General features: G+C 38.9%; 3 protein-coding genes across 16 annotated transcripts; 2 read left to right on the top strand and 1 right to left on the bottom strand.

The window, feature by feature from the left end:
- The first annotated feature begins 65,549 nt into the window (after positions 1–65,549).
- Positions 65,550–95,526, top strand: SUPT20H (SPT20 homolog, SAGA complex component). Of its 12 annotated transcripts, none has more exons than XM_050980529.1 (24): positions 65,550–65,661; positions 66,362–66,459; positions 68,403–68,435; positions 69,518–69,576; positions 69,660–69,726; positions 71,058–71,187; positions 71,780–71,883; positions 72,419–72,535; positions 72,655–72,708; positions 72,913–73,052; positions 74,319–74,475; positions 74,557–74,613; positions 76,216–76,287; positions 77,278–77,435; positions 79,643–79,675; positions 81,591–81,702; positions 83,845–83,953; positions 84,194–84,352; positions 86,082–86,394; positions 87,418–87,572; positions 89,847–89,902; positions 91,187–91,300; positions 93,391–93,496; positions 94,996–95,526. In XM_050980529.1, exons 2-24 carry the CDS (start codon positions 66,442–66,444, stop codon positions 95,091–95,093), a joined length of 2,421 nt encoding a protein of 806 aa, XP_050836486.1. In that variant the 5' UTR covers positions 65,550–65,661; positions 66,362–66,441; the 3' UTR covers positions 95,094–95,526. The 12 variants fall into 12 exon arrangements, with proteins under 12 accessions (XP_050836486.1, XP_050836506.1, XP_050836492.1 ...); XM_050980549.1 differs by having other exon boundaries at positions 68,400–68,435; positions 71,061–71,187; positions 83,848–83,953; positions 94,999–95,526; XM_050980535.1 differs by having other exon boundaries at positions 68,400–68,435; positions 71,061–71,187; positions 83,848–83,953.
- EXOSC8 (exosome component 8) lies at positions 95,453–104,943 on the bottom strand. The gene is made up of 11 exons (XM_050980596.1): positions 104,861–104,943; positions 103,214–103,250; positions 102,106–102,169; positions 101,451–101,524; positions 100,839–100,884; positions 99,746–99,851; positions 99,617–99,662; positions 99,255–99,351; positions 98,144–98,264; positions 96,075–96,181; positions 95,453–95,667 (listed from the first exon to the last, which is right to left on the bottom strand). Exons 1-11 carry the CDS (start codon positions 104,875–104,877, stop codon positions 95,552–95,554), a joined length of 831 nt encoding a protein of 276 aa, XP_050836553.1. The 5' UTR covers positions 104,878–104,943; the 3' UTR covers positions 95,453–95,551.
- On the top strand, positions 104,436–125,502 carry ALG5 (ALG5 dolichyl-phosphate beta-glucosyltransferase). 3 transcript variants are annotated; one of them, XM_018908559.3, is made up of 10 exons: positions 104,436–104,554; positions 106,229–106,370; positions 107,216–107,262; positions 107,952–108,020; positions 109,233–109,325; positions 110,852–110,965; positions 112,270–112,329; positions 115,074–115,225; positions 122,972–123,057; positions 124,249–125,502. In XM_018908559.3, the coding sequence occupies exons 2-10, from the start codon at positions 106,262–106,264 to the stop codon at positions 124,359–124,361; spliced, it is 843 nt and encodes a 280-aa protein (XP_018764104.1). In that variant the 5' UTR covers positions 104,436–104,554; positions 106,229–106,261; the 3' UTR covers positions 124,362–125,502. The 3 variants fall into 3 exon arrangements, with proteins under 3 accessions (XP_018764104.1, XP_050836526.1, XP_018764105.3); XM_050980569.1 differs by lacking the exon at positions 104,436–104,554 and adding an exon at positions 105,028–105,193; XM_018908560.3 differs by lacking the exon at positions 104,436–104,554 and having other exon boundaries at positions 106,229–106,368.
- The last annotated feature ends 18,677 nt before the right edge of the window (positions 125,503–144,179 follow it).

Genomic DNA, 144,179 nt, shown 5'->3' with positions numbered 1-144,179 from the left:
ATGTATTCACCATGACTTATTAGGAGAATTTTCCCCAATTACATTTAAGGAAAAAATGTTTTGTTCTTCCATGGGTGAGAGCAGTAGAGGAGAGCCAGGGGAAGAATCTGGAGGGCTGAGGACAAAAGTTACAGGCTGAGAGTGCAGCCAAGCTGAGGGGACTGAGGAGCAGGGAAACATCAGGGCAATTCCTGACTGAATCAAGCCAAGAAATAGTGTCATAATGCTCTGAAAGGCTGCACTAGGAACACAGGGAGGGAAGGTGAACCCTGGCAGCAGCTGGGATGCAGGCCTTGCACCACATGCTTTGTGAAGCCCCCAAGATGAAATCTCCTTCATGAGGCAAGGGCACATCTCCAACATGCTGAGTGACATTTTCCTCCAGGCTGCCACTGCTGGTAGCCCTGTGCAGGTGTGCTCTGGGAGACACCCCTCAACTCCCATCCCCACCCCACAGATGCCTGGGCAGGGCTCTCAGCCAGAAGGTGCTCCTGGGCTCCTGGGGAGGAGGTCCAAGCTTGCTGGTGTTGGCAAGCTGCCCCATGCACTGGCAAGAGCTGCTCAGAGCACCTGCAGTGACCTCCATCCCAGATTTCCTTACAAGGCTGGAGGTTCTTCCAGTTAGTGACTGTGAGTAAAACACAAAGAGAAATATCTTAGATTTACAGATAGATTTTTATATTAGAATTTTACTTCCAGCTGTTCATCTCTTGAATAGCAACACAGAAATATCCACTCTATAATTTGCACAAGTCTCATTCCAAAGCTGTGGTGGCACTGACCTGGGCTGAGGTGTGTGGGGTGGGTGAGACACACTCCTACACAGGGCACAACAAGAAGGGAATGCCATGGCTGTCCAACTAAACTCTGTCCTCACCTTCTGTCCTCCATGGCTCATTTTTTGTCTATTTCCCTCTAGACCAATCTTTTCTTATGTCTTCTGCAAAGATTTTGAACTCTTCAGGGAAGTATATCTTCACCCTCTGCTTATTGCTGGCAGGTTTATCCACTGATTTCCTCCAGGGCACTTCTGTCTGCACCAGGACCTACACAAGGCCATTAGTTTCTCCTCAACATTGCTAAATCTATACTAAACCCCAAAATTAGGGATGTGCATTCAAAAGTATAGAGCAGGAGGCCCACAGCACCACAGAGAGACATACAGCAATCTTGCTCTGGTCTTTCCTTCTTTCTCTACAGGGATACAGTGCTCAAGCTGGACCAGGACAGCCTCCCTGAGGATAGCCTCTGTCACAGATGTGACCTTTTTTCTTTTTTTTATTACAGATGACACCTTTATTCCAAGGAACAAAGCCTATGAGTCAGAGAGGATCTGGTAAAGCCATTTTTGTCCTGCGGGCTGCAGCCCAGTGGCTTGGTCAGGCAACTCATCCCAACCAGATTCTTCTGAGAGCAAAGGTGAGTGACCAAACCCAGAGTTTATTTCATGACAGATGAGCATGGGAATGACCGCACTCAGAGCACTCCAGCCTGGCATCACTTCCACAGGGCTGCTCCACCACTGCACCTTGTCCCCTCGGGCTACCTCTCAAACCCACAGATCCAATTACCTAGCAACCAAACTCAGCCTCAAACACTTGTAACACATTCAGGCAGGAACTGCAAAAGGAGGGAGGCTATTGACTTGGGTCCAAATAATTATTTTGCTTTATGAAACTAATATAATCATGATTACTGGGACAATGGAGACTTTTGAGATAGCTATGGATAATTAAAATTAAATTAAAAAAACAAAAATAACTACCATCAATATAGTCACCATAAATCACAACAATGTACTTTGCATATCCTTCTGATTTGGTATTTTGGATATATCAAAAACCAACTGATTTTCTTTGTCATTTCAGGTCCCTAGATTGAGAAATTCTCTTGGAGAGGAAAAAGAAAATGAAAAACCTTGGGTTTGTTTGTTCAAAGTTCCAAGCAATCCAGTTTTTAAGTTCTATGTTCCTATTTCTGTTTGCATATTATTTGGGGGATGAACCTGCAGACATAGAAGGAAAAATAGGGCACAATTAAAAACAGGGGGGTGATGTTCTTTATCGCTTCAGCTTAGAGAAAAACAGTACTTCTTCTACCACTCCAGTCAGGAGATGTTCTTAAGAAAAAAAGGTAAGTTATAAAATTGCTGTAGATGATCAATATCTATAGTGTGCTGAGAAGCAACCAAGTTACTCAGCTTTTTCACGTGTTCTGAAAGTAGACCTACAAAATGTAGAGGAAGAAGTGAGGGAAAAATTCAAGGTTAGATAAATGTTGCTTTTGCTTTTAAGGAAAAATAGTCTTCTGCAATTGTTCGTTTCTTAAAGAGATATTTTAAATTTTCCATGGTTCAAAAAAAAAAATCTGTTACAATTATAGTAATTCCAAAACTGAAGAACCAGTCAGTTCCTTCTTCCATGTCCTTTGGAAGTTCAGCTTTTTAACACAGTAACTTATTTGCCTAAATTGATCAAATCTGTCAGTTTCTGGAATGGCAGAAAACACCTGTATCTACATGAAATCCAGGGCAGGACAAAAAGCTTCTGTTTGACCCAGCATGTCTAGAATGAGTGAAAAGATTCCAGGGCTTAAAAGTGTTGCTACATTGAGACCCTTTGAGCTACCCTCAGCTAAATCATGTTACGCAGAGCATAACACAAATCACACATAACTGAGAATCCTCATTTCTCTTCCATATTTTTGATATTTTTTCACAGTTGTATGCTTTCTACCCATTGCAATCAATTTTTCTACATTTTTTAAATGCTATTGTAAAAAGAAAGTATTATCTTTTTTTTCCCATGTTTACAAAACACCTGACATTTTTCTGGGACACCTCTTCCTGCAAGCTATCTGACTCATCTGATACAGGACCTTGCAAGAAGCTCAGGGAATGTCCCTCTGCTAAGAACACCAGTACAGAGTACAGATGACAATGACTTGCTATAACTTGTTGCGGAATTGCAGCTTGCCTAGGGATCAGGTTGGACTGGGATGTGCTTGCAGGTCTTCTTGAGCTGTCTGCCATTCAGTACTGCCTCATCTGTCAGAGATCACCAGACCCAAAAGCCACCCATCCCCAGTGCAGTGAAAACTCTCCCTAAGGTGGAACTAACATACCAGAGAAGCCTCTTTTGGGTCAGTGTTGTGCTGAGCAGATCAAAGAAGATACAGCTGGGTTAAGTCACTGAATTTATTTTCCCAAGGGACATATTTATATATCTCATATGATGGTACCAACAATTCTTTAGATACATCTGTGCAAACTGGGGGCATTCGCATGGAAGGATGTTTGATTCCCTTTCCTCAGAACTGTGATTTACTCCACACAAAATAAATATCCAGTTGTGCAATATGTGAAGCCAACATAGTGGACTGAATTGATCTGGTGCTCACTAATGCAAACCAGACTCCACAAGCTGATGAACTGCTCCTCACAACTGCTTCTCCTCAGTCCTCTACTATGGAAGTGGCAAATATTTAACTTTAGAGTTTCTTTTTCATTTTGTTTTTCTCCTGGCTCTCAACCATGGCATTCATATTGCTGCTCTTAACATTTGTGAACAACCACTATTTTCATCATCTCTTCTCTCACATTTAATCTATCAAAAAAACCCCACACTTTTAAGTTCACATTTTCCATGTTCTCAGAAATCAGTGCTTTGGATCATAGTAATTCTATACTCATTTTTAAATTATTATTAAGCTAAAGAGAAGAAAGAAGCAAGAGGTATAGGGAGCTATGTGCACCCAAAATCACATTCTCTTGCATATGGAATGGAAACAAGGCCAGACACAGAAGGGCTAGAGAGGTTGCCTAGGATATATGATGTTGCCATTATTGAACATGTCCTGCTTCCATTAAGGTAGCTTCAAAGTTCTAACTCACTGTCATGATTTATCATGGGCTACTATTTCCCTCAAACCAAGGACAAACCAGGCTCTGAGTAAATCAGACATGAAGGCCACATCCTGAGACTTTGAGGCCACAGTTTCAGGATGCAAAAATATTAGGCTAACCAGCAGCTCTACCTTATCATTAATCTCCAAGCTGAACTTTGTGCACTGTGACACCTCAGAGCCTGTGTACTTTTGAACCCTGAGTCCATATTTTCTGTGAGTGAAATCAATGACCACAACAGCTCTCTCCAGTCACCATGAGTGAACAGCAGGACATTGTGTTACCACGTTCCTGGATGTAGTTTCATGTCCTAATGACAGCTTTGCTCTGAAACTGCTTATGCTTTTTAAGAAAAGTTTGAGGGGTTCCAAACGTAGAAGGCACAGAGTGCCAAAAGGCCCCATGCATTTCAGATGGCTTCTACAGAGGCCATTAACTCCAACTTCCTGAACCCTGATGGCCCAGGAAAACACAGTGCATGCCTGGAAGGAACTCAAACAGCTACGTGAACACTAAATGAAATCCAGACAGACAAACTACAGATCCAAGATCTTTCACCCTCAGTCAGCAATGGCAGGCAGAGAAACTCACAGTGTTCAGTGCACAACAGGAGGATAGAGGTGCAATAAAAGAGGGAAACTTGGAGGAATTGATGAAAAACTTTCAGATAATATCTAGACAGTTTACTGTCTTTTTTTAATAGCTACTTGGGACAAAAGTAAAAGAGAAGGGATGAATAAGATAGAAGTTTTTCAGAGGTCTGCATTTGTGAATATGAGATATGAAAAGGCTCTTTAGATGACAGACTGTGTGAATCAACATATACCAGGGCAACCACCAACCCACAGATGAAATGCAGAAAGTAGATTTATTTCATGACCTTGCTAGCAACATGGGGTAGCAGAGACACACAGGGGGACAGGCTCCCTTAGGCTAAGCTCATCCTAACAAAAACGGGGAGCCTGTTGCCTGCCCCAGTATATCAAAAGCCTTTATGCATGCACAGTTTATCACAAGGCTGTGCTTTTATTATCTCTCTCTCCTCCAGCAGAAGGCTCAAGCATGTCTGTGGGAGTGCATTATCTCTGCACAGGTGTATTATTCAAAACAGGCAGAGGATGAACAACATTAAGCATAATAAAAGTTGTTCCAAACTGATATTCTTAGCATTCCCAGCTGAAAAGTCAGTTTGAGTGAAACTATTTACCCCTCACCAAATCTTCTGGTTTTAACCTTCTCCTCCTAACTCAGATTAACTTGGCTTTTAGTAAAATTATCCTTGTATAATTACCAAGAAATGTCGTTCAATACAAAAAAATGGCCAGTTATAAGAACATGCATAGTAGACTCAAAGCCATATGAGTCTGTCTATGTTGTCTTTTTGTTGGTGTTGTGCACATAGTGGCAAATTTTTTCAGACAAAGAAATGTAGTGAGAAAACTGAAAACCCCACATAGCACTGCTGACTTTCTTCACTAGATCATTTAGTGAAGACATTTGTAATACAAAGATGAATGAACATTTGACTAGAAGAAGCAGACCACACAATAAAGGATGTCTGAAAAGATGATATTGTAAGAAAATGACAAGAAATCCCAACTTTAACGAGAAAGAAATAAGGTGCCTTTCATCACTATATGCCAAGAACTAATGGGGAATTGGGTGATTGGCATTGGCCAGTCAGAACTGTCTTGAGTTAAAACTTAGACAGTTGCTTATGCCTGGGGATCCCAGAAGAAAGTGGAATGCTAGGAAGAAACACTGAACACCAGCTCATGACACCTGGAAATTTATCAGGCAGAAGCTGAAAGTGAAGCTGAAAGACACAAGCTGTTTCTGCTCAGTGAGTAAAATCAAACTGGTTTTGAGCAGTAACAATTTTCCAAATGATGTTTCTTCCTATAGACAATTGCTGAAGCAGCAAAGATAGAGGTGAAGACAGAGGCAGACACCAACTGTGTTTGAGCAGCATAAAGTGTTGTTCTGTTGCATTTGAAATAATTTCTCAGTTCAATCTAGTCACGCATCAGTCCTTTCAGAGGCAAAGTCATGCAGCTTTCTCCATGTTTCCAGTGACACACTGGTGTTAAACAAAAACATGTGGAGCAATGCAACTGTGTGCAGGCTATGGCCTCTGAACAGTAAGAAGATCTTGTTACCTTATTTCAGCATATCATTTTATCTTTTCTGGATTCAGACCAGCATTAGCTAACAGCATTGTTTTCCTTCATTTCCTAAGAGCTTTGTAAAAACTGGGCTTGCTGTTCCACTGTCCTAAAGCTGCAGGAGCCCAGCTCTACCACTGCAAGCAGAGACAGAGAATGCACCTCTATCCGACAGAGCATTGTGTGTGTGCATGCATTCAGCACTATTACGCTTTCCTGGTGATGCCAGGACAAGCAATGGGAAAAAGAGGTGGTGGACATAATGGTTGGTTTCTGGTGGGAGCTGAAGGAGAAACAGATGTGGAAAAAGAAGATGGAAAATCCTCAAGACAGCATGGAGGACTGGGATGCACTTACTTATGCTTGGGATGGGGCAGAGATGAACAAGAAAACCAAAGATAATGCAGAGATGCTCACTAAGTGCTAAGGGAGGGAAAAGATTTTTTCATCTCCTACATAATACACAATTAAGAAGAGATATTATGAATCTCTTGCAAGGGAGACACAATGTAGAGCCATCTTCATATCATGTAGGAAGCCAAATGACCTCACATTTAGTGATTTGGCTATGGCTAATATTTTTTTCTTAAAAACATGAAGAAAATGAGCTCTGGCCACTCCCTAAGCAAAAAAAAAAAAAAAAAAAAAATAGGATATCACACAGAAAACTGAAAAACTCTCAGTAATAAATATCACAGTACCCCCATAGTCTTTGCATTATATCTTGTTTGATAGGCCAGTCCTTCACTGGAAAAAACCAGAGCAATAGATGTTTCTTCCCCTATAACAATCACAATAATATGACCATGCAAACTTTAGCCAACTAGGCTCTTTAGAATCTGAATTTTGCATGTGTGATGTTCACCAGGGTGTGATGAAAAGACAAACAAAGCATTTTTCAGGGATAGATCCAGGCACACACTATCAGTGCTTTGGGACATCTTTCAGTCACACCAGGGCTCACCCCAGGCAGGATTAAGGTGGTTCCTGCTCCCTCTGCACCACCTGTACTGCCTGCTCGCGTGCAGAACCGAGTGCTCCTCTCCTTCCCTCCCTCCAGGACCTGCTCACCCACCACAAGCTGGGTCAGCCATGTTTGTACAGCTCCTAGCACGATGACTCATGGCTGTGAGACAGCTCCAAATCCTTCATCACAGACGGATCAGGGCTTGTGCTGGCACCCTCTTATGGCTTAGCTGCCAGCAGTGGTTGTGTTCTCAGATTATGATACTATTGTGATACTGACAGACTTTAACTGTTCACAGCATTATATGTTTCCCCTTTGCTTTGCAAGACTCAGTATAATCTTCTAAAGCTTTCCTTTCCATTTTCAGTAATGACTGTGATCATTAGAACATTCTGCAGTGTACCTGTATACTCTTTATTCTTGCTTTTTCACTGTTGTAGTGGCTATGAGATTTGAGGCCTTTGGACCCATTTACAATTAGGCTTTGATTATGGGAATTTTCTGGCTTTTTTGCAGTTTTACAGATTTCTTCTCTAAGGTGTTTCTTTCAGGTTCTAACTCTCCACAACCCCTGGATTATTCAGAAACGAAGACAGGATGGAGGCTGTTGGAGCTATGTTGTTTAGCTCGTTTAGGTGACTTTAAATATTCAAGTGCAAATGGAGGATAAAAGTTAAGAGTTGATGTTCTCAGGAGAATCCAGAAGAGAAGATTCTGGCAATGTGAAGGGAATAAGGAGCTCATTGAAAGAGCTTTAAAATAGATTTGACAGAACAAAAGGGTGAGACGAGCCTTGCTAGAAATAAGCCTGTGGGCAGCACGCTAATATTTAAGGGATGGTGTGTAGCCGGGTCCTTCAGTCTGTAGAGGTAGGGGATGGAGATCCTTCTGGCAGCAAAAACAAAAGGGCTTTCAATGTGATAGAAAGCACAGAAGCACCTGAGAATGGTCACACAGGAATTTGGGCTTCTCTATCCAAAAATGTGGTAGGGTCAATAACCAAACCAAAGCACATCTGCACCAAGGCATGCAGGATGGGCAACAAAGAGAAGCTGGGAGTGCAGCAGGAAAATTAGGACATAGCTGCCATCATGGGATGACTTGAAAACTGGTGCACTGCAATGGATGGCAATAAACTTTTCAGAAGGAATAGGCAAGGAAGGATGGGTGGTGTGGTAGTCCTGTAGCTTAGGGAATGTCATGATTGTCTGGAGCTTAATGACTGGGACTAAAAGGTGGAATGTTTATGTGTAAGATTCCAGGGAAGGCCAACGAGACAAATATCATGGTGGGTGTTGTTATAGACCCCCCCAAGCAGGATGAAAAGGCAGAAGGAATATTCTGTAAGCAGCTGAGAAAAGTCTCACAATCATTAGCCCTTCTTCTAGGGTGAATTCTGCTCACCAGTCTGCTGGAAATAAAACAGCAGAGAGGAAACAGACCAGGAGGTTCCTGACAGAGTGTTAAGATACCTTCTTGACACAGCTGTCAGTGAGGAACCAGGTGAGGTGCCCCACAGGACACATTTTTAGTGAACAGAGAAGAACTAGTGGGAGATGTGATGTTTAGAGGCTGTCTTAGAATGAGTAATAATTAAATGACAGAATTTTCACTTCTTGGAGAAGTCAGGAGGGAGACTGGCAGAACTGACAACTAGGACTTCCAAAGGTCAGATTTTGGCCTGTTTAGGAGACTGGTTGACAGCATCCTGAAGGGCAAAAATGTCCAGGAAGTCTGGATATTCTTCAAGAAGTAAATCTTACAGATTCAAGAGCAGGTTGAACAGACCTCTCAGGAAGACTACAAAAATTTTGTGATGTTATGCAGGGAGAAAATTAGAAAGGCCAAAGCCCAACCAGAACTTAATCTGGCTACTGCAGTAAAAGACAACAAAAAAAATCTTTCTATAAATACAACAAAAACTGGTAGCAAAAGTAGAACTAAAGTGACAAATGATTATGAAAAGACTGAGGTTATTTGCATGTCTTTAAGAGTAAGACCAGTTGTTCATCAGCCCCCTGAGCTAAAAGACAGGGACATAGAGAAAAGTGAAGTCCCCAGAATCCAAGGGGAAATGGTAGTTGATCTGCAACACCACCTACACATACACAAGTGTATGGTATGGGTGGGATCCACAAAAGAGTACTGAGGGAGCTGATGAAAGGGCTCACAGAGCTGCTTTCAGTTGTTTACCAGCAGTCCTGGCTAAGTGGGCAGGTCCCACCTGACTGGAATTCAGCACATTTCCTCCTCAGCAACTTCACTGAGGATACAAAACTGGGAGGAGTGGCTGTGGGACCATAGAGGACTGTGGCACCTTGAGAGGGATCTTGACAGGTTGGAGAGACAGGCAGAGAGGAACTTCCTGAAAGTCATCAAGGGTAAATGCAGGGTCCTGCATATTCCTGGGGAGGAATAACCTCAAGAACTGGTACAGGCTGGGGGCTGACTTGCGGGAAAGCAGCTCTGTGGAAAAGGACCTGGGGTCTGGAGCACAAGTTCTGTGAGGAATGTCTGAGGGAATTGGGGTTGTTCAGCCCGGGGGAAAGGAGGCTCAGAGGGAAACCTTATCACTCTCTGCAACTGCCTGAAAAGAGGGTGTAGTGAGGTGCATTCAGTCTCTTCTCCCAAGTAACAAGTGATAGAATGAGAGGAAGTATCCTCAAGTTGTGCTGGAGAGGTTTAGATTGGATACAAAGAAGAATTTCCCTACTGAAAGGGTGGTCAGACATTGGACTGGGCTGCCCAGAGAAGTGGTTGAGTTTAAAAAATGTATGGATGAGGTATCTGGGGAAATGGTTTAGTAGTAAGTGTGTAACAGTGTTGGGTTAATGACTGGAACTGATGATGATCTTAGAGATCTTTTCCAACCTAAATGATGCTAAGATTGGAAGATCAATCTGAGATTCCTACACCAACCAATAGATCTCCCTCTTCCATGCACTTCTTTAAGCAGCTTCCAGTCCTAGCTTTTTGATGGTGCCTGTCTTTCATTTCCTTTTGTTTATACATCTGCTTAAACATTAATATATCTATAAATATAGATATATGTATTTTGAATACTTATTCTTTGATATCTGTCACATAAAGCCTCCTCTTTTTTATTAGTAATTTTGCTATACCTGTCACCAGTAGTGCAATGAGAAGTATTTCTCTCACAAAGAAGCACTGGCATTTCCCTAGCTTGTTCAATATCCAAAAGACAGCATAGCATAACTGCACCTTATCAAAGAGATGATCATGACTAATGCTCATGGAATCTTGATCCCACAGCCCGTACCGGTGAGCTCCCACAAAAGCCCTAACTGATTTAATTAGCAGTAAGCAGCTATATTCTTCAGGTGAATGAGAATATATGCATCCAAATACATGCATCCATCGCCATGTTTTGGCAAAAGGAAACATTTTATGAGAACTGGGGCCTTATACAATCACACACTCTTGCTTTGCAAAGCATTTTCCATAGATTGTATCTCATAAATATCCTTTAATAACTTCATGTTCTCTATGCTTCAGCAAACTGAACTTATTGCTGATGACTGAGCGGGGTCTGGGTCGTTTGATGTGGTGTCACAAATGGGCGTTTCCCATTGGGAGGTTTCCAAGACATTTTTTATTGGAGTTTACTTGTTTATCATGATCTGATGGAAACAGTCCCATTTCAGCAAGACCTGTCAGGTATGTCTTGCTTGCTTGTCCCTGGCAGATTGCTGCACTCCTGTACAGGCAGTCCCTTGGCAGGCAGCAACCAGGTGTACCACTGTACATCAATAATTTCCCTGAAGGATTTTGAAAATGGGAAATCCCATTATGGGATTTCTGGAATTCAAGCAAAAAAACATTTGAAAATTTAAAGGTACGCTTCACCTCTGTCTGCTGTACCTTTTCTACATGCCATCTCTGGGAGTTAGAGGCTGCTCAGATGAGGAAGCCAGCAGGAGGCAGAGACATACCTGCCCTGTTAAATGAGAAGAAGCTGGGAAGCCAGCTCAGCCACTCCACTCTGCTGTCATTTTATCTTGCTCCATGGTTCAGTCTTGGTGTGTTCCACCTAGCTGTCTCCCAGACAATGTCCTAGTATGGCTCTGGGGGTGCTTTACTAGAGTGATCCCTCTGAAAGCCAATGTGGACTGCGTTACATCAGATTTTGTACCAGTTTTGTACCTGTCCTTCAATGTTCTCAGATTTTGCATTCTGAAACACTCCACACAATTCCCAGCTCCCCCTCCCCAGAACTTTCAACACACAATCTAATTTTCAGGTTATAAACCCACAATTTTTCAGGCTGCAACACAGCCCCTCTCTGCACTGTTTTAGATGCCATGAATGGAAGCCCAGCACAAGCTTTCTAACTCTTAGGCTCACCAGACAGGGCTTAGGGAAATCCAGGACAAAGCACTACATGTACAGCGTGGCTGTCATGCTGCCACTATCCTTCCAGGAGTTATGGTCATGATGCAGGGAGATCACAGATGTCAGAGACAAATTTCCACCCATATTCTTTTCTAATCTTTACCTGATGTACTTTGATGTTGCTGTCCTCAGAGAAAGGACACTTGTTCACAGCCCATCCTTTTGCTTTGCTTGTGTCTGCATTTACCCTCACTGACGAACCAAGCTATTGAACTGTTACAACTGCAGCTCCAGCAGCCTGGTCACCCCTCCTAACAGTTCATGTGCAAACCTCCTCTCCAGCAGCGTTAGAGTGTGCCAGACATGAGGTGTCTCATTAGTTCTTGTTCCCAGCTTCCAGCAGCAGCTGGCACACCCTGCTGCAGTTTAAGCCTCACATGTCAGATGTCATTGTGCAAAGCTTCCAGACACAGCCCTTTGGTCTCCTCCAGTGCCTCTGCTCCTTGTCAGACCTATACTCCACAATTTCCATTCTTCACTTGGCAAGGACTCTGAGGCACTGATTCCATTTCATTTTCCAGTGAAATCTCAGTTCAGTAATACTTAATTGGCCTGGCTTCTTAAGTAGATATTTCCAAAGTATTTTTAAAAATAAATATTAAAAAAAAACCCCAACCTCTGGCTATCTCTCTGAGATACCTCTTCTAAGCTTGATTGATGGAAAATCAACTTGATTTTCTTCCACTTCACCAATTATTTCAGATTTCTGCTCATTGATACATTCTCTGACTGAACTGTCTGCTTGACATCACTGAATTTTTCCATATGTAGCTAAGTTTCACCTGGGAAATGATTTATGATTCTCTTTCCTTTTTTAGTGAAGATTATAAGCATTCACTGTGATGATGACTATATATTTTACCTTGAGCCGTGGTTCTTTGGCTAACTTTTATCCTTGCAGCAATTGACTCTGAGCCACTTTGTGCCTCAGCTGGTAGATAGGTATCAACACCTACTGTGTTGTTCTTACTCATTAGAGACAGTTTGAAAAAATAACTTTGCATCTGGTGATCCAAAATACTAGGACCCGCTCATGCTTCAAAATTTAAAAAATCAGATTTGTATCTTTATAAGACCTTTGCATCTTTGTAACAGATTTGTATCCTTATATATCTTCAGATATATCTGTATACCTACTTTTTTCAATATCATGAGGAAAAAAAATTAATGTGTGGTATCAGCATGCCTTGCAAGCTTTTAGACCCTAGAATTATTTATTAGTCAATGTACTTCAGTCACAAGCTAACCTAAAGAAATTCCTGTTAAGTGACAACTGTCAGCTTCCCTTATTCCTCATTCATCCTGGGCTGAAGCACAGTAGCAATGCCACCCAAGTTTAGTGCTGCATTTGAAAAAGTTACATTGGCCCTTTAAAGTGCCTAAAAACTCAGTTGTGCCAGGCACAGGAAGTGCTCAAGGCTGGGTTGGATGGAAGTCTGAGCAACCTGATCTAGTTGAAGGTGTCCTCGTTCATTGCAGGGGGGTTACACTAGGTGACTTTCAAAGGTCCCTTCAAACTACTCTGTGATTCTATAACCCAAAAGTAAGGCAAAGTTCCCATTCAGTCATTAAACTTTCAGCATATACAGGATGGACTTTGCATGGAAAGATAAGGAAGAAAATAATTATTCTTCCCTTGTTCTTTGAGATTGAAGCTGGACAGAAATCAGAATAACTTGAAAAAGGGTTAGTAAATCCTTGAGGTCTTTTTGAATGGTCAGTTGAGACTGAGTTGAACCACGATTAATCAATCTAAAGAATTTTTGAATTATTTCTCTGTTCTTAATGTCAGTTTTCCTTTTAATCCACTGATCCTCATTTCTTAACTTGGCTTCTATGCACTGCTACTCACAGTGAAAAAAATTAATGTGGTGATGACGAGATGGAAATATCAGTCCCTGCAACTGAACTCTGCCAATTGAACCCCTGACTTCAGCACAATGTAGCTGCAGAGCAAAATAGTGCTGGACTGCTCAGAAACACTGCTCACTGTTTTTTTTGTTTTTTCCCTTAATTCATGTAGGTCAATTATGAGTAAATTTACTCCAGCCATTATGAGTATGACCCCAGAAAAAATCTTCATGCAGTGTATAAGTGACACAAAAACCAGTCTTTCACATGCAACTTTTAAAAACAAATTGGTGGGTTTGGATGGTGAAAAACAAGTATGTTTTTTATAAAAGCAAAATATTTTGCTCTGCATTAAGCCTCTCCTCCCTTTGCTCCTGAAAAGACCATTTCCCAAAAATTTTTTATTTCTTTCATCAGATTTTTTTCTAACTTAGGTGATTACTAAAATTTTTTCCAAAACAATAGGATTTTAAGAAATAAATCATAAAATCTTGGAAGAAGTCACTGATGTGGTAAAGCAGATGAAAACTCAGTTAGCACATACCTCCCCATGAAGCTGACAAGTTGATACCCACTTCAACAGCAACTGAATATCAAATGTAACGCAAAATTTTCTTTCCTTCCTTGATCTTATCATTATTTCACTTGGGCAGCGAGCAACTGCCTTTCCATTGTTACAAACTTTTCAAATGCTTCACAGAGACCATGAATGCATGACTATAAAATCTACCTTAAAATTGAGACACTGAGTTATGACAAAGGTAAAATACCTCTCCTGGGGGGAAAAAAGAAAATCAATAGTTGATTTCTATCTTCTAAGTCCCATTGAAAAATTACTGAAAAAAAATTGATTTTTACATCAGGGACAACAAGAGTCATCAGTGAAATCAATCATTTCTAGGGTATATGATAAACCACATTGTTTAAAATCTTTCTGTTTGTTACAAGACTTGAGTTGTTGAGAAGAAGGTCACTAAATATCTCAACAACTAGTGAGACCTGGAGTTCTCTTCTTCTGATATCACACACACATGAAAAGAAAAAAAAATTAAGAATTGTAACTATTAATAGGGAGAATATTAATAACAAGGATGCTGGGAGAAAAGTAATGATCAGTGATCACTGAGCTATGCCTCCTTACTGGATTGAATGAGGTGCATGCACAGCAAAGAGCTGGATGAAAGTCTCTTCAGCCAGGGAACAACTGACAGAAGGAGAGGATGCAATCTGAAGCTGTGCCATAGGAAGTTTAGGTTTAGGATGTTAAAAAATTCTTCAAAGAGTGACTGAGCAATGGAATTGCCTGCCCAGGGAGGTGGTAGAGTCACCATGCCTGGACATGTTTAAAACAGGACTGAACGTGGCACTCAGTGCCATGGTTTAGTTGATGAGGAGGTGTTAAGTTAGATCATAGGTTGGACTGGATGATGTTAAAGGTCTTTTCCAACCTTGTTCCTCCTGTGATTCTGTGACTCTGTGACTCTGTGAACACCTTTAATATAACTCTTTGAGCACAACCCATCAGAGAATTCCTCACCCAATAAAGCCATTTTTTCATGTAGTTTTGCCCTATATGAGTGCACTGAACTCCACTAAATTAACCAGATATGATGCTTGATGTGACCAGAGTAGGATGTCATAATGAATGCTGGTGGGTCTACAGTTGCCATAGAATTTCTGTGTGCCTTGGTGGAGTAGTTTTTTTTTTTATATCCTGGAGGATAAAAAAGCCCTGATGTATGGTTTAAATGGTCAATGACTGCACTGCTAATCATTTGAGGATAAAATTTCATGTCCTCATACTTAGGACACCATTTCTCATACTGACATTTGCTTTTCAAATGTACAGTGAAGTCCTTAGTCCAAAGTCAGAGGGAGCATTTATAAAAGTTTTGAAATTATTTGCAATTATGAAAATATCTCAAAAATAGAATAATTTAGTAACCTGCTGCTCCCAGAGCTGGTTCTTCTCTGTTAATCCTATTGCATATCCTTTGGCAGCAGGTGTTAACTGATGCAAATTATTCACTCCTTCATGACCACTGTTAGCCAGGAAAGCTCTCCTTTGACATCAAAATGGTGGAGAATACTTGATGGATAGCAAGGAACTACTACTGAACTACTTGAACCTGTTGATCTTAGTAACCACAAGAACTATAAAGTATCTGTTTGAAAATCAAGCTCTGATTGACTTGCCTAATGTCAGAGACAGGAAAAAAAGCCCTCCCAACACACAGCTCTCTTTCCTTGGGCTAATATGTCATACACGTAGAGCAGGATGTAAAACACATTCCCTTTTGTATGTGGTAAAGATAACAGAAATACCTTCAGCAATGGAAAGTACAGACTGGGATGTTTTTCATGTTATGCAAAAATGTATATGTACACTAGGAAACCACTGCTTGTTCAAAAGAACAGGGGATGCCAGGGGCAAAGAAATAAAATTTCAACAGTCTTTCAGCGCAGTCTGGGACAGCAGCACAAGGCCTGCAGCTCAGGAAGATCTGACATTGCTTGAAGAAATACAGATCTCAGAGCAGGTTCCTTTCCTCTTCTCTCAAGTGGATCTTTCATTCCATCTGGAGCTTTGTGTTTTCTTGGCTACTCAGCCAGCCGTATTACAGACAGTGAATTAAAAGCTGCTCAGTGGCTGTAACTACAATGGAAATCTACTCCACAGCTGTGACTTTCAAATCAAATTACAAAAAACAAACACACCACTTCATGGTTTTAATACATACTAATGTAAAAGCAGCATATTTAGTAAATTCATAACTTCATCTACATGAAGTTCTGTAGCTCCTCATGTCCAAGAAAGGCACACCCATTTGTCTCAGCCAGAAATCCAGCCCAAGAAACTTTCTGTCACTGAAAGTGCAAGTCTGGATCACTAAAATCCAGAGAGTTATTCCAAGTTCACATCAGCAGAACAAAGATCAGAATCTGACCCAAATATTTACTGAATTTTGGAGTCTCTGTGTCTAGCCATCAAGAAATGCCTGCAGGATGCAAACTCTGCAGTCTTCAGGCAGAACACAAGGAGTCCAGTGAGGAAACAGACATGGATGGTATTTTCTAACACAGAACTGTTGAGCAAAGTGTGCCAAGTGTTGTACATGTTAGGCACAGGAAAATGGAACACTGCAAAATTAAATCACTCACTATACCAGATTCTACATCTCAGCACAGGAATGATTTGTAAGAATTAGCTTGCTGTTATACTTTAATCTAGATGTTCCTTTCCCCTTAATGGATCAGCCTGTGGTATTACCCAGGCAGGTAGAGGAGGAAAGTCACCTCTGTTGCCTTGCTGCCCAGCTCCACTAGGCACCCCTGTGGTGTCTGTACTCCCTTTGGAGTGTCTCTTATCTCAGTGTCTTCATACTGCACAAGACAGCATGCTGATGCTGAAACTAGCACTGAAAGAGTAGAAATATCCATGAAACACTACTAGGACATAATGAAGATAATCTCCCAGATCCCAGAGCAGCCCAGCAGCACTGGCACATGAGCTAATGAGGGCTTTCACAAACACTTTTCATCTTAGCTGCAACACTGTGCTGGCCCAGCAGACCTGCCACTGGACAGGGGAAAGCCCCAGCAATGTGAATTTAAGAATCTCTGTGCCTTTCTCTGCTGCATGGTGTAGAGTACCTGAAATATCACAGGGGCTGAGCTCACCATGAGGAATTCTATTACAGATGAATGTTGGCAAGTGAAATACCGTTAGTGAACCCAGGAAAAGCTTTTTCCTATAAGAAGCCAGCAAGGCAATGTAGTCCAACTATTTGGGTTATTTCCTCTGCCACAAAGTGGCTAAGAGCTAAATTTAGTCTAGTTATAGATAACATTTCTCAGTACTCTTAAATAGTTATATTGATTATTTTTATGTACAATTTGGGTAAAAAATACCTGAAATACAATATAAAATTTCTTTCTAAACTCATTTGGACTAACACTGGTAATCTGTAAAATTTTACAAAGAAAATACTTTATTTCTTGTACAGTTATAGAAATAAAAAATGGAGCTATACTTAGTTGTCTGCTACTTCATTGGTCAGATGAAAAAAGAGTCCTGAGCTGTGCTCCCTTCCTCCCTGCCTCTAAAGCGCATTTCACATGAAGCAATTAAAAGATAAAATGTGTAGGCTTAGATGTCCAAAAGTTAACCTCCTTCCTAGTTCAGTTCTCCGACCATGATGCCACAAATCTATGCACTTCTGTTTACCTCTGCTCACCAAGGAGAGCCCAGAGATTTCTGGTTTCAGTACAGCTATGGAAGGTGGAAAACACAGGTTTGAAGGCTGTGAAGATGAGACCAGGTGAGGCTACACTTTGTGAGACACTGATCTGGTGACACTCAAGCACTGGGAAGAGCACAGAGACATGACAAAGTTACATGGCCTTGCCAAGCCATGAGCAGGTCAGACACATCAGGCGATGCCATGAGCACAACGCCTTGCTCAGACCAAGCCATGTCTGATGGGACAGGTTTGTCACTGTGTCTCAGCAGAGAAAGGCCCAAGGCAGGGCTGGGCTTGGATTAGAAGTCAAGCTGAAGTCCATCAGGCACGACACTGATCCCAAAGCCACTAGAACCAGATAAACAGATCTATGATGAACATCAAGTTTACTAGGAAGTTTAAACATTCTCAGTGTTGGCTGGTATTCAGCAGAGGCATAGGACATGCATTTTTTTGTCAAAGCCTTTTGTTAAGCCATTACATGAACCCTGTGGACTGTGAAGGAGACCCTTGAATTTATTCTCTGACAGTATTTAGTCTTAGTACAGTGGAGAGCAAAGGAAGAGTATTGGAGACTTGGGCAATAATCTAAAAACAAATTGATGGTTTCTTTCCTGGTCTTCCCTTTATTCACAGTGACAATTTGCACATCTTCAGCCCAGTTACCTCTGCGTTATCACATCTGCCAGCAAAGCTGGCAACAGTTCCTGCTGGCCACACATACAGCTACGTGAGCTTTTTGACCATGCAGCCTCTTCATAGGTCTCCTCTAGACTTTATTTCCAAGCTGCTCTATCCAATGCCAGTCTATGTATTCAACCAGTAGACTCAGTCAATTTATTTTGGAAAATACCTAATAATCTCAAGAAATTTCAGACTTCCAGAGCCAAAAGATGAATAGCGAAAGAGTTAGTAGAAGATTAAAAAGTGAGCTTGTTTTCTCAAGCAATGAAAATCTAAATTTTTCTAAAGCTGTTGTAAAGAAAAAAAACAAAAAAAATAGTGCCAATAAGGAAGTACAGTAAGATGGTAACATACTAATTTCATCCACCTAGTCATGTGGCTAGTAGTAGTGTTGGACCAGGACCACATGATTTCCCTACAGCATGAAAATGAATGTGACAAGAAAAGTTATGTGCTTCAGCCTTTGGCCCCAGGGTCTAGTAGTTTTTGGAAAAAGCACCATGTAATTTTTTTGATCTCTCTGGAATAGCCATGATCCATCCTCCAGAGATTTGTAAAACAAGGTCATGCTGAGGATATCCCATTCCCTTCTCTATACCTTATAGAATGTGGTTAGAGATGTTTCTTCCAGCACTCATGGATTATCACTTATCCCTCACATTCTCTACTCTAAACTGTACTAGACAGCTTAAAAACATCTGTGTCCAAGTTCCTCCTTGGTCTATACTCCTTCATGATGAAACTATGCCTTCAGCATCACCTCAGTACAGTGAGAAGGACTCAGAGGTGTCAGGGATCCAAACTGAGGAAGGTCAGCAGGTGTGGCAGAAGGAAAGCACTTACACTGGTAAGACACACACCCAACTTCCCCAGTTCCAGCACCAAAAAGAAATTATACATCTGGGGAAAGGAAATCCTCACAGGAATAAGAGTAATCTCACCATCAGAACAAGTAATTCACACTTCTTATCCTTCTTATTGTATGAATGCTATACATCCCAGACTTTAAGATCCCACTCCCACATGAAAAAACTTTTTAAAGAGTTGTATTTGTTGCATACCTGTCATTAGACAGCTACAGTACAGGGCCACACCTGAGGTATCCAAGATCTTTTTTAAATTTAAGGTTTACAGTAATGGGCAGTTTATGTTTTTTTGGGAAGACCTGACCTACTCCATACCAAAACCATGAATCAGCCTTTCTGTGAGCCAAAAGATACTACTTCTGCTTTCTCATGATTTATCACCTTGAACCCCTGTAGCCACAAAACCCTCAGAAAACAACAAAATTAATAGAGTTCAAGCCAACAGGAGAAATAAAACCATGAAAACACCAAGCAAAACACTTGAGATTTTTTCCCATATTTCCTATTTTGTTTCTTGGTGAAGATGTGGGGAATAAATTTACGTTCAACCTCTACAATACAACCATTAGGAAGTAGAAAAAGACTAATCCTTTAAACAAATAGAAATCCTTCCCAAATGAAAAAAATCACTTTACATTGGCCCTGACACCACTTGACAATAGAGAGCTATCAAAACCCACAATAAGAAAGAATCCTTTTAATTCTCAGAAATATCACCAACAAATAATCCCCGTCAAATAATTTCAAATCAACAACTGTCATGAAAAATTGCCTCCCTCATGCACAAAACCTCAGTAAACTTTTGTATGGATTTTTCTGTACCTATGACTCAATAGAACCATACACTGAAGGTGTAGATTCTCACCAGTGCTCCTGAACACTGTTTCACACCGGGACCCAGAAGCCTGCCTTGTCACTGCCATGACCTGGCTGGCAGCTAGTGAGGTCATGGCATCTTATCTTCCCTCCTCATCCCAGAGCAGAATCCAGGAACAGAAAGCATTCTGCTCTGACAGCTCTTTCCTGGCTGACCCCGGGCACTGTGAACCTTCCCTTCAGCATCCTGCGCTTGCACAACTTGACCTTGAAATATCTGCTGGGCTTAGTCAGGAGGATAACCCTGCTCCAAGCACCCTCAGCCTGCTTTCCCACAGCATGCTGAGACATCACTTGCTTTCTACATTTCACAGCTCAAAACAAGAAGGCATAAACACCACTCTCAGAAATCCCTGCTTATAATAGTAGGGATTCACATGCCTCAGGATAAGTAAGAGGTATCTCAAAATTGATCCTCTCCACTATTGCTGACATTCCTAAACACTAAAATACATTCTGTCACAACTGCTGCCTCTACTCATCGTGCCATGGCAAATGCATTCTCTTTACTTGTGGGTTTCTGCACACAACCACTAAGCAAGGAGCAGTAAGCAGATATCTGCTTAGTGCTCTCTGTCATAAAACTTTCTAAGTTAACAGACAAAAAATGCTGTTTCCACAGAACTAATAATAATAGGTCAAAAGAAAACATCCTCTGAGCAACTAAAATTTCTAAGGAAATCTTTCTTAATCCGTGGAAGTGAAGATTACTCATAGCACTGGAAGAACGACCAAAGGTTTCACTCCCACTAGTCATCAATACTTAAAACTGACTTCCAGGTTCCAAAAATATTAATAATTTACCTAATATCTCCCTGGAAGTACTTTTCCAAAAATGAGAAGCTTATTTCCAGCATTTAGGGTATGGTAAATATTAAGAATTCAGCACAATTTTTCATTACTACTCATTTGCCCTAATATAAAAAAAATTGTACTATTGCTACAAGGACCTAATAGAGCACTTACACACACAGACAGCTTTGATGGGAATAGTCATGTGCTTAAGATAAATGTATCCCTAAGTATTATTTGCAGATAAGAGTGCATCTTTTCAGGCCCATTTCCCTAGCTTGTTGAAATACAACCAAACACAGCCATACACAGCAGCAATATACCAGTTGCAGATATTTTAAAACAGAAAAAGCACCCCAGCAATCACATAGGATCAGTTTTATGAAGAAAAGTATCCAGTAGCTGCCCACAGAGGTATAGTCCTGACAAAGAGGAAATATGAGAAATAAAATAAGCAGAGTAAAACTGAGACTTTCAAAAGAGTTATTATATAACTTGTGTAACACAAGATGAAATCTCATACTGTTGGGAAAATTCCCCAAGTGTTTCCCTCCATAGGTGTACAAACGGGAGAGGGACACAGTTGATCTCTGACTAAAAAACCAAAAAAACTAATGAGGTGATAGAAAGCAGACAGGATACGAAAAGAGTGCTGGTCTGCAGCAGCCTCATTCACTGGGTATGAATATCTTTGAGGTTTTGAATCACAGCTGTGGAAACAAGCTGCTGAATTTCCACCCCTAACTCTCCCAGTAATTTTGTTATTTAAGTATAAATGCTCTGGAAGTCAGCATTAACAGCAAACTGCTGAGTGCCCTTTGTGAGCAGAGGATGCCAATGGGAGAGAAGCTGTGACTTATAGCTATGCTTTCATGCAACTAAGGAGGCACAGAAATGAGCCAGGCAAACAGTGCTCAGACTGGGCTTCTTTCTATATCAGGAGCTGATCTGAATTTTATAGCAAAAGTGAGTCTATTGATCAAACATTTTTAACCTTGCTGATTTTAATAGATAAAGACTCTGTGTTGCAGTGCTCTGTCTGAATCAGAATAAAAATGTTTTCTATGAAAGGGAAGACAAAATTTGGATTAATCTTTATTCCTCAGACACATTAAGCACCCATCTTTTTTTGATCCTAAGGAGCACTGTTCTTACACCAGCTGGTCCACTATTATCTTGGTAAGAAAGTCACTCAGGCTCTATAAAGTATGATTTTAAATAGGATTTTTTATTAAAGTTAAGGAAGAAAGGGAGTATACTATAGAGGTTTTCAACATTATCTACTTCTCTACATCAATAAATACAGTGTAAGCACTTATGACTGCTTCGCTATGTGCTAAAATGTGAGCACAAGCTTGTAGCTCAAGTTAGGCAAAATGTATCAATCAATCTTCTCTTACCACCCACAAATTCACATTCTCTTGGATTGCCTCGACTTTTCCCATGACCACATCTTGAAAGACTCTTATCTTTAAAACTTCTGGAAGAAGATTTTTTTCCTAGTGCACTTCTCCTCATCCATGTATGAAAAACTTCCACCTTTCATCATTTCAGCATCACTCCTGGCTCTGTTCATTGTCCTATGGGAGAGGAGGAACAAGGAGAAGTAGGGTGAAGTTCAGATGTAACTACCTCATGAACTATGAATGCAGACAAGAGAGAGAAGCCTAAGGACTCAAGAAGCTCAGCTGAACAGGTTTAGGTTTTGGCAGCTTAAGAAAATGCTGCCTCTTTCTGCCCACCTCAGCATCATGCCAAAAGATTTAGCAGGTGCAGATGGAAATAATCTCTGAATTCTCAGTTTTTCATTCAAAAATCTGAGGTTTAGCTGAAATCATAAAGCTTTATTGGCTTTGACATACTTTCAAATGCTACTGGAGGTTGTACAGAGCACTCCACAACATCAGAAAGTCGTCCTGGGAATAAAATAGGACAATTTAAAAAATATTTTTCACTAATTTATTCCTGGTTTTATATCCCAGCAGATGTTAAATACCTCTAGTTGAAGGGTCAGGAAGATGATTACAAAACCTGAAAGGCTTTCTTTGGAGTCTCTGTCTCCTTCCCCTTTTGATGATGAGCACATGACCCAAAGAAACACTATTTTTTCTCTCTCTGTTTTTGGTAACCCTTTATTTCCATCAGCTGAGGGAAAGCTTTGAGGGTTTTTTAGACCCACTTTGTAGCCAACAAGATATAATCACAATTTTATTTCTGGGTAGAGCTATTTTAGAGCATTAATCTTCTGAACCCTTCTAGAGGTGTGTTACCAACAGTTTACACACATCAGGACACAACAGCACAGGGCAGATCTATTCTAACTTTCTAAGAAAGAGGCTTATTTCTCTATAATTTATCATAATCTCTTGCCTGAACGCTGGCAAGCAACAAGGCAAGCTCTGACATATGGCAGTCTTTTATGTTGTAATATTTGAGCATTATTAAAGAAATTAAAAGGAGGGTAAGAAGGAAACTCCTAAAGGATGGTGTGTTTGTTTCTCCTTTTGAAAACATCCTCTGGCAGCAACACAAGAAAAGGCTGCACCTGGATCACCACCTTCAGACCCTGACTCATTCATCATAACTGAAAAAGTCAAAAGGAGGTCAGGAGGAAGGAAGAATCAAGCTTCATCAGAGTCAGTTCCAGAAAGACTTCATATACCCTATTGCTAGTAAATACTTGAAACAGTCAAAAAAGCCCAAATTGGACTACGGAAAAAATCAGTTTCTGGTCACACAACCAGAAACACGTTGTGTTTGCTGTTTTCCTGGTGTATCTGAGGAAACTGTACCTGTAAGGTTGCCCAGCTAAAGCCAGTTGTCCTGCACTGCTGTGGCACTTGGATGTTGCTGTGTCATGGGGTCAGAGAGACAGTAAGAAGGCAGACCTGACTTTATCCAGCCTCTACCAGGCTCCCTAGGATTTAGAAATGGCCTATGGTTCTAGAGGTAAAACTAAAAAATCAATTTTCTTCCTCAAAATTAATACTGAACATGTCTCACTGCCCAGTCTGGACACTTGCCATCTACAAATAATAACTGGGAAGGGAGAGTCTCTACCTGACAACCTGGCAGCAAATTGGAGATGCTAACCTAAGGAAGACATAGAACCACAGAATCACAGGATCACAGAATGGATCACAGGCTAGAAGACACCACAGTGGGGCATCTGGTCCAATCTCTCTGCTCAAGCAGGGCCATCCTAGAGCACGTCACAGGATTGTGTCCAGACAGTTCTTGAATATCTCCAGTGAGGGAGACTCCACACCCTCTCAGGACAATATGCTCCAGTGCATGGTCACATACAGTGTAGAAGTTCTTCCTCATGTTCAGGTGATACTTCCTGTGAATCAGTTTCTGCCTGTTAGCTCTTGTCCTGTTGCTTGGCACCATCAAGAAGAGCCTGGTTCCACCCTCTTGATATCTTCCCTTCAGATACATGTGGATATTGATGAGGTCCCTTCTCAATCTCCTCCATGGAAGGTGTTTTATGGTGGACTAGTTTATGGGTACCTGACAAAGAAACCCAGCATGCTAAAAGGAAAGAGACTTGAGACAGGAAAATACATGGAGCTCATAATTAGAGTTCAGAGAAAAAACAACAAAGTCAAAAAAAACTCTGCATGCTGTGGCAAATAGCAGAAACCAGACTCTGTGAAAACAGAAGGAATAATAACAACTGGTTAGACTGCTTGCAACAACTTGACAGTGCCATCATATGAGAGTAACACTGAAAAAGATGACAGCAGAAATACAAAGAAAAAAGTGGAAAATTTTTGTTTCTTAGTCTAAAAAAGTCACTGATAGATACATGGATAGATATAGAGAGATATAGGTATAGATATAGATATTGATATAGATAGAAGATATAGATATAGATAGATATAGATACAGAATAGAATAGTACCAGGTAATGACAAGAGGAAAAGCAAGTACTTAAAGAAGAGTTAAGTAAGAAAATTTTTCTAGAAATCGCAGCCAAGCAAATGACACCATAGGGTTTGTATTCACTCATGGTCACTACAGGAAATAAATTCATAAAATCTATCAGATATTATAGCCTATATATATGCATATAAAAACTTTTTTTAAAAGTGTTTTCAACTGAAGCAATAGATGTTTTAATACTTGATTTTTTATTTCTTTATAGGAAATTTTTTCATGCCTAATGAATCAAAGAGGAGATAGGAGATACCCATAAAAATACAGTGACCTCTTGGTGCAGAATACCCTCTAAGGTATACTCTTTCTTTAGAATGTATCTGAGCAGCCAAAAAGTTTCCCTGGAAATATAATCAATATTGCAGAGTAGATAGGAAAGTATATGTAAACTATGAGAGGTATATCAAAGTATGACTAAGAGTGTCTGTGCTTCTTTCAGAGGACACGTGCCACTCTGATCTCACATCATGCTAAAGAAATTAAAATCTATAGGAACAAATGTACCATGAGTAATGTTGGGCTCATTGCCCACATTCTGTGGATTGGAAACCATTGCTTGAGAGCAGCATTGCTCAGATGAGGATCTGAAGTGGTGTGTAAGATATGAGAGTGATGTGACTGCTCTGTGAAATAAATGCCACAAAAGCATACACATTCTCACCATACTAAAGTGGAAACTCATACATCTAATAAATTATCACTAAAAATACATTTTTTTCATCTGATTGTGAATTAAATTATTGTACAAGACACTTGACAAAATTCTTTTAAGAAAGGTTAGGCTACTTCTCATTAGAAAAAATGTCAATTAACACATCTCTATTGTATTTGAATGCAGTGAAGCAGCACAAAATAGGGCAGTGTGAGGAATGCTTAAGATTTAAAATAAAATTTGTGTTGTCTTGAGATTCTTATAAAGAAATAGGAACGGTGTCATTCTGCCTGAGTGCTTGACTGAAAAGAGAACAACTTGAGAGGACCCTGAAACTTGTAAAGCAAACTAATTTGAATAGAAAAGCTGTTGAAAGCTACAATAAGGAGCCAAGACAGGACATGCCCTGTGCCAGAGAGCTGCACACTTAATGATTTAGGAGGGGTTAAAATAGTTCTCCTCAGTGTTCTGTAATTATAAAATTGTTCTAAAATTGGAGACTAAATTAACCACTACACATGGTGGTATTTGCACTTTCCATCTTCCACCTGGATTTCAAGGAAACAGCAAAGACAGAGCTAATACTTCCCTAGGTGAGGAGGCCTATGCTAAGTGGGTCTTGGCTGTGATCAGTAAATTATAGTATAATCAGTAAATGATAGGAAGTAGTAAATTTTCATCTCAAACATTACTAGGGCAATATTAAAGCTGTTAGGCAGGTTAATGACACATTAATTGGGAAAATAAGTTTTCTCAAGGTACTTCTTTCTCCTCCTCCCACTTCCCAGATTATTACAGAGCATTTCAAACCTGTCTTTTTTCCATAAACAGCAAAGGATGGGACATGCATGGGCCATTAGCTATAAGACTTGAAAATTAAACATTTGGAAGTGCTAATAAGCTCTCAAGCTCTCTAGCTGTGCCCCCAACTCTAAAGCCAGTGCTCTAACAGGAAAGAAACAGATGCTTCTCTTCCTGCTCTCCCTCCAGCTCTCCATGTGGTGATAAGAAACTTGGACACATTCCCCCACTGAGAGCTGCAAGGTCATCCAAGAGATGAGTGTGGGTGTGAGCTGTGCTCTGTTCTCCTCTGCTCAGCGTCCAGCAATGACGTGTGCTGTTTGTGCTCTAACTGGAAGCATGCTACAGAGAAGCTGTATCTAGCTCTAGGTCTGATTTCAGCCTGAGGAAGCTGCAGAGAACACACTTTAATTACAGCTCTGACATGGTTCAGTGGACAGCAGGAGTATTCTTTAACATAATGGATGTGAGTATACATGGCAGAGAAAGAAACTAAACCAAAAAACAAAATTAAAAAACAAACAAAAAAAAACCAACTTGAAGTGCAGACTGGATAGACCTTTCACTACCAAATGTTTTATAATCTGTGCATTCATCATGCCTTCATTTAATAAAATCTGCAATGCAAAAAGGAAAAGTCAGCTAAAAGCAAAGTCAAGTCTCCTCAAAAATGACCAAAATTCACCTATGGTTATACCTTCATCCATTTTCACCAAATTTCAGAGCAACTAATGAAAAATGGCTACTCATGATAGAAGGTCTGATCAATGAATATATCTGACAGTCTGGCAGGTCCTCAGCTATCTGAAGACATGATGTACCTAGTTAATGCAATGTACTGTTCATTGGAAACAGTGAACACACTTCAAAAATTGGAACCAGCTCTCATAACCAAGAAGTAAGATAGACCCTGTACTGCTCTGAATGCAAACACCTACGAGACCATATTGTGTACACATCAGAACTTTCAATGACAGCTTCATTTTCAGTATGAATGTCCAAAATGCATCCATAATCATAGACAGAGTCAAAAATGAGAATTATCTTTTAGATAGTCTTCAGTAGAGCATGAAAATAATTTTGATCCCTTCTAAACGACTTTTTTAAAATAGGAGTAAGATTAAATAATAACACCTTCCTTTTTTGCCTTCCTACACTGTAACTCATCCAGAGCGAAGCAGAACTGAACACCAAACCTCAAAGGACATGGAAATTATTTCCTTTAGAATACAATGTATCCCAGAGATAGTTTCAAAACATTGCTCTTTGAACTTTTAAAAAAGTTTTCTTAAGCCAGTTCTTGGAAACTGATAAACCAGAGAACCCCAGAGCCTACATCTGCTGTCTGTACAAATTAGGAATTACTCAATCACTGAAACTGAGATCATCAAAGCAGCAGAGGTGAAAGAGGGCCTGTGTTGTCCATTCTCCCTCTCTTCTACCCCTAAATCAAACCTATATTGAGCACAAGGGCATACATATAAAACCAAACATACTTTTACATAAGGACTCTTCACAGAAAAATTATGAGTTTCCAATGAAATACATTTTTGCTTGTTTCTTTTTTCGCTCTATTTGCATGATTATTTTGCTCATTTTTTGGTATGGCTTACTCATAAGTCTGTATTTGCCTAATAGTATGCAAGTTTGATAAACAGCATGCTAAAATGTAGCCAGATGTTTTCAGAGGCAGCCCATTTTTGAATAATTCCAGGGAATAAAGGTGGCAGAACTGCACTTCTTCCTGTGGTGGGTGAAAAGAGATGGTAGTACTTTTGACAAGAACCAAAATCTAAAAGAGGGAGGGACATTCCAGGACATAGCAGAGAAAGATGATAATTATGAGAGCCCTCTATTATCAATTAATTTTGAAATACCAAAAATAAAAGTGGATCTAGGGAAAATAGAGGATGTCTTTACCTGGAGTTTTCATGGCTGATCAGGTGATCTGTGCCAGGAGGACTCGCACAATCAGTTTCAACTTACCAGCTCTTCCAGGAATCCCTTTGTGTACACACAATCACATGGCACAAATCACAGTTGGGTGTGTGGCCAGACTTAGAGAGCTCCCCTTCCCGCTGTTCGTCAGGCCAATCAACACATTATTTCACATTAGGCTTATCAAGTTATCAGAGTGGCTATTTCAGCTTTTCTCTTCAGCTACTTTCCTTTTCCTCCAAGATTTTCAGTACTTACAATAACTCCTGCATTTCTGTTTTGCTACATTAACTAATGTTCCATGGATTCATGCCATTATCCACTGCCTTCAGCTCTACAGAATTTAGGCAAAGCTGTCCATAGAAGGCAGCCAGAAAAATAAATCATAAACCACATTACATTTCATATAGTGAAGTTAAATTATTTCACTGCTACCAGGAGTATGATTATTATTATTTTTATTTTAAACAAGAAAAGAAGTAAGGATGTACAAGTAAAGCCATTTAGGTTCTCTTCAAATTTTTGATATTTACATAAAGCTAATTATTGGGCAACTTCTTCACACCTTAAATTCAATTGTCCACAAATTCTTTCTGTTTTAAATGCCTTTGGCTGCTGCGTCCTTGAGACCCATTCAAGCCATTTTTATGACTTCTTAGTTTTTATATTGAGCTTGTCATGGCATACTAAAAAAGGGGGGGGGGGGTTGTGATGCATAGAAAGGATGTTCCTTGCTCTGTCTAAACAGACTACTGCAGTCCTATATTGTCGCTTGTAGCACAAACCCACCCCTTTCCTAGCAACACCTTCTTCTACTCACCTGGTATGGCAGCTTGCTGAATAGCTGAGGTGCAGTAGTGGCATTCAGCAGTGAAGAACACACTATTAAGGGAAAGAATTTGGGAGGATAATGTGATGGGAAATAATTTGGGAGGATGTTGTGGTAGGAATCAATGCTCACTGGAAGAGATGAAAATGTACGGAAAGAAAATTGCAGAGTTAGGGCTCCTGAGGCATGGAAAGAGAAGGCTGTTGGAGGATAGAAAAGAAATATCCCACTGCATAGGGATCTGTCTGTATTTTCATAGTATTGGAGCAAGTATTAATACTCCTATATAGCAATACTGAGAGAAGAATAATAGATTATATATTTCATTAAGACAAAATTAAAGTATTAGAGTGATTTGAAATCATGTGGTTTCAATTATGGCTCCATTAGAATTCATAATGGTTTCCATTAGTAATTGGAAAGGAAGGAGGAAATGCACCATATTGCCAATCTGCCCTTCAAACCCTGTCGGCAGAAAACCCACCCAGCCTTTAGCTGAAACTCAGTGAACTAAATTCACACTCATTCAACTGCTACAGAAACCTTCTCAGTTTTGACAGTATTTGTTTTCCCTTTTTCCCCCTAATTTCACAGTGTTCTAGCATAATCGTATCCTTCAGTCAATTGCACTTGTACAGACAGAAAACATGTAAAAATTATTCAAAGGCACTGGAAGTAGAAAAGCCTCTGGTTCGCTTTTAAGTTCAACATAAACCCTTCACATTGTTTTTGGGTTTAAATGTGGTGAAAGTCATGCATTAAATACATAGTTATTAAATACTCATTAAATAAATAAGTGCCATGGATGAAGGAACTTGCTTTCTTTCTTCAGACACAGCCATTTGCTCACACTTGCAACAAGAATAACTTGAAAACTTTTGCCAAACATCCTCAAATGCATTCCTGCTTCTCCCCAGCCACATAGAGTAGACCACATCCCCAGCTGGTCTAAATAAGATGAGTTTCACTGAATTAAATTAATTCTATAATAAATTAATGAGAGAAGTTCAAAATAGCACATAAAATTTTGGAAGCAGTTTCCCAGTTTTCAATAGTATTTAATCTGCTAGGAACTGTATCTGTCAATATAACCCACTACTTCCATCTGTTATGTGAGACTTACAAATCCTTTTGTGACGTTACCTCAGGGACATTTTCACTTTCCAGTACACCCTGCTGCAAACTAAATTAATCTTAATATAATATTTTAACAAACTCTTGAAAAACTTATTAATGGATCTTCTTCCATTCTGAAAAGTCCATCAGACAAGACTAATCATGTTCAGAATCTGCTATTGTAAAGGAAGAAACTTTCTGTTGAGTTCAGGAAACTTCAGTAAGCTCCTTAGTTTGTATCCCCCTCTTTGCCAACCAAAAAAGCTGAAGGTCCTGTGAAGATGACTGCTGCCAGGCAGAGGTAGAGTAATTTGAAGGCATTTCTGAGGAATTTGAAGAATGCAATCTTCCTCAAAGAATGAGAGAAATATTTTGCATGGAAATAAAACAGAGAAAAGCCACTCCTCTGATGAAAAATAGAAATCGCTGTCTTGCTCAACTGTTCTAATGAGTTTTATTGGTAAACACACTCATACACACCACCATGGAGCCCAAAAGGACAGAGGCAAGACCAGTTAACACGGAATACCTGAGAACATGAGCAATGCCCAGTAGTTACTGAAAAGGAGTGTCAGCTTCCCAGCTACTTTCAAAAACTCTGTCTTGTTCAAAGCCTGCTACAGCTTTGTCAACATTTAAAAAAAAAATCTTTCTCTTAGCCTAAAAGCTCAGTGAAAATGAAAAAAAATCAAAGATCTTCCCAAATCAAGAGACCGTGCATTATTTAAAGGGACTGGTTGCAACTCCCTGTATTTTTTTTTCCTTCTTCCTGCAGCTGTAACGGAAATCCATAATGCACGCTTTTGTAGACTTTGTGCCATTTGTCATGTAAGGCTAGTGCTTCTAAACTGCATGGCTGTAGAATGAGAATCTGGACCTTCATGTGAAACTAGTCTCTAGGTTTTGAAAGAAGTCTCATGTAAACAAGTCTTCCATAAACACAAGAAGAAAAGCCACAAGTAGTGAAGCAGAAAAGAAATACGTTTTACAGAGGTGCCTTTTACATGACATATCATTACACCATGTGAGTCATTGCTGTGTGATGCATTCAAGCATTGGCCAGCAATAAAAGTAGAATTAGACATTCATACAGATAATAAGAACATCCAAAGCTCTTTTTGAAAAGGTTAAAGATATATATTATTCTTACCTTAGCTCACAAACTAATGAAACAGCCAGGAGGAGGAAGAACTTTCTGAAAGGCAGGTTAGCTATCTGTCTGACCTTGCATATATCTTTCTCAGATGTTGGCTCTGCTAGGACTGGATTGTGAACTGAATGAGCAACTCTTTCCAGCTCAGAGATAAATACAGAGTTCCTGCTGTTATCTCTGGTGTTCTCAGGTATTTTCCAGAGGCCCCTTGCACATGCATTACATACCGTTACTCATTGCACCACACCCATCCCCGTGGTTCCCGAAGACCTCATGCTTCCAAGGGCTTCTCTTGCTGTCAGGCAACCCTGGAGACTCCAGTGTGGGGTCCACAACACAGAGCTGAACCAGTTGCTATGAGTTCACTCTGCAAGAGCTCAGCCCATTTCTCCTCTAAGATCTCAGGGGAGCACTCAGCAGAGCAGTGTCTGCAGCCCTGCTCAGACAGAACTGAACTGTGCAGCCACCCAGAAGAGCTTCTCAAGATCCGATGGACACCAAAGCACACTGCAGAGCAGCAGTATGCCAGAAACAATCATATGCAAAGGGCCATGTCCATCTTGAGGAAATGGACCCAAACCCAAGCCCATTTGCAAACCATTCGCACAAACGATCCATCCCTTTACCCTAGACTGAACCCAAGACTTAGCTGTAAGCACCTCTAATAGTGGAAAGTGTTCAGATTGGGATCTGAATCAAATATTATGGGCACAATTTATGTTTAATATTTGGTCATGTTTTGCTCACTGTAACACAGTGTGAAGGCCAATGCTACTCTTCTTTCTAATTGCTTGGCGCCACACCGTTGGATGGATGGAAAACAATGTTCCTATATAGTCAAGATGTCTGGTTTCCAAAATATATATTTTCTTTTCTTTCTTAAATATCAGAACAGCTTAGCTATAGGTAAGAGAATGCTTTCATTAAACAAAAAATCAAAATGTCAAATTCTTATATCCTAGTGGAATAAGAGGCTGGAAGCCTGAAAGATGCAGTCACTTGTAACTTAAGCTACTAAGACTCCAGAGAGTACTGTCAGTTTTCCAGCAAGTGAAGCACTAGGCCTCTCTGCACATGAATAGGCTGTATCCTCCAGAGGAGCTCACACTACAAATGCCAGCGTGATTTTCCCAGAAACAAGCTGCGCTTCATAGCAGCATTCATTCCAGACTGCAGGAGGGACAACACCAGAAGGCCAAAGGAAAATCAGCATAAGGACCAAGTGATTTATAGCATTCATCGAAGGCAGTGTTATTACAAAATGAGGAAAATGTCTCCTCTTTCAGCACTTTAATCACTTGGGGCAATGTAGATGCCAAAGGTTCACACCTTTGTATGCAGACCTATAATTACAAGACATAAAGCAGACGAAAGAGACCAATGACTCAGCTGTGCTAAATGAGAACAGTTACAACATCAAGCAAAATCTCTCACTAGTCAGTTTGAAGGACCAGGTTAGGGAACAAAGTAAACTCATTCTCAATTTTTACAGAGCACTCCTGAAGCTCTTCACCCTGCTGTGGCGTTCAGCAACACAAATTTCTCTCTCCCACTGGCACAAACAAGCAGCAGTGCAATACTATTGACAGGAGCAATGAGATCAGTAGAAATCCGTTTGATTTCTACTTTACCAGCTGCTTTTCCTCTGTTGAGCCTCTCCTGATAGTTGGAGAATCATTATCTATAAAGTTGTTAGTTTTCTGGGGTTTGAGTTTCATTTGTCTTTTTTACTTGCTTTCAGTGCCAATTCAGTAACTGCAAAGCTGCCTTATGAAGTAGCTCCTAGAAACATGCCCTCTAACCAAGAAAAAGAGCTGGTTCCTCACATGTTCCCTCTTGCCTTCCTGGATGGAAATGTATATAGTTTCTACACCAAGTTAATTATTTGGTGCTGAATGGACTCAAAGTAGATCTCTTTGCCTACCTGAGACTTAGGTGAACAAGAAAGGAATTTACTGCTAATGGTCAAAATGGGTGAGAAATAAATTGAGGTAGGGGTAGGAGGACAAATAAAAAGTCACCAGTCTAAGATTTGCAAAGCTACAGAATCTACAGACTCACATCTGAAAACTGGACAGATCATAAGAAAAAGGAAGATTATTGGAATATGAATTCATGTTCTTCACAAGAAAAAAAAAACAAAACAACAAAAAACCAAGAAACAACAAAACGAACAAACAAAAAATGCCACCATCACCACTCCCCCAAACTCCACTATATTGTCTAATAGTGTCTGATTTTCAGCCACTCAGACTCCTGGCTGAAACTAAAAACACAGATGAGGAGTATCAGATCTCACCCTAGAAAATGCCACTTTGTGTTTCCAGATCTTTTCTGCACTTGATGCTTAAAACATACAAAGCAGGGATTGCCATATCAGAGCAGACTTCTGATCCATCTATCCAGTAAAAACTTGTGGGATAACCTATCTGAAGAAGGAATGTCTTGCTTACTCCAGACAGTTGCTGAACTATATTCTGAAGTCCAGGTACTTATCCAAAACTAATTCAATGTTCCCACTACATAAACATGTCTAATCTCTCGATGCCTGCCAAATTTTGTTCCAACAGCTCATACCACAATCACCTAAAGAACTTCACCATAAATTTGGATGTTTCAGATCCTGATGAGTTGTCCAGACTCATCTTCTGATGAAATTGCCTACAAATAGTTATAAAACATGATTTAGAATGTTAACACACAACAGCATTTTTAAGCCTGGTAAAGAGTCAATAGATAAAGCATTAATTCTCAATCAAATTAATGTCTCTTAATGAAATGGACTGTCAATGGCATGCAGGAAGAACAAGTCATGATCTGCACTTTGTTTCCAACAGAAAATGTGTTACCACAGTTACAAATGTGTTTTAGAGATCTGGTGCAACTAGTGGAAAATTAGGTTATAAGAACTAGGGAGCTACTCAGTATGGATTTCAACCTCAATTCTGGTAGTATTATTATATTAGTGTATATTAACTAATATAGGTCCATATATGAGAGAATAGAGCCAACCTCCTCTGACTCATTAGTTCAACTCCTGTCCAAACAAATTAAGAGAGAAAGTTAGCTATTCATTATAGGGAATGGAATGGAATGGAATGGAATGGAATGGAATGGAATGGAATGGAATGGAATGGAATGGAATGGAATGGAATGGAATGGAATATTTCAGTTGGGAGGGACCTACAACAATCATCCTCTCAAACTGCCTGATCACAATTCAGAGCATGTTGTTAAGGGCATTCTCCAAACTCCTCTCAAACACTGACAGGCTTGGGGTATTGACCACCTCTCTAGGAAGCCTAACAATTGCTCCCCTAATTCCTTAGGGAGATCTCTCTGACAATGGGATTTAAATGATGGGAAAGAAATAGGACCCCTCTGAAACTTATGTTGTTTTGCAAAAGAAATAATGTTCCAGGCTTTCTTAGAGACCTTACCTACCTATAACACATGTTTTAAAGGGCAAAAGACATGAAAGGAAGTCTCTGAGGTGCAGATACAATGTCAAAGTGCTGCCAAATATCTGTGGAGTCGAGATTCTTTGAGAAACACAGCATCAGCAAATGCATGACTGGCTAATTTACTCCAGCTGATCTGATTTGTGTTTACTTGCAAAAACACAATTTGTTGTTTGGGGTTTTTTAGAGAGGTTTTTTCATTTTGCCTTCCCCTAAAATATAGAGTATTGAAATATGTCCATCCCTTTCAGTTTGCATCTCAGGAGCATTTTCTTTGAAGAGGTGATTTGGTGCCAAGAAAACAAAATACCTAGTTAGTGCTTCTGCTAGCAGACAAAGCAGAAAGATCAACAACCTGTCAAACACTGCATCCCTCCTCTCTTCTGGCAGAGCAGAACAGAGCAGCTCTTGGGTGAAGGGGCACCCATTCTCCCTGAGCTGCCAGTCCTGAATCTGCTCAGGCATTCCAGTTTTCTCCACCCATTTTGTATTTTCAACCTCTCCTTAGCAATTTGTCCAAATGAAATACAGAACTCTGTAACTTAAGCCCACAGCACACGATGTACAGATTTTCTCAGAAACTACTCACAAAACCCAAAGATCTGTGGAACAGAGGTGAAAAATACCACCATCCACTTAAAAATAAGTAGATAATGGCTACACCTTCCTGTAAGGAAAGCTTAAAATGACATTACGTCATTTATCCAAAACTGGGGGCCCACACCTCTTAGAGGTTTTGGCTGTCATTCTTGATAGCCAAAGGGAGCAGGCTTTACTGGGAAAAGTCTCCCAGTCATGACAGACAAGTAAATAAATTAACTAATAAAAAAAGAAAAATCTTTTATCAGGCAGTTAAAAAAAGATCCTTTAACTGCCTTTTCCCAAAGCTCCCTTCAGGGCTGTATATTAGAAAAAGATTAATGGTGTGCTATTTAGCACCACCTTGTGCTGACTTGTTCTTTTCAAAGGAATGCAGTCAAGGGAGAGAAACACATTCAGTCTTGACAACCCAATGCATAAGGGTAAAACACTTGGGTGATTGGGTTGGGTTTGTTAGATTGGGATTTTTTATCACAATAGCAATTTCAGAATGCAAATAGCAAGAGCAAGAATTGCCATAATTTACCATTTAAAAATTAAACCAACAAAACAAAGCCTCCAAACCTGTACAGGCCAGAGAGACTTGATCATAAATAAGAGCAATCTCTTTCAGCTTTTACTTAATTGTTACATATTAACAAAGCAGGCAGATTATTATATTTACTATACTACAACCACTCTTGCAAGCTTGCCTCTAGAATAAATCTTTACAACATGTAATTAGTGAAATTAGATATCATGTAAAAAATGTAAGTTTACTTAAACCAACTACTTTCAGAAAAAATTTGAAAGCAAAAAACCTGATTTTGAAGTCTGTGTGCCACAAATTCAATACATCAGGGCTGATCTCCCTGTGTCCATTGATGGGGTTGTGGAGTTCTGGTCCCTTTACCTCAGTCTTTCAGTGTTGACAGTGATGCTCACAGCCCTGCTCCCAGACAGACCTGTGCATCTTTCATCCTTAGAGCACCTCACTGGGGTAGGAAAGTGCTACTATTGCTACCTGTTGTGCAGGAGGTCCTTTGCTTTATCCCCTGCCCAAAGTTGTGAAGCACAAGATTTTCGGACCCAGACCGGGGGTTAGATTTCATTTCTGTGACCCTTTCTGCATGTGCTGCTAGTACCAAATCCTGTTATTGATGTTGTGTATAGAAACTCCCATCTCAAGGTAAAAGGTCCAGTCAAGAAGCCTGGCAAAACTCTAGTAGCATTTTCCAATTGCTTTTTGTGGTTCCTGGATTAGATACTATGAGAACAGGTGAGGTTCCATAAAGAAAAAAACAACCCTTTCCTCCCTGACAAAACAAACAAACAAACAAAAAAACCCACACAAAAACAAACAAACAAACAAACAAACAAACAAACAAACAAAACACCCAGAAACAAAGTATTTCAGTGATTTCCAAGAATCAATTGATACTTCAGAGCTTGGATTTTCCAATATTTTTAATGTGCAATCTTTCCAAAGTCTGTGAGTAGTCGTGAAACAGCAAAAAAGCAGCCTTTTCCCTCATTTTGCTACAGAAAGTCTGCACGAGGCAAGCCACACCTTTGCAGGGAGCTCCCACCCTGCATCAGCCCTGACACTAAGCTCCCTGCTTCCAGTCCCAGCTGGGAAGGTCAAAGGACTGCTTTCCTGGAGAAGAGTGTGTAAGTAACATGTAGGTTAAACAAATGCTAATTATGGGCCGACAGCTGAGCCCCTTGGCGGCCTCTCTGCTTGCTGTCTGGATGAGGTGGTCAGGGATTTTGCATCACAGTCTGCCTCAGAGGGAAAATTCACTCTTGGAACTGGCAAAGGTTTATGGAAGAAGGGAAAGTGTAATTAAAAATTCCCCTGAGAGGAGCTACAACAGGCCAGGTTGGATGGAGCAGGGACACCTTTCACATGCCAGATTGCTCAAAGCCCCATCCAAGCTGGTTCTGAACTCTTCCAAGGATGGGGCATCCACTACTCCTTTGGGCCATCACTCTCACAGCAGATGACTTCTTTTTAATATCTAATCAAAGCATAGCCTCATTCAGTTTAAAGACATTACCCCTTGTTCTATCTTTACATGTGAAACATACACATATGAAGCTGAAAAAATATTTCAGGATGATTTTTAAATGGAAAAAATGAATACTCAGCTTCATTTTTTTGAACAGTCCACAGTGGATTGGAAGGATGAAGAGGTTCACTGTCAATTCTATCACAAATTGAACTGCAATCACAAGTCACTGATAAAGATAGTACAACAGATCTATCAGTCATTATCACACCTTGGATGTCTTCAGTCAAATAGCTGACATTATCTAGAGGGTTTGAACGTGATAAATTTCAAAGTAGCACTTGCAGTGCTACTGCAAGTGATCTTGCTGACAATAAACCTAATTAACTTTAGATACCACAGCAAAGGAAGCAGTTTTGGGATCAAAAATTATTTAATGAAATATTTCCTTTGGTACCACTACCAACTAAATGCGGTCTTGCAAAATCTACCATGATCTGAAAAGAGCCTATACAAAATGATAGCCAAATAAAATAAAAGGAAACAGAAAAAAAATAGATTAGCCTAATGTTTCTGCACTTGGTATCAAGTTGTAAAATGGATTCAACGTGCCATTGCAAAGAGACAAGTGAAGCTGAAATATAAGGAGTTTTTCAGTTCAAATGAAAGAGGGAAAATTGGGAAAATTTATTCATTCTGGCATGCATGTATCCCATTAAAGACAACTATTTGGAAAGAATTTCTATTAAAAGCCTAATTAATCTTACATGTAATTCACAATGCAATCTTCATTGCCTATCTTGTGCATCCAGCTTTCTTACATTCAGCGGTTGCTTCAGGGATATAAGTTTGACCTCATAAATTAGATCCCAATCATGCTGGAACATCAGGGAAGCAACAGTGTCTGAAAACCTCTGAAGAAAGATCCTTTTTCTTTGTTTTATAGTCAGATAAACTGATGCTTAGATCTATTTTGGATCAGCTACCTCTCTTTCCCCTGAAGGACTAGGGACCACTTGGCCACATCTCCTACCTTCTACAAAGTTGCAAGAGCACCTTCAGTGAAGTGGCTTCCTTCAGTCAGAAGAGGTTCAAATCCACATATTGCACAAGACAGCCCTGGGATTCAGGATAGCAGGTCGCTCAGGAGAGGTGATTTATGTGCTGTGGGATCAGGCATGCAAGAGTCATCATACCAGAAGGAGAATTGTGATTAGAAGCTACCAACAAGGACACTCAGCTGGGACACAGTAAGTATGGAAAACCTTCCTGAAAGTCAGCAACAGAACTCTGGATCAGGTTTCCCCCCTTTTCTTTATCTTTCCAATCACAGGTCTCTCTCTGTAGATTGGTCAATAAATCTCATGGTAACATCGTTTTCTTGGAAGCCATCAACTATCTTGTTGATACAGAGTTATAAAACTCTTCCTATCAACAAGAGATGTTCTGTTTGAATGTTTGATTGAAGATGCATGTACTTTCAGAGAAGAGAATCACAGCAGATTTAACTTAAAGTGGTTTTCCCACAGCATATCCAGACCTATTTACCAATGCTGCTCACTGAAGAGTCACCCAGAATGTCACTGAGTACAACACTTAATGACAAAGATAAGATCTCCAATATTTAAGGACATACATGACAATCTTCCAGTATTCCAGTAAACTCTGGAACTAAACTGGTTTCCTGAAGAATAGTTATGTCTATCAATACATTCTTCTACAGTCCTGTGATTTATATTTGTATAACTGAATGAAGAGCTTGATACTCTGTAGGAGTCCTGGGATCTAAAACAGATTTGTTGAATTGAAAAAAAGTTTTCTCTTTTTCAGCCCAACTTTTGTTCACAAACAGGTTGAATTACATCATCTGAAACTTGAACATAAACCAGAATTGGTGGGTTGGGAAGTATGGGGAGGAATGAGAAGGAATACTTTATTTTTATTTTAAAAAAATGTTTTTCGGAAAAGAAATGTTCCTGTATATGTATGAATATGTTATTTTGCTAAGTGTACAAATAACTTTTTTCCTACAATATTTTTAGAGCTATAGTTTTCTTGCCAAATTCAGCAATTAAATATGACAAATAATAAGAGTTCATTTCATGTCCACAAATCCAGTTCAAAGCTACCTACCTCTAGTAGTGGTAAGACTGCCAGATTACCAGCAGAGCTGTGAAAACTACCATACTTGAGAATTTTCCATTATTAATTTGTCCTGAAGCAGCTGGATGAGGGATTCAGCATCCCTCCTGCTCAACCTGGGAACTTTTCAAGCTCCCCGTAGCCAAAAATCTAGTACTTTTTGTTAGATCATGTCTAGACATAGTCTAGACCATATCCAGTCCCCTCAGATATGTACACATCCCAGTTCTCAGGCCCAGATGTCCATATCCCAGCTTCTCATCCTAGTGTGTGTGTTCTCTGCCTACACACCTCATCCTCCCACATGCCCTGTTTTTTCTTGCAAAGGAAATCCACATGCCTACCCTGGACAGGCTCCATGCAGTCTCCACTAGCTGCTGAAGATGCGGGACTGAGAGGCCAGGACTTTGAGGACAGATGATGTGGCCAGGATCCAGGTTAAAAAATCCCATTTCTGAGATGCAGGGAAAAAGCAAGACAAGCTGATTCAGTAGCCTGGATATTGGTACCTAAAGTCATTTTGCAATTACTTACAGTGTTAAAGACACAGAGCTGGAAGGTGTGACAAGAAGCTGGGGATGACCCATGTGCCTAAAGAAAGGCAGCTGGAGCCCAGGGAGCCTACATTAAGGCCTCCAACACATTTCCAGAAATCCCAACTAAGTCCCTCAGAGTTACATAAATGAAGGAAGTGAAATGCCATCTTTGTTTTTTTTTAAAGGCTAGCTAAAGTATTTGCAAAACAGACAGCAAGTGCAGAAGTAGTTTATTGCCTCTAGCTTGATTTTCTTCCAAAATTTTTTCTTGGTTCCACTAACAGCCATACCTCAAACTCATTAGTAATAATTTTTTCCTGCACTTTACCACAACTAATGTGCATGTAATGTGTAATACACACACTTCTTTTTGCTTTCATTCAGTAAGTCCATAAATACCTATTAATATCTCTGTAAAAAAACAAAGTTAAGGCCCACCAGCTCTTCATTTTCAGCTCCACATGCAGAAAGAGCAAAGTGTCCAGTATGACATTTACTCATGCCCAAAGTGACTGAGCATCATTGACCAGCTTAAACATGGTGAGACATAAATAAAGCACAGCATCTACAATGAGTAAAATTCCAATTTTGCAGCCACAGAGACTTTTCTTTTTTCAGAGTTGCAAACATTGATGGAGCTAACTTCAAAAATCAACCCTGTGGTAATTCTGCTACTCTTCTGACACAAAGAGATCAAAAATTGTCCTAGCTGTAAATTACCTGCACTAGATCACTTCATTCAAATGTTACTAATTAGGCCATTCTGGGATCTGACACAATGTGTGCAGTGAGGTTACAGACAGTTTCTCCTGCCTGATCCAGGCATCTAATCCTCTTTTATATCGTCAGAGCATGAGGTCTTCAGTCAGTCCTTGCTGTTGATTATTTATGCCTTGGGAGTATGTTATGCCTTGGCAAAATATCTGTACATTTTAACCAAAATGTTAAAAGCCTGAACTCTCCACCTCAGGTTACACTGCAGATATTTAGAGCAAGGTATTGTTTATTTTAATTACTGTGTCTCAGATTTTTTCAACATAAAGCAGGATTTCAAAAGCTTATATAACACATCATTTCTTTTTCCTTATTAATGACAATTTTTAATTAGAAGTTCTTTCTACCTGAAATACATACAGAGAAGTAGACAGCAAAATTCCCCAGGTAAAAACAATGTTTCAAAACTGTATGTCATGGACACTCAAACAATAAAAATTTTATTGACTTTTTAAAGATGTGAAAATGAAAGCCAAGGAGTAAACAGTATCAATGAAATTTGATCTAATTATCAATGCAGAGCACAGGGTTAACCCCAAATCCAATACCTCATAGCAAGAATGCTTAGTATTGGACTCAAATCCAAATGGATTCACCAGCATCAGCAGATTCCTAACTAAGCATTTGAGGACCCAAATCCTTACCCTCACTTCATTAACCCACCCAGTGGTGAAGAGATGTGATGTGAATGTGCACATCTCACATCCCCAGATCGGGTCACATATAGGAAATGGGTTCATATTTGCTTCCCCAAACCAAGTCTGACACTATGGCTATGAGCTTAGGTTGAACCTAGAGACAAGTAAACATTTTCCATCTGCTCCTCAGACTTATTCCATCTTTCCAGCCTAGAAGGAGCAGGAGAGACACTATGATGGCCCACAGGTATTAGGAGACTCTGAGTTGCCAACACAGCAATATGAGAGCTAGAGAAAACGCAGACAGGGACAAAAGACATATTACACCCCTGGTGGACTCATATCTAAATTTAGATTCACAAGAATGTGACAAAATACACCATTAAGGATCACAGGACTTAATTTGAAAGATGGCAATGGAGAAAGGGGGGAAACATTGCCACAGTATTCCTCAGCAGGAACTCTTCCCATTACAAACTATCTATGAGGTGGTAAAATAAGCTCCAGCTGGCAATTTACTGTGACTCCTCTGGGATAGTTATTGTAAAATACAATCACATGGCTCATGCATATTGGGCCAAGCACACTGAGTGCACACTGAGTGTATATAAGTTTGGTTTTTTCCCTACCACAAATGCAAACAACTGTGTGTGGCTGCATTAATTCAGGTTCATGTTGCAAGGCTAGAAATTATGAGGGTAGGTAGAATCTGAGAATTCTGCAGCTAAGTCAGGAGTTTCTAAAGGTTCCAGTTCTCCCTCCAAAAGATGTCAGGTGTTTTGTGCTAGAAGGAGTCAAATCTAAGGAAAATTTATCCTTAGAAGAAGAGGAAATTATGTGGTTTGCTGCTTTTCTTTTCATATACCAGCAGCGGACTATTTACTTATATCTTCAGAGTAGGGTCATTTACAAAATATTGAGATCTATACTCATGAAAAACATACTAAGAAGGTAAAGACATCTTAGGAGTTACTATATATAAAAATTAAATGGCATAAGTTAATACCCTATTTGCATTTTCAGTCTACAGTGGACTTCCAAATTTCTCTGCATATTTTTTCATGGAATGAAAGGAAAAGAAGCTATTTGTTTGTTTCACTGATTGAACATGGTGGAATGTGACTAGTTTGGTCATAAACTGGGACATTTGTCCTGTTTTATACTTACTCTCCTCTGTGATTATTACAGTGCAATCTGAGCTACTTTAATTTGGAAAGAAAATGGAACAGAAGACTATGCAATGCTGTGGATTTTCCCCACCAGTTCCACAGGAGCAGGAGAGCAAAAGATACAGAAAAAGGACATCTTTGTTCTGTTGAAGTTCAGGTTTTATTAGATTTGAGGTTTGGGTTTTCTGAAAGAGTTGTTTATTTCCACATTGTATTAAAATACAGACACACATATATTTCTTCTTAGAAAAAAACAGATTGAAAGAAAAAAAATATGCTGACATTTGTAATGATCCTTAGTTCCCCAGTGACTTCTTTCCAAATCCTCCCACATTGCCAGGAAAACTTCATGAATATTGCATTGTGGAGAGATGAAAATCATCAACCAAGAGATTCAGGATGGCTTTTAGATACCCTTGGCCTGATACACTAAATATTTTTATGAGCTCTTGAAACTAACTAAATGTACCATAGGAACCCACACTTTGTTTAAAGGACAAGTCTGATGTTAGCACCTGTGAAACTGAGAGGATATGCAATAGCAAACTGCATTATTTCTAACATCCTGAGAGTTAAAGGAGTCCAGCTAAGTAATACTATCACAGTAAATGCTAATATTATGAAGGCATGATTAACTATCACAGCATAATTACTTTATGTAACAAATATGCCTGATGCAGAGAGATTTTTTTCCCTGGCACATCTTCCAAACTCCTCACAGCCAATGGTTTAGGGTGTCCCTGAACCAAAAGTCACATCCTGAGCATGAAATTTACTTGTCATCTGGGGATCTATACTCCACAAAGAAGATGAAGTATTTTTGCCTAGACTTCTGCTGCCACTTCTAGAAGCCTATAGACTTCTGCTATATTTTTCATGATATAGCAAATCATTATGGAGAAGATACTTCCTTTTGTTTATCTTCAGTTTATCAGCAACTATCTCTTTAAAAGAAAAAAAAGAGCTCATGACTGAAATTAATTGTTCCAAGTTTTTAAGAATCATCTTTTGTTCACCTTCTCTTTAACAGTCTTTTGCAGATTGTTATCAAATTACCCCAATTAGACTTACTTCTCCTCAGCTTCAACCTGCTGAGTGTATCAACAGGTTCTGCAGCCTCTTCCCACTGCCAGCACTTTGGCTTTGGGTGCTCATGACCAATTATGGCACAGTGTGGCTGAACCTTGGGTGAAGCTGCTGGGAAAGAGCTGAGTGAGAAAGACCCAAGAGATGCCTCACTGGGGACCTCTTCCCAGCTTGGGATCTGCTTTTGGCCTGAATCCTGGCCCACAGTCCTTGTCTGAGCAGCACTCAGGGATGCCTGTGCCTGGCCTTGTGCTGTGACCACCTGCTGCCTTGCCTTCCCAGCGTGGCTTCAGCCCAAGTCTGTCATCACAATCTGGTCTAGAAATGAGGGTCCTTTACTGTCCTGATAACCCCCTAGACCTGCTCTGCTCCTCCTGTTTGGGTACCATGGGACAGGGCTCCTGTCCAAGGGTCTCTACAGCCTCTATGCTCCTCGCAGAGCAGCCCAGCATCCACTCCACCCTGACTGGCCTGAAGATGTCACAAGACACTATGCTGGACATCCAAGCCTCTTTCACTGCTCAGAAGATAGACCCCAAGGAATTGTTTCAGTAAGCTGACCTGGATATTACTTCTCCTTAAGGCAAGATATCTCATCATTGTTGAAAGTGTCTAAGAGACCTGACAGATGAGCATGGTTAAGTATACATTGCTCATTGTTAGGAAAATTTATCCTAATTTTAATGACAATAAGACAGAACCAACTCTGGGAGCCAAATGGATGATGGGGTAAAATATAAGCAATTATTACATGGACATGTAAATGGTATGTAGGAAGATCTATAAATCTACAGAAGAACAAAAGATTTTATAAAGGTTGTCTGATGGCTAGAACTTACATAAATTAGATACGTTTCCATAGTGGCTTTAAGACAATTCCCAGTCTTATCACTCTTTAATCTTTCAGTAGGGGAACGTTTCTGATTGAAGAGCTTTTAAAGGAGTTTTTATACAAAGTTAATGGAAAACCACTTGCAAGAGTAGCTAAATCACCATGAATTCAAGAACCTTCCTCCTGATTTAAAACTTTGTCTAACTGAATAGCTTTACAAAAATGTAAAAATCTACTGTATGACCAGGAGAATTGTCTTTCTTATCTAATAACACATCTAAAATCCAAGTGTACTACAGCAGATGCAAAACAAGACCTAAATATTCTAAGCCCTTCAAGGATAAGTCTAGAGGTAAAGAGTGCATCACCTATTCTAGGTAAAGAAGAAATGACCACATTCAAATTGAAACACGTCATTGTAAGGGCCAAAGCTCCATATTCCACATTATGTCATGAAAAGGTAAGGGGGGTATGGGGGAGTGTCTGTCTGTCTGCCTATCTTTTTTGACAGAAAGTTTCCATTATTATTCTTAGGAGCACTGAAGCAGAAAAAGATCACAGCTGTGGGGGGAAAACCACCAGAGGGAAAAAACACATGAAACTATTCCTATTCACATTAGCTTGGATGTCTAGACATAAAATGTGATAAGTTATCAGTAGCACATTAACTTAACATATGGCCTTTAAAGATTCATGTGCAAGCAATGAACTTGTTTTATATTTGTCCCTGGCATAACTCATGATCATTCTAAGCCAAGAGCTGTAGACATGTCAAGTGTGCAAATATCTTTAGCATTTTTATTTGACTTTTATTGCTTGTTTGGTTTTTACCTTGCTTCTCCCTTTACAAATTCTTCATGCTTGTGGAAACTGAAATATTTCTCCATCAATTCTTGCCTTAATTCTGAACCAGGTATAATTTTAGAAACTACAGACTATACTTTTCTGGTTAGACTTAGTGAAGTATGTACAGCTCCTGGATATTTGAAATAAAAGGAAGATTTTCTAAATTTAGGGGTGGAGATTTCTGTTGGAAAACTGGTCATTAACAGAATTTAACTTGTAACTCTCATAAGTCCAGAGTAGATAAACTAGAAGAAAAGTACCCAGAAGGAATTTTGCATGCAAGTGAGAGAGAGTATGCTGAGCTGGAGTGGCTGTCCTAGTGATATAAGGTGAATACATCACATGAACACCCATACACAGAATGCACATAGATATGCAAAAAAAAAAAAAGAAAGGAAGTAAGTTTTTGATAATAAAGCTAAAACTTTACATAGAATTTATAGAAGATAGTAGAGATAAAAGAAACAAATTACTTGCTACAAATTCCCTTAAATTTATATGAAACCATTATTTTCTTCTCTGTTGAGAAAATAAACACAAATCCTTCAAACAGAAGCACATACTGCTAGACTGTCAGAAAAAGCAGATCGTGGTGTATTTACAGCCTTTGCTCACACAATGAAAGCAAACTGGGAAAGGAAGCACATAAATCAAAGTTCATAATGATGCCAATGCCTGAAATGTGGGACAGGACATCAAATCTTCTGCTTCTGACTATCTTTGATCTCAAGACAAGGTATTCAAACCCATTCATTGAGACTCACATACATGCCTTCATTTCCAAGGAAGGTGAAATGTGGCCACCCACTTAAAGACTCACTCAAATTCTAGCACAAAACAGGTTCTAGTTTCCCCTTATTTCATTTGCCCTACACAATAAAATATTGTTTAAAACTTACATAAATAAGTTAATAAAGGATTTTAAAGGAATATGAAATTTTACTATTGCAAATTCTCTCTGGATATTTTCTGAGGCTTTCTAATAGACTATCTTAATGGTATTTTACATGTCTTAAGCAGTGGTAGTCCAGATGCCTTAATAAAAGGTTAACTGCTTTTGGATTCACTGCCATTGTCTGGGTAGGCCCCAAAGATGTTTCTATAATACCAAAGGAGAGAGACAATAACTTCACAATTAGGAATCAAACTTCTTAGTCAGAGCTTCATGTTTTACTGGAAAATGTGGGCCTCTGTTCATAGGAATTGGAATCTGGATGGATTCTGACATCTAACAAACAATGACCAATTCTCATGTAAGTAGTTCACTCCCACCTTCCCCACAGGACCTTCTTTATTGCCTGAATTAGTCATTTAGTCGGACTGATATCTCACCACCACAAATAAGCAGTTTTTTAGCTGTAAAAAAAAAAACAATTGAAATGAGAGGCATTGATTATGTTTCCTCATGCAAGGAAACAAACACATCGTAAGAATGACTCACATTAATTTGTAAATGCCTAGGAAGTCATCAAACCTCACTATAACCACAGATAAATATTTTGTAGCATACTTCACTTGTCTGCAATAATAAAGTCAAAGCATCTCTATGAGCCACAAGCCTTTCTAAGTTACAGCATATTTAACCTGAAAATACTCAGAGACTAATTACTTGCTACAAATGTCTGTTAAATTTATACAAAACTAATATTTTCTTCTCTGCTGAGAAAATAAACACTTCAAACAGAAGCACATACCAGCAGATGTCAGAAAAAAGCAGATCACAGCCATTATAAAGCCTTTGCTCACACAATGAAAGCAAGCTGGAAAAGGAAGTAGGTAAATCAAAGCACCCATTTCTACCGATGCCTACAGCTGGAAAGTAGCTCCCGATGCTCAATACACATATATGCAGCTGTATCCTCTGCCTCTTTGGCACCACTTTTCCAACAAAGGTAGATCAGCACTTCCCAATGGGAACGGCCAAAACCAGGTGACATTGTCTACAACAGGCCATATCCAAAACCACATCCTTCCACCTCATCCACAAGTGGAAGTTGAGCAATTGGAAGACATCCCACCATTGGGTCATAAGCCCAGCTCACATTTTAACAGTGAAAGTACTCAGATATGACTCAGCTTCACAGAGCAGGGACACTCCCAAGCCCTGCACTTCTGCTCCTTCTGAAAATAGGTTAATGAAATCTCTTAAAAAAGCTACCTGGCTACATATTGCCTTTTCATAATCTCTTTCAGATGTTCACTGGTTTGTTATGATTTGTGTTGCCACAGTGACTGGAAGTCTCAGGTGACACTGAGGAACTCTTATGGTAAATGACACACTAAAATGTACTGAGTCAAAGTTCCTCTGAAGAGCTAATTTAGAATTCAAGTGCTCTGATTCCTGAATGGAGACAAAACAAAAGAGGGCTGTTGATGAAACTTCAACCCCAGAAGTCTACCTTGTCTTCAGTGGAAGGAAATAAATGCACTAAACCACTGACAAATCACCCTCCAAACTGCTCCAGTAAAGATTTTGGAATGTAAGGAGATGAAAGCCAGTGACGCTTTAAATCATGACACTGCAATTTGCTACTTCATTAGTTGATTAATAGCAAGTTCAGCTGCCCTCACATGAAAAGGGGAAAGGAGTGGGAAGGCATTAACCTTACTTTCTCCTCTTTTCCACATGAGTTGAGGCTTAAGGAAGAATATGCTGATGAGAATGTGTGGGAAAATGGTTTTCTTGCAGACCTACAATGGTTGGAAGCAATATTCTGAACCCAGATTTTAAGAGCGACATCTCAGGGTTAACCACAAAATACTTTAACGACATTCTTCAACTCAATGTTTTATTGCTTTTTCCTCAAAAAACTGTACAAAAACCCCAGAGACAAACTAAACAAGACCAGTAGGAGAAAACCTGACTGGGTAAAGAAAGCCCTGTACCTCAAGATGGAATGTCCCTGTGGTTACAACATTTTAAGAGATTTTTTTATTTCCAAATCATTTTTGTAATTTCTTTGTTCAACGAGATGAAATGCAAAGTCCTACATGTGGGGATGAACACCATCAGGCAGAGGTAAATGTGAAAAGCACCCACATATACCAAGTGAAAAGCAGCTTGACAGAAAACACTTGGTGAACACCAAGTTGAACACGAGCCAACAGTATGCCCATGTCGCAAAGAAGCCAAGGTTAACCTGCACTGCATTAGGCACAGCATTGCCAGCAGGTCAAAGGGGTGATCCTGCCCCTCTGGCACTGGGGAGGCTGCCCCTGGACAGTGTTCATGTGGGGCTTGTGAATGCAACAAAGACATAGACATACAGTAGAGAGGGCAATAAATGGCCAAAAAGATGACACAGGTACTGGAGCAGCTCTCCTATGAAGAGAGGTTGAGAGAGCTGGGACTATTCAGACTGCAGAAAAGAAGTCTCAGGCAGATTTTATCCACGTCTATAAAGACCTGAAGGGAATGTTTAAAGAGGACAGAGCTGGCCTCTTCAGTGGTGTCCAGTGAAAGGACATCAGAAAACAGGCACAAACTCAAACACAGAGATGTCATCTGAACATCAGGAAACATCTTTTCTTGCTGTGAGGATGACCAAGCATGGGCACACCTGGCCCCAGGAGCTTGTGAAGCCCCCATCCTTGGAAATATTCAAACCCAACTGGCACAATCCTGATCAACTGGCTTTGGGTCACCCTGCTTAGGAAGGGATGTTGGCCCAGACAATTTCCAGATGTCACTTCCAATCAATTATTTTGTGTTTCTGTGACAATAAGCAACTATATCAATATTTACAACTGCATGCTCATCTTTAACTTATTTCATCTTTTCTTTCTTTTCTTATTTCACATTTTTTAAAGGAGCTGTAAAGAATGAAATGCAGAAAAGGCTTATTGCACCACACCCTCACACAGCCTGTCATATAAACACTTCATTTTTCGTTGAATGTAAATGTTTAGTAGACTAAGGCCAGACTTTATCTTCCTTAATTCTGTTTATCTAAGTAACTAAGTAACTTATTTGTCTGGGCTCCTGCTGCAAGCTGTACAGCTCATTACAGGCATTGTTAACTGTGCTAAATGGGCATTTTTATGCAACAGAAACCTGAACTGTCACCAAAAGGGAGGTTTCCACATTCCCCATGCTCCTGCATCCCTCCAGGGAAACAGACAGTACATTGGAACCTGATTCTGCTTATTCCAGCAGCTGCTAAAAGAGACACAGAAGGAGCAATGGCATGAATGGAGCCAGAGGCAGGCTGACTTAGAGTGGGCCTCTGGCCATGACCTCAGTCTACTTTTCTCCACTGGCTTTAAAAAAATAGCTCATACTAGGCTGTGTGCTAGAAAGAAATTAATCTCTTCTGTTGTAATTAAATGCATTTCAGATTAAATCTGATCCGTTCAACTGTGTCTCAGCAAAACCCTACAATCTCCAGTGGTTCAAAATCAAGTCTTGTGTATCTGCATGCAGTTCTCAGTGATGAAAATATATGCAAGAAAAAAAAAGAAAGGTAGAATTTTATTTTTGTTACTTTGATCAGACACCTTTACATCAATTGTTAGAATTTTAAACTTAATGAGAGTATGAATCAATACTGTTACTATCTAGTGCTATGTGATAAAAGGGAGTGTGAACGACAAATAATCAGAAAGCACCTACTGAGAAGTTCCACTTAGGCACAGAAAAACACATTCAAGCATAGCATGATAGTAACAAAGAATGTGCCAGTTACCCAGAATAACACTAAAAGAGAAACATGCTTTCTCTGTGATAATAATGTGATACACAAAACTATCCCAGAAGGAATGAGATCAGACTCCAGTCATTTTTAATACAGTCATTTTTCATCTGTTCATTAACATAATTCATCATTTATATTCAAGATTTGCATATTTAACTCACTGGACATCTGTCTGTTGCTTCCAGTCTAGTTTGTCTGACACAACCCCATAAATGCTCCCATATGTCAATTACTTCATTCTAGTAAACACAGAAAAGGGATGAGGGTGCCAATGAATCTTGCTAAGCTTCTCCTACAACTGAATCACGGTGGCACGAAAAATAAAATACTATAAAAGAAGTACTAGGAAACAATCACAAGAAACAGCTGCCTAGATTCACAGATTGGATTAAAGCAACATAGCTGATGTTGGAACTTCTGGGGCTATGACTCAAAGGAGAAGCAGACTGTGGCTATTCAGGCTACTCCTCAGGCTTTGCCTGAAGTGTTACACAGCAATACCTTGCCATCCTACTGCTCCAAGAAATCACCTACTGACTGCTACATGTCCAGAAGTCCTTGAGGAGTGAAAAAGGCACATGTGCAAATCTGTTACACATACACAGTCTAATCCAGGGGACACAGAAAATTAAGCATCCCCAAGTTTTGAAAACTTTCTATCCAAAATTAATTCTTGTTCAGAGAGTTGGCAAAAAGTGAGCTTAAAACAATCCCACCAGAAATGTTAAGACTCATCTGCCAGAGATATAAATGCATTCATATGAGTGAATAAAGCTGCAGAAGCTATGCAGTGACTTTCTGAATACTGAAATCACCAATTTGTTACAATTTTGTAACAAACCTTTGTAATCAATTATGGAGTTTGGTGTCTCCAGCTTACTTAATGACAAAGCAATCATTGCTACATCACCTCCATGCAGACAGCTTCCCGATCTCTGTATTTTATTCTGCCTCAAAGCCAAAGTAGTAATGATAATTTAAGAGAGACTTGGACAGTTCAGAGCTACCCAGATAATTTGAAGTCATGCATATAGAAAAAGGCTTGCAGGAAGACTGTAGGACAGGATTTTCAGTGACAGGCTACCACATTTTAAGCCACAATTTTTAAATGCTTTACTTAGAATGCAGAACTTTTACATTTGCTAAAACTTTACCTTGAATGAAAAAAAACCCTGAAAAAAAAAATAGAAGAACACAGGTAAAGAACTGGAAAGCCTGGAAGGGACAGGAAGAGAGAATGATGCATTGCTCTGTAAGTCTGTAATATTACACTTGCCACAGGAGACCAAAAGAAAATTAGGCCACAGTTTTAAACCTATTTAATTTTTTTAATTATTAGCCTGTAACTAAAGGTGCAAATATATGCTGTCATCTACATGAACATTAAAATGTTCTTATAAATTTATAACTGTTAAATAAGTTTAAAACTGCTCTTACAGTTTTGCCCGGACTGATTGAATTTCTCCACTTAATGTAGCTGAGTTTTGGCAGCAGATTATTTTAGATGCACAACTGCGAAGAAGGTGGAAATGGAAAACCATCAAGAAAAGCATTTTTTTCTAAGCATAATCCATAGTTTTTATACAAAGTTCTTAATCTCAACTACACCTGCTTCACTCTTCAGGTTTTCAGATTTCTTGAGGTAATCTTGGTGATATGGGAGCAGTAGAATTACAAGTACAGAACAAATAGCTCTGTTTCTTTTCCGTAAATCAGTGTGGCAAGCATGAAGATCCCCTCTGTCCAAATGAAAATCTGATGATTGACTTCCTTAGTTGTTTGCTTCCAGCTGCTACAAAAAGATGTGGCTAGTCAATGGAAGCAAGCCTAGTTTACAGTTTTCGCTTCATTTTTAAATGAATTACCTGTTTCATTCAAAAAATACTTCAATATGTTCACCCCATGGCTGTTTTCCCCAGCTTTTCACATCTAGTTTCTTTGTTGTAAATAACACATAGAAATACAGAAAAGTATGGCCTTCAGCCAAAATAATTTCCCACTCAAAAATGAGAACACTAAAAGTCTGTGAGAAAGTCATACAGTGACTAAGCAGGAAACATGTAGGACATAGACAGAAACTGAGTCAGAGACACAGAGTTTATTGACTGCTGTGCATCTCCCTGGGAGAGAGATGTCAAACAATGGGCTCTGAAACATCTGACTCTCAAAACAGAAATTCTAAAATGAAGAACAACCTTTGTTCATATGGCAATCTGTGTGGATTTGAAGTGTGTTAGCATGTAAAATTCTCAAAAAATAAAGACAATATTAAAACTTAAGAACATAAGAACTGCCTTTCCAGCTACAAAAAGAGGTTCACTAGATTGAGCAGTGCCCTCTAACACTTGATTAAAGGAAAAGAGAAGGAAAATATAAGTATGGAGAGATATTCTTTAATAATATTTTCTTCATTTCCCACAATTTTCAATCCAGAGACCACCATTACTGAGTTATGCAGAACATCTTTCACCCCTTTGACTTACTAGAAATACCCTTTTTTCTCTATTTGTATGAGAGATTGTACAAAGTCGTTCTCTTACTCAACCTCTCAACCAAAATGTATTCAGAAAGTATGAAAAGTAATGTCTGGAAATGCCTTTTCGCCTTTATATCACTAAACACAAATGAGTAAGTAAAGTTCAGAAGCTTCCCCCGTACGTGGACCTATTCTTCTTCCTTTTCTTTTTTGCTGTTTTATCTTCTGTTTTGTTTTTTTTTTAATGAAGAGGCAATAAACTTACGAGAAGAGGGGAAAAAATAAAGAATATAGAACAAAACGTAAATGTTATTCTAATACATTTTAAGAGGAAAAGGAACAAGGAAAGAGGAGTTGTGAAAAAAAAACCCCAAACCATTTGGTCCAACTCTTGTTGGGTTTGCAAGAAGACTCCAGCTGGAAACCCTGGCTAGACTATATTCCAAGCTATGTGGTTTTAACATTTATCTGTCCAAAGAATATCTACAATATCTGCTATGCAAGCCATGTGTTATTTGCACCATGCTGGGGGCATAGGGTGGCTGCAAAAAAGGAAAATCTATCCGTGACAAATCAGAAACATAATGAGGGAATGACATAATCTGTTTTTTAGTGAAAGGCCTTACAACCTTTCATGCAATTTTGAGGTTTCCATTTGAGTGCTTGGGCAACTTTCTCCACGTTTACAGAGGCTGCTCTTTTTCTCAAAGTGGGACTGATTAAAGAGTGGGATTTTTTTCTAAAATCATAACAAGAAATATGAAACAATTATGTCTCAGTGGATATATTTCCAGCTATTTTTCTTTGGATAATTAGAACAACTCTGAAGCAATATAATTAAGAGGTAAAGCTTACTGGTCAATTTAATGATGTATTTTGTGGTTACACAAGAGAAACCTGGTGCCTAAGTGATACTGGCTTGCTGACATCTGGAGAGCAGACTTCTGTCTTCTGTGAGAAATTGTCCCCCCATTGGACTGGGCCACTTTCCACCCAGCTTCATGATGAATGCATCATTGGCCAAAGCTGAGCCCGTCAGACACACAAGTAATTTCTCTGTGATAACATATATTTAAAAGGGTGAAAAATGCTGCACAGCAGCATCTGGGAGAGAGGAGTGAGAAAATACGAGAGAAACAAATCTGCAGACACCAAGGACCCTGAAGAAGCAGAGGGAGGATGCACTCCAAGTACCAGATCAAAGATTCCCCTGCAGCCTGTGATGCAGAGCACAGTAAGCCAGGTTGTTCCTGAAGCCTTGAGGATCACAGTGGATGAGATATCCACCTGGAGCCAGTGGCAGACCCCATGCTGGAGCAGATGGGTGTGTCCCAAACAAAGCTGCAGCCCATGGATATCCCACACAGGTGCAGGCTCCTGGCAGGTGTTGCAGTCTGTGGAGAACTCCGAGACCACACTGACACAAGTTTTCTGGTGGGATTTGGGAGCCCATAAGGGACCCACACTGAAGCAGTTCATTCCTAAGGGACTCTTCTACCCTGTGGAAGGAGGAGCAAGTTTGTGAAGAATTGTAGCCCATGGGAAGGACTCTCAAGGAGAAGGTCATGAAGGACTGCAGCCTATGTTTAAGGATCCCACTGGAAAATGAAAAGAGACCAGGCAATAAGGAGTGGCAGAGACAACATGATGAACTGATTCCCCATTCCCCACCCTCTGTGCTGATGAGGGTAGGAGGAAATGGAGAAGTTGATAGTGAAGCTGAGCCCAGGAAGAAGGGAGGGGTGGGAGAAAGGTATATTAACATTAATTCTTATTTCTCATTATTGTCAAATAGTAAACTAAATTAATTTTGCCAAGTTGAGTCTGTTTTGCCCATGATGGCAATTGAAAAGTGATCCTTCTCTCCTTAGCCCCCCTACAAACTTTTCATTGCATTTTCTTCCCTGGTCCTTTTGCTGGAGAGAGAGTGATAGAGAAGCTTGCTGGGCACCTTATGGCCCAGCAGGACAGGAAAGCACTGGAAGGTGAGGGGTGTGCAGAATGTAAACTCTCACAGCTCGTGAATAAACCTTTACTTCTTGTGACCACTGGAGCAGTGTTTCCTCAGTCTTCCTGCTGTGTCAAGAATCTTCCTAACTACATTTACAACATTATTTGTGGCATTATTTGAGTGTTATCTGAGTCAATCAGTACTGAACAAAATCTTCAGCAAAATGTTAGAAAAAAATCTGAATCTAAAGTTGTCTCTTCTTTACAGAGAAACACAAACATAAGCCACACATACTCTGACCACTCTTTGTAATTCTCTGAAGTTCAGGAAGGCAACACTAATACCTGGAAAAACTCCACTTGAGGCATTAATATATACTCCTTACTATGAATTCTTATTTATTGTCATGAAATGTTATCTACTTTTTGATACATGGTAGGGTAAAGGTGCATTTGAAAGAAGTAGCTGTCTGAAATGATATACAAGGCAGTTACTGTAGAAGGCATTAGTTTCAGACAGAAATAGCAAAAGGCAGTGCCAGAGACTTCTCCAGCTTACAGCTGGATCAACTTCAAAATCTGATTTTTTGTCTCGCCATTCAGAACAGAAGAGTAAGGTTTTTTAATTAAGCCTGTTCATAGCATCTGCAGAACTGGAGAGTTGCTGTCTACATCAGAATAATGCTTGAGCTACTTAAAAGACAAGGTTATGAAGTCAAGAGAAACAACATCCAGTATTTATAATCCACATAGTTAAATTTGTGGTAAAACTCGTAATGAAAGAAAATAACAATTACACCAACTATATTAATTCTGAAGGATCCCAAAATTGCAATTAAGAATTACTTCTCAAATAACTGAAATACAGCAATACTTTAAAAATTACATTATACTGTTCAGAAGGCCTTTCGTAAAGACAACACAGAGCTGTACAATTTTTATTCAAATTTCTAACTAAAAAATATATCAGTATTTTTTTAACTGTCTGAGTAATACTGTGAACTTTAAACAAGGATTGGGTTACTTGTATGATATAAAGTTTATAACATAAAAGCAGAAGCAGTGTCCAACACTTGGCCATGAAACAAAAATCTAAGGTATATTAACAGAGACATGATTAGCAGAACAGTAAACGACAAAGACTTGAATCAGTTTCAGACTTTGAAGATAAAATTTTGATGTCACCAGAGCTAGAGTGGAATTCAGTGACCTTAGAGATTTCCAGCGTCATGGACAACCCAGAACACCTGGACAGAGCTGACAGCTATGTCACAGGACTCATGGGGGAAAATGTGGGGCAACTGAATTCCAGGAATGTACCCCTACCACTAAAAAGGGCATTAAACTCACATGCATAGGAAACAAAATCATCTCCCTACCTACATAATCAACTGATCCAGTTTATCCTAGAAGAGACACTTACAGGTGATCAGCTGAATAATTTTTAAGAGTGTTGAGCTGAATTAATGCAACTGAATCCCACTCTGTTCCCCATCCTGATCTCTTTATTATATTGGCATCTGAGGCACCTCACATGAATGTGGAAACTTCTTTTGGGATGCAGAATCTTAGGTGACTGTAGTCTGGGCATGACTCCCATCTTGAGTTCTTGAAGATACACATACTTGAATGATACATCCATATATATAGATAGATAGATAGATAGATAGATAGATAGATAGATAGATAGATAGATAGATAGATAGATTATATACATATATATATATATATATATATATATATATATCAGAACTTAAACCAGAAATATCATAGCCTGTCTGGAGTTCTTTAGTGATTACAAATGTATAGAAACAAATAGAAACAGATAGGATGCCCTCATGTATCAAGTCCACTATTCCACATCTGTAGAATGACAAGTCCAAAGTAAGACATGTCCTTTCCTTGCCTTCACACACACCAGAAGCTGTGACATACTTCATTTCCCATACCAAATGTGGTATTATTAATACAAAAAAAAGTAGCACCAAAAAATAGCCCTTGACACAGCAAGAGTTTAGACAATAACTAAAAGTACAATTGACTTAAGAATATGCAAACATGTGTGACCTGCAAAGTCAAAAAGTGAGGCAGCAGTTTGTTCTGGGCATAGAATTAACAATTTCAGCAAAACAAAACAAAGACAAAACAAAAAAAGACCTCAGATTGTGGAGGGACCCGTGTTAGTGAAAATTCACTATGCTTCTTTGAAAGCCAAAGGTGTAGGCCTACCTTCCTACACCTTCTTCCAAGACTGAAATGGAATCCACAGACAAAAATTCCTTAAAATCATAAGGAGTAGCTGTTAGTTTTGATAAGACATTTATTTTTAACACATAAACAGAATTTACAAGCCAGCTTTTCAGTGGGACATATGGAATAAATTGGCTGTGCTCATGTAAGAAAAGCCTAAAGACTTTAGATTTCAGCATCAGTTCAAAGTTTTTCATTTATTTGTCATTTACAGCATATGTAAACACATAATAATACATGAAAGAAAGAAAATTAAAAGCCAAAACAAAAAGAAAGCAAATTCTCACAGATTTCTGGATTCTCTAAACAAAAAGGAGATACAGTGATTCTATCTGGAAAGCAACTAAAAGAAAATGGCTTTTAGTTGATGTTCTCTTTAACAGACACTCTTGAAGGTCATAAAGATGAAAAGCAGAGGCTGCCAACAGCTGGAAACAACCATATATTCTCAAACAAAATTATGACCTGATATACAAGACAAAGTTACATCATAAGGGTACTTGGCCTTCTCGTCATGTGACTTTTTCCATGCTCTGCCAGTTGAGCAATATTTAATCTGACTTTTTTTCAGAACTACTTATTCATAAGAAAGACTATTATTTATGATGACTACGAATTGAATGCCATTTTAAATTGACTTAAAACAGAGGCATATTGAAAAATTTTAAATTTTCAGACACACCAAGGTAATTGCAACACAACAACATTCTTTCCAGGCTTGAGGGGAAAAATGAAGGGCCCTGCTGTCAGCCATTGCATTTATCAGTTATTAATTTTACTACAATTAAAACTGGTATTAAATAGCTTAATCCAGACTTCCTTTAAAAGTCTCACCTCAGAAGAGTCCCAGCTGCCATTGCAGGCATTATCTCGAAGTACAGCTCAGCACTATCACCATTTGTTATCTGTTCAATCTGTAGAGAAACTCTGCAGCTGGCTACATTTCTGATACCAGAGCGCACCTGACACCTAGAATGCTGTGCCTGGGATTTGTCAGAAAAAATGTGCTCCTGATAGCTCTGAAAACTCAATTTCTTTTCACCTGTTCCATGCATAATAAAGCAAGTAAAGCACTCCTCCAGGGCCAGGCCTGTCACCTTAAGAGCTCAATTCTTGAGGTATGTTCAGAGTACATGAAGTGTACCAATCTCTCCATAAGGGAGATTGAAGTGTCCCTGTTTCCATCATTGCACAATGATTAGAGTGACTAGCAAAGATTTGTATGATGGCCATGTGAGTCCACTCCTTTCTTGGGGGATTAAAGATACTGTTCCTGCTGTCCCAGGGAATCCCATCCCCACAGCTCTAGGATATTCAGAAAAATGTATGTTTCTAGCATAAGACAGCGTGAGGGAAGAATGGAGAAAATGGGAGTGGTTTTTGTTAGCTCCATTCATATTGGGCCAATTTTCATTGTTAAGAAAAGGTTCTTCAAACTAGATAGGGAGAAAGAACAAGAAAGACAGTGAGGAAAAACCCCAGAGAAAGGACTGATAAATATGAATCTAATCTTTGATCATCTTTTGAGAGCAAGGACTGATGTTGCCTTATTTTGTTACTATGGCTTTACCTTCAAAGGAAAGCTGAGAAATGCTGTGATTAACAACACTGCTGTTTACAACAATTTCAACAGTGCAGTGTATATGATTTCCCAATCAGCATGTTGGCACTCATGAAACATCCATAGGTGCTTAGCTCTGCCTAACATAATTACAATATGTTTCCACTACAAAAATGAGCGTGCCGAAGCACTTACTTGCTCTGCCCCTTCAGCAAGCTGCCATAGCATGGTGTGCATGCAGGCTGGTAAAGTCACCATCTTCCAGAACAGTGATCCTGGGCCAGATGTCAGTTAGATGGCAGAGACTAGTGCGTGGGATCCATCTCCCAGAGCTTTGAAGTGCCCCACACGCCTCTCTGCATGTCCGACAGGACACACGCACTGAATAACTTCAGACCCACAGATGCTCTCACGTGGGCACTTCCTGAACCCTCTGTGTACATGCTGCCTCTGGATGCTCATACTCCCAAAGTTCCAACTGCTTTGATTTTTGTATTACTTTTATCCATTTTATCCACCTTTGCATGCTCTCTCAGGCTTGCCTTCTTGGTTGGAGACAAAATTATTTGTCAGCAAAGGATCCATGACACACATAACCTACGCCTTGTCTTGGCACTCAGCAAAGGAACAAAGAAAAGTGCTATTGAGGCCCACAATTCCTTGCCACGGCCATTTGCAATAAGGAGGGTCCAAGTCTGCTATGCATTTCCTCTTAAGAGAGGAAAGGTCTAAGGCCTCAAAAACCAAAACCCATTGGCAAGACTGCACTATGCAATAAGTGGGAGGACCGACAATGGATGAAGAATTTCCCCATAGAGGGCCACCTTTGGAGGACTCTGTGGAGAATTGGCCCTGGATATCCACCCTGAGACCATCACAAGCCACCAGCCCATCTCAGTGGAGAAAAAGATTGGCATTTGTTACTCTTCACTTCATTATCCCAATTTCTGCCAAATCCTGGGTAAACAAATTAGTTTCAGAAAGCTTCTGACATGCAGGAAGGTGTATGAGATTGCTGAGGTCACCAACTATACATGACTAGTACATAGCAGCAATGTTTGATTATTATTTTTGGCATAAGTAGTAGGACAGAGATGCACTGAACAAGTAACTCTTCTTAAACTGGGTATCCTGAAAGACTGTATCACAGGAAAAGTAAAATGTGAGAGTCAAAAGGCATAAACAACTGAGGCTTCAACACCACAGTTTGTTCATACTGCAAGATGGGGTGGCTCAGCCAGGCCTGGCAAAAAAAACCAAATTAAATTATCCTGGACTGTCAATGTGCTACAGCAAAAGTTCAATAAAGCTTACAGTAATAAATAATCACAACACATATAACCCTTCCTGATGACATAGATAGATAAGTTTGTTCTGCACCATCTTACAATATTGTGAAAAATTTAGAAGAGTCCACATTGGTTCTCCTAATTTTGGTTCACTAAGACAAGTTGAAAACAAATCCCAGCACGCAGCCAAAAGTATTTACTTTGTTAGGGAGCATTAACAAATGTACAAACCCACCACATTGCATTCTCCTGCAAATACTGATATCAGACCTGCTCAGGAACAGTACAACAACTTCCATTGTTCAAATATAATCAAATTCTGTAAGTGTGAGGTCTCAAAAGAACAATTAAGCCAATTATCATGGAAAGAATCTTAGTTATTCTGGATAAAAACACAACTGCATGTGTGAAATTTTAAATTATTGACTTCTTCAAAAATTTAGGGAAGGAGGGAGGTCTCACCCTCTGAAAATGATAAAAATAAACACTATCAGAACTTCCAAACACCTTGCTCTCAGTTTACTCTTCAGTCTTCTGGCTCTCCCACAGTCCCTTCCATCTATGGTTTTACAGCTTCACTACTCCAGAGCCACACATGGCAGATGTCACCTGTCAACCTGATCTGGGATTTGTTGACTGCAGGTCAGGCAACATGGCTACTGGGCTGGCAGAATGCCAGCAAAGCCAGGAGCACAGTGCCACTGTATGTATCTCTAGCACAGCCACAGTCCTTTCCTGCAGCACCCCCAGCACTGGCTTGGAGCACACATTCTCCACAGGCAGGCACACATCCCTCCTGCAATGCCACAGGCACAGCAAGAAGCTGGTGCTGCTCTTCTCACCCCCACTTGCAGGCACACATCCATAGTGCATGAGACATCAAAATGAGAAATGAGTGCTGTGTGTTTAAACACATACTGATCACTTGAAAGAGATGTTTCAGATAGTTTAGATGCTGATCTCATAACAAACAATAGCAAAGAAATGAGCATCACTGCCAGTCTGGAGGAATACTAATTTCTCATCTCTTCAGGCTGCCTGTTCTTGTCACAAGGTAGATCTGGCCTTGTCAGGCATACAGTCAATCCAGGAGAAAAAAGAATGTTTTCTTTCTTACACCAGAAGCACTATGAAGCTCCTCATCTGCTTTCCCTTGGCTTTGTCATACGCTGATGTAGTAAGAGCGTTAAGCCTTTGTATAGGTTTGCCATGAGCCTTGTGGCTCTCCTTGCTTTAGCATGCATGGATTTTATAAAAGGAACACTACAAAAGAGCAGAATAAAGGATGAACAAAGTACTGATCATGTGCTGCATTTTAGTTGCTCATAACAAGATTAAATCAGTTCCTACTACCAGCAAGTAAAGCACAGAAGTCCCAGGACTGTGTGTGAAATGTGATGTTGAAGACCTTGCCCCTGCTTTGGATTACCAACCATTAGTATTGCAACCCCTTCCTTTAAAATGTTGCTGAGAAAGTTACAGGACTTGAATTGACCCTTGTTCCATGGAACTAAGAAAAATTCCTTATACCTGTCTCTGAGCTTCTTTAAGTAGATACTTAGATAACCAGTGCATAAAACGCAATCACAAAGCTGGAACTAAAACTGCAATAGCAATTTAATAGAAATTTAGAGATATAATAATTTAAAAATAGATTAGATATTTTTCTCAGTGCTCTATAATTTTATAATAACTGTGGATCTGCCAAACTAACCTACTTCTGCAGTAGTAAATACCATGGATTATTAAATATTAGCTGCATTATGTAACATATTCTAAATTTCCATAATTTAGAAGTCTTTAACATAACTCTCACTTCTGGCAACCTCTTAAAAGATTTCTCCCTAACTGATTTTTAACCACTTACCTTTGCAGTACAGCCCTGACCTCTAGTGGGTTCAGTGAAACAATATTGCAGGCAGGAAAACATCCTAACTTGGTTTCATAAACAGGATCATTTAAACCTGGAAAATGTAGAAAGCAAAGCCATGCAATCAGCCAAGGAATAGCTGTTTTATTAAACAGATGAAAATTAATTGCAGGCTAGCAGCAGTACTGTGTTTGCCTTATGACAACATCCATCTGATTGATGAGGTGTTTTGATTCTCAGCAGATGACTGCTCATTCCCATTGGGAACTCTGTATTCTGTAACTCTTAGTTATCTGCAAAGTTTGCTTGACTTATCTTTTTTTTTTTTGCCAACTTACCTTCAGACCAAAAGATACCTATGACTGGAGTCAGAAAAACATGTAAGACAGGTTAGGGATAAGTACATTCCTATTTTTCTGTGATCTAAGAATTAGATTAAGACCTGATTGCTGCAAAGGTTTATGAACCTCTATTACATTCAGTAAAAAATTAACACTTGCATGATACACTCCAGATACTCAAAGACTGAGGATCTTAGGTTTCCTGTTATTTTTATCCCATAGTGAAAATTAAATCCAGAGCTCTGACAAGATTACTGAAATGATTTTCCAATTAAGTATGGGAGGCTTCCACATAAAGACTGCAGAAAATATGCAAGAGACATCATTAAATTCAGCTGTCTTCATCTAGAAGGCCAAAGAAAGACACAAAGTAATGGGAATGTTGTCTGCCTCTCTCAAATTTCTAACACAGGATAAATGATGCACGGATAGCCTTAACAGGATAGCCACAGATTCTCTGCCATACTCCTTCCTACATGTCCTACAGTCTCCAGCACAGAAATATCAAGAAAGCACCTGTGAAAGCTGATTCTCTTCTGTCTACATACCTGCATTAATGAATATAATGTTGTTCTGGTTTGCTGTGAACTAAGCAAATGGAAATCAGGTCAAACTAGACTGACAGAACATAACAAGGGTGACACTATTAAAAATAATAACAATAACAATTTTTTTAAATTAACCAAAGATATCTCTTCCAAAGAGTGACAAATGCGCTGTACTTTCACATCATCTGTAAAAGTTAAAAATGCAAATATGCAGATATGTTTTCCAGATTCTGAGTTCTGTAAGAGAAGGCCAACAAATCTGTTACTTATGAAGTCCGGACTACTCAGAGCAGCCCATCCAAAAATTAATTATGTAGAAATAATACATTTCTTTGCTTATTTATTGCAGAAGATGCTCAATAAAAGATGTGGTTTTTATTCTTTTAAGGAGAAGAAAACATCCTATTTCTATCTTTTTTACAGATTTATTAATTCAATATCTACATTAATTTTGTTTGTAATCCAAGCACATCTACTAGTCTTTGCCAAATAAGAATAATTTGACAAAAATTTCTAGGGATCCTGAGGCTGCCCTTAACTTTGCAATTCTTGCACTCAGACATCATTGCCTTAATTAGAGGGCCTAGTTTTATTGTTCCACTATGGTTTGCCATGGCAACCTCACTGTTTAGTTCACTGCTTTAAATGGTCATGTTGGATCAACTGGTACTGGACAAAATTCTCTTCCCAGAAATACTTTAAATATAATGGTTTCATTGTAAGCCTCCCTTTATGTGCTTGCAAGCTAGGTAAGTTTGGCATCATAGACTCAAATTTTTTGGCTGTATCTGTATTGCCCTAAGTTCTCCTTGAAATGCCTTCAGTGCCAAACTCCTCCAACCACAGGTTCCTTGGCTCTTGGAAAGAATATGACACCTACCCCAAATCCAAATACCAGACTGAGCTAGCATCATGAGACATTAATTAATATAAGCATGTTTTGGCCTTGCTTGCCTCCAGACCATCAGGAAGCCAGTCTACTCTGACCACTGTACATGTCCTCAGTTTTTACTTCCTTCTCCCTGCCTTTCTCAAGAAAACAGGAAAAAAAAATGCATCCAAATCATTCCTTGTAACCTCAGCCTCTGGCTTACTCCCTGTGGCTCACAACATTTCAGACTTACCACCTCTATTAAATCTCCTTGCTTTATTTGCTATCCTGAAAAGGATTGTTAGCTCCTGAATGAATTCTCTGATTGCCACATTCCTGGGCACAGAAAGACAAGCAAGCCTTTACCCACTTTATCTCCTACTGAACAGTTTTTACTGTGTCTAATAGGAAATGTCAAGTTCAAACAAGTGGGGAGCAAGAAGGAAAGAATGGAATTAAACATGCCTATGTCACAAAATGTAAGTCAAAAAATTCAGAAAATCAAGGCTGTTTATAAGGTCTCTACCAAGCATCTCAGAACTGAGGTATGAACTTGCAGAAAGGCTCAGTTTGAGATGGAGACAGATAATTCTAGGTGTCTCTATGTGTTACTGCTCCCACAGTCAGAGGAACTCTTCAAGGCAGCCAAGAAGTCCCAAGGGAGTCACTTGGTTGACCAGCAGGAGGCTGACTAAGACAGGGGTAATGTCCCCAGTTGAAAAACACAGATCTCTCAAGTTTTGTGCTACACTTGCCAGACCTCTAAAATTCTATTTAAACAGTCAAGTTAGAAATATCTGCCTGCAAAAGAATGGATGGATATACCTGACAAGGTGTATCTGACTTTAAAAGTAAATGGGGTTTTTTCATGCCTGCAAATCATTTAAGACCTGAATACAGATGTACATAACCAGGGGAGGAAATGTTACCACAGGGATTTATAACTGCCCACACAGAAAGTCAATGACATAACTGATTTAGAATTCAGGAGTTCATGGCTGTTTGCCCTAAGCTTCACCCACATGCCTACAGTCTGTTTCACTTGAATGAAGCACTTTCTACTTACAGCATGCTGTCATTTCTTTTTAATGTTTGTACTCAAATGAGAGGGACCATACTTAAATTACTGTCTCAGCCTTAGCATATAAATCTGACTCAGATTCATAGGCCTGTAATCCATTTAATTTTGAAAGAGCACAGGAAAATGAAAAACAGCTTTGCAATTTTGTGTACTGGCACAGGTCTATCAGTATGGCTACAGAACTCTGGTACTCCCAAGCATACAGCACAGAAATTCAGAAAAATTTAGGTTCAAGGATGGCACAACTGCATCCTCAAAGGAGATTCAAAATTGGATGAAATGCAGCAGCTGAACTGTTGAACCATGCACTTATTTAGTGCCTAGATGAGTCAAGGAAGAACTGCCACCTGTTCCTGCTCCAGGACAGAATTCTGGCCATCTTTTCTCTGGTGATCAGGAACAACATGGGCTCCTACAAAAATCAATAAACTAGCCTTCCTGTTGCTGAAAATAAGTGTCCAACTTATTTATGCCCATGGCTGAAGAACAGTGATCTCATCAGATGTTTTTATTCTATGCACTGAGAACCTCTGAGAGACTCTAAACACAACCAGTAATTGATTCCCAACATTTTTGGCTGTGCACTGAGATACAGAAGAGCTCTTAAGAATCCAGTGCTGAAAGCAAAACAGTGTCAGCACCAAGACAGAGTACCTCGGGAAGTGCTTTAGTCCATCCAGAGCTACCTGGAGCTCCCAGTGTCTCTATTTTCTTGAGCTTTCAAGTCATGCCTTGCTAGGACATGTCAGCACCACAAGGTTAACAAAGGCATTGAAGGGTGGTGTTAGGTGTGGTTTTTCCTATTGGACTGGCTGCTGGATCACAGGGTAGCACGTTCGCTCATTGCTGTGAACAAATAAATTACGGCTCAGCAAGAAGTGCTAGAAAGGTCTGGGTAAAACGTGCTAGAAGTCATAAAAGTGCTGTGCCCAGAGATATAATGTACAATGTGCGGTGTAGATGTGCCTGGCAGAGCTTGAGTATGGATGCTCCATGGGCTCACCAGGGAAGGGATTGAAGCACCAAGCCTGAGAAGTGTTTGGACACTCCCCTCACGTACACGGTGTGACTCTTGGGGACGGTCCTGCGCAGGGCCAGGAGACGGACATACCAAATATCCCTACAGCATCCCTGAGACAGACAGGATTCAATCCTGATCTTCACATGGGCATTAAACCTGTCACTTGCAGCGCAGTCCAGACTCCTTACTACCACCAAACCCTAGAATTTCTTGGCGCCCATCCGTGACCCTCACCTACCCACACCCTGAGGTGCACGACGGCGCCTGCGGCCGCTCCCCGCCCTCGCCCGCCCCTCGCAGTCTCCACGGCGACCCGCCCGCCCCTTCCGGCCGCGGCTCGGAAGCGGCGGGGCGGAAGCGGCCGGGGCGCCGCGGCGGGGGCGGATGCGCGGGCGGGCGGCGGGGCCGCTGCGCCGGGGGCTCCGCGGGAGAGACCGCCAGGTACCGGCGGGCACGGGGGACCCACGGCCGGGGAGGGGGCGGCGGGACGGGGCCGGGCGGGAAGGGAAGGGAAGGGAAGCGGGGGCCCGGCCTGCGCCCTTGGCTTGCGCCGGCCCGGCCCGGCCCTTCCCGGCCGGCTGCTGCCGTCGGGGGCTGCGCCGCTCGCTCTCCGCCCCGGCGGGTCCGCGGAGGCGGTGGCTGCAAATTTTTTTATTTCTTGATTGACAGCTAGCTGTGAGTCAGTTTTAAACCAAACAATGCTAGAAGACACCGCTAGTGGAGGTGTTGGCTATGTTTGCCATGGTGTTGGCTAATAACACCTCAAAAGCAAAACAAAAGAGCTGATGCCGTGTGCTAAACACTCTGGTTTTCATTAGGGGTTTTAGCCTCCTGTGCATCGGAGGTTGTGACATCTGGGAGAGCCTAGGTAGACTGCTGCGATAGAGAAAAACGTATGTACATTTACGTGCCTGTTGCTTTACTGTTGAATAAAACTAATGTAAAATGATTGTGAAAAGTGATAGCATTCATTGGAGTGAGAGCCTCTGCACTAGCAGCGGATAGAACACTTGTTCCTACTCTTGGAGGAAACTATGCAAATGAAATTAAAGTAGAATTAATCACCAGAAATGTTGGATTTAAATGAAATGCCCATTTAATTTGTCAATGTTGTTTTTTTTCTTGAATTTTTTATTTTCAGTACCCCAAGTCTGACCATCAAATATGATTCTTTGCCTGCTACACGAAACTCCTTAAGTACTTCTTTTGCCATTTGGCCACATGGCTTCAACTACAATGGTAAGTTAGGATTTCAGTCATATATTTTCAGATCTTTTTGCTCTAGTCTGCTAGCTGGCTGCCTGATGAGGAGAATGCCACTAATATTTGAGATTTTATTTAAAAAAAATATTTTCCTTGTTACTGCTGATTTCTGGTATTTCCCTTTTTAGGAATGTCTTCATAGCTTTTGGATACTTCTGAACACTTACTCACTGGCCAGTGCAGCATAGGAATTGCCATATCAAGCTAGTGGAGTTTTCAGTCAGGAAGTTGGGTCTATATAAATCCTGCTTCTACAGAGTAGTCTTTTATTCACAGATGCTAATATTGCCATGGATTTTTACCTAATGTTAAACAGTCAGTGAATTGAATATTTGAAATCATACCTAGACATAGGTATTGTTGAAGTATCTACCAGATGTATTCTCTTATATAGAAAGCATCAGTATTTGACATTTTCCTTAAAACACCTAGACACTTGAAAATTATAATGTTCTGTCGTGGCAGGTTCTACCACACAGTAGCATGGTAAGTAGGTGGGGGGATTTTCATGAACAGGTAAGAAATTTTGTCTTAGGTATATTATGTGAGTGTTCTTGTTGTATATTTCTTTGTTGTTCTTTTGTTGTTGTGTAGTATGGTTTTCTTCATGGGATTCTATTCTAATAAAAGATTATCTATGTAATCATTGGTGTTACCTTGGATTGGACATGGCTTGTGTGTCTTCTGTTCCTTGAGGCTCAAGTAGAGGTGTTTGCTTTTAGGAGCAGCTGATAGGGATGGTTTAAACTGAGGGAATAGGAAAAATGCATGTTTGGGAAGAGGTACCTATTACAGATGTTCCTAAGCTTCATTGAATATTAGAGCTTGTCAGGAGTACATTGCTAAGGACTTCATCCAGCTGCCACTGAAGTGAATACATTGCTTCCCTGGACTTACCTGGAGATGAATCAAACTCCTGGCATTCTCCTACAATGCTTTGGTTCTTAATAGTGTCCTCTTTTTTCCTCCCTGCCCCAAGTCACTTTCATTGTCTGGTTCATTTAGCAGCTGCACGTTATTCCCGCACAAAGGATGTCAGAGTTTAAGTGAGTGCTGGAGAAGGAACATTAGAAACCAAGGAAGACTTTCTTAGAGTTTTTTTTTCACACTGGTGCTTGTTTATTCTGGTTTGAAATACTTGTCAAATTTTAGTCCAAGAACTCATAATTTGGATCTGTGAAGTTGTGGGCTCTTTTTGAAATAAAAGTGTACCAGCTGCAGGTGTACTGATGTAAAAAAACATTCCAAAAGAGCTAAATTCATTAAAATAAATGGTATTGAACGTACCATGCTATGGGATATTGAGAAGCTATTGCAGATTTTGTTGTGTTTCATGGGGTTGGGCAGACTTTTAGCCTACCTTGGAGAAAATCTGTACTGGAAGCTGATTTTGTTTCCTAGCCACCTAACAGTATATCATAAGGAACACTTCTTAAATTGTATTATGTGCAGAAGTAAAGTTCTGAGCACAAGATCTTTATTTCCACTTGGTTAAAAATAACTGTGCCGATCACTTGGGCACTGGTATCTTCTGGACATCTCTTTGGGGATATTTTGGCCTAACCTTTCTGTTGAGTTAGTGACCAGCATAACAAAGGAGATCTGATTTTCTAGTTGTCATCTCTAATTGTTTTGAGTAGTATTTCTTACTGCTTTTATTAGGTGTAATTTCCATTCCTGGTTTTAATTCTAATTGCCTTTCATTGTTCTAAGGCTTCATAATTTAGCCAAGCCTTGTGATGCAGTTGCATGAGGTTTTAGTTAAGTTTAGTATGTGCCAAAGAATTTTTGAGCCCATCTTCTAATTATAGATTCATATCAGTTGTAGTAGGGTTGTTGGGGTGTTTTTAATGTATGAGAATGTTAAAAAAAGTCATGTCATATAATTTCTAAAAAACCCTTTGTCATTCTTGCAGCAGCAAGCTTTAGAACTGGCATTGGATCGTGCTGAGGTAAGAAGCAGCTAAATTACTTGTTTGTACATAATTTATTGGTCTTAGAGTTATGAAAACACAACAGCTATTTTTTATTTCTCCTGAAAAGCAGTAGAAAACATTATGTAAATACATATGTGTGTAATCACCTATACATGTAACACTGAGTTTGCAGAATTCTCACTGAAATTGCTGTCATGTATTTGTCTCTTACCCATTGTACTGAGAACATCAAGTACCATGGTGACAAACTGTGCAAGACTTGAGCTTTCCCCTTCTAAACCAGCAAATCTGTATGCTGTGAAATAAGCAGGCAGAAATATATGGTAAAATCTTGTTTGCATTTTTAAGGATAGCCTAGTGAGAATGAAGAGGCAAGTGCCTTCATGTTCATGTTCTTTAGTGCTGTCATCTGATATAAGTTACCTTTAACCCTGTTATGGGAAATACATGTTCCTGTGAGAGAACATAAATTCTGAACAAAGCTGTTAATTGAAATACTTCAAACAATAGAGATTTGGAAAAACCTTGTTAGAATATAAATCACATTTACTGGAGATCGCTGTCTCTCTTATTCTTTTTAAATTCAAATGTTTAATGTACATGAATTGTATTCATAATGCACAGCTCTATAGAGAAAAATAATGTAAATGAAAAAGGCAAAGGGAAAACTTCCTGAAATTATCATGTTGATGAGTATTTGATTTGTAAATGTTGTCAAGCCAGTATGAATAAACTTGGTTGTACCTTAGTGTGTTAACCTCATGAATTTCAGTAGTGGTAGCTGAGTACAATAGTGTTGTAGTGTTAGTTACTACTGTAATTAAAAGAGGTGAGTGTAGAATCAACACCTTGCATGGAACTGATGCCATGGGCATGAAATGTTGTCTTTAACAGCTAAGTTGAGCTGTGTTCTTGTTGTTGACTGTAACATAAACCAGATTGTGTTTAGTGCACTTTTGGAACAGTCATGTACCATAATTGTTAATTACTTTCTGTATACGTGGAACACTGTCTGGTAATGATCTCTAGTTGTGTGCTAACTGGAATTAAATTTCTTTGTAATGTATGCTGGTTTCTTGTTTACTTTTCTCTTTTAGTATATCATTGAAAGTGCCCGTCAGAGACCTCCCAAAAGAAAATATTTATCCAGTGGAAGGTACCAAGAGTTTCAGTATTTAGTATCTTAATAGTATTTCTTTGATTTAATTTTGGTTACATGTTGAGTCTTTTTAATTTCAGAAAATCTGTATTTCAAAAACTTTATGATTTATATATTGAAGAATGTGAAAAAGAGCCTGAGATAAAGGTAAGTGGAAATTGCTGAAAAGCTTTTCATTTCTGTCTAAACAGGCAGGTTTAGAAAATACTTTGGTTTTAATTCCACTTAACTGCTTTGTTAAATGAAGTGTAAACCCTTCTTACTGAAGTAGTTACTTAAAGATAAGACTATATAATGTGAATAGTAAGGCCTAGACTGGCTTAGTGAGCTGTTCATTCTGTCTTAATTCTGTGTCTCCAAAGGGCACTTGTGTTCAAGTTCAGGCCTGTGTCAATACCATGTGCATTGTTGTTTCACAGTCAATTGCTTAGCATCACTGCCACGAAAAAATGTGGAAAATTTTTCAGACCCTGTAATTTTGTTGTAAATTCTGATTTATTTCTCCAGTTATTGGTAAGCTAAGAAGTTTTGTGAAAAATTTTCATAATTTTAGCAAAGATACTCAAACAGGCTTATAAGTTCTAAATATAAGGTGTAAAAGGTACAAATTACTTGGCTAAACTCTGAATGTCAAATTAGACAAGAAGCTAAAGCTGTGGAACCTGCTGTATTGCTGCTTTCAAGCAAGTAAAATGAATAAGAAGACAAATGAGCACTCAGGTTAACTCCCAGTTGATGGTTGGATCCAGAGCTGATAGAGATGAAATATGGTCTCCATTCAGAGGCGGTAAAATTATCTGAGGTTCAGATTTCATTGTCTTAAATTCTAAGGGGATTTCAAATGTTACAATTTGTAGGATGTTTATGTAGTCTCTGAAGCACTCCAAATAATTATAAAAATCTGTTACACATCAAAAAGATAATTTTACAGTTGAATAAGGGAATAGTGTCTGTGGCTGCTGGATCAGATTGCAGCAAATAAAGACAAGAAAATGCAATTAAGAAAGCTTCCAAATGCTCATTATTTTAATCCTGGAGAGAAATGCCTCCTTCCGTTAGGAATATCTGAAAGTACTAAATATTTTGTTGTTATCAAAGTACTAAATGTTGTTGTTATCAAACAAGTTGTACTGGATTGATGATGTTCATAGAAATGATACAAATAACGGTGCACTGCAGATTTACAACATTTTAGCATAATGTTATTCTTATTAACTCTCTCTGTGAGCTTCCAGTTCTAGGGTTTGTAGTTTTAAATGAGTGGGATTTTTTACAAAAATCTGTGTCTATAAGCATGCATGATAATACATACCATGTTTACTCTGCTGACTACAGTACAGTTAAATTTAACTGGGCTTGTTTAGATGTGTAATTTGTCATTAATCTAAGTAACAGTCTAATAAAAACAATTGCTTTTGTTTTTATTTCTGCTAATTATTTCATAGTATTATGTTCATGAGCAATGTTTACTTTTAAAGCAGAAGCTGAGACGAAATGTGAACTTACTTGAGAAGCTGGTTATGCAGGAGACGTTGTCATGTCTGGTTGTAAACCTCTATCCAGGAAATGAGGGTTATTCACTGATGCTCAGGGGAAAAAATGGTTCAGGTAATAGTTTTCTCTTGAATTTTTAAAAATACTCAGAATACTGTATAAATTTTTAGAATGTGTTGTTTATTATTTATCTGTTTTCCAATATAATTCCAGTGGAGGGTGGGAGAACAACCAACTGTACTTGAGCTAAAAATTTGCATAAAGCTCTGAGCTGTTTATCTACAGACAAAATCTGTAGATATGAGTCTTTTTTATAGCCTTTCAGTCTCTTATTTCCCCTTAGTTTCTGCAGCTGCATATGCAAGTTTCACTTGCTTCAGGTTCCTTCTGTCAAATATTCTTTCACTGCTTCCCGTGTCTAGATCTGCCCAGAGGCATTTGTGTTCCACTTTGGTGGCATTTTCATGCCATTTGTACTGCCATGGGCAACAAGAGCTTACATTATGTCAACTGGGAGCAAAAGCTAGCACAGTAAGAGCAAACTAAAACTCTTAAGTATAGAAATGGATGTAAAAAATAATAGTATCCAAAAAAATTGCTATGTGTGGATAGGTTTCTGTCAACCCTGATTTTTCCTGTGGCAGGTTTTAGATTTCTTAATGTGTTTTTTTGAAACACAAAGGTAATGTGTTTTGTTTAAATTCAGACTCTGAGACCATTCGTCTGCCTTACGAAGAAGGAGAACTGCTTGAATATTTGGATGCAGAGGAACTACCACCTATTTTGGTTGATCTTTTAGAAAAATCTCAGGTTTGAAATTTTTGTTTTTAAAAAGAACTTACGTATTGCATCCAGACAGACCTTGATTTTTTTTTAGTGCTTCACATAGATGATTGTAAGCACAAGACACTTGTGCATATGAAACTGTAGCATTTAATGCCCCAAATAAATATTTTATTGATATATAGGAAAAAAAACAGTACTTTCTATTGAGGAGAAGGAGATAAAAGAGAGATTGCTATGATTACAACTGTGAAACATCTTCAACTCTGCTCTAGCAAAATTTCCTTTGTTCTTTGTCATTATGGAATGTTTGGCATGTGAATTTCTTACAACTGCGTTGCTGGCATATGAAAGCACTGCATTTGAAGCTTGTTCTTTAGGTATGTCTAAGACAAATGTGTCTGCGTACGTAGAAAAGACTGCTGGTCTGAAAAACTTAGTCATGAGTTTTATTCCTAGTTTCACTGAAGTTTATATGTTATATAGCAAACTTCTTTATAGAGGCAGGGGAAGATTGATAAATGTTAGTTTAGTCAAAAGCTGGTGTTTTTCTTTCAACCAGGTTAATATTTTCCATTGTGGATGTGTCATAGCAGAAATACGGGACTATAGGCAGTCTGGTAACATGAAATCTCCAACCTACCAAAGCAAGCACATTCTTTTGCGACCTACAATGCAGGTAAAGAGGAGCCTTAAAGTAATTTTTCAGTGTTATGGTAGTTCATAGGCTGGATCTGCACAGTTACTGAACATGTATTATCCTATTATTCATAATTACCATTGTGTCTTTTTCCTCAGACTTTAATTTGTGATGTGCATTCTATAACAAGTGACAACCACAAATGGACACAGGTAGGTTAGAGGTAATTTAAAAACTTTACAGTGATGTCATAAATACATAACAAAAATTTATTAACATTATTAACATTTTTTATTTGTTTAATAATTTTTTTCAGTTTTTTCTAAGATAATGTCTACATGCATAGGTATATAGGAACTTGACTACTGTAAAAGTTTTCCTATTTTTATATTTATTAATAGCTGTGTATATTACAGGAGGACAAACTCCTACTTGAAAGCCAACTTATTTTGGCTACAGCAGAGCCTTTGTGTCTTGATCCTTCAATAGCAGTGACCTGTACTACAAACAGACTCCTGTACAACAAGCAGAAGATGAACACTCGCCCCATGAAACGGTAGTTTTCAGTAGGAAATGTGTTTTCAGAGAAAAATATAAGTAATGCTTTATGTGAAAATTTAGCTCCTCCTATGTAATACCTGCTTAAATAGGAATGTGTGAGAAACAGTCAAGAAATTATATCGTATTTTTAAGTGTTCAATATTGTATTTTATTTTGGTTACTAGTAGATACTGTAGTGTGCTCATTTTTGTAAATCAAAAGAAAGTATATCTATATTTTCTTAGCATTATCAGTTTTATTGCAGTTTGGATTTGGGGTTTTCTTTGCATAGGTTTTGTGTACGCAGAGTCAGATGGCAGCTCAGTAATGTAAAATATATAAACAGATATGTTGCATATTGGTCTCTAATTTGTCTCTAAAAGCTACACATAAGTTTCATCCTGAATGAGCAAATGAAAAGAGTTATTTTTATGTTTGACATTCAGGCCAAACAGAAGTGTAAATTTATAAGAATATTGGAAAAACTTAAAATAATGTGATATGCACTATGTACAAAATATTGAAATTATTTCACTTTTGTGCATGGTTATGCCCTTTTTTTTTCCACAGAAGCTTGAAACGTGTTCAATGTGTTTGTTCTATCACAAGAGTTGTATTCACTCTGTAAATAGGAAATGCATTAATGGTCTGTCACAATTACTGAAATATTTAAAAATAAATTTGCATTGTAATACTATGCTAGTACCAAACCAGCAGAAATTTCTAAAAAAATATAAATAATTTATTTGATCAAGCTGTCCTTGAAATTAAAGCTTGTTGGTCAACAAATATTCCACTAGAAAAATAGGAAAAGGGAATAAATGAATGTCCAGAACAGCATTACTGAACCCATGAATTTGACATGAAACAAAGACCAAAGACTAGAGGGTATTTACTGTCATTGTAATTTTATAGTTACATAAGTAAAACAAGGATCATTTGATGGAACTGAAATTATGGTAATACATAAATATTTTAAGCTTGGCAGCTTCTTAATTACTCATTTTGATGATGTAATTAAATTAGGCATTTAAAAAATAACCACATTCTTAGTGCTGAAACAGATAAACAGAATATTAGTATATTTTATAAATATGAAATTATGATTTAAAGTTGTACAGTGTTATCCAATTACAATTCAAAAGCAATTTTAAATTAGTATTTACAAACTTATTAGTCTCCATGTGAGTAGCAGTTCCCTGCATATTTTTGGTTTTGTACAAGGGCAGTTGAGAAGTTAATGTTGATGGTTTTACCAAGTGTAGCTGTCATTTTGCCATAGGTGCTTCAAAAGGTACTCAAGGTCCTCTTTGAACAGACAGCAAGAAGTAGCTCACTACTCAACTCCACCTCAGCTCAGACTACTTGACTACTTACAGAAAAGGAAGGAGAGGAAAGCAGCCCAGCAGTATGACCTCAAAATTTCAAAAGCTGGAAATGTAAGTGTTCTGAAAAGTAATATACTTCTAACCATTTAATTAAAGGATTTAATATATTAATCCTGTTTTTCATTTTTCCAGTGCGTAGATATGTGGAAACAGAACCCTTGCTACTTGACTGCTCCTTCTGAAGTAGATGTAAGACCACCAATTGTTATGTATAATTAGCAATTATTAGAAATTGTATTATATGTCTAAGAAGTAACCAATGTCAAAGAATGACCTTTAAAAAATGGGAGTGACTTTAACATTTACAGTTACTTTTCTGTACCATAAGGTATAAACACAAGTTAAGCAACACTGTAATATGTTGCAGTTGTATCAGAATAGTTTGGATGAAGTAATCAGTACAAACCAATTTTTAGCATTGTCCTTCTGTAGACTCATTGAGCACATGTCTATTTGAAGTTATCTGATAGTATGAAAACCCAAAAAGCAAATGAGCTTTGTAGATTGTCTAAAAATGAGTCACTTTTCATCTTGGTAGAAATTCCTGTCTTTTGATATGTTATACTATGGCAATTAATATTTTGAAAAGTTTTAGATTTGATGCAGAGAATTGTAGTTGAGTGTTGTTTTTTTTCACTCTGTGTGCATTTTTCTCGTGGGGGCATTAATATTCTTAGTTTCTGGCACTGCCAGAACACATACTATTAGTGTACAGAAGGGACTCATAGAAAATTCTGAGTTGGAAGGGACCTACAAGGATCATCAGGTCCAACTCCTAGTCCTGCAGGACAGGACAAGCCCCAGAATCATATAATGTCTTACCCAAATGCTTCTTGAACTCTGTCAGGTTGGTGGTGTGACCACTACCCTGGGGAGCCTGTTCCAGTGCCCAGCCACCCTCTGGGTGAAGAACCTTTTCCTAATATCCAAACTAAACCTCCCCTGACACGACTTCAGGTCACTCCCTAGGGTCCTGACACTGGTCACCAGAGAGTTTAGATCAGTGCCTGCCCCTCCTCTTCCCCTCACAAGGAAGTTATAACTGCAATCAGCTCTCTCCTCAGTCTCCTCTTCTCCAGGCTGAACAGACCAATTGAGCTCAGCCACTCCTCATGCAGCTTTCCCTCAAGACCCTTCATTATCCTCATTGCCCTCCTTTGAGCTCTCTCTAGTAGCTTTATATCCTTTTGTTGTGGCACCCAAAACTGCCCCCAGCACTCAAGGTGAGGCAGCCCCAGCTCAGAGCAGAATGGGACAATCCCCTCACTTGCCTGGCTGGCAGTGCTGTGCCTGATGCACCCCAGGACACGCCTGGACCTCCTAGCTGCCTGGACCTCCTGCTGACTCATATTTGACTTGCCACCAACCAGGATGTCAGGTCCCTTTCCACAAGTTTTCTCTACTATGCTGAGATTTTTAAGAGACTGTAGACTAGACAAGACTGTAGCTCTGGACCCATCATAGAGCTGCCAAGGATGCAAATGACAGTGAAATGACAGTGTAAGTTTCTACAAAACAAACCTCTCTTTTCACTTCATCTGTGTTGTACCTGACTTAATCAGGGCTTTTAGGAATTACTATTATTGTGAAATTACTTAACTATTCCACATTGCAGGCAGTGATTTCAATCTGTAGTCTGAAACCATGTTTCACTCTTCTGTTAAGTTTAACAGCAAATGTGGTGTAACTCTGTAAATGTAAAGTTCTGAAGGTTCTTCAATTAAGTTTCCTTAAAGAAGCATAGGAGGTAACATAGGGGATTTCTTTTCTGATCTCTCTATTTTCTTTAAGGTGGAAAAATATGCCAAAGTGGAAAAGTCTATCAAGTCTGATGACTCACAACCAACTGTCTGGCCAGCACACGTGAGTTATTTAGACCTTTGGCCAAACTTCACTGTCTCTAGTTAAAATGCCTCTTATTTGAACAAAATCAATGTAATGTGGAATAATCTTCCCTCCCCCAATTTAATTAATCTTCCATGTGTTGCAGAGACTTGGGAAGATTACCAGAGACACGTGTAATTTTATACAGTAAAGCAAGCATGTGATCAGTCTGATTTCCTCAGATTTTCCAGAAATACAAGGATAAGCAGCTTGTACTAAAGAAATTATCATAATTTACATGGAACTCTGCACAAGAAACTGCTTTCTTTACTCAGACATTCAAAGGCTGATTAAAAAGAGCTTTATTGAAATCAAAATGTTACATTTTGAAAGAGGTCAATATTAAATACCTCTTACAAAAAATCTCCTTCTGCAGTGTTTAAGATGAGCTTTAAGATTTTTGGCACAAACTGTGATTTGATCAGAAGTAGTAATATAATATAATCATTGATCAATTCCCATTAATAATTATTAATTCATTGATTAGTTATGTGATTAAATCACATAATTGAGTATTTTTTTATAATTTCAGAGGCAAGGTACTAGCTTTATTAACAGCATGTATCGTGATATTATTGTAGTTGCCTGTTGGAAAAAAGTAATACTTCCCCATAGAACTTAATGTTCAGCTCCAGCATTTTAGTCTCAACATTTTTTGCATTGTCATAATTCATATAAAACTGATTCTGTATATGTTTACCCAGTCTGCATTTCCATGTCTAATATGATTGTTTGGGATTTGCAATAACTTTGTATTTTTAAGAGGTGATAAATCCTTTTCCTCTTATCCTATTAATGTAACTTCTGGAATCACTTTCATATTAGGTAATGCACCCCTTCCTAGAGAGTGTTATTTGAAGTTACTTACAGAATGTTTCTCACTCTGTATTGTGTATGGAGTTGGTCTGCTTTACTTGCTGTTTCAGCTAAGGCTTGTTCAAGACTTACCAGGTCATTCTGTCTTTTTAGGAAATGAAGGATGATTATGTGTTTGAATGTGAAGTTGGTAATCAGGTTCAAAAAACAAAACTGACCATTTTTCAGTCTCTTGGCAATCCCTTGTACTATGGTAAAATTCAGACGCTCAAAGGTGATGAGGAAAATGACAACCTATTAACTCCATCACAGTAAGTTACATGTTCTTTTTTTAAAACTATGCTGTGATCAGTAGGTAGAGGAAAACAAACATTACTTGTCATTTTCAGTCACAAAAATACTCTAGAGCTAGAAGTCTGACTTAAGATTTTTTTACCAAAAAAAAACCCAAACCAAAATGTGTACAAGCAACCATCATATTTCAAATGTTAAATTGGGTATGTTAAATTGGTACATGTTAAATGTTATGTTAAATTGGTACATTCTTTTACATTAAAGATACATTAGGGGAGAAATAAGACCACCAGCAAATCCAGTCATGAAAATTGTGGAGACACTATGAGATGTTGTTACACTCCTTTTTGGTGATACTCAGAATCTTGATTGTTCTCAAAATTTGCCTGATGCCATGAAAGCGTAAGATGTGACTATATTCTGTTTACTCTTAGATCCAGTTGAACTAAATAAATGAAGAAAAACATGAGCTTCTGTGAAGCTTCATAATTTTGAATTGTTTGGAATATGCTGGTTTTGGCTGTGGTTCTACAAAGATTCTCTGCTCTCGGCTGTTTTTGTTGTATATATCAGTTTATTTGTGTGGAGGAACACATGCAGCAGAGTAGAGCCTATAAATTTCACATAGGCAAGGAGCAGTGAGACTGAGCAAACCTTTTAGTTCTGCTAATTAAAGTTATTTTTATCCTCTAGTATGTAATCATTCTCTTATTTTTTATGAAAATCTTAAAACATCCTGAGTTTTAAGAATATTTATCCCTAGACTTGAGCTATTCACTGTTTGTTTCCATACTGTTGTGGTTTAACCCCAGCTGGCAACTAAACACCTTACAAGCACTCACTCCCTCCTCCCCTGACCTCCTTGGTGGAATGGGGGAAAAAATAGCAAGGATAAAAGTGAGGAACTATGTGGCTTGAGATAAGGACAGTTTAATAGGTCAAGGAAAACCTTGTAAGCAAAGCAAAACAAGGAATTCATTTGCCACTTCCCATGGGCAGGCAGGTGTTTGCCTGTCTCTGGGAGGGCAGGGCCCCATCACACCTGATGGTTACTGGGAAAGACAAATGCCTTCTCTCTAAGTGCTTCCCCCACCCCTCTCTTCCTTTTTGCCCTGGCTTTATATGCTGAGCATGTTGCCATATGGTATGTATGGAATATCCCTTCCTTTGGTCACTTGGGGTTAGCTGCCCTTGCAGAGTCACTTTCTCACTTCTTGAACACCCCTAGCCCTTTTGCTTGTGAGAATCCTTTGTCACTACTGCTTAGGAATAGCTAAAACACCCTGGTATTACCAACACTGTTTTTAGCACAAATCCAAAACAGCCCTGTGTCAGCTATCCTGGAGGAAATTAACTCTACCCTAGCCAAAACCAGCACACATTCTTAGTGCTGATCTTTTAGGAACAACAGTGCTAGCTTAGAGTTGAGTAATAAGGCTGGGAATTAAATTAATTTAGAGGGATTAAATGCCTGGAGGGTTTTGGAAATCGTTGCTAAGACACTAACAATTAAAGTTCGTCAAAACTTGGATAACCCATCCTTGGCAAACTGTCATTTGAAATGAAAGGTGAAGTAAACATTTTTGTTGTTCAGTAAAATAAAATGTTTTATAGTTTTTTTTTTTTTTGGAGCTGGAGAAAAAGAAACTTCTGTAAAGTTAAAGAAACATAGCAATAAGTTTTCAAGCTGTGTTATGCAAAAGAGAGATACTTATTTTGGAGGTCTGGAAAATCATGGGGAATTGGCATAAGTGAAATCAAACAATGGAAACTAAATGTTTGTTAAAATATTATGCATAGGACTGTTTTTGACCTCCCCTCAGCACGCTTGTATTTCAGTCGGAGTGTACTGGTATGGTGTTGGTTTATACATAACTTTTTCTTTTTACTTTTTACGTAAGTAATTCTGTAGCAGTTACTCAGTTACATTTTTTTTAAAAAATATAAAATCCAAAACTTCTATATTCTGCCTTTTGCTTTGTAGGTAATTTGCTGTTAAAGGAGACCAAATTAGATCATGTGTGTATATTGTACATATAGTTAGGAAGTCAAGTGTGTATTTCAAATACTGAATGATACTCAGTCCATTGAATGGATACATTATCATTTGTATTTCAAGCAGGTATGAAAAAAACACAGCACTGCCATTTGTTTGAAGCCTTGTGATTATGAAAATATGTTCTTTTAGTCCAATTCATAACTGAAAATGTACTTTACATTTTAGGTTCCTTATTGGTTCGAAGACTGATGCTGAAAGGTAAATTAATATAGTTTGTACAGCTATTTGGCTTGATGACAAATAATAAATTTTGTTCCTTTTTGGCAGTTATGACTGCCAGTGCTATGGTTAAGGAAACAGATGCAGAACACATGAAAAAAAATAAGAGGAATTAGTCATCATATCAAGAAGTAGAATAGTGTGTAGCTTCTGTATTTAACAAGCAAGGAAGAATAGAGGACATCAAATACGTGAGTACACCTGAACTCTGAGACCACTTAGCAGTAATTTCATCCTAACATATGGACTGGTAAATTAGCAATCATGGAAATGGTTCATTTAAACTTGTCATTTGAAGTGTAATCTAGAATTTAAGATTTATACACCTTCATTTTGTGTATTGTGCATGTCTTGATTCAGCTTTCCCAGAGAAGCAAGTAATAAACCAGTTTTTCAGTATATTTTAGTTGTAGAATGAGTAGGAGTAGCTAATTCAGGGATAACTGAGGCAGCAAAATAAGTGGTTTTTAAGTGTTTGTCAGAGTACATCACATTAGACTGCCTGTGCATATAAGCACAGAACCTTTGAAAAGCGACCTCTGTTAGAGCCAATTGTGGTTTTGTGCCTCCTTAGGATACTGCTGACTATGTACATGCCATGGCTCTTATCTTCACACACCCTTATGTGCCTAGCAGGGAAATAAGTCTTAGATTTGATAAAAAAATCAGTAATAATGTTCTTTTTTTAAAAATAGGTAATTTTGATCAAGAAACTCTTTGCTTATATTCTCTCCTGCCTCCTTTGTGCTGATACTTTTGCTGCTTGTTCTGTAAGCTGAACTGGGGAGATTGGCTGGCTGAAAAGTAAAACAACAATATTACAAGAGCTTAATTTTAACTGGGATTGATTTCCTGATCATGTTTGTCAAGGGGTTGAACAAGTCCTTTCATCAGAATAAGGAACAGGGTTTCAGGGACAAGGACAAGAAGAAACAGTAGGGGAGTGCAGGACCACCTTTTTGAGTACATGGCATTTTACTGCCCTGATTCCACCAATTTTTAAATAAGTCAGTCTAAAATCTTAATTGCTACAAAAAGTGCACTGCCCCCTTTCCTCTGTCGTGTGTGTCAGGGCCCTTGCTTATATCTGCATTAGTCAGGTAACAGCATATGACAGAAGCAGGGCTACATCAAAATAAAGAAAATTTCATCACATTTAGGTAATGAAAATATTCCAGCTGGTTTTCACTGAGGTCCAGTCTGCCAGACTGTAAGTGACCACAGCACTTCAGCTTTATATTTCAAGGTCATTTTGTATATTCACTCGTGTTTGTGAAACAGTATTCCCTCAGCTTGATTGTCTTAGATTAGTAGAGATCTGATTTAATTTGATAGAACAATATTTTAAACTTGTTTCCCTGATGCTTTATCAAATGTTTGTCTTAATGCTCACAGGGGAGTGATTGTTCAGCCCTTGCATTTAGACTCCTCCTCTGACATAGACCTCAAGCTGAAGGAGGGTTGGCTATTTCACAGCAGCATAACCAGAAGAGACACTTTTATAAAATATTCTGGATCTCTGTATAAAAGGTGGAATGGGATCTCTGTTGACTGGCATCCCAAAGATTTGCAGTTGCTTTTGGGAATGGAACTCTTCTATTGTTTTCTATATTCCTCCAGTAGAGTGTTTCTTACACTGTATTTTGTATTAGGAAAAAAAAGAGATTAAAAGTTAAAAGGGAATAAGTATAAGAGCCCAGGAATATGAGGTAAAAAGATACAAAGAGAGATTAAGTATGTTTTATATATGTACATCGCTATGTTATATAGAGATATGCTTACACAATATATAAAATATATGACTATAACATATACAATTATGTGTTTATCTATAAGTATCTGCTTTGGAAGTTCAAACTTGTTAATCTTTTTATGTCCTTATTGTTTGTTGCAGGGTGGTGAACCAGTACCAGGAGTTAGTGCAAAATGAAGCTAAATGTACTGTGAAAATGTTTCATAATTCAAGTGGATCAGTCAGTCATCTTTCTCCAGGGAAGGAAATGGAAGTGAGTTTATCAAGCTAGAAATTTCTTTTATTTGTGCTTAATTATTGAATTATTAGAATAAGTTTGGCTATCCACATTTAACCTAAACTAATCTAAAAATGTTATCCTGAATGAATTTTTAAATGCATTATAGTCATGATCATTCAATGTGAATATATTGGAAAAATTAGTGGAATGCGGTTATGTTTTCAATGTTCAAATGTTGTCTTTTAGCTGTTTTGAGGGGTGGAGGGTTTGCCCTGTATCAGCTCTAGTTAGCTCCAAAGTTTTGTTTTAGCACTTTGCCCTGTTCAGGTAAACCTTTCATAGAGCAGTATAGTAAAATGAAGCTGTGTGTCTTGTTTTGCAGGTCAGTAAACACAGAAGCAGATGGAGTAGCTGAACTTCTTTTACCTTTTAGAAATTCAAATTATTTTCTCTTCAATTTGAAGAGGAAAACTTAAAAAACACCCAAACAAAAATCAATACAAACAAAAGAAACAAAAAGCCAAAGGCAAAAAAAAAAAAGCTTAAACATACTAAAAAAGCACCAAAAAACCTCCAAAACATAAACCCTAGCAGCTTTAAAGTGTGTATGTTTATCTGCACACACATTTCTCCATTTCCAGTATAAACTCTTGCATTCCCAAATTTTCCTGCCTGTTGGCATTGCCTTGTGGTTTTACTTGCTGCTTCTGGCTTTTTTTGGTCAAAGTCAGTACTTCAGCAGTGAGCTGTATCTTATACTCCAGCTAGTAAATGAGATGTATTTCCTTGACATCTTCCCCCTAAATATCTGCTTAAAAACTTCACCTATCTTTTTGTGAAGGAGGTAGTTCCTCATGTCAGGCAGACCAGCAGCATTCCAAGGCCAGCAGATGCAGAAAGGAATATGGATGTTTCTGTGTATGTGTGCACACATGCAGACATGTACATGCATGTTTGTACATATACATTAAAATCATATAATAAATGGATGGAAGTGTGCTTGCCAAAGTCAACTTGTCTGCCTGTCCAAGCCCCTACCAAAAGCTGGACTAGAGTTACTCAGGTTACTATATCTAATGATCTAGTTACTATTGGAATAGGGCATTGATCTTTATTTTCAAAATCAAGAAAGCAGATTTTAATACAAGAACAGAAAGTTAGTCCTCAGAATTTTCTTCAAAAGATTCCTTTTTAGAATCAAGCAATTAGATACACGTAGAGGGGACTGTCTCTTATCACTGAGAATCAGTGGAAGTTAGGCTCACCAAAAAGGGTGATTCTGCACAATGCTCTGATTTCCTAGCTCATGCACATTTAATTGAGATTCCAGTCTGTTCACCAAATTGCCAGCCTCATTTCCTAGTTTCAGCAGTTTGCAAACTGTATGTTTGTTTAAACAGTACTGTCATGTATGGATATCTGCTATAAGGTAAAACCACATAGAGTATAACTGAATATGTTTTACTGTTGAGTCTTTAGACAGTGTCAGCTATTGGAATTAGGATGTAGGGTCTGTTGTGAGTGACTGAGAACTACAGACTCAAATAGGTGAAGCAAATATATGTTCAGACAATCTGATGGGTAGGATACAAGAGCAAACAAAAAGGCTGTATCTTCCCTCTAAGACTATGAAGTTCTGGTCCCACTGAAGCCAGTGGGGAAATTTGTCTTGATTTCTCTGCATTCAAGATTCTCTTAAATTATTTGAAATCCTGCTCCCAGAATAAAGAATTCTGATCCTGTTCTTTAAGTCTGTTTTGGTTGAAAATGGCAGGTATATAGAGAATGAATTAATTAAATTATGTCATTTTTCAAGTAAAACCTAAATGTTTTATTATTTCAATGTATTCATTGCTTTTGTGTTTGTGAAAATTACTACAAGAAATTCCAGAATTATGGAGAAAAGTGAAACTCTTTAATTATATTACTTATTTCTTTGCTCAGTGTAAATTTTTACTAGTGCTTTTGTGCTTATTGATGGTAAAGATTTTATCTAAAGAGAGTTCATCATAGATATTTTTTTTAATATAAATAGATAAGCATCTGAAATGGCTGAAACAAATATTGTCATAGTTCTTAGAAGCCTTCATACAAATCAGTTGAATTGTCTTTTCTGTCAGCTATGTGAAAACTTTTGTCATTGCTGTGGTAGTGTTAATTTCTCTTTCCTCCCAGCAGCCAGAAAGTGTATCAGGCTCTGTTCAGTCTTCAGTACTGGGGAAAGGTGTAAAACACCGACCTCCTCCTATCAAATTACCTTCAAGTTCAGGAAGTAGCTCTTCAGGTAATTATTTTTGACTCAAACGTCTAATTTTAACATGATCTGCCTGTTGTAAAATGAAAGGATATCCCTTTAGTTAAGATTTAATTTAAAAATACCAGAATCTTATCTGTGAGAAGAGCATGGTTTTTTTTGTCTGGTTTTTTTGTAATTTCTTATTATATTATTCACAAAATTCCATCCTAATATTCAAGTTAACATGTACTCACAGAATAGTAATGTATTTTAATTATGCTTTTTCAGGTAATATTTTTAGTTCACAACAGTCAAGTGGCCATCTAAAATCCCCAACTCCACCTCCTCCTTCTAAGCCTCCTGGTCTTTCTCGGAAACAATCTATGGATCTTAATCAAGTTAGCATGCTCTCTCCAGCTGCCATGTCTCCTGCGAGCTCTTCACAAAGTGAGTCACGACCTAAATTCTCCATTAAATCTTAGGCTTTTGCATAAATGCTTCCTGAGATAAACTTCTTAACCTGTGGAATGATGAAACTTAAGTGTACAGTGTACCCTAAATTGTATAAGTTGTGCAGCTTTAGGCAGGTCTCTTGTTCACTGTATGTATTTTATGTTTATTGTAACTGTGTTCGTTTTCTGTATATATATGTATGCACCCTCTGTGTATACGTTTTAATACATTTTATGCAATTAGCATGATCTCCTCATATATGAAAGGCTGGTAGATGATGTGATGAGATAAATTCCAAAGTGTAGATTTTTTTCTTCCAGTGTAAAAACAGTATGTTAGATCAATTTGCCTTTACATTATTTAAGCATCTGGTTTTTTAAATGTTATAGGAGCTGGTGCAGTTGTGTATCTGTGTATGTATATAATCTGATCAGTCCCGAGGTGATGATACAATAAACGATAAGATGATTTTTTAAAAACACTCCTACACTGTTTTACAAATCATTGCTGATTGCAAGTGTGGTGGTGATGCTGCTGATGATAGCACCGTATTCTCAGGTGTAAAAATGCAAATTTCAGACAGAAGCAACATTCCAGCTAAAGTGTTTTCTTTAACACTGACAGGAGCATTGTAATCTTAGCTGTAGATCATAAATGTTTTTTAAAACATGTATGTGTCTTGAGCCATTTCGTGAACAGATCTGTACAAAGAGGAAACCATAGCTGCAGCTTCTCAGTTTTTTAATGAATAATTGTATACTGCACATTCCAGTATCCTGCATGGTATTATAATATTCTTTTTGCATTAAATAATTTAAAATCTGGGTAGCTCAAAAGTTGTAACTTTTCTGCCTTCTTGTTTTGCACAAGATGAAAAAGAAAACTTAAGTTTTCTTCCAAAATATTGAGTCTGGATTTATGTTAGTGTTATGAATTGTGAAAATCTGCTGCACGCAGTTACTTTAAGGCTCTGGTCACCATTCATATTTATTTCCTTTCTTTCTGCAGGACATGAAAGCTAAAAAAAAAAAAAAAGAAAAAACAGCTCAAGCTTTGTGGGGGTTTTGTTTTCTTTTTCTTTTGATAGACTTTGCCTACTGCATCCACAACAAATACAGCTGTATGTGTTACATTTAAGTAGAGAGAATTACACAGTAGCTTTTAAAGATGCAGTATTATCCTCTTCTATGGTTCTTAAATATTAGTTGCTTTTTATTTGCTTGATACGTGGAAAATTGCAGTTTGACTATCTGATGAAATTTAGACCAGCCCCATGATCATTGAAATTGTACATGATCTTGCTGACTCTTGTTTTCCATGAGAAGTTTTTAACAAAACCTATTGTGCAGGCAATACATGGATACTATTTGTTTAACAGTTTAGGACAAACATTAATTAAGTTAAAATAATTTCTTAGTGACCATTTTAAGTATTCCTGAATAGAATTATGACTTGATGTATGATAGATTATGGAAGCCTTAAAGGAAAATAGAAATTGGTGTATGCCACAAGGAATGAAGCATGGAGAATGGATTTTCTTTGTGATTATACTGCATCCTTAACAATAAGTGTGTGCTGCAACACTTGTCATGTAGAAATTAACACTTGCAATCTAAAAAAAACGGAAGAAATTGTCAATGCTAAGTAAGATTCCATTAACCTTATACAAAAAGGACTGGCCTTTTATAACAAACTAGCACTTTTTATTTTTCTCAATGAGCAGGGTCTGGAACTCCTAAACCATCTACTCCTACTCCAACCAACACCCCTTCATCGACCCCACACCCTCCTGATGCTCAGAGCTCAACTCCTATTACCCTTTCTGCCACCCCTACTCCCCAAGATTCAGGCTTCACCCCTCAGCCCACTTTGTTAACCCCGTTTGCTCAGCAGCAAATGTCTCTGAGCCAGGCACTGCCTGTAATGACCATTCCTCTTTCCACCATGGTAACATCCATTACTACAGGAACAACCTCCACCCAGGTCATGGCAAACCCTGCAGGACTTAACTTCATCAATGTAGTGGGCTCTGTGTGGTAAGTCTTTTGTTATGATGGTTTCATTTGCCATGGGGGTTGGTTGGTTGGTTGGTTTGTGGGAGGGGGTGTGGTCCAGGACTGTCCACCATCCATTAGGGTAAATATTTTTCAGGATCTGCAGTACGAAGAAAAGATCATTCAGTTTGTAATTACAAAGTGAAGGACCAGTAGAAATTATTTGTATTTTTCAAATAGGAGTCATCTACTATTAGATTATTGAAAAGATCTATTAAGAAAGGCCTTTATTGCTTTCATCTTTGTGGAGTCATATAGGTTCATTTCTGAAAGCTTTATCTCAATTTCAGTGATTTCTGAGGTTTTGCTCTGTAAGTTTGAAAACTTTTTATTAATCAGAGGGGAGGTAGATCTCATATGGAGACCAATCTAAATGAAAAAGGGGAACAGATTTGTTTCTATCAATTTGAAAAAGCATTGAGGCGAAACACTCTTTGATCCTTAAAACTCATTTTGTGGTTTGAAGAAAATAATAAATGCTGTCAAGAATAGATTGTATGGTATAACATGAACTGGTTTTTAGACTAAGGAAAATTCTGCGATAATGATGGTCAGTGTAAGACACATAATGTGCTTCAGTGCAGGTATCAGACATTCAAATTACCCAGCTAAGGTGTTCAGCAGCTGGTCACTGTTGATAAATTGGACTTTTTTTATAGGGGAAAAAAGAAAAAGCAAACCTGTTCCTTTTTGGTAGTACAACCATTCTGAAGACTGTTGATCTTTTAGTATTTCTAGAATGAAAGGACCACTTGTGGTTTATTTTTAACAGTTGATATCAAAGAAGAAAAAAACCAGTATGTGCTCAGAATATGAAATATATGTTATTCTCTAGGCAAAATTGGTTTTTTTTAAGCTGCATTGATGCTTTATCTATAGTCTCCCATAATTTACAGCAAGTTACTGATTTACTTACTTACTGCCATGAGACAGAGGGCAACAATTTAGTTATTCAGACGTACTTGTGCCACTTGGGTTTGATGTGTTGTCTTTCCTCTTCTACAGTGGAGCACAGTCACTGATGAGTGGTTCAAACCCTATGTTGGGGTGCAACACTGGTGCCATAGCCCCTGCAGGTATAAATCTGAGTGGCATTTTACCCCCAGGAGGTCTGGTACCAAGTGCGCTGCCCGCTGCAATGCAGTCTGCCTCCCAAGCAGGTCAGTGTGACTGAGTGGAAAAGCCATCCTTCAGACAGGGACAGTGTGAAAACATTTTGTGAGGAAAATGGACTGAAGTGGCCTTTGTGTGAAGAGGTTGTGTATTTGATGGCTGGAGCTCAGGAGCAACATACATGTTTTTGTATTCAAGGTGTAGGCTGTGTTGGAGATTGTTTTAAGCTGGGTTTTGGTGAGCTAGCCTGGGGATACACAGTCAAAACCTGGATTGTTTGGTGCACTCAGTAAGAAGTTCAAGAGAAACTCCAAATTTAAATGAAATTTTGATAATGATGACTGCCAGAAAAAAGGCATGATTGAACTCAGAAAGGGGCCTCACTTTCTAAATGTGTGGGGCATTTTATTCTGACCCTGGTACTACTTTATTCTTGTACAACAATTAAGTAGTTCTTTATTGCCTTCAAATGCAACTATATAAATCTTAAAAGCACAATTTAAATTATCAGTTTATTTTTTCTGAACATATAATTTAAAAAGTCTAATGTATGGTTTTAGAATGAGAACAGTAGAAGACTTCAAGATATCCATCGCTTATGCTAAGAGTTAAATCTGTCTAAACCATACTGAACCAATGTTTATCTAAACTGTATTTAAATACCTTTACTGAAGAAGATTCCAGTCTTCCTCAGTAGCTGCTTGGAGTGGCTCATTATCCATGCAAAATGTTTCCTCCTAGTTATATTGCATCTCCTGAATTGCATTTTTTTTTCCTCCTATATCCTTCAGATGTGAAAAATATTTGTTCACTCTTTCTCTTTACCTTCTAAATATCAAACATGCTGTCATGTCCCACATTTGTCTTTTTCTGATAGGTCGTATTTTTCAAACCTTTCATAATCCTGTCACTCTTTTCTAGACTGTCCAATTTGCTTACATCCTTCTTAAAATGTGATAACCAAAACGGGACACAAGCCTGAGCTTGGCTGATTTACCACTGTGGAGCACAGCAGAATAAATGCATCTCATCTCTTTCACAACATTCCTGTTAACATTTCCCCAAATGAGGTCTGCCTGTTTTTTATCTGTATTTTTTGCAACAGCATTACCTTAACATAAGAATGGCTTTACTGGTTTAGGCCAAAAATCCATCCAGTTTATATTCTGTCTCTGACAGTTGCCATTAGAGGGTACTGAGGAGAGTGTTTGAGATGAGGCAGAAGTGTGAAATGAAACATCCCTCATCTACAACTGTACCTCTTCTGGCAATCTACAGCTTTGAGACTTTCTCAGCTGAAGAATATCCCCATGGGTCTTTGTGCTTAAAATCCTGTGCTAGATTTCTGTTCTATGGATTTATCCAATTGGTTTTTGAACCCATGTATATTTTCAGAATCTCTACAGCATCTTGTGACAGTGAATTTTATAAATGTAAACTGTGTGAAGAGGTTCTTTTCTTTTGTGTGCTCTGTAGTTTGTGATATGGATGATTTGGATATGTTTGTGACCTCCTGTAACTTCTCGTGTCCTTTCTTGCTGTATAGACACAAAGATAGTTACAATTTTGTACTTGGTCATTTGTCTTTTTTTAAATCAGTGTTACTGAGTTTTGGACCATTTCTTCAGTTCATGAGGATCGCTTTTAGTCCACTTCTGTCCTTTCAAGCACTGTCAGCCTCTGCCAGCTAGGTGTCACAGATTTGTACATGCTGTGCTGTCATCCACACAACAGGTGCAAGTTGTGAGCTGAGCTAGGTCTCTGCAAGACTTCCAGGGCTTCTGTTTGACAGCTGCTGTCTTACAGGAGCGTTGCTCAGATTTGGGGTGGGATTGTTTTCTGTTAAAGATTGGTAAGAGTGTGTTACTTCATTGGGCACTTGGACATTTCTGGGTTTACTGTACAAACAGTAAACCTTTTAAAGGCAGAAGAAGAATCACTGAAAAATAACTGCTGTGGTGATCTCCACAATCATCTTTCTGTAAATGCACAAACAGGTTATAGGTCATAGGGTATAATGTTATCTAGTGATACAGATTTCTTTCCATTTAGTCAGCTCTTGTGCACTTTGAATCTGAGTAACTAGGAACTGCAATATGGAAAATACAGCATTTTATTAAGTTTACACTTAATTTACACTTGCCAGTATTACACTTTTATTATACTTGTATTATTATACACTTAGTATTTACTCAATTTACACTTGCCAGTTTTCCAACTTCCAGATGTTTAGAAATAGTCCCAGTGGAAAGGTGTACTGCAAGATACAAATAGAACTGAGTAAAGAATCACTACTAATAAAAAGATGTTTTCTTTAACAGGCAGCCCATTTGGTTTGAAAAATACATCAAATCTTCGGCCCTTAAATCTTCTACAGGTAATTGATATATACTTGGACACAATAATAATGATAAGTTCTTATCTTTCTGTAGAGACCTGCTTAGTGCTGCTTATAGCACTGCCCCACACAGATCTTTGGAGCCAGTTGGTCAGACCATTTACTGCAAATCTTAATTGCTTATTTAACAGGCTTAGAATAAGAGAAAAGACATCTCCATAGACATACCAGGTGGAAGTTATATTCCTAGCTCAGAAAAAAGCAGATAATTCTCAGTAACAATATAAAGATGCTGACATTTGAATTCAAAAGATTAATTCTAAAATACAGTCTTTCAGGATTTTCCCAAGGTTTCATTGCAGATCACAGACTAAAGTTACAATTATACTGTACAAAATAGTGTAGTAGAATCACTTAGAGGTTACACATAGAATGCCTAAAAGCCAAGCTCAACATACACAGGTAGGTGCAATGTTAGGTTTAGAGGGTTTAGGAATGGAAGTTCATGTAAGATAGCGAGTTTAGAAGGTCTGTAAGTGCTTTATTTGCACTAAGCATACAAACAAATACACACATGAGCAGATGTTTATTATGTCAGAGTTGCATTTAAAAGCAGAGCAGGGGTTGTTAGTAGTACTAACTGAGCAGAGTTCCTGAACCTTGAAGTCAGCTGCCAGATGCAGGTGCAGAATTGCAGCTTCAGTGTTCCACATAGGTTGCACCATGCTTCAAAAAATTACTACCAGCTTTGCTACTTCCTCTTCCCACTCCTGTACACTCCAGAAACAAGGAAAAGGACAGGCACAGGAGGCAGTTATGCCAGAGTAGAACTCTTCTGTAGAATTAAATGCTTGTATTTGAGTGATTCCATGTTGAAGGACAATCTTTCAAGCCAGCTCTGCCACTCATTTAAACCAAGAACAATTCAGCCGAAATAAGTGCAGTTAAAGCTGGGGTAAGGGAGAGGAATCAAGGCCGTTTCACTATCTATTAAAATTCAGTGAAATATTCTAAAAGTGGAAATTATATACAGTGCTGTTGAAGACTGACATTTATCTTTCCAGTATCAGTACAGTACATTTTAATTAAAATAATTAAAATATATTTTCCTATGGAAATATATAAGTTCATGCAAATTTGGTTTTAGCGCATGAGCCTTTTTCAGAAACAGCAACAATTGTAAATTGATTGACTTTAAAGGCATTACAAAACAAAAATCAAGCCTCTGGGAAGTACACTGCTATCAATACTATGTTCACCCTAGAACAGTAGGAAACTCAGCAGTTTGATTGAATTATGCCTTTTGTTTTTAATCTTCAACAGCTTCCAGGTGGTTCACTTATTTTTAACCCACTCCAGCAGCAGCTGTCACAGTTTTCTTCACAGCAGCAATCTCAGCAGCCTACAACCTGTAGTCCTCAGCAACAGGGAGAACAGGTGTGTGCTAACAGCCCTCAGTCTGGGGTGCATGGATGAAACAGTTTCTCCTATTCTCCCCATCTTGACAAGTAAATGAGCCACTACCCCATAGATTTGAAGCAGAGGGGGAAGAAACTCTTCCTCCTAAACTTTCTCAAACAGCAGAGTGCAGTGGCTCTGTTGCTATGGCTGGAGCTGGGCTATACTTCTTTATTTATGTCATGTATAGAAAAGCTGTAACAACTGCTGAGCATTGTCTAACTGTCATGAAGAGAGCCAGCCCCACTGTATGAGTGGTATAAAATCAGCTTAGTGCTTTGTTTATCATAACTAACAGGTATGTCAGATGAACAGAGAAAAAAATGCAGTTAGGATTACTACAGAGAAACAAAAACTTGTTCCTGACACTGCTGTGAGTTGGCTTACAAACCTCACTGCTGTAGTTCAGCAGAATTTTCTTTGCACCAAAGGAAATACAAGTTGTCTTTAAAGCTGTAATCTTAGGACATTTGCTCTGCTGCTGCCTGTAATTAGTGTTAAAGGTGATAGACACCGATCTGTCCTCAAATGACAAATTTTGAGTGGTCAGTTGCACCTTAAAAATCCTAAGGTGCAAGTACCAGGTTAGTACTTAAAAATCCTAACCAACATTGATGCAGCAGGGTGAGGAAACTAGCTGTTCTGCTTTTGTGTCCTCAGACACACAAGCCTTCTGCTTAACCAAATACTCTCTACTGGATACTTAAGTTTGTCATAATTTAACTTGTGATACTGTAGACTGTTCATAAATAAGATGCCTCTCTTGATTTTTTTTTTTATGGTATATAGCCTGCTGTGCCACAGGCCTTGTTCTGGATTGTGGGAAGGTTTAATGGGAAACTTTCCAATTTGTTCACAGCATCTGAATCTCTGAATGTCAGTTAGTAGTTGAACTACTAAAAAAAAAGTGACCTTGTACTGTTGGGTTTTATTTTCTAGATATTGAACATCAAGGGCATTTATAAAAAGGCTGATGTAAGCATAGTTCTTGTGGCAGGAAGTTCTGGAGAAAATCAATTTCTGCATTGGTTAAACTGCCCTAAGGAACTTCTCTCATACCTTGCATTATAGAGGAAGGGGTTGTTGGCTAAAATGAGATATTATGAACACTAGATTCCTTAGCTTTGATAAGGATAGGAATGTATGTGCTCACAGTGCTTAGTGAAAAAAACTTAGGCCCAAAAACAGCAACGATTTTCTGTGCTACCAATATAATATAAATATGCATTCTCTCTCATACTTAGGGATTTTCCCCACATGGTGGTTCTATGACTCTTAGTCATCATGGAGGTGATGATGTCTCAACATGCAATCTTTTGGTCTGGTTTTCCTAGATCTTAGTAGCATTATAATGTAATGCTAAAGAAGCATTGCAACTCCTGGACTGAACCAGCTTTTTTCTGACTCATAAGCCATGCAGTTTTCTTCAAATGTGCATATAATGCTTTATTGCCCTGTGTTATAAATCAGTGCATAATTTAAGTTCTAAAAGAGGTCATAATTCAGCACCCTTTAACTTCAGGAGACACTAGGTCAGACTCCACTAATTCCTTTAAAGTGATTACTGTGAAAACTACTGTGTTCTGAAAATATGATTTTAAAGGCAGGGTCTGTATTTTTATTAAATTAAGGTGTGTAGCACAATATGAACATGGGAATGTGTCAGCCTTGCACACTTTGATTGATTAAGACCTTTGCACATGAATATCTCAGGGCCCCCTGAAGACTTTGGGGCTGGGAGTTGTACAGGAAATTGTCATAAGATTACAAACATCAAGTGTAGTGTGTAGTCTCTTCTAGACTGCAGAGAAATTGACAACTACGTGGACTTCTGCTGAGTAACAGGAGCAATACCATTTCTGCCAAAACAAAGCTGTTCTGGGGTATTCAGTATCTGTTTGTTCTATTCTTAGTGACTACACTATAGCCTGTATTTGGCACGCACTGGATGATGTACCATTAAATGTTTTTAAATGGCACTTCAGAAGTTTGCCTTCACACTGGCTTTATTTGCTTATTCATTGATATGAAAGTTTGGTAATAAGGATCAAGCTTTTCATTTTTGCTAGGGTTCTGACCAAGGTTCATCCAATCAAGATCAGGCATTATCTGCCCAACAAGCTGCTGTAATTAACCTGACTGGAGTAGGGAATTTTATGCAACCTCAAGCCACAGGTATGTGCTTGCTGAGCCTCCTTTTGTAGCAAAGTGTTTATGTTGATAAATTCACACTGAAATGAAGTTTGGTCTTAAGGAAGTCTTACGTGAGATCAGAATGATTTACTGCTTATTATCAGGACATGAATTCTATGAGATATACTCAACTTCTAAAGCATGCACTTCTCTGCTTTGTTTGGCAGTTAAGTGCCATCAATTGATAGTATCACATGAAAACAAGTTACACTTAAGACAAAATGAAAATGCAGGGAACTTCATGCCAGACTTCATTAAGGAATGTTTCTTTAACTCTGTGCTTAACATCCAGTGTGAGAAACCTTTGTGTCTCCACAAGCACTTCATAATCTAATTATGTTCTAACTAACAGAGTATGTATATCATGTATACTTTATTCTGCACTGTTCCAAATCTGACTCTGAAACTAATTCTATTGATCCCCCTTTCCTGTTACACTGTATTCTTATGTCTTCCTCCCCTGACCAACTCAACCTGACCTCTTTGACCTGCCTGCTTTCCCCTTCTCCTTTCTCAGTGTTGTCTCAGCTTGGCTCTGCCGTGAACAGACCTGGGCAAAGCCTTCCTCAGCAGAGACTCCAGCTCTCTTCTGCCTTGCAACAGCAACAACAACAAGCCTTGCAGCAGCAGCAGCAACAGATACAAGTAATCCAGCAACTTCACTCTGACTGTATTAAAAAAAATTAAATTAAAAATACAATTCTTGGCTCCAAAATCAAAAATATTGCCCACTTGGGCTCTCTTTTTAACTAATGCAGTTATGGTCTCGCAAACTGAAGGGAAAAAAAAAAAAAAACAAAACCAACATGTATTTGGCAAACCATCATTTGGCAAGACCTGAAATCTGTGGTTCTCTCAGCTTGGAGCACTGAATTTATTTTTATTCGTTTAAGCCCTCCACCTTCCTGATTTGCAAACATTCAAGGGGTGCTTGTGGCACATATCTAAATACTATACCAGGTGCCAGCAGATTTCAAAATGGCATGGGTGTAAGCACCTGGAAGTTCAAATGTAGCACTGTTACAGTCAGTACATGAAAGCCAGAGCTCTGCAAAGCTCCTTTACCATTCAGATGCTTCATGAAAACATTATAGCATTTTTTTTAGCACACAGTCTCATGTTTGTAATATATACAGAAAATTAATACAATGCATACACTGAGAAGCTATCACATTAAAAAGGTACTGTGTAACCCAAACACTCAGTGAAGTTGCTGAGTTACTGCAGTTACTGCAATGAAGAGAAAGGGCAAAGAAACAAAGCTGTGCACATTCACATGTAAAATGTTCGCTTGTGCCCTCAGCAGGCTTCTGTGCCACTGGTGCTGCTTGACTGTACCCACTGTCCCAGTACATGGTGTGTTCCTTTTGTCAACCTGGTGCTTCCTTATTTTTTCTTTCTCTCCCCCTTTTCATTCTTCCTGGTGTGAAAGCTTTATAGTCAACACTAACAAGCTTTTTCTCCCTTCTCCTCCATGGCAGCAGTTGCGATTCTTGCAGCATCAAATGGCTATGGCAGCGGCAGCAGCACAAGCAGCTCACCTGCATCATCAACATTCAGGCAGCCACTCAAAAAGTAAAAGGAAAAGAGGCACACCAGCCCCTCCAAAATCATGAGACTTGCCTCCCCCCACAAATAAATTGATTGGAAGGGGATTTTTTTTTTCAGATTGTTAAGGAAAAGGCTTAAAATAAAATTAGTGTTTTATATTACTGGTGGGAAAATGAACTTTTGACATTATACTAAAAGAAATGAACTGATTTTGGAAGCCAACCTTACAGCACTTAGAAAATTTCATCTATAAAGCGGCTAGGATCTGGTTTCCTCTAGTCACTTAATTTTTTAACAGAATGTTTTATCTTGTATTTTTTACCAGTCAACAACATTGTACATAGAATGAGGGTGAAAAACATTTTAGAAAAAAATGAACTTTGTAAATGTAGTATTGGTATTTGTTTATTTAGTATAAAAGGTTTGTGAACACTGTAACAAATACAATTTTTACAAATCCATTTTTGAAAAGACCTCTCTTTTTATTCACTTTGGTGTTATACTTTTTATTACTTTGTCTATGAGCTTCTTTACTTCTTTGTGTCTTGTAATTGCTCTGGTGATACAATCCTGAAGCTTGGCTCCTGTAAGAGGACTTCCACCTAAACATTGAAGGGAACAATTTGATTTTCTACTTATACTTCAGTTATGTGTATATAACAAATGTGATTTCCAAATGCAAGTATTAACACAGTGTCATTACCAGCACCTTTCACTGGGGAGCATACAGCTTTCCCAGCCCTAGCTTCAGGCAAAGATAATGGAAACAAAACAAGAGTTGTAACCAGAGACATGCCCAGAATTCGTCCTCTCCTGTGACTGCTTCTTGAACTTTAGTCATGCCACCCACCATCTTAAAACTCCTTTGAAGAGCAGGTAATTTAATGACTATTCAAGCAGACACTGTTACCATAAAGCACCTGCATCTCACAAAGCAAAGCAGGTACAGAATCTTTTCTTGACCTAACATCATCTCCCATTGGCTTCTTTGTAGTAAATTTAGAAGTACCTGGTTTATGGACAGAACACAGTCTGCCTTCTTCATCAGTTACAATGGTTACTGTTCCAGTTGCTAAATCTTCTTCTTCAGCAGTTGGATCAACAATGAGTAACGTGCTTGTAAAAGAATTGCATGCAGATATGTTGGTATACCTTGCTCCATTAATGTTATTGCAAAATACAATTTTTACTGTAGTCTTACAAAATACTTGTAGATGGATTTCGTGCTCAAGCTATCTGTTTTCCTACCAAAATGCACCATTTTAAAAAGAAAAACAGAAAAAAAAGCCAAAAAATGTGGGAGATTCCACATAATCATGTGTTTGTGACTCCAGAAAATAGGCATATAAGTGGTTTCATAAATTTGTGACAGCCTGTATTGCAGGAAAATGCCACTGAATTGCCATTTGCAGTATGTAATATGAAAGACTGCAGTTGTTATTTTGTAGTTACACTAAAGACTAGCATTGGTTTTAGGTATAGGCTGCACTAATTTCTTCCAGAGACCTTAAAGCAAAACTGATTTCTACTGGTAAGTTCACCAAAGTGGTTCTCAATTTGTTGTCGGTGAACTCTAACATCACTCAGACTGGGAATAGTTCAAAAGCAGATTCATTGGGTTGCTTAAGACAGCTTATTCTGCCTGTCATAACTGTCACAGGAGCAGTTCAGTGTACGGTTGTTGTACAGGTTGCTGCCCCAGGAGTAGCCCTGCAGCAGTGCTCCTCAGCCATGGTCACGCTAACCAGCAACCTACCACTTCCATTTATTCAAGGAGGCCTTTTATGCAGAAGAAAAATGCCTCTGGAAGCCAGAGTATGTGAAGGATTTTATTGAAAGGGCTATTAACCAGAATTTTTAAAAAACCCAAAAAAACTATGCAAACACACAACACAGGCAGCCACACCCTCAGTACTTAGTTTTAGGAGCTAAAAGGAGACTTCAGTAACTTGTTTGATGCAACAGTTGGTTTCAGTGAAAGAAACAAAGCCCAACAGTCACTCATGGAAAGCTTTCTTCCCCAGGTCTATGTGTAAGTATGTGTGATTTGTGTGTAAATAATACCTTACTGACAGCTGCCTGCCTAGTATGTTACGCAAACACTTCGTGTACATCAAACTTCAGACCCAGCAGAAGTGGTATTAAAGCAATTAGCAGAGGCATTCTGAAGTACCAATAATGTCCTGCTCTGATGCATTTTGATAATCACTTGGTCAACAATTGAGATTATTGCTCTCCCCACACCATTTGTTATTTGGATGAAAGGTCCCTGCTAATCATTTCTGTGAATACACATTCATGTGCCATAACCCCCCCTAGATCTCCAAACAGACCTAAATCTTGAATAGCACAGTGAGCATTATCCTGTCACTTTCTACTTTGCAAATGGATGTCACCAGAAATGACTGCATTTCTTATAAATAGCAGCAGAACACATTCTTAACATTCTTGACCTAAGGAAGACCCAGTAGACAATTTCAGATGAGGAGTCAAGTTATCAGATGTGATTACTTTGAATTCTCATAATCGGATTCTCTTCCTACATGACAATGACTTAAGCATGCTGGTTACACTTCACCTTGGGTAATTACGTTTTCAGTCATCCAGGGGTTCTACTGTTCTAACTGGACTGTTACTTCCTACTTCTTTTGTTGACTACATCATTGGAATAAGCTGTTCACAAACTACCTTCTTTTCTATTGGTTACTTACACAGGCTTCTAAAACATTAATTGCACTGGTAATGTTTTCATCTTAAAGATACTTAAAAAGCCTAAAACAGTACCCATCCCTGTACTTTTAAGCTTACTTTTAGGTTGGGAACCACTACTGCTTTAAGCCACAGGAGGAAGCTACAGAGTACAGACTGCACTTTGTTATGTGCACTCCTTACATCGCAGAACTAGAGGTCCCTTCAATGAGAGAGGCTGTGGATTTAAGATGGGTGGAGCAGCATTGCCTGAGGCTCCACTCTCATCCCTGGCAGAAGAGCACAAACATCACCAGTGGTATCCTCTGTCTTTCATTTGTTTTACAGACACTGTTGTTTCCATAAAGTACAAAACAGTTTGGAACTTACTCATCAAATATAGCAAATGATGTGGCAACCGGATGCTTTCTGATAATCAAAGGATTCTTCTGTTTTAAATTAACTTCTGATAAACCAGTTTCTTCGTTTATTGTAACCAATGGCAATTGCACTGAAGAGATGAAAAAATTACAGTGGTCTAATATTAAACATGCTGGGTTAGCAGGCCTAGAGATGCTGACAACTACTGAAATATTTAAGCTGTTCTCTTAACCCACTGAAAATCAATGAGCATAGTTTTTCCTACATTAATCATACTCTCTACAAAAAAAAAAAAAAAAAAAAAAAAAAACACCACAAAAAAAACAAACCAACTTGAATTCAAGGAAAGCATTTAGCTTAGAATGACCTGTTCAAGAAAGTGTTTGATTTTTGTATTCAGGGTAACATAAGCTTTTCTCTTTACACAGAAATATTTTCTACTTCCAAAATGCCACACAATTAAAATACTTTAGACTCTAGTACTTTGGATTCTAATACTTTAGAATATTTACCCAAAGTATTTTTCCCCAAGTCTACTGGACATATAAAAACTAGGAATGTAGTCTCATGTCATGAATTGTATATATCTGAAGAAACAGTGCAACTTGACCTTCAGCTAACTCTTGCTGTGACAACCCATACACTGCTGGTGACAAGGAGGAGAAGAGCAAAGTAGCCACACACCTGCAGTCAGGCCACACAATTTTTCACAAACGGTTATTCATTAGGAATAGGAAAGGAATAGTCTCTACTTGTGTAAGCAAAGCCTCCAACAGCTCATTCTCTCTACTCAAAATACATTATCAAAGTAATACCCTGACGTAGATGTTAAACTCTTTAATGGACAGTGCTGAAAGACTCATGTATCCAATACCAAAGAACATGTGGCAGAATAGCAGTTGGTCCTTTAAGAAAGCAATAATAAGTCTACAGAGGAGATCCTGTTTTTCAGGTGTTACACACCTATGGCATCCCACCACCATTTCCACCTTTTATTTGCATTCAAATGACAGGAAACAAACAGTCCCACTAAGTAGTTACCCACTTATCAGGGTTCAAAACGAATGCATTTCTCCAAGCAACAATAATCAGAATGTCTCTTGTTCTAAGGAAGACTTACCATTTTTTAATGCTGCCAACAAAGCAAAGACACTGGCATCCAGAAGGTTTCCATCATAGTCCAGACATATGATATCACAGTATAACACCCACGCAAGCTATCAAAAAAGGTTTGCACATGTGAGATATTCCATCAGCTAAGTAAATGGTGCAATATATATGAAAATTCTGGCCATACTAAATACAGATACTTATTTCTATCATTTGATTTTTGCACTTAGCATGTAAACTAAGCTATGAGGACTGAAAAGCAAAACCAACACTAAAACCCCCTATAAACTCAAATACCTCCTGTATTTGTACTTGTGTAGAGGTCCTGTGATCTTGTTACTATCTTCCTCTTCATTATGAGATACAACTTACCTTGCCATTGGCAATACACAGATCTTCTTTCACTATCATCTGTGAACTAAAATAAAATGAGAGTAAGCAAGGCAATAGAAAACTCTTGCAGAGTTGCTTGTATCTGAACAGCACTAAGATGGTTCTTACTTTTCAATCACATCTGCGATGAACTGGCTCGCTGCTTGAGCTTCTTCACCAGGTGGTCCAGAGCGAAACCTCTCTGCACAGAGGGATGGCAGCTCCACATTTGGAACTAGGTGGCAAGAATCATTAGTCATAAACCAAAGAAAGCAGGCAATGGGTAATCAAAAATAAAAAACAGATGCTATTAATACCATTTTATTTACTTCAAATGAAAGGCAAGACCAAGAATTTTTCAATCAAGCCTTCCTAATTCTCCCCTGAAAAATAAAGTTATGCACGAGCTTGTATTAAAGAACTTGTAGTACTCTCTGTACTCAGAAACTGTATGTTCCATGGAAAAGCACATACTCCTAGCTACCACTCTCTGCTTATAATCCTTCTCTATCATGACCCACACAAATACCTCTTTAAGTGTTAAGCACTTTTCAGCAGATCAAGAAACAGCAGCATTTCCATCCCACTGCCTGACTTTACTGGTATGCTGTCTGCTTTCCATCAACCATAAAAACCTGAGGCTTTAGACTGGAAGCAAAAACATGCATAAACATTCATGAAAAAAACCTAAGCATCGTCAAGCTTACTGAAAACAACATACTTGGGAGATGCCTTAGAAAAAGGGGATTTTGCCTCTCAATTCCACAGAATTATTTTATTTCCAAAAAAAACTCCAAACAGGAGTGAGGAGGTAACACAGGGACTTACAGTTCCCTGAGAAATATACAGTTTTTGTTTCACTGGTTTTAACAGTTACATTTTTTGCCTACTGAGACTTTGAAACAGAAGTTAACATGCCTTTGCACAACCATGCATGCCATTATCTTTTATAGAGTACCTTCTCCCTCTTAATATACACAATGATGCAGGTTTCCTTCCATGCCCAGCCTGGAAACAGCAACAAAAAGGTAGCTGTATATGGAAAACTCACAAGCAAAGCAAAGGGAATACTAGATGCCTAGATGTCAATTTTGAAATTAATTTGAAGAGCTGTAATAAAATTTCATCCAAATTAATTATTTTAAGAAATCTACAGAACACAATTTCCACAACCTTTTAGCTGAAGTAATACAAAACCTCAGATGCATACTGAAACACTTACCAATATATCCCTTATTAGCAGAATCCACTGCAGGTGCAGCAAGTTCCTGGAGAAATAGAAAAGAGAAAAATAAAGAATTTTGTACAAAATATTTTCCAGCTGTTCTATATACAAATGGTTGTCTTCTTCCCAGTTATGACTACAATGAGATTTACAAAAGTCATTTTTAATCAGTCCTTGTCTGTACATTTCCTATGGAAGAACTCAGTACAGTGATGAACAGTCATTTGTCTTGTAGGTCATGGCAGGCCAGCAGAAGAGTTGAGACTACAAGGTATTCAATAGTCCAGCCAGCTCATGCCCACTACACTTACTGATCCATGTTCAGGAGCTTTTTAATTACAGAGCTTTTATCTAGAAATAACAGGAACTTTAGTTTTGTACACATCTTTCCCCATACACAATGGGCATCACAAAAATACATGTTATCAGACTATACAGGTAGGATTATACAATTACATTATATATTAACTTTCAGGTCTGGAAGTAACTCAGGTGAAAGACTGTAATTGCATCTGACTGGCATATTATTGTAACTTCAAGGGCGATCAATTCTAAACACAAATGCATGAAGTCAGCTGACAGATAAATAAAGATAAAAACCAACCATACCGCTTTCACTCCACAAATCACCGTGGTATTTCCTAACTTCACCAGGGCAGAACCATCTGCAGTTGTAATTGAACCTGAATAGAAAAAGTACTGTTCAATAAAATCTATTTTCCCAAAGGGAAATAATGGATGTTATTTAGTGCTCCAAAGGGCACGAAATAACATCCAACCTTCATGGAGTGTTTACCTTCCAACATTTTATACGAAAGACAGCCTAAGCAAAGTCTTGAATCCAGAGTGGGACAAAAATCTCTGTATTAAACAGTCAATCACACAGAATGGTTGAGGTTCTCCAGCCTCCATGCTTAGGCCCCTCTGCATGGCAGTAGAACCCTCTGGCATATCAGCCACTCCCAGTTTGGTGTCATCTGCAAACTTGTGAGGGCACCTAAATTGTGCTGCACATACAGGAGCAGAACGAACTAATTACACAGTGCTCGTTAGCCCAGGAACAGGACTGGAAACAATGCTCAAGGATACCACTATACCATGCATCCTCTTTCATGCTTGTTGAAACTGTAAAGAAAAATCCTTCCTATTCCTGGATTCCAAATACAAGAACCAAGAAAACCAATTAGCAAGTCATTCAGGTCACCACTATAACCTGATATTAATAATACCTCCCCCATTATTATTATTCCACATAAGCACTTGCCTATGTTGACAGTGGTTGTCCGAAATTCACCCAACTCTCTTCCATCAGGCCGACAGTTCTCCTTCTAAAGAAAAATTACAAACTTCAAATCAGAAAACATACTTTATCAAGTAACACAGTAATATTTTTGCTACAGAACTTCATAAAAAATATGAGTTTTCCATAGCAAAAATGCTAGGGAAAACTCAAGACTCTAGCTGCCTTTTCATCAACTGATTTGCAGTTTGTGTTTGTCAAAGAAAACTCCTGATTTTTAAAATTCATTTAAATTTATTTAGACAATAAAACAATAGACTGATTGTCTCAAGGGTAGGCACTAGAGGAGACTAGATTCAGAACTAGTCTCCCCTAACCCTAACCCATTCACTCAAGAATGAACACCCACTGGTAAATTTAAAATGAGAGTTTTGCATTGCCTGCATTGCTTAGTGGAGCTCTTAAAATTAGAGTGAACTTAAGAAAACAAAAGAAAAACCCTACACTGAAAGAACACGTAGCATTCAAATACCATCAGTCAGAAGCCGTACAACACATAACCCTTACGTTAGAAACTGAAACAATATTCCATTATTTTAGACCTGAATTGTTACTCACCACAGTTTCCAGCTTTTCAAAAGCAAGCACTTTTGGTTCAATTATGAGAACCAAAATTTGCAATAATACTGGACCCATTTCAAAGTCAATACAACTTCAGTAATAGCTGAATTAATTTAAGGTAACAAAAGTCAGTGTTCTTCTGCAGTTACAGTGTGCATGGTTAGCAGCAATAGTCTCTATTAGTAATTTTTGCAGCATCTAAAAGACTGGTTTGACATAATTTTGTACTAGGCAAAAACCTGCATCTTGGTCAAATTTAACCTGAACTCCTTTCAAGACCAACAGAAGCATTTACCCATCAAGATGAACAGTATCAACACCACAGATGGAAAGAAAAGCATGTTCTGAAGAGCACAAATGTTTTTCACCTGCTCAGACAGTTTTTTGGGGTTTTTTTTCAGTTTCTATTTCCATAGCTTCAGATTTCCATACAGACAAGTTAGAAGAGCAGAAGCAAGCAAGAAAAAATTCATTGCAAGGAACTTATACAGGCATCTTATGTTTCACTCACCAAAAACCTCCTGTAATATTCCAATGGTTCCACAGTTCTAGAACAAATAGAAAGAGAAGTTCAAATGCAAGCTCCTGAGTAGGCAAGACACAGGAAAAAAAAAAAAAAAAAGAAAAAAGATCTGGAATCAAGATGCCTGGCAAATGGCAAATCTGCTTCACAATACAGTTATAGAACAATGAGGAAATTTTAAACTAAACAAAAAAAAAAAGATGTTTTCCTAAGTACCGTTCCTAAATACTCCTTCCATACAAGGAACCTGCCTGCACATATACTGAACAAAAACTGCTAGCTTTCACCTTTCAAGGAATGCAACAGGAAAATTTTACTACACTGTGTGAAATATCTGTTAGTTCAAGGACTGCATTCAGATGCAGAAATTTGTCTAAAAATTTTTAATTATTCCGTTTTTCTTAGAATCTTTGAGAAAATGTAAAACTACAAAATATGCTTCATGCAGCGCTTCAGATGAGAAATAATTGATGCTTAATTAATTAATCATACACTAGTAACAGTACCTGTGTATTAGTATTTTAAACAGGGATCATTAAGGTAAAAAAAACCACTTTCATGAAAAGTGTTGCAAATATTTAAACAAATCATTCACGGTTTTGTTAAAATAGTGCTTCTGGGACAGGGGTGGAAAAAAGATAAATGGAATAGGCAAGTTTTCCAAATGCAAACTAACACACAGAGGCATAACCAACATAAGGGCCAACATGAATTGGCTCCTGTTGGCTCCATATGTGTTGGTCCTGTACCACTCGATTATACACAGGTCTTTTGACTTCCAGTTCATGTAACAGCACTCGCAAAATCTTATTTGAAGCTTTTAAGCCATACAATAGAATCAAGGATGCTGGGACAGCCTACCCAGAGAAGCTGTGGATGCCCCGTGTCTGGAAGTATTCAAGGCCAGGCTGGATGGGGCAACCTGGTCTAGCAAAAGGTGTCCCTGCTCACGGCACAGGGATTGGAAGTGGACGATAAGTGGAGAAAAACCCCTCTGATCCAAACAATTTTACTATTCTAAAACGAGTAGTTATAAACGGGAATTCATTGATTTCCCTACAGTTTTAACTTCCTTGTAATTCGACTAGCTTGTAAGGGGAGGTTTAGGTTGGAGAGTAGGAAAACGCTTGTCACCTAGATGATTGGACACTGGAACTGGAACTTCCCCAGGGCAGAGGTCGCAGCACCAAAACTGCCCGAGTCCAAGAAGTACTTGGATAACGCTCTCAGGCACATGCTGACTCCTGGGGATGTCCTGCACGGGGCCAGGAACTGGACTCGCTGATCTCTAAGGATCCACCTCGGAACACTCTGCAATTCTGATACCAGGTAGCTCCGGGCCGCACTGAGTTCCGCTTTTTGCCGGGCGTTTTCCCGGCTGGCCAAACCCCGCTCGCTCAGTCTCTCCCTCACACACTGGGGGCTCCACAGCCCCGCAGCCCCGACCCCATCCTGCCCACACGCGCCGAGCCCGCTCCCCGGGGCGCGCGCCGCCGTGGCGGCGACCGGATAAAGCCCTCGAGGGTCCCCGAGCGGCCGCGGCGGTGACCGGATAAAGGCCGGGGCCCTGGGAGGCGCGGGCGAGACCCACAGCGCGGCTCCGGCGGGACCGCGGCCCCCGGGCCCAGCACTTACTTGAACGCCGCCGCCATGGCGGTGCCGTCTCCGCCCCGGATGTGGCGCCCCCTGGCGGCCCGCCCTTCCGGCAGCCTCCGCGAGCTGACCGGCGGCAGCGGCGGCCATAGGGGTGGCGGCGCTGTCGGGCCCCGACCGCCGGGGGGCGCTGGCGGCTCCCAGCGGCACTCGGCGGGCGGCGCGGCCGCTTCCGCGTCGCTGTCGCGGCGCGCTGGGGCCCCGCGGCTGCCGCGGGCGATGGCGCTGCCGCCGCTCCCGTCCCTGCCCCTGTCCCTGTCCCTGCCCGCAGCCGCGCTGGCGCTAGCGGCCCTCGCCGCCTTCCTCCTCGTCCTGGTGAGAGCCGCGCACGGCGGGCCCGGGGGGCTCCGTAGCGGGGGCGGTGGGCGAGGCTGCCCTGTGTCCACCCCCCGGTGCAGGGCAGGGGCGCTGCCCGGGGTCCCGGGCCTGCCCGGGGGTCCCGCTGTCCCGCCGTGCCCCGCAGGGGGTAGGGCCGGCCGGGGCTGGGCGGCAGAAGCCGGCAGGGCTGCGCTTGTGCCGGGGGTTGTGCGGGAAGCGTGTTTCGGCAAGGCGTGGGGTGCCGTGCCTGGCAAAGGGCACCAAGACGGAGCATTTCAGCCTTACAGTATGTCTTGGGAAATGTCCTGGTAACGCCTTCGCGTTAACCATTTGGGAAGTGACTGTGTTTCTGCCTGTCTGAAATGCCCTGCGAGATTAAGAAGATCGACCCCCTGGAAAGGGAAATTCTGCTGCCTATCCACAGTGCCACGTATGCATCCTGCTCAGGGAGTTGGCAGAGGCACCGTCCCTGGAAGTGTTTAAGGAAAGACTGGACGTGGCACTCTGTGCAGTGGTCTAGTAGATACGTTGGTATTGGGGCATCGGTGATCTCAGAGGTCTTTTTCTACCTAAGTGATTCTGTGTGTGTGATGTCACCAAGTAAAAGTGCTCCAAAACCCAAGTTCTGCTGCTTTTTTTGTAGCCATGCATAAAGCAATCGGAGCCTTAGTTTTGCAAGCACATATGGCTGGCCGGTTGTGAGCCTTGCCATTGATTTCAATGGCTTGGTGGGGGATCAGAGGTGGCTCCTGCTTATGTGCTCAAGGTTACTGGTGAAGGAGCTTGGACCGTGAGTTTGGAGGCACCTGCATGCTTTGCAGTTAAAAAACAGCAGCAAGCCAGTGATGCTGACAGTGGTCAGAGTGGGAGTAACCAAACAGTGTGACAGTGTTTTGGTCCTGTGTGAAATTCCACAACAGTTACCCATCTTATTACTGAAATATACTTGGTTGCCCCTGGTAGCACATTTAACAGCTAGGTAATCTTCTAGCAGAATGCCTGACAACGTTTTTCATTTCTTCTTCATCACAGGTTTGTGTAATCGCTCATGTAACTGCCAAAACGATGCCACAGGAAGATGCTGAGTGCAGGAAAGCATCTGCACCAAATTTACGTGATCCTGCTACAAGAGAGCTCTCTGTCGTTGTGCCTTCATACAATGAGGAAAACCGGTGTAAGATTTTTCTAGTTTTGAGAAAAAGAAGAAAATCTGTCGGTTGTTACTGTAATAAGGCAGAGGTCAGTTGAGTTAGCAATAGATTCTGACAGGCCAGATTATGTATCAGATTGTGGACACAGTTTCCAGAAAACAAGTCCAAGTACATTGGATTTCAAAATTAAGGCATAGTGTAACTTGATTTCTACTGCTAAAAATAGCATGGGGCACTTGTAAGAATCCTCTTAATTTTAATGAACACCAGAAGAATGGCTGTTCATTACCCCTGCAAATGCTGCAAGGCAAGAAGTAGTAAAATACTTTCTAAATTGGTTTGAGAGCTTCCCACTCTTTAAACAACAACAGCAGCTTCAGACAAGCAGAAAAAGGGATGATCTCACGGGTTTGTGTTTGACTTGGCCATAGATAGGAGTACCTGATATTGAGTGAAAGCTTTTAGATGTGATAGAAATAATCAAGCTCTAAAGCTGATGTGGCAGTACACAAGCTGACAGCTTGCTTAAATAGATAAAGTCAATGCTGGTTTATAGGGTCAGTCATAAAGGATTTTTTTTTCCTTTAATAATGTGTAGAGAATTACATACTTCAAACTGAAAAGTTGGCTCCTCAGAAAAGATATTTTTATCCTGTCTTTTTACCACGTGTGTGATTTTCTTCATTGTTTTTCTGCATTCAGAAAGTGCAGCACTTAAAGTTGCAGCTGCTAAGCTTGGTTACTGAAGGTAGTGTTGTATGAAAGAGTTGATTTGTTCAGCCTTGCTTTGTGGCTGTTTTCAGCTTGCTTGTGCAGGTGCTTTTGGTGTTACAAGCTACTAACATGACTTCCTCCACCTTTTCTCTAGTACCCCTTATGATGGATGAAGCTTTGGATTATCTAGAAAAAAGACAGGTATTTTCTTTTTGCATTCAAAACTCATTGTTTTTCTGTGTATTATGCATTACAAGTCAGTGATTTAGTCCTTTGTTATGTTAGTGTACATTAAAACAGTAGTACTTGGCCACTTAGAAATAATGCTTCTGTCTCTTATCAGTTATTTTTAGATCAAGTGCCAGAAAGGATTTTTAAATTAAGTAAAAATTTAATATGCTACTGTAGGATGAAACAATCTTGAAATGCATGAAATCTGCCCAAGACAGAGCTAATGATTAACCATGGATTTAACTTTCTAAACTAAGTCCTGCTTTGTTCCAGCAAGTTTCATAAGCATCTGTTCTTCATTAGGATTTGTTCTCTGGGGAAGAAGCTCATTATGAAAGTTCGTGGATTTTTGTTTTGTTTGGGTTTTCTTAAAAGTGATGTTTTTCTATGCTTCCATCTTCTACAGCTAAATTTATTTTTCAGCTCTAGATGGTAGCATGACAAGCCAGTGTAACAGTACCTGCATCAAATATGGCAAAATTCTGTAATTATGCCTTCTTAAAAAATTTACTGCATCATATTAGTATCTGTTGACACCTGTGAATGACTGCTAGGAAGAAAAGAATAATGACATTTTAAAGACCTACTGCCTACTTAAGAAATTGTATGAAATTGAAGAAATTGAAATAAAATGCATTATTTCTGCTTTTATTTTCAAGAAACAAGATCCTTCATTCACTTATGAAGTGATAGTGGTTAATGATGGTAGTAAAGATCAAACTGCAAAGGTAAGACTAAGTAATGTCTTTCCAAGCAACCAGAGGCATGAATTTTGTTTGGGTTTTTGTATATTTGTGGAATATAGCGGTGGTTTATATTTATATTTTGGTCCTTGAAGCAGTTGACAGTTGAAGTACACATTTCAGAATTACCACTGTGGTTGCACCATGGATGGTGCATATGCACGTGAATACACATATAATTGTTTTGCAAATTCTAGTTTTCTTGACTGGCAACTGTGACAGCCATTTTTCTGCAGCTGAGGTTCTAAGAATTCTAATCAACTTCAAGAAATTTCACGTGAAATACTCTACATGTGCATAGTAATGATGTGAATATGAATTTGAGGAAGCTAAAAAGTCTTTTAAAAAAATCTTATTCATACTGTGATAGAACAGCTGACACAGTACTTTCCCACACCCTTTGTGGGATTGTTCATTTAAAAATCCATGTGCCAGTAGTAGTATTTTCAAAATAGTTCTGTTTTCTTCTGCTTTTGATGTATGTCACTGACAAGGAAGGCTAGCCAGCTTTTGGGGTTTTTTTCCTACTGCTTGGAAGATGTTTGAGGTAGACACTAAAATGCATATTGCTTTAAGAATTGCTGGTAAATATTTTTGACTGCTGTGCATTCTTTCTACCATCTCTTTCAACTGAGCATACAATGGCTGCAGTCGTCTGGACTTAAGAAGACTCAAGACAACCTGTAGAAAAAATTAGGAGAAAACTCAAGCTTTCTCTTCCCGACAACATGTACCAAGTGTTCAGATCCTTGCAGTGTGAATGGGGTTTTAGATCAATACGAATTTTTCTTCAAAACTTCAAATAGCAGCAAGACAAGTGAGAAATAGATGGCTGTCATAGAAAATTGTATTTCTTTTATGAACTATTGGTGTTAATAGAAAAGGTCTGTAATAGTATGATATAAATTAAATTAGGATTGAGTTTTTTAGAGGTGGGAGGATGGGGGTTGAGATTGCTTAGGGAAATATCCTGTTCTTATTGAACATTACTTTATTTCTTCAGTCTTTTTGTTTTGACTTTGAACTGTTTTTTATTTTCCCAAACAGACTCCAGCGAACACTGGCTATGTATTTGTGCCGACTGAAGTGGTTATAGCTCTGTGCTATTAATTTATTTTCTTTTGAAGGGTGAGCAAATGTACACTTCTCCCTTGGTTCCTGGTTTTGTTTTATGCTGGCTTTTTGTGTATCTGTCAGGTTGCAAAGGAGTACTGCAAGAAATATGGAAGTGACAAAGTGCGAGTGATATCTTTGGAAAAAAATCGAGGGAAAGGGGGAGCAGTCAGGACGGTAATTAATACTTTCATCTCCTTCTCTGTTTGAATTACCTGTGCCCAAATATGCAGAAGATAGAGCTGTGCTGATTGACATTTTGAATTCAATGCATTAACAAAATTATTAGGAGAAAACTGAGTACAGATTCTGTAAATTAAAGGAAAAATATTTTCAGAAGAAATTTATTTTAGATCTTGGTAGCAGTATTGTCTTTCCAGGAAGATCAATAACAAAGACTTTTTTGTAATACGAGAATTCAAAGTGGAAAAAACTGCTTGAAGCTCATATTCATGTTAGTTCTACGTAGAAATATGCTTGCATTTGTAAAAGCCAACCAGAAAAATAACCCAAAGTAGTTACAGATTAATGTTAAGCTTTTGTAGACAAAATAGAGCCAAATTGGCAAACTTCACTCTCCAGGTCATGGCTGTGGTTTTTAACATGGCTGATAAACAAGAATTCATCCAGCACAGTTTATGTTTACTGAAGCCCACTGCTATCACCCAACTCAATAGTCAAAACAGCACAATTCATGCTTTCACATAGATATTATCATAAAATGAACGTGTTCTAAATATGAAATAGCTGTTACACATTTAGAAGGAATGTTGTATTCCTATGACGCATGACACCTTGCTTTTCTGAAAAGGGTTGTATCATCTATGGATTGTCAGTGATGTGTCTTTATCTGTATTTTCAGCTTTATCTTTAGTATGTCAGTTTATTTTTTATGAAAAATTAATAACTATTGGAAATGGAGAGAACATAATATTGGAACATATGGAACTGTTGTAAGAGATACAATTTTGAAGTTTTTCTAAGAGAAGGAGAACAATCTTCTGTGTGTTATACTTTTACAATGCATGATGTAGAGTGGATGTGTGTACAGCTACTTCCTTGACAGGCTTTTCCAGATGCACACATGCTTGGTTACAACAGTACTTCTGTCATACCCACTGCTAATTATTTTCCTGTCTGGACCCCTTAAAAAATTAAGTATTTCTGACCAAGCATATAGCAAATTAAGCTGTGAAACTTATGCATCACAAGTGTTTTGCAGTGATACTGTGACTTGAGACTTAGTCTTAAATTAGTTTTGAGAAATAGCTCTTGAATTTTCATGAAATTGTGTTAGGAAAAACTCGCACTCCATCCTCCTTTCCACAGCGCACATGACAAAGAAAAGCCATCACTGCAGTGGCCACTGCTAATTGCTGCTTCTTGGTGATCCCCTCTAGAGCTGACTGTAACAACTTGTTGCCTTTTAGATTTAGGTTTTCCTGAGAAGGATTGTTAGCCTTTCATGTTCAGTAATTGTCTGTCACTGTGGACCCTCAGAGTGTGAAGTCTCTAGATGTTATTACCATATAAATAGGTAAGTTACTGTTAGTAGCAGAATAGTAAGACTCACCTGCTGTGTGGAATCTGTGAGATATCACTGTCTTGTTACTACATAGGTTTTTGGAGTGTCTTGCACCTAGTTTATGACAAATAATTGATTACAAAGGTGTTGATTTTTGTATTGATTGCTTTCATTGCAGGGTGTCTTTAGCTCTCGGGGGAAAACGATTCTTATGGCTGATGCAGATGGAGCTACAAAATTTGCAGATATTGAAAAAGTAGAGGAAGGTCTAAAGAATCTCCAGCCATGGCCTGTGAGTATAAATTCTCATGCTTTTACTGCAACACATGCATACTTTATTGCACAAGATAGAGTTTTGTAGCTCTCTTCAATGTTTTGAGATCCAGTTGAAGATTTAGGTGTAAGTCTGAAAACCTAAGTGTAAGGTTAGAAGCCTCAAGAATGGGCTGTCAGAAGGAGCTTTCACTGAGTTCTTACCTCCTTTGCATCCATTGTGCCTACACCAAGACAGTACAGAATGTTCTATTTGCTGTTTATCCTCCCTGCAAATTGTTTGAAGTTGTCCTGTTCTGTATGAATACCATGTGGTGCCTACTTAGTTTTCTTTGTGAACTGTTTTGTTTTTTCATTTTATCTGATGTCATCCTGTATACCTTTAAGGGTACATCTTAATTCCACCCTCTTTTATATAGACTTTCTTTTCTCAGGGTCCTTTGTTTAATGACAGTATTTGGAAGAACTTTTATTGTAAACAAAAATTCAAGAACCTGTGGAACAAGAACACCTCCCTGCACAGTCATTCTCTTTTGGGAGCTTGACTTAAAAGAACTGAGGTTAATTTTCTGCTTAAATGCAGATGGGTGAGGTACTTGTAGCTGGTTTCCCAGAGTGCCAGAAGAGATGTGCAGCCTTACAGAGCTGCAGGGGATGTACCTGTGGAAGGGGTCACAGCCTGTGAGTGCAAGAGCCACTAGTGGAGGACCCAGCGGGCACCATGTGACCCTGACACTCTTGCCTGTCAGGATGGCAGCAGCTGCTGGTTCTCCAGCACTGGCCTCAAATGGAGTAGATTTGAGAGATTTTATGTGGGAAGTAGTGTGAGAATAGTGTTAAACCTTTTGTTTTGATCATGTTGATTTAATTTGTGATTATATTTTTGGTTTATATCATGGCATTTTATTCGTTTGAAGATACATCAGTGCAACAAGTGCTTTATTCTGTTATTGCTTCCATCATGCAATATTTAAGGAAAATGTACATTGTAACACTTAGTTCCTAGGAATGCTGCATGCTTATCTGAGCTGCTAACATTTGCCATATGCATAAAGTAAATAATTTAAAACTAAACAAGACCTGAATAAATTGAGGCAATTTGCATGCACCTTATGCAAATTATAATAAACTTTGGATTGTCTCTTAATTGTAAAAGACTGATTTAGGGCCAAAACCTAGCAGTAGAAGAAGTGCACCTACAGGAAGCAGAAGAGTGTACTGCTTTGAAGTTTTTTTTTTATTTTATGGTTCTCAACACAAGATTCCACCAATTCAAATAATATTCACTTAAGAAATAACTCTTTAATTTATATTCCTATACAGGAAGGGATGGCTATTTCCTGTGGTTCTAGAGCTCATCTGGAGAAGGACTCAATAGCAAAGGTTTGTTTCCATTTCCTGCTCTGTACTAATAACTAAATATTTCCATTATTTGTTTCTGCTCTACAGGTTTTGCAAGTAGATAATCAAGATTTTTTTAAAGAATGGAAGCTAAAAATAAGGAAAAGCTTGTCATACATGCAGGATGTCCTCAATCATATACAAAGGACGCGTTCTAGATTTTATAACTTTGAGCTTATTTCTGTTAGTGTTCCAATTTATGGATTTAATTTTTGTAGTTGAGAATATTTCACAAGCAGTGCTTCTAAACCCTGACAGAATTGGTAGCCAGTAACCAGTATTGGGGCTCTAAGGGGAACGCAGCTGATGAGTTCATTATTATTGATTTCCTTCCAGTGAAAGAAGTTGGCCTGCAGATCTTGAAACCTGTTTAAAATGAGTTAGAGATAATTAGCAGCCAGCTGTTTGAAGAACACCTCTATTCATGGGAAAGTGGTTTTAAGTCTTCTGTATTACTCATAGTAAAATTTTTGAGTTTTGAACTCACAGACGGTACTGTTCTATGTGTAACTCTCATGTAATAAACAGTGATGCAGAGGCACATGGCTTTATCTTGCATCTGATTTTCTGATGTCTTGGCAGACAGTAATTGACAAAGCACAGGCATGGAACTTGTATTGCAACAGACACATTGCTGGGCTCATTTTTTAGCGTCATTGGACGTGCTCATCATGGTGAATATTCTCAAGAGTAAGCTTTGTTTATACTGATGTTTAGTACTTGAAATTATTCTAAAATATATACACGACTACTAAAATAGTTACAGAAGTTCAAAAGAAGTTACACTGGTAATGTTCAGCCTCTGGTAGTTCTGTACTTTTTTCTTCTGGTTTGTGTTGGAGTGGTTCACTCTTCCTGAGTTCTTGCAAATATTGCAGTGGGTATATTTGCATCCTTGATGCATCCTCATCCTCAAAAAGAAAAAGAAACCAAAACCAAAAAAAGAACTCAACAAGAAAAAAACCTTCATCATTATCAGAAACTAGGAACTAACTACAGGGAGATTATGTAGCTGATAAAGTGGAGCCCAGAAAAAGTGCTTTATTGCATGGTCAAGTACTGGTTGTGGACAGACTTTTCTCAGTGCATTCATATTTCTTGAAGGTCTTGCTACGTTAGGGAGAGGAATTGTAAAGGACTTTCATCTTTTAATACAGAAGTATGATTGTTTGGACATGTCCATCCTTTGCTTCCAGCTTCTCCCCATATTTCTGAATTTTTAAGAGGAATCACAACCTGGTTAGGTAGGACTGATTTGCTTGAAATGTGTAGTCCATTTCATTTCATCACCCAGTTGTCCCTAGACTGGAATAGAAAGACTACCTTTACTATAGTGGGACAAGACTATAGTCTTTTTTAGCTATTGTATAGTGCAATAGGTATAAAAAAAGTTGCAGAGCAATCTTTTAGATGTTGGGATTTCTCTCTGGACTTACTGGCATCTAAAACAGTAGAATGTAGCTGTAATAAGCAGCTGTATTGAATTTATTAAAACCAGAATTTCACCCTTATGTTCAGTCTCAGTACATCAAGAATTCTGGTCTGCCTTCAGAATTGTTCATGTCCTTTAATGAATCTATACTATGACTTGCATAAATAGTCTTAGGAGTGATAAGTATAACCCAAGAACTCCTCTTTGTGAAGTCAGTGCACAGTTTCACTGTCTGACAATCATGCAGCCTCATAGTGCTTCCCTTCTGCCCCTGGGGGGAGCCTGGTGTTCTTGGACACAGAGCCAAGAGCCAAGGAAGCTACACCAGATCCACCATTAACCCGGGGCAGGAGCACTTTTCAAAAGACACAGACTATGAATTTGATTTTCCTTAAGCCAAAGGCTATTACATAATAAGCCAAGCATCTTCTCTATTTTTCAAGTGAGATTCTAAATTGTTGGCTTTAAAGGCATCTCTTATCACCCAGAGATACTTAACCCTTGAATCATTGGCTCCTAACAATTTTACAGGATATATGGATTGCAGTCATAGATACAATCACTTAAATTTAGCTTGAGAACAGCAGTGAGTTCAGAAGCAGTTTTTAGATCACAGCTTTAGTTGTTTAGGAACTGTCTTGAGTAAAAGACTGAGAGGGACCTCTGCAAATCCAGACTCCAGCCTCTGGAGTTTATGGCCAAACTTATCTGTATGACTGTTGGGTCAGGACCACAAGTGTAACCAACGAGTAGGCTGGGTACATTTATCAGGAATATAAAATATATCTGTGAAAGCAAAAGAACAAAAGAGATGACTGTAACATTGCTGGAAATATAAAATTAAATATCTTGCGCAGCAGCCTTTACTTTAGACCTTGTTTTCACTTACTCCATTACATACTTCCAAAGAATAATGCAGAAGATACTATGGCCGTTCCACTAATTATTTGAAATTCAGGTGCAGGTTCCTGCTTTACTTAATAAGGAATAATCCAGACTGAAAAACTGCTCTGAACTGGGGAGAGGAGAAAAAGGAACTTGGATTTCTCCTATCCTAGACTATACACATGACTGGGACGTCTTTCCCTAGATCAAAATATTTCTCTTTCAGCCAATATTTTTTTTGTACTGTAACAATTTTTAAGTTCTTTTTTCATTCCAGTGCAAAATACAACCAGTTTACAAACTTTGAAAGCTATCACAAAACAAGATTACTGTCCTATAAGTCAGTTCTCTTCAAGCACTTCACTCATCACTCAAATAAAACCACCTAACTTCTCTCCTTTGTCCACAGCGCTCTTACTTTCGAACTCTCCTCATGTATGGGTTCCACTTCCTGGTGTGGTTTCTCTGTGTCAAAGAGATCCGGGACACACAGTGTGGATTTAAACTTCTAACCAGAGAAGCTGCCTTGCAGACTTTCTCAAATCTTCACATAGAACGCTGGTAAATTGTTCCTTTTTTGTTGGTGGTGTTTTTTTATAATTGAACATAGGTTTGAAAAAATAATTTTAGTGTTGCAGCTACAATGAAGCATGTGATGTCTGTGTATGCATCTCAGATGCTCTGTTTAGCCAATTATAGTATTTCCTGCATAGCAGCTTTGATTTCTTGTTATGTTAAAGTATCCTGGAAATTGCTATAAATTCTGTGTTCTTATTAAGATACATAGTAGGAAAGTAGTTGGGTATTTAATTTTATTCTTTATTTAATTTCATTCTCTTTTCTCAAAAGATGTATGTAACCCTCTGTAGGATACTTTGGTTTTGCCTTGTCATAAGAAATGGTAATTGATTAGGAAAGAGGAGAGGGGAAAGAAGAGGAAAAAGGGCCTCAAACAACTGAAAATCCCAATAACTCTTCTTTCTCACCTCCAGAAGAAATTTCAGACAGTTTTTCATGGTGCTGTAATTCACTCCCAGTTTCTGAGAGTCCTCTCTCGTTTTACAGATATAAGCCATGCAAGCAGAGTAAGAAATAGAGAACAGCTGTTATTATGATAAAGAAAGTTAAGAGGTATTAATCATATTCAAAATTCCTATCAGTGTTATTTTTTATACATTGCAATTCAGTAATGTTTAACCAAAGTATTTTATGTAAAGTCAATATCTGATAAGGTATTTGTAATTGTTGAGGACTCTAAAGTGAAAACAAATGCTTATTCTTTACTTACTTTCTTGCTAAAATATTTTATATGAGGAACATTGACAGATATCTTTAATTTCAGAAAATTGAAAATTATGTGTGGCCTTTTAATTACTTTAGCGCTCCTTTAGTTATAATTTAGTTCCCATATGTGAGTGATACAGCCATGACTACTATTGCGGGACTGAAGCACATAGAAAATCTACAGAAATTATGGTATTTTCACACAAATACCATGCCACAATTTTTGCTAAAAAGGATAGTTTAATTAGGTATAATCAAACTTCTTCAAACTATTGTCTTCATTCAGGAAAATCTCTCATGGGCTTCTGTTTGCTTGACAGGGAACAGAATTGCTGAGCAATGTTCCCATACACAAATGTGTGCAATCCTACAGTCCTAGTCAATTCCAATGTGTACAGTTTTAGGGGCTGTACTGCCCCTCCAGACTTTTGCAGTTGCAAACGCCGTCTCTGGGCACACGAATCTCTTGTGGAACAGAAAGCTATTGTTGTATCAAACTGAGCAGTCAGCGGTCAGAAAATCACTTTCCCACCTGAGTGGTTTGCTTATTGACCTAAAGGAGACTATGGCTGAGCCAGAAGTAGGATTTGTGCTGCTACCTCCAAACCCAGTCTTGATCTATAAAGCTCTGTAAATTTCACATTCAGGGATTTTCTAAGTAGTAATAATAAATGGTTAAACTCATATGCTAGGCCCAGAAGTGCACATCTCAAAATTACATTATTTAACTTCATTTTATAAATTTAACACTGTAAAAAGAAAACTGAAAGAAGTAAATGAGGATAATCAGTTTCAGCTGTAAAAAACTCAATCTTAAATTTTATTCTTTTTTAAAATTAAGGATTTTTTTGTAATTGGATTTATTGGTTATATAAAGTGTTTTCTAGATAAAAACAAGCTTCCTTCTGCACTTCAATTAAGTAGCACCAAAAGAATGAAAGAGTAAAAACAATTGTGCTGTACCCTGTTATCCAGTAATAGAAGCAATAAAAAAGGGGTATTGCTAACATTTTGTAGTAATTATATCGTTGGTGTGGAACATACAGACAGTTCTTCATATCTTAGTTCATTGAGCCTTGTATGTGCCACTAGAAGATGAGCCTTCTATTCTTGCTGTTTTATCTGCAGTAATCCATAAACTTATTCCTTGTATGTTTAATTATTTATCTGAAATGTGCTAGTTAGTGGTGAAGAATGCTTGTTTTGTGTGTCAAGAAAAGAACAACTTAAGTTCTTCCAAGAAAGAAGCTCTTCAGATAATTATAAGTCAGAAATTGCCTAAAACAGCTATAGATTTTTTGGGTCTTTTAAAATTTGGTTTACTTCTGTACAAACTGGCAGTGTATTTTCTGGTTTCATGCTCATCTCTCTATCAACAGTCTCTATGTAAACCCGCCTTCTTTTTTATATTTATTGGCTAATTTAAACCAAATCTGACAGAACATCAGAGATTTCAAGATCAAAAGCTTTGGCAAGGTTTGTGGAAAATTAAACCCTCTTAGGGGAGAGAAACTCAGATTATTGACACTGCTGAAGAAAAAACCTTATAGCAAGGTCTCAAAAGTTACTTTTCTGTTCCACAGCTAGTCATTTAGCATCTGACACTGGGAGATAGCATGTCAGTGCACAAATCAAGTATTGTCTCTTTTCCAGGTAATATTCAAAAGATCTGGAAATAAACTGGGAGATGGGGAGGTATAAGTATGTGGGGAGAGTGCATATATTCAGGGAAATGATAGTCCTAAGTGAAATGTCAACATTGTACAAACAGTTGGGATAATTGCAATTGGAAATTATATAGGGACATCAAACATTCATCCCATAGCATTAGATTTCTTTGTATGTAATTGTGTAAGAATCTGAAATAGCTCAATGCTGGAAACTTCTTTTTAAGCAAATCTGATCACTTTCCATTGTATAACATGTGTAAAAAGGAAAATACAAACTGGTTAGGCATTGTGCCATAGAGATTCTGTACATATCATGAGTATGGAGACAGAAGAATAAGAAATAGTAGTTGCAATTGTACTTTTGCTGACCTGGAACAATGTGGCCCCAGCTGGGTGACAAAACAACTTGTTCATACTGAAACCATCAGCAAGGAGTAGCAGAGGAACCACTATCTTGGTACTGGATAAGAGGCTCTGAAATCTGGATTTATTTCCGCTTCTCTGTCACTGCACTGGGCTACTTGACATCCAAGGGAATGGACATTTGATTCTCATTGAATCTTAAAATCCCACAAGTGGGTTGCAGGTCTGTTAGGTACGTGAAGGGGTGTTCAGTTCTGTGTGGTCAGTGCTAGATGTTCAGGGAATAACAGAGGAGAGTCCTGGATTTAATAGGATAAAAGCCATCTGAGTTTAGCACCCTGGTCCTTTGAGCCTGCCAAGGGCTCCCCAGCTGCTGCACTGGAATGTGTGGTGAGCTGCTGAAGGGAATGAACACCAGGCTTCTGCACAAACAAATTGTCTGTCCTGTCTGCTCAGGCTTAGTCAGGCTTGGATTTGTGGGGCTACTACAGTGCTAGGTGAATGCTTATAAAAAATATTTAGACTAAAATTGAGGCTTAACGTGTTTACTCATGAAGTTAAAACAAAAGTACTATAAAATCAGCTATCTAATAATTCCCACTGGCTTAGACCCTCACTTCCTAAAGTTTTCACCATGCTTTTTCCATTCCAGTAGACATTGATGTGATTATCACCTCTTTAATATAAAAAATACTAGAAAACAGATTTTTCTTCTTGCTGCACTGAATTTGATTTATAGATGCTTACATTTAAGAAATCTTGAAACTGAAGGATACAATGAAAAATACAGTTTTATTATTATAGCATTAAGGATCACGTAACACTTCTTAAAGAGAGACCAAGATATTTCCTAGAATATTTTTTAATCCAACCCTAAATTTTAGATGGCATTTGAAAATTAATAGATACTACAAACTGTTTATATATTCAATACTTACATCCTAAACTGGCTTTTTTTGGTGAGTCTTCTCATTGTCTTTTTTGTTTAACTATCCTTTAGCTGTGTATATATGAGTATAAATGAAACATTCTTGAAATTTACTTTCTAAATCGCAAAGTTTTGACATTGGTTTGAAATGAAAGCAACCTTTTGAACAGAGAGCATATGCTTTGTGTTTTAGATTCTGAATTTGATTACACAGCTAATCTGTTTTTCAGAAATGGATGGAGCAGATTTTTTAATTTAAACTTAAAAGAAAATTAAAAGAGATATTATAAAAGCATAACAGAGACAGTTGGAATTAGTCACTTCAGGCTATAAAAGAAGATCTAGTTCTGCATCTACAGTCTTGACCTGAAAAATGTAACTGTTCGTGTTAAATTTTGATGCACAGGAGAAATACTGGAAAATTAAATGGTCTCGCTGGCTGAGTTTTCCTATCCTAAATTTGATCATTGATTTTTTTCTGACAGCAAAAAAAAAAAAAAGATAAACTTTCTTCCAGCCAGAAAATGTCTATCCTTAGGAGAACTAGACATAGCAATTACAGTCCTACCTTTATGATGAAAGGAGGGGAAATTCAAAATGTAGTTTTACTCCTGGTTTGATTGACATATTTTTGTGAAGTGGCAATTTATGATGGCATTGTACAAGTCAGCAGATCAATTAAAAGATCAAATTGTTGCTATTACTTTTATCTATAAAAATTGCCTTGTGCACCGAACAAGACATGCTGTTTGACATTTAAAACTGGGAAAGAAACTGGTAAAAAAATGTTTCTCCAGTTTGTCACTAATCTCTAAATGTGAGTTGCTATATAAAAGTTACAGAAAAATAAGCATTCATATTGCTGCAGAGATTTTTTTCCCCACTTTTGTGCCATTGCAGACCAACACAAGCAGTGGAATGAATTGTTTTTCCTGGTTTTGTGCATGGCAAGTAGAATTGTTTATGAGTGTCTAGTCAACGCAAAAATATTTTTGCTGTTTTACTCTGTCTGTTTTGTCTTTTAAAAAGTCCTGCTCTTGGCTGACATGTGGACTTTCAAAAGCCCAAGTTCAGCTAGGGCAGTTCTTGCAGTCTAGCCCACTTGGCATCCTATTTCATGGTTAGACCTCTTTGACCGTTCGCTGTTTTCTTTGTCTTTAAGAGTTTCTTGGAAAAACATATCTTGGATATACAAAACTCGTAAATTCCAGTTAGAACATTATAGCTGAAGGCCTGATTTTGGTTTTTGAAACACATAAAACTGGACCAGTAAAAGAAAGAGTCCTAGTGCAATTTTAAAATACAAGATAATTTTTAAGGATAGATATTGTATAATATCAAGCATCTTAAGGATTCAGTTTAAAAAGATTGAATTCAATTAAACACCTACCAGCTTGCTTTTCAGATTAATTTTAGCCAGCATTGTCTTAAATTGTAACTTAACCAAAACACAACCACATGGAGAATTTTTTCTTTACTTTACAATACATGTTTGTGGTAATTAGCACGTCATGGAGCCACTATTAGAAATAGATGGGGAAATCATTCACACCATAGATTTTTAGCTATCTTAACTCAGGATACTTAGATTGGAATGTGAATTCTTTCAGGCTGGAGCCAAGTTTGGGTGTTCTGAGCTGTGTGTCCCCCTCCCAAGAGGCAGCAGAATGAAGTACATGGTGTGAATAATATCTTGCTCTTTCTGGGAGTGGTTCTGTCACAGGTTAACTGCTCACAAATGGCACATGAACTGCACTTACAGCTCATCCACGTGTGTGGCTTTGATCTCCTCTAGGGTAGGCTCTATTTAACACACCCAAGTTCTGTATGGTTCTCCTGTACCATCTGGATCTGGTGATCTGCAGTGTGCCTGTACTGCCGTCAGTGTATTGAGAACACTGCAGCCTGTATTCCCTGACTAACCATTCTGGCATACTGAAAGGTGGTGGGGAAAAGGGATGAAAAACAATAACCCAATGATATTCTACTGAAGTCATTCTCATTTCAGCTTTGAATAGGTTGTGTTTTTCTAATTTCAGGATATGTTCACTGTTACCCAAATGGCAACCACACGTAACAATATTAGTGTTCAACCTGATTAATTCCTGTGCTTTTAATCTCTTACTTTGAGCCCTGTAGTTCACAGAACTATTTAATGTTGTTGTTCTGTGATGTATGTGCTGACATTCCAGTAATCAGTTGTCCACAGGAATTACTGCAAATAACTATTAGTTCACTAGGCTAATAGTTTATGTAATACTTTTAGAGGAGCTCATACAGTCTAATTCATCAGACAATTATTCTGCGTCTCTTAAGATTTTTAGTCATTTAAGTAAGTATTACGAAATTAGATTTAGTCTTAATACACATGATTCATAAACATTCAAAGGTGAATACATTGGGTTTTTGGCTTACAAATGTAAAATGTCAGCAAAAAATTAAATACTACCTCTTCAGTAGAAGAGACCATGGAGTGATTAATAAAATAATATTCTTCCCTCATGTAAAGACAGCAATGAAATGACAGGGCTGCTTGGAGCAGATTTAGTTCACCAAGGTAAAAAAATAAATATTCTTCTAACTTTTTTGGTGGCAATGAAAAGGCCTGTATCCTAATCAAAATCAGATTTGCAAAGCAGCTCTAAATTCGCTATACACAATAGCTGTAGCCTCTGTAGATACCATCTGTCTGTGCTGCCTTTGCTTGTTTTAGTGCTGTCCCATGTGGAATCAGTGGCTCTCCTGTCATGTACACAGAGAGCGCAAGTCCAGGTCTGTGCGTGTGTGCCTGTGATTCCACCAGCAAGCCAGCCGGCTGTGGTCTGCACTTCAGTGGGAACCTACCTGTGTGTGTCAGACCTATGTGCACATTTCAGAGTGGACTGCTGCTGTTGTTGCATTTATTAATAGTTTTACAGAAATGCACTACTTAAAAGGAAAAGGTGGCTTGCAGTAGAAGGAAATAACATCTGAACTTGGCAAGCAACCTGCTAAAGTGTGTCTTCTGCCTGCTCTTGATCACTTTGCCCCTTTCCATCTTTTCTCTAGTGTTAAATGGAATTACCAAAGACATGAATTCAAATAACTCTTTAAGCATAAATGAATAATTTTGGGATTTTTTTATTGCATACATTTCCTCCAGTGGCAAAATATTTTCTTTCACTTCAAAAGAAAACTGTCTTTGACTCAGCAACAAGAATTTAAGGCAAATTATCAGAATCTTCTTAATTGTGATTTGTGTTCAGCCCTTTCAATAGTAGCTACTGGCAGTTTCATATGTTGATTTCTAAACGAGCATTAAAAGCTGCCAAACTACTTGTTGCCTATCAAAAGTCTGGTGTTTCAGAGCCAGAAGGCCTACTTGAGAATGAATTTACAGGAATGAAACACACAGACAATTCTCTGTGCAGAGACCTGAGGGGATTAAGGTGCATTCTTGACAAAGTGAATAGGAAGGAGCACCTGACACAGCAGGATCACTGCCCCAGTTAATTTTGCCGTACAGCCTGCAAAAAAATGAGCCAAAAAAACCCACATGTCTCTCAAGAGGGTTTTTGTGTTGTGCATTAAGTGGTCACTAAACTGTTGTTTGGATTCGGTTGTGCATGGTAACATAAATAATTTCTCACTGCTGTGCTGCTGCCTTGAGTTCCTTGACTGAGAAAGTAAAAGGAGCACCCACCAGATCAGCATAAAGCCACAGCAGATAGATGTCCCCTTTGATGAAACTAGAGATGTGGAGTGACACTGTACATTTGACTGCTTGGTCTTCATGGTCTTCAAAAACATTTAAATTGTGATTGTGACAGAAGGAAAAGCAAGAAGTGGGCTGAACACAGAGTGATCTATACCTTCAAATACAGGACACAGTGAAGTATTGTTGTCTATTTTGGCTGTGTTGTGAGATGTTTAGTCAAGAAAATTAATTTCCCATCCATGTGTATCTGACCCATAGAGCATTGGTATCAACTGCATAAATGAACAGTCATTTAATTAACATTTCCACTGTCTTTCATCTGAGAGTATGTGTGATTATATTTGGTATTTCCTGTTCCTCTTCAGGGCGTTTGATGTGGAACTTCTTTATATAGCCCAGCGCTTGAAAATACCTATAGCAGAAGTTGCTGTCAACTGGACTGAAATAGAAGGTAGGGAGATAGTTCATGTTCTTAAAAGATTCCTGACATGTCAATCCAGAATAACAGATCCAAGGTTATGGCCCTATTTACCTGGTTTTGATAGCACACAGTCTTCTCTCCATACAAATTCTGAATTTCATGTCCTTGCCAGCCTCTTGCTATGGCTTGGTCCAGAAAGCATAGGTGAAGGGGTAGCATGGCAAAAACTCTGCAGTCCCACTGGAGACAAAAGTAAGGAATTACAGTGCTAGGACAAAACATGATTTTGGCATGTCTTCTTGCTGTAATGTGTTAATAAATTAGTGCAATTTTAAAACACTGTGCAGGGAGTCTGACCATCATCACTTACTGATTCAGTTCCGTTTCACTGTATCTTGCCTTCCAAAATTGTCAGCTACTAAAGCTTCCTCTAGAGTACCATCTCTTCTCAAGATGTGGTATTGTTTCAGACCTGTAGGGTCTGCCACTAAGTTACTTGGAAGTAAAGCTCCACTCCTTGCATATTTCTTCAGTGCAGAACCAGCTTAAGAGGTACTGCTTGCTTTGGCTCACTTCCCCCCATCGAATGCGTCTCCTCTGTTTTTTTGCTGTTTTCATGTTTTTTCTCTTGTTTTAATTTCCTCAGCACAACCCCTGGACAACAGAAATTACAATGAACTGTAGTAATGTTGAAAGGTGCAAGTAGAGAATGTCCTGAGCCAACTTTACTAGAAATGTTTCCTTTCAGTGCAGTTCTATGTGTACATTGCACCCAACACAAATTTTAACAGAGATGGTAGAAGGCTTGGTTTTGTAGTGTGGGTTCCTTGCGTTGCTTGAAGATAGGTACCTTCATATTATTGTTGTAGGACAAGCTGGTGGTCCTCTTCTCCAAAGTTGCTAGATAAACAATTTGCTTAGTTACTGGTGTTCAGGTTCCTATTTACTTGAACAAAGCCTTGTCATGGAGAGCAGTGCGCATCTTGTCACAAACATGGAATTACTGTGCTCCTTGCAAACTAGAATGTCTCACCTATGGCATAATGTAATACTATAAAGCAATTGCTTTCAAAATATATCTTTTTTATTAATTTAAGATCTAGTTTGTGGGGCTGAGTATGCTGAGAATGCAGAGGTTCATGACTGCTTAAATCTAAGTCTTGCCGGTGCTCATTTTTTTCCTAACAATGTCGTTCTGATTTTCTTCTTCATTAATCACAGGTTCTAAGTTAGTTCCCTTTTGGAGCTGGCTGCAGATGGGCAGGGATCTTCTTTTTATACGACTGCGATATATGACTGGTGCCTGGAAGCTTGAAGCAAAGAAATGTAATTAGGTTATTTACATTTTCCAAATATATTATTATGCTTAATGGAACACAAGAACAGTTTCAATCAAGTGAAGTGGTGGTGAAAGCTGAGGTAATTCTTCATTGCTCCTCTGTATGTTTCATTTTTGCAGCATGTATGTGTTTTATAAGATTGTCAGCAGAGAATTTCTACATTTTGAAAAAAGAAAGCATTTCCAAAAAGATTTTCTTACGTGGTAATCAGGTTTTTATTTTATTAAATAGTAGCTTTAACATTTCTTATAAATTCATTCAAATAAATATACCTGCTTTTGTCTCATCGCCCATCTGGAATCTCCTTATAAAAAGAGGCACTCTGTCCAACATTGTGCAACGTTCTGTTGTGAATGACCACAGCCATTTGTTTCTGTTATATCTGGAAATGTTAGGACATATTGCAACTTGGAATTATCATTCATGGTTCACGCTGATGCATGTTTAGATTCAATGTTATGGTAAACATTATTGGATTTTACTGAGTTATAACAGTAATGTTCATAAAGTTGTTCTCAGGACTTCCATTAGTCCCTTGACATTCCAGATGTTTTTGTCTGAAGCTGGAAAGGTTTTCCTGAAATCCAACTGCAGATCTTTTCCAGACTGTAGAAGGTCCAAGAGAAAGCACATTTAATTTTTAAAGGTCTTTTATAAATGTGTTTTGCTCATACATACTTAGTAGTGCATGCTCAAGGCTAGGAGTCCTTGACATCTACAGATCTGTAGTGAAAAGGGTATGGAAAGCTCAGAGCATGCAAAAGTGAGACCCAGTGTACACTGGGGACCTGTGCATTAGTAATGCCAGTCTGATGTTGTCATGCTTCAAATGAGATCAAAGACAGAGGGAGGGTCTTGACTCTTTCATACTAATGTCACACTGCATTACAGTACAGTCACAGTTTTGTTTGTGCTTTCAGAGCTGTGAATTGCCAACAAACTAAGCCAATCTGTCTTCCTGAAACTTGTACAATATTGAAGAGCTTTAAAGAATGAACAGTGTATGGTTGTACTTTCAGATTTGAATTCACTGGTGATTTTTCTTATTCTTTCTGTAATACTGACTTGAGTTTTGCTTCTGTTAGGGTTACCTCAGTTTTCTATAAAGTGCTGGAATAAATTCTCAAAAAATATATTCAGTTTGACTTCACAGCCTTTATTCTCTTACCTTGTCCAAATATATGTCTGTCACCTCTGCAGAATCAATCATGACTCCTCATTGCTATTAATAGAATAAAATACCAGCTCCTCAAGACACCTGCTACAGTGTGGATTCACAGAATCAGAGAATATTCTGAGTTGGAAGGGACCGATAATGGTTGCTTCTACAGGTGCAGCCTGACGCATTCCCTTGCAGTGGGGTTAAGAGCTGAACTGGAATAAAAGAAGGAGCCAACTGGGATGGAAGGAGAATGGGGAGAAATAGAAAAGGGGCATGATCTGGGGCTGAGGTTGAAAGCCAGAGTGAAATGGAAGATTTACTTTAGCTGAGAAAGATGGTTGGCTTGGCCTTCTGTCACTCAGCAGTCAGAAGTCTTCTAGGTAGCATACTTATCTCCTAGGCAGTTATTTGCAGATTAGGGAATGCAAGACACACAGGTGGTACCAGGAGACCAGGACTCACCACACACATACTCTAATGCATGTTTTAGACTCACACTTGCATTTAGATTTTTGCTTTGCTCTCCTGCGTGTTCCTTCAGGCCCAGCACACCTCAATTGTTGCACAACGATCCCAGAATCAGGGAAAGATTCTCCTGAGTTCCATTTTGGAAGCAGATGTACTGGTTTAATGGCACAGAGGCATAAAGAGGACTATTCCTGCTCCCTCTCTACACCTGTTCTGGGGCTGATTAGAATCTCCCTGAAGCCAGTTCAGCTCACTATAATGGCAGGATGCCATCTTCTACATGCCTTGTATTTTTTTTTCCTTTCTTCTGATATAATTTTCTACCATTTCAGTGATCTGAAATGACTCCTTGCATGGTCTAGCCGGCAGAGGGTACAGCCGCAAAACTTACACAAACAAAACTTGTGGTAAGTTCACAAGTTTGGTAGCTGTGAACTTACCACAAGTTTGTAGACTGACTTGTCACCTGGAGACTAGTACACTGTCCAAAGGCAGGAAAAGTAAATTAAAATTCCTCCTTTTTTAAGCCCATACAAGACCTGAGGTCGTTGCCCTCTCAAAATGAGACCTTGAGTTACTCTGTTCCATCAAGAAAGATTTGACTCTGACTCTAGATGTCTTCCAGAGACCCCACTTGGTTTTACAAAGTGATACAACATGAAATGGGAGGTTTGAGTAGAATGTTTCAGTCATTCCTAGCAGGAGAAGAGCTGGTTGATTCACATTTGATGCAGGCCTGCTTAATTGCAGATACTGTGTAGAGAACTAAGTGCTTCAGACATAAACAAAGAATCTCCCTGATCATCAAAGCTGTCATTCAGACCAGTGCTCTGCCTAACTCGTCCTCATGCTTCTCTTTCTGCGGTTGCAGAGATACATTTATTTGTACGCCAGTGGAGTCTTACTATTTCTTCCTAGCCTTGCATTTGCAGGGGTGACCTGCAGGAGGTGAAAGTCTTCTATATTACTCACTGTCCTGACCCAGCTCTCCAAAGATACAAAATATTCTCACAGACTGTGAAAGGAAAATAAAAACAAGTAGAGAAAATCTACAGGGTAATTCTGCAACATTCTTACCAACATCGATATCTGCATAGGCAGCACTTTTATAAATATAGATTTCCATTTTAAAAAAGAAAACATTTTTATATCTCTGCATAAAAACCTTACTTTGCTGTATCACTTTACTAACAAGAGATTTTTTCAAAAGACAACAATTTTAAAGTCCTCTTTGAAAAACACATGCAAAAAACCCCCACCAAGTTACTAGAAAATGCTCAGTAGTTTACATGAGTTTTCTTTATTTTTTATCACAACCCAAAGCATTAGCTATGCAGTATCCCTTGATACACACTTAGCTTTTATCCTTACAAGCTATTTTTTTGAACTCACATTTTAAATATCAACTGGAAAAGCAGTAAAAGTCTTTCTTTTTACTCTCAGGCATGTCTGTGGATGTGCAGTATGTTTTCTGTGACAGCCCAATGTTCACTGCTGAGAAGTATAAGCAGATAAACATAAAAGATGGCACCAGTTCATTCTGCAGAATTATGTTCAGTAATACATCAGTTTGAAGTTCTTGAAGCTTCTGTGCAGAGCCTTTCACCACTACCAATGTCCAGGTCATAGGAAATAAAATTCTAGCAATATGTATAAGTACAGTTTGTATTTCCAAGCCACGGAATAGTACCAGCCAGTATTTAACTTAAATTCTCTGCTAATGTTTAAGGCTCTGGAGACCTATCCATAATTATTTATGTACCTATTGTCCAAGTGTCCTTGAGTTCACAGTCATAATGCTGACTTCAAACTAAAAATAGTCAAAACGAAGAGACAGACAAAGACAGAAGGCTGCAATGAAATTTCTGTATCTTAGTGTTTATTACTTAAAATAACATCTAACCTTATTTATGATCTGTGTGTGTTTCTTAGGGATGCAGTGGCATGTCTGTAATAGCTCAAGGGGCATGAATTAAAGTAATATTCCAGCACTGCTGGAGGCAGCACCCTGCCAGCTGGACCATAACTTATCTACCTCTTTGGGATAGAGATTCAGAGGTTAAGAATGGGATGGTACCAAGTCATGCCTATTGGCTTTATCCAACAGCACATAAGGGAGTCTTGAGCACACAAGCCCAAAGGGTCATTGAGACTCAGGGGAGAAGCTACAGACAAACCTTTGTTTCTTACTGGGAAAGAAATTATATTTTCATATGACCAAGCATTAGTAATAGTTGTGAGATCATAGCTGAGAGGGGTGTACCAGAATATGATTTCATTTAAGAGATTCATCAGAATATAAAGGGCTAACTAGCCTCCATTTCCCTCAGTGTTTTTTAATCTACTTAACTTTTCGTTCGTGGATCTGTTCAACTGCCCTGGCTGCATAATTAGATATTTCTCTGGTGTAAAAAAGGAACAAACAAAACCTTTCCAGTCCTGCTTGCTGGGCTTAGTCTTCCAAGTACCAGAACACTCTTTGGTGTTCAAAAACAGCTGCAAAAGAAACAAACATCCTTCCAAAATGGCTTTGCCACAGGTACATGACCTTAACTCCCCCCTCAGGTACATCCCTTCGCATCAATCAGGCTCTGCTTTCCTTGGTTCTTCATGCTCTGCTGTCAAGATCACTTTCCTCCATTGGATTTTCATCAATTTGTTGTTTTAGCAGAACAAATTTCAATATCTATACTGAATCCAAACCTTTGTTGCTGGCACATTCTATGCAATATTCTTGAAGAATGAGGTGACATGAACTCTGGCATTCCCATCTGGTTTTTGCCATGTTTTGGTGTTTCATCTGGGGTTATTCTGGAGCTGTATAAAGATCCCATTACAAAACAAAGAGAAATACTGACTGTCAGATTTTAGACTGGAGATCAGAAGAGGTACATGAACCACAGGATGATGAAGAATCGTGGAGTTCTGGAAACAGTTTTGGCAAATTCACTTTTCCTCATCTCTGGAAAGCAGCCTTCCACATGTGGGACTAATCCTTACCTTCCTATCTTTGTAGAGTAGAGAAAGGTTTAACTAATTATGTCAAGATTAGTCACACAGCACAGACTGTCATAAACTACCCACTGCATGATCTCAATCATTTGCTGTCAAACTAGGAAAAAGGTCAAAACCACAAGGAATTTGTAACTCTTTTTGGCTGACTTGGTCTGCCATTTAAGGTCTCAACAACAGAACTGCTGATAACTTCCATATCTTGCTGCCAAAAAACCGAAACCGTATCCATGGCCATCTTCCAGTTTTTAAGCCAAGTCATACATTTTGGAAGTGGTAATCAACTGTGTCAGCTCTCCCTTTGGTTTTTTTACAAGTCTGGCTAGGTTCTGCCCTGGCAGAAGGTTTTGTGAAAATTAAAGATGAAACACAGATGAGATTAGAACAACCTTTACTGGTTTTCAATCAAAGAGTAAAAGTCTGATCTCACAAAAATGTTTTATGATGTTATGTTTAATTTTACCATTCTTGACAATTTATTTTCTCAATAAAATGCTTCATAAGAACAGAGACAGAATGAAAAATAGCCCGTTTTCTGCAGGAGTACTGCAAGGGGACTACAGAAAGGACAAACACAAAAATTATTTTCATAAAGGAGACAGCAAGCAATTTCATTCCAGTATTTGCTAGAAAGCTAGAAAAAAAGAATGGTTGATTACACAATAATATTTTACATTTAAGCAACTTCTGCATGCATTACTCGTGTTTTCATGTATTGCCTCAATTTCCATGACACCTCTAAAATTCTTGCACCCACACTCATATCTGCATATAGTAATCTCATGGCAGAAGAAATCTGGTCCTTTTCAGTTCACTTATCAAACGAATTAATTATTGAAAAAGTCTGTTTACCAAAATTAATAAATAGAGCTGGACAACTTAACAGAGCCATTCATCTTTAAGTATTAAACAAAGAATAAGGAATGCTGTGATTTGTCAGATCCTACAGAAATACTGCAGAGTGGAGATGTTACCATTTTGTCTGCATATGTAATGTTTGTCTTTCACATACTTGCCAGTGCCTTCCTAAGCTTCATGAGAACCAGGGAAGAACTAACTTCATATCCTGGACATTCCCCTTTCCACAAAGTAGAAGAGGATCAGATAAATCAGGGTCACTGCTCAGGTACCCCTGAACAATCATTCAGAGGCAAGAGAATAGGGTTTTATCTTACACTGAGAAGACTGAAGGTAGGAAAATTCAGTGTAAGGCCCACTCCATTCCCTGAAACCATGAATGCTCTACCTGCAATACTGAAAGGTTTTGGAGAAATTTGTGAGGGAAGAGTGATCTTGCTGTGTGCAAGAGTATTTGCCCATCACTAAGGAATTTCAGGAGTGCCTTGAACAGACCTGCATGGTTAGAAGAATCTAATTTCACATGTAATGATTTCTCTGGGTTGTAAAATAATGAAGCATTCTTTCTATTCCTGGCCTCTCCTTATTTACTCAAGATTATACAGTCTACCCCTAATCTAGAAGATGGGCATGATAATTTAATTACCCTCAAAAAACCTCTGCTGAATTTTCCAGTGGTAGGACAAAAGCTTTTAATATATCGGAACAGAAGCAACTCACTGTGAACAGCAAACATTCACAGGGAATATGAAGTTATTTTGTCAACTACCTGGGACCCCAATTACCCTGCCTTCAGGCTGCACTAAAAGTCCTGGGGTTTTATCTCTTCTGCTCCTTAGATGTTCTCTATCAATGCAAGCATTAGGCTTATAGTTCTGTAGGTGTGCAGTCAACAGCAGGCAATTACACTCCCCACTTTAAAGAAGCTTTATTATGCATTGAGATTACTTTGGGGAGAATACTGTCTTTGCTACTAAGTGCAAATCTAATGGATAAATCACTGCACAAGTTTGAGCAATGTGCAAGAGCTTTTATTTCCATCAAGCAAGATGTTTGATGTTTAGGGAAAAAATTTGCAGAATGGTCATTCATAAAGCCACTGCTGCACTCAATCAGATATTTAAGAGTTAGGAAAACTCAGCAGGAATGTAGACTGATGTTCTCAGCTGTGCCTAGATAATAATTTATGAGGACCTTAAAAGTTTCTTAGGAAATTGCTAGCTCTACAAAGGTTTGTTCTTTCCATGTTGCTGCTGCGGGCTTGTCAACATTTTTCCCCCAATTTAATCTGCATTTATAATCACTCAGGATTGAATCCCATACTAAATGGGACTGTGTCCTGTAGAGATTAATTCTTCATTCTCAAAGAAGAGGACAGATGAAAGTATGCAATGCTCCTGATGCAATGCTCCTAAGGTGGCTGTTCTCTTTGTGGTTAGTATCACCGTAAAGAACTTCAAAATAAATTGATTCAGGTTTCACAGATCTTTGCTTAACACAGCAAAAAAACTTAAAGGAAACATTCACTGGATGTCAAGTTAGTGGGAAATATTATCTTTCATATATGAGAGGTAATGTAATTAAAACAACCAAAAAAAGATGTGGTTGTCATTTTGCTGGGATGCAAACCTGACATCAAAATGCTATGTGGCCAACATACCATTTGGTGTTTGAAAGCACCACTAACTCTGAGGGAACAGACCTTCAAGAAAAAGAAGGGTTTGCAGCATGGAAGTAGTTTAACACAAGAAACTCCCCAAATTGCTGGTGTGGAGCCACAACACGGCAGTGCTACCAGTATTTTGCTTTCCATTGTGAGGCATTGTACATGCACACTGTATTTCAAATATAGCTGTCATTTAGTAGATTGATTACATTAGTGCAAGGCTTCTCAAGTTTTATGATGCCATGGCTTTCTCAACAGCAGGGAACAGTCACTCTTACAGATCTACTACATTTTTGCCAGAAAATAAAAGGCTAATGACTTGAAATATGAATGCCACAGTAAGGCCCATGATTAATAGCCACTGAGTAATAAAATCATTGCTGACAAAATATGTCGAATGACAAGTTTAAATCTTTTCCAATGAAAAGTTTAAATATCCCCTTGGGAAAGGAGTCCTCTGTCTTGTTTCCAGTGCTGCAGAGGCATTTTTTATTCAATTGCTTCTTGGGCAAGTGTTGTGAAGCAGTTTCCAGCACATGGACAAGAACCAAGACTTCCCATTCTCAAACACATTTTTCTGTTAAAAGGGAGGGTGTGTACCTCTCCACTTTGTCTGTGTCCTCAGGAGTCCTGCACTCCTTGCTGAACAGTGGCCCAATTGATTTCAGTGGCCTCATGCTAGACCTTTCCATCGCTCAATAACTGTTTCAGAAAGGAGGTACCACAGGTTAAATTCCTTTAAGCCAAGCAGGATCCAAAAACTGTCTGATCCATCTTGTTGTAGCCATTCTATTGCTGTGGAATGCCCCTGCTTCCTTCCTCCCTCAGATGACAGTCTGGTTCTCACTCTCCTACAACACCTCTTATGCCCAACAGCTTTCAGCTGAGGGGCTGAGGCAGGCAAGGAGAACTGCTCTAATTCATCAAAGCTGTAAAAAATAAAAGGGATTATACACCCATGTTGTGGAAATGACATTTATTCCCCAATTCTTCACTAAGAGGGAAAATTAATTAGGAAACCAATGTTTTGTAGCATAAGACTAAATGCCACAGAATGGTTGGTTACTGCTGCTAGAGAAAACTAGACTGGGAGTAGATGGGAAAATACCAAACAAGATTTTTCTAAAGCATGCTCATTTCTTCATCTCCTGAACTATGTGGTAGTTGTTTCTAGTAGTCAATCCTAAGTCTTGTCTTCGCAAGATACACAGTACAATACCCCAGTAAATAGCACCAACCCACTGAAAATACCAAATTACATTAAAGAAACCTGAAGGGAGATGTTGCTTTGGTCAAGAAGAATGTGGTCCATGTGACAGGCTTCAGCTTTGGAATGACTGCCCCCATCAGAAGAGTCCTGACACTGTCCATCACATAGTCAGCCAGAATACAGCCTCCAAAGCCAAGGAAAAGATCTGACCTCACATCCAGAGACCAGAGGGCAGCCCCACCATGCCCTGGCCCCTACCCTCACTCTCTTCACATTATCATCCTTGACCTAAAACCATCCCAGCTGTAGGCCCAGCTGGGCTATAAAGGGAAAATAGCAACCACCTTTTCTTCTAAAACATTTGGTCATTCAACTTAGGCACATCGTTGGTCTCCCGGGTATGATCCAAGAGGGTACAACAAGCACTAAGTGCCTGCCCCTCATCTTCCCTGTCTCTTCCCTGCAAAGCCCCACAAAGCTGCACCCACAGTCCAGTCAGTCCCAATGCAAGCAGTTCACACAAGCATTACTGCTGCTCCTCCTTGCTTTTCAGGACACCCCTGCAATGACTGTCACTTTTATTACTGGCCCAAAGCCCACAGCTGTGGCTTTTTCCATCGTGGGGATTGCTGAGTCCTTATTTCCTTAAACTGCTGCCTCTCCACCTGCATTTTCTATCACCTGGAGACTGCCAGGCCAGAGAGCAAATAACTCACATATGCTGATGAAGCCTTCATCAATGTTGTCTACAGCCACAGAGGAAAAGAGTAGCCCTATCCAAATGCCAAGAGTGGCACGGCAGGCCCTTGTCCATTTACATCACAAATGCCATTCTTCTAGGCAGACCTCTGCTTCCCAGGAATTCCCCCCAAAACCTTCAAAAAGCAAGTAAAGCAAAAAACCCTTTAAAAATATGCCAGCTAGGATATAAACTCCTGCTGACTCCTTTAGACCTGCAACCAAGTTTTCCAGCACTGCTGGGCTGCTGGTGGGCCCACAGGCAGTCTCATGTCAACACAAGCTGATGTACAAACTGAATTAGACACACGGCCCTTCATACAGCAAAGGGTAACAGAGCAGTGGTGCTGCTGCAGTATGTGTTGAAAATCAGGCATCTTTGCCTGGTACCTGGTATTTTGCACAGTATTATGATTTGTTATGGACAGCACGGCAGAGATGCCCAGACCACATCATATTTTCTCTCTCACAAGAGCTTAAGAACTCTGCTTCCCTAAATGTAAATGGAGAATTTGAGGAAACACAAGCCTTTGATGTGTGTGGGGAGATGTAATGCATTTAGGCAGAATATTTTAATTATGTGAATTACAACAGGACAGCCTGCTCTTTTTCTTTTTAACATGCTGAGTCATTTCCACTTGGACTCTGCAAACATGGACCCTTGCACTGCTTGTTTAAGTATTTGGAATAAACAATTAATGTTGTGCCCTGGCTTTCACAAGCCTTGTGCAGAATAAAGAAATCACTCAATTTCTTCTCTTTCCTTGTGCTTGTTAGTGACTCCTTTGGAGGAGACTGGAGAGAGTTGGGCACCCCAGTTGGAGATACACAGTGCCAAGGGCCAGTTTGCTGAAACTATCTCACCCAGTTCCCAGGGATTGACTTCTGAGCCTTCTCTGAGGCTTTCAGTTGCCATCCAGTCTCATTTGTGTACAAAATATGGAGAGATGAGTCAGAGTAATTTCTCGCCCTTTATGAAAAAAAACTGATACCTTGTGCATAGTTGTGGTATTTCTACACACAGTTTACATACTAGCCACCAACCCAGTTTTATTTTTCTTTTGAATCTTTTGACTTTTTTCATAGAGTAGTTGTTCTGCTGAACTCTGTAGCTAAATGAGGTGTTTATTCAGCATCTGTGCCTTCTAAATATTTACTAATGAAGATCTTTTTAGAAGACTTTTTTCCCTCAGCTTGTTGACTAGGCAGCGTAACTTTTTCCATTTCTTTGATCCTGAAGCCCCCTTTATTTTAATTATCCTCCCTTTGGCAGCCAAAGGAAAATGTGGCAATATATACCGAGCCCTTCCTCACCCCTCCAGTTAACAGAAATACCGGTTGTAGATCAAAGAACCCATCAGAACAAACTGCTTCCTATGCAATAAGCCCTCTGTCTCTGGAATAAGCAAGTTTATCTTCATTGTGCATTCCGATAAGATGTTATTATAGCAGTGACTTTAATTACATTTCTCATTATTACATTAGTGAGCAGTAACATGGAGTTTCACTGAATCTAAATGTGTTAGATTGTAAAATATGGTGCCTTTAAGTCTTGTGATGGAAGCCACAAAACAACAACAAAAAAGGGATCGGTTTTACAGCTGGACAGATGTTTCTGTGAAAGGAATGATGAAATTTTTCTGGAATATGGACTTGAGCATGGAAAAAGATGAAGAGACATCATGAAATGGCAACAGCATAAGCCTCATGTACTGTACATCATTTCTGTAATTCAAATGTGGTAAGACTAGAAAATAAGTAGCTGCTTTATGATTTAAGGAATAAATACTTTTCCTGTCTGAAGTTCATACAGTGATATACCTACAGGTATGCTTTAGGGGCAAATCTTTGGATGTTGATTTACTTTCCTTCATAAGAAATAGCTTCTTCTCCCCTTATTTCTCTTTTGGTTTGTTTGGGGGTCTTTTATGGTAAGACTAGAAAATGTAAGACTAGTGAACTATCTCAGAGTATTTAACCTAGGCATTGAGTGGGTTAAAAATATTTGTAGGTATAAAAACATTCTTCAGGATTTGTACATTTCAGATGTCTAATAGTCACTGAACAGATGCTGAGTAAAACAGATCTTTATGTATCTCAGCTTCCCTGATAACTTGATTAAATATGAGGCCTGGTATTTGGTGCCAGGTGTTTCCCAGGGGAGTGAATTTATCACATGCTTAGTCTTGCAATCCTTATTTAATAACTACTTGATCTATAACTTAATGTTAGTACCTAGGAACTGCAGTCAACTTTAAATCAGGGCATAAATTACCAAATGCATCTCCCTTTGAAAGGCACAGACCTCCAAGCAGACTGTTCCTACTTGTCCTACGGAGCGGCAATAACTTCATGATCTCCAAGACAACATATTTGCAATGAGTGGATTAGAGAGCAGTGGTCTCCTTCTTGGAACTCCTAAGCAAAACATTCAGTCAGTACCCAACTTGTTTCAAAGAAAACACTGCGTAAAATGATGCACTGCTTGACCCCTATTGCTTGAAGCAACTCTAAATTTGTGAGGTTCTTTTTCCTTCTGCCAGATAATAAAAATACAGATAAATCTGATCCATATAAATCAAGTTTTTAATTACAATACTTTGAGTTTTCTAGTACCGATGGCATTTTCCCTTCTAATCACTGCATCCTGTTTTAATGCCAACACTGAACAAATAAGATATGTTTATCTGTCCAATGTTCTAGTCCATCATGCATCACTGAGGGTTTTTTCCTTTTTACATTTTGAGTTTTAAATAGTCTAGTTTATAAAGATGTCTTTTTTTCTCCCCTGGCAGGCACATATGCTGTCTTTCTTTAAACCGTGGGAGTGTTTTAAAATAAAATATTATTAAAGAGATGTTTGCAATCAACATTAATTTTTAACATCTTAACATGTTTTCATCTGGAGAGGGAAGGCCGAGGACACCATTTAGTGATAAGAGTTTCAAATGACCTTCCAAGATGGGCTTTCTCCAAAAGTGAAACACATCTTTGCAGTCTCTGTTTTGAGAAATTTATTAATGAGCTTTTAAGTCCATAAAAAAGAAAAAGGGTGGGGGAGGGGGAAATTACTAGCTTGTTGTTGTTGTTGTGGCCATTCTTTTCCCTTCCTAGAGCAAGAATATGAAGAAACCATATAAGAAGGTGAAAATCAAGCAACCATACCTTCTAAATAAACAGAACACAGAATGACATTTTAGGGATAACTGCTGCACTAGATAAAAATGAAACAAAGTTTCCAGTTAGATTGGAAAAGACCTCCAAAATCACCAAATTCAATCTCCAACTGAATAGCACCAGGCCCACTAGGTCATATCACAATGTGCCACGTTTTCTCGGGTTTTGAACACGTCCAGGGATGCTGACTCCACCATTGCCTGGGGAGCCTGTTCCAATGTGTAACCACTCTGTCACTAGTTTTGCTTGGGAGAAGAGGCCAACCCCCACCTTGCTACAACCTCCTTTCAGGCACTTGTAGAGAGTGATGGAGCTGTTCAAGCTGAGTTTCAAACAGAAGGAGGCACATCAGAACTGAAATTAATACATCAAGATGACCCCACTCAATATTTCCCCAATCTTCTGCATACCTCTTCTTCATTGACAATGTGGACAAGAGAAAAAATATCTCTATGGACTCACTTTAAATCTGCTTCCAGAAAGGGTCAGGAATGATACCCTGTCAGGTCAATAGTTTCTTCGGAAAAGTTCTGTTCACTAAGGACGTCTTCCCTGGCCTCAAAAATTTAGTATCCAACATGGAAGGAATATATGTTGGACTAAGTCTTGACTGGTAGAGAAGCCTATCACTAAAATACAGAGATTGCTTTACAAAGATTTCTTGATTGCAAGGTATCATGACTTAATTGCATTTGTGATGTGTGATCAGGAGATAGTTCAGACAGCTCTACATGTCCTTGGAAATAAATTTTAAAAAACCAAAAAACAAAAAAAAAAAAAAAAAAAAAACAAAAACCAAAACGCAAACAAAACCACAAACCAAAACCAGAAATTCAGTCTTACAAAGCTGAAAGCATTTTGAAGCTAAATCAGCTGAAAAGAAAGAAAATAAATAAAAAGGAAATAATAATTAGGAACTGCTTAAAACATTCTAGGAGATACTTTCAAAACCACAATCCAACAGAGAATGGAGACTATTCTGGTTAACAGAGAACAGACAGACCCCAAATGAGTATGAATGCAAATATGTTCTATAAAACACATAAGACAAAAAAGAAATAGAGATTTTAGAAAAAAAATCATAATGGAAAAAAAAGGAGGACAAATCCATGGATAGCAAAAGTAACAGTAATAAAGGGGTTGAGTATTCCAGATAAATTAAAGTAATTCAAACAATTATTTGTTCAGTACTAGGTAGAAATGATAGAACTGAGAATAAAATTAAAGATTTCAAAACTATCTGGGACAAAAAAAGAGTTAGATTACTTATACTGCAAGGTAATAACATTTTGTATTTTAACAATAACTGAAGATAATGTTAAAAACCAAACCCTGACTTACGACATTTTGAAATCATCAGGTCAATAGCTTCTTGTGAAAAGTTGTGCTTACCGGATTCCCAGTCTTCAAAATTCAGCATCTAACACCTTGTTCTCAAGCATTTTAAATGTGAGCACTAATGAGCTCTATGACCAACACACGCTACTTCAACAGATTTGGAAAGTTAGGAAGAATAAAGCGGAAGACAGCTAATTGTATGTTAGCATTTTGAGATATATAGGATATGTGGGGCGATTAGAAGTCTTTCAGAGTTAAAAACAGTTCCAGGTAAAACAATGAAACAGTTAAAACAGGTCATGGTTGCTAAAGGATTAAGGGAGGACAACAGGAGGATGGCATATGTACCACACTCAATAAATACATCTGATGAAATTAAAACTGGATTAAAAGATTAGCTGGTAAAGGAAATGAGTTTGATATTACAGACTTTTCAGAGGTATTCAGCTTCACGCTACCTGACATTTTAATTAAGAAATTAATGTAAGATGTATTGAATTTGTATTATTTTAAATTGATTAAAAACTGACTAGCTCCTAGGTCTGAAAAATTCACCATAAATGGGGAAAATTTTACCAGCTTGATGGATTTTTAATGAGGGCTCAAGGACATAATTTCTTGACCTAACAGTATTTAACTATGTTTTTAATAATGACATAGAAGAATCTATGAAGTCGTTACTGAGAACTTTGCCAATGACACAAATTATGGCATTGTTGAAAAAGGAAGAGAAAAAAAATATTGAGAGAATATGTAATTAGACTGTTAGTAGGGCAGGTGAGGACCTCAAAGTCATTCTATCCCTCCCCATTTCCATGAAAGAACCAGCTGTTCTGACAGATCTTTTGCCTAATCTGTTCTTCAGTGGCAGAATTTCTCCCTCAGCAATGGGGAAGTTATTCCAGTACTTGCTTGTAAGCCTGGCTCAAGAAAACAGCATGTTTCTGCACTCTCTGTTCCTGTCTGTAAGGTGACATGCTGGAGTGAAGAATGTTTGCAGGTCAAGGTGTGAGAGGATGGGGAGTCTAACCTAGAACCTAAAGAAATCTTGGGCTTCATCTCAGCAAGAGACAAAATTATTAAATACTGGTGTGATGTCCATAGGTTGAAATAGAGACATACAAAGTCAACTGTTCTCTGTGTATGTCCCCTGATGTCTACTAGAGCTGGAGAAGCCTGTCTTGATGTCCACCATTCAAAATATGTTGAAAATTTGGAATGGAATCAAAGGGGAGTCCAGCAACTCTTAAGATCATTTAATCACCTGATATTTAAGGGCCTTTGCCAAGTGTATGAAGGAAAAGGTAGAGCATAAGCACAGACTGTAAAGAACATGCAGAAATAATGAACCTTTAGTCCCATGTGCAAAGACACAAGATCAATATGCTAGTACTGAAGCTAGAAAAATTCAGAGCAGAGAAAGTAATTTTTCTTTACAGCTTGTGCTTATGCTACCTTTAAGCCAAGGATAAGCCTGACCATGGAACAACTTAGCAAGACTGGTAATGGATTTTCCATCACTAATGATTTCAAAATCTCTTTTTCCAGAAGATTTGCTCTAGCTCAACCACAGCTGTTGGCTCTGATACCAAAGTTCAGGGAAATCCTGGGACCTCTTGTATATGTGTGAAGTCAAAGGAGAGTGGCTCATTCTTACTGCCAATGAATCTTTGCATATTGTTTCTTTTCCATACTCTTTCTTTTCATCCAAGCATGTCCTCAGCAACAAGAAAACTGGTCACATTAGTGAGATAAAGAATGGACTTAGATAAAATTGCTGAGAGCTCATCTGATCCTTCTCAACATTAGGTGTGAAGTTCAGAAGGTGAAGGCAGCGGATTACAGCAGTGCTTGAATAAATTCCAGCTGAGCCAGAGGCACATAAGTATTTCATCCAGGTCAAGCAAACATCAGGAAGGTGATTTATCACAGGTTTCAGCCAGTGATGGCTAAAAAGGGTGGAAAGAATCCTTGCAGACTTTGCTTCTAAGGTTTACTAAGTCATCAATGTTGCTACGTTAAAGGAACAAGAAGTTCAAGTCGGTTGTCTTTGTCCTCTTCCTCCACATGGTCTCACAGTTTTGAGGACAAAGTAACAAAATCTGTCACCATCATCAGAAGATCTTCTTCTTCCGATTAATCTAACCTAGTCTGGCATCAATTCACATATCTTGGAATAAAAAGACATCTCAAGAATCATATTGTTCTGAGCATCTCAAGTCTTATTCTCTGCAGCAGAGAACAAACTCAGCACAGATAACAAGTCAGGTAGCGGGATCTCAGTGCACTAAAAGCTTTGGAGAATTAAAGCCAAGGTTTTATATGTGGATCAAAGAAAAGGGAAAAAATCAAGGGACCTTGTGGAGCTTTGGTATAATAAGATGAAGACAAATTTCCCTGGAATTCCTTAGGATTTATGGAGTTTTAGCTCAGAGCAGAAATTGCCCAGAAAATCTTTAATCACAAATATGATTTCATTCTTTTAGCCTATATTTACATCCACATACTAACAAAAATCTTGTTATGGTACTGGATAGGAAATTATTCTTTCCCCTTACGAAAACTGTAGTAACCAGACCGAATATTTTGCAGTCTTTTTCATTTGGTAATTGAAAGGTACCTAGAATAAATTCATTTGTCCATACCACAGTATGCTCATTCACTTCTTGACACCTCTTTCAATCCTGGATGAAAAGTGACATGAAGTTAAATGACAAATTTCAGATCTTACTAGTCATCTGACCGAAAAGGGACAGAATCCCCATCCTGGGGGCAGTATCTGAAGCCATTCAGCCCGTTCACCTGTGTCTCCCAATATTTCTGAACTATTGTTTTTCAGTTTTCTCAGGTCGTCCTTGTTACTCCATCTACTCTACTGCTGATTCTCCTTATTCCTTCTCTCCCTTTAGGCATGCATCTCCAAACCTGCCTGCCTACATCCTTCTTCTGCCTCTCTGGATTTATAGCTTCACTTGCAGAATCTGAGGCAAAGAGCAGTGAGATGAGCAATTGCAATTCCTTTTCTGTGACAGAACAGACCACCCAGCTGCCCAGCACAGTCTCTGCAATGCTGCATTCACCAACATGTTGCACAATATTGCCTCTGCTTTTTCCACCTGTTTTTCTTCTGAGAATTAGCGTCTTAAACCACGCAGGAAATTGATGTGAGTAGCACAAAACATGTTTGTAAAAGCGTGTTTCATCCTTCTTCTGCTGGAAATGATGTGTAAAGGAAGAGTCCCTGATGGTTCAAGTGCTTATTTTTAAACCTGATACAGATGTGTCCAAACTGTTGGAACCTTAGTCAGGATACTGAGATACCTAAACTGGCTGTGAATAAGAAGCAGGGTAAGCTCCAAGCTTCCAGACATCACAAGAAATATCAAAGAGTCAAACCCGAGGGTAAGGAGTTAGGGCTGGTCCTGCCCTATCCTGGGAAGAGGAGAAAAAGGTGTGGAGCTGGGCATCCTGGCAGGGTTTGGGCTTGTAGTTCAGGCATCCATGGAGAGAGTGAGATGGTGGCTGCTGCTGCTCGAATAATCAGCTTCTTCTTGGCAATGCTGTCTCACATATCTGACTCCACCCTGCAATACAGGAACAGCCCTCACTTTCCAGGGCTCTGGCACAGGCAAAGCGGGCAACAGAACCACAACTATGTTGCTGTTCCCAAAAATCTGCTGCCAGATGCAAGTGCCTGTTGTGTCTTTGCCTGGAGAAAGCCTTTAAAGAAAATGTAACTCATGCAGCAAATCCAAGATAGTGTGGCTAGGAGTCTTCTAGGGGCTGCAGCAGCACACGTGGAGCTGTTTGAGGGATCTCCATCACCTGGCACAGGACACTGCTGTTGTAACAGCTGTTCCTTGTTCGGTGGTGGACACTGCCAGTACTCGACTGGAGCCCTGGAGCAGTACCTACAGAGTCTGTGTATTTACAGCTCTCAGGAACTTGCAGTTCCGTCCAAGTGGAAAATTCATGTTATTCTATGTTTTACACAGTATCAGATTAGTACCTTTCCATCCATTTTACAGCTACATCCAGTCTTTACTATTTTCTATATAACCTTATACTGATGATTTTCTTTACAGAGTTGTCCACTGCAAAAAGACAAAATACAGACCAAAATAAGAAGAATTCTTCAATAAGGTTTTGTTTTATGAGTAAAGAAGGTTGGTCCACATTTTACAGGAGGGAATTTGAGAAAGTTACATCATGTGCAGGCAAAGGGAGGGCTTTTACAAAGGGCAGGATGGGAAATGAGGCACTGGAGAGAGATAATGGCGAAAGAAAAATGGAATTAGCAGAGCCCAGGTGGTGCAGAGAAGTGACAGGTGATGAGTCACCCTGGCAGGAGAAGCAGAGCCTTACAAAAGGGACATCAGCTTTGAAAGCCATGCAGAAGAACATTTGGGCTCAGGGATTTGGGCTCTGAAAGTGTGCGTGGAGAGAGTGGAAAGGACAGGCAGGATATATGAGCACTGCTCCTGAGGAGATCCCTCATTCCAAAGATTCCAAGCAGATCACAGGTGACACCAGCACATATTCAGCTCTTGTAATAAAACATGTATGTGTGTATGCCACATGATCAGAAACACAGCTGCATGCAAAAAAAAAAAAATTGTTGCCTGCTGTATAATCTATAATGTATCAAACTCTATTTATATATTTATGTGTGTGTGTGTGTAAACACATATGTGTAACCTCTGCTAGCAAGAGTTTTTTTCCGATATGGGATAGTTAAAACCACGACAGCACAAATAGGAATGCAATTAAGTCATTTCACAAATAATTTTTGCCTATTTAAATGGAAGCTTCAATCAAAGTAAAGTTTTAGGAACTGACTGCTCAATCTAGGCAGCAGCTCTGCTGGTTGGGATCACTCCAGTAGCAGTACTGGTATTTTAATGTACCCCACTAATGAAAGCAGGCAGACTGGAAATAGCACAGCAGGCTGTGCACCAGAGTGGCAGAAGTAATGACCTGCCTTGTCCTGCCACCCCTTTTTTGGTAGCAGAAACTCTGAGCAGAGCCATGAGAAAACAGAGGTTTCAACACCTGAAAGAGATGCAGTGAGACCCAGCAGAATTTGGCTGTGCTTCAGTAAGTTACACACCACACCTCTGCCAACCCAACCCCCTACCCCCACAACTGCCCATGTATACATTTGCAGCGTGATGTCTTCAGTTAAAAATAAACAGCATTGTGGACATAAAATCTGAGAGCACGCCGAGTTAGAATGTGTGATTGGCACTTTATTAATATTTACAGTGATTTTTAATTAACAGCATCTCTTCTGACACTCATCTGTCGAGAAGCCTCCTCTAGGAGAAGCCCCAAAAGCAGGGGGGAAGCCGCCGGTATTTGAAGACGATTTAGTCCGAAGCAGGAAACAGAGATATTTTGGGGCATTACATTGTATCTCCCTATTGCACCACAGCCCTCACGCACGCATGCTTGGATAAAACTGCGCTGCGGAGCCCTAATTGCATTGTGGCTTTTTGATGTCTACTCAAACAACATTAGCTTTGCTGTCATGTTTTACAATGTAAAAAATTTTGGTGAAAATGTCAGCAGGATGGTATCTTTAATCATATTTATTGATTGACCTCAAAAGGCACAGTGCAATTTAACTGGAGCCCCTCAATGCAGCCAGGGTCAGGTTCAGAAAGTACCTGTTCCTAGCACTGCCTGGAGCCCCAGTTTCAGGAGTAGCTTTTATGTCTAGTGTCCTTGAAGCCACTTGACTTCCCTTCTTTCAGCCCTTCCTTATTACGGCTAATGCAATACGCTACATAGCTAAAGACACTTGCTTCTAGGGAATATGAGGGTTTAATAGGTAATCTCTGTAGCAGGAAATGCATCTGCTCAGCAGTGCCAGCTGCAGTTTGGTGTTCTCTCACCAGTCCGAGCAATGATGGGACCTCCTCACAGCCCGGCGGGGGAAGGAGAAGTCTGATCCCCAAACCCGTTGCAGCTGTGCTGTCTAGACGTCCCAGAGGGACGACGTTGATTCCAAGTCTTTGCTCGCAGCCGGCGTTTGTCTCCTGAGCCCAAAAGCCGGGTCAGCAGCACTCGTAGCGGCGCAGGACGGGGCTGAAGCTGGCCCACGCCCCGCTTGGCCACTGTGTCCATCCTCGGGGACTGGCGAGAAGGGCCCTGGGGAAGGGCCGGCTGCGGGGGCACTTT

The sequence above is a fragment of the Serinus canaria genome, chromosome 1 (assembly GCF_022539315.1).
Source record: "Serinus canaria isolate serCan28SL12 chromosome 1, serCan2020, whole genome shotgun sequence".
NCBI classification, from domain to species: Eukaryota; Metazoa; Chordata; class Aves; order Passeriformes; family Fringillidae; genus Serinus; species Serinus canaria.
The sequence above is the reverse complement of the archived record's forward strand: the minus strand, read 5'-3'. Positions and strand labels throughout refer to the sequence as shown.

Bases quoted from the DNA above. Each gene is read 5' to 3' on its own strand.
- ALG5 (XM_050980569.1), top strand. From the start codon at position 105,098: ATGGCGCTGCCGCCGCTCCCGTCCCTGCCCCTGTCCCTGTCCCTGCCC. The intron at 109,326-110,851 runs GTAATTAATACT...CTTTCATTGCAG, and splicing joins AAGGGGGAGCAGTCAGGACG to GGTGTCTTTAGCTCTCGGGG. The intron at 123,058-124,248 runs GTAGGGAGATAG...CATTAATCACAG, and splicing joins CAACTGGACTGAAATAGAAG to GTTCTAAGTTAGTTCCCTTT.
- SUPT20H (XM_030235110.2), top strand. The intron at 71,884-72,418 runs GTTTGAAATTTT...TCTTTCAACCAG, and splicing joins ATCTTTTAGAAAAATCTCAG to GTTAATATTTTCCATTGTGG. The intron at 73,053-74,318 runs GTAGTTTTCAGT...ATTTTGCCATAG, and splicing joins AACACTCGCCCCATGAAACG to GTGCTTCAAAAGGTACTCAA.
- EXOSC8 (XM_050980596.1), bottom strand. The intron at 101,525-102,105 runs GCAAGTGCTTAT...TTTTCTATTCAG, and splicing joins GACAACCACTGTCAACATAG to GTTCAATTACAACTGCAGAT. The intron at 99,663-99,745 runs GTAAGAACCATC...ATTTTATTTTAG, and splicing joins ATCGCAGATGTGATTGAAAA to TTCACAGATGATAGTGAAAG.